Source organism: Puntigrus tetrazona, chromosome 10 (assembly GCF_018831695.1).
Source record: "Puntigrus tetrazona isolate hp1 chromosome 10, ASM1883169v1, whole genome shotgun sequence".
In the NCBI taxonomy this organism is placed as follows: Eukaryota; Metazoa; Chordata; class Actinopteri; order Cypriniformes; family Cyprinidae; genus Puntigrus; species Puntigrus tetrazona.
The window spans coordinates 6713119-6857297 of record NC_056708.1 but is presented as its reverse complement, the minus strand read 5'-3'; the positions used below and the strand labels follow the sequence as shown (position 1 = coordinate 6857297).

Sequence of the window (144179 nt, the reverse complement as noted above, 5' to 3'; positions counted from 1 at the left end):
CTATTGTCAGCCCCAGACTTTGTTCTTTGCAGGGATGAGCACCGCCTCGGGCAGTAATCACTCTGACAGCCCTCTAGTCTCGGAGAACCTTTGGATTTGTGATTTTCCCGCTCCGTGGTCTTTGGATACATCAGGATTTGTAATATTTCGGGTTCAGTCCTTTAGCGGCTCAGGCTTTCAAATTTCATGACAGACAACTTTGGACTGTGTAGTGTGATCTGTAAAAATGCGGTGGAAATGTGGTATTGGTTTGACAAGCGTAACCCGTTCTCTCGACACACTTTGCTCGGAGTGCACAGTTGATGGATATGTTTACTTCTGCGGTGAACAAATTAGCTTTAATTAAAGCAAATTGCACTCTCGCTTCTAAGCGAAGAAATATAGGTCGTATGCGCTGTAATTGGTTGAATGCTTAAAGAAAATATCCAAACCACAATTCGATCATTATTTTTCTTATTGCTGCTGGAAACTATCTAACAAGAAAAGCAGTCGTTTTTTTAAAGTTTTGGAGTATATAAATGTAAAACAGATTAAAAGTTGTGATATGCGGTTTATTAGCTGAGAAACATATCGAAGCGCCCCACAGTTTGTAATACAAACAAACACAGACTTTTTTTGTTTTTTTCGAGTCGAAATTGTTTTCTGTGGTAATCGGCGGGATGGCACAGCACAGATGCTGTCTGCAGAGCTTAGCTTGTATTTAACCCAGAACCAAGAGCGCAAAAATGGGGAGCATATGCACTGAAGGGGATGCCTGATGGCGATCTATTGCTAAAATGCTGCCATGCACTCATATAATAAAAAAAACTAACTGTCATGACCAGTAGCTTTTAACCAAATACTGTTATATATATATATATATATATATATATATATATATATATATATATATATATATATATATATATAGCAGCATTTTCAAATGCATAATATCACTGGCCCAAAAAAATACAATGTAGCATTTGATGCATCTTTATGTGACTTAAATAGAACAGTACTTTCACAGTACTGAAGAATGCTTACAAACAGAGATTACTACATAAGCAAAAGGCAGCAATTATGCTTATTCACACACACACACACACACACACACATGCAAAGGTTTTCTTGGTCCATTGGCCTGCTTTGCTGATCTAAATTCTCATTTGGGTCTGAGAGAAGCCCATCATTTGGTCATTGAGGCCAAAAAGCCGGCACTGGCTCAACAAGAAACAGACGAGAAAGAGCCAAGTCTAATTAAAAATTGGAGCGCAGATGTTTTGCCTCTTCACTTTCCTCTCAGACGCCTCTCCTCAGCATCTGAGGCTTTCATGCCAATGAGGCGCAGTTTCAGAAGTTCATTAAAGTGATATTACTAGATTTAAACTCTAGACGTGCACTACAGGGCAAGACGCTGGAATATCACCATGCGGAACGTAACAGTGTCAATGTCTGAACAGTGATCCATGCAAATACTTTTCCAACGCGAAGATCATCGCATAATACCGCAAAGTGACAGCTCATTTGCATAATGGAACAAGACGACAGTGATTTGTACAGTCGACTTGTTTAAAACTTTCTAAACTACAACTATTCGTGAAATTACTAATCCAAACACGGGGGAACAACGAGGCTAAAAGCCGGCCGGGATAAAAGGTCCCTTTTGCTTTTATTTCCTCCCAAAATACATAATAGCATCACAGCGCTTTCGGGAAAAACACCTGCTTGTCACCATCTACTGCAATTTTCCTGATGCATGACGTCAGTGACAAAAGGTTGATTTTGAAATTAGGACTTTTATTTTGAGAACAAACCTGTTTTTGTTTTTCAGCTGCATTCCAGCTGATTAAATCAATAGTTTTTCAGTAAGTGTAGGATAAGTGAAGGGATAATGTTTTAAATCCTCCTTGTTGTAGGAGCTACACAAAAAATAAAAACAGAATTCACAAATCCTCATAACCCCCATCTTATCTGTTTAGTTACCATGGAGATGTCAGTTCAAAAACGCACAACTTGTCAGATCTTAAGACGGGATGTTTCTGTGATGCGACCCCAGAGAACGAAGGTTTAGGGCGCCAGATATTTCACAGATGTTTGTTTTCTTTCTGTTTTTTAAAAAAATATAGATTCTCTGACATTTTTCCCCCCATTTTTAATGTAATGCCCAAATTACCCGCCTGCAATTAAAATTTTAAACAAAAACTTTCAAATTAGTACATTCTTAAATGTATTCTTAAACATTTGCATAAATGTCTCCATTATGCTGAATGGCAATCATTGCTGAATCAATCAATATTTATTTACTTACGCTTTGTCTGCCACCAGAATTCAACTAAAATCAAGATGACATTGAACAAAAGTGTAGCACAAAATTGCAACCATTTTTATTCAGGTGCTCAAATGTAATTAGACAAATAAATACAATCAAACATAAAATGTTTAGTTCTGATATTTAGTTTATGCCGGCAATAACTGCCTCCAGTCTGGAACTCATGGACATCACCAGAGACTGGGTTTCCTTCTTTGTGATGCTTTGCCAGGCCTTTCCTGCAGCTGACTTCAGTTCTTTCTGCCTTTAGTTTTGTCTTCAGCGAGTGAAATGCATGCTCAGTCGGGTTAAAACCAGAAGAATGACGTGGTCATTGCACAATATTCCACTTTTTACCTTCAAACACTCCTGGGATGTTTTTGCTGTGATTTGGGTCTTTGCCTACTTGTACCATGAAGTTCCGTCCAATCAACTTTGCTGCATTTGATTGGATAACGAGCTGCTCCAAGACTTCTCCATACGTTTTTCTTGCCTTCATTCTGTTACAGGTTGATCTTAATTTCAGCCGTCCAACCAAAGAATACTTTTGCAGAAGTGGATGCTTTTTTTTTTTAGATGTATTTTGGCAGAATCAAATCTGGTCTTGTTTGCCCCTTGTGGTGAACCCTCTGCATTTGCTGTTGTGAAGTCTTTTCTTGATTGTAGACTTTGACAGTGACTCGTCTACCTCCTGGAGAGCGTTCTTCACTTGGCTGGATGTTGTGAAAGGGATTTTCTTTACCATTAAGAGGATTCTCAGATCACTCTTCTGTTGTCCTCTGTGGATGTCAATGCCTTTTTACATTGCTGAGCTCACCAGTGCATTCCTTTTTTGTTGATTTGGCCCCTGCTATATCTCTCTGGTGGATTTGTTTTGTTTTTGCCTAACAATAGTTATTTCACTTGCATGGAGAGCTCCGTCGCCCGCTTAATGTTGGTTCACAGTAACAGCTTCCAAATGCAAAGACACGCTTAGAATCAACTTCAGACCTTTTACCTGCTTAAATAATGTAGAAATGTATTCATTCCAAATGTTACATTAAAATATACAATTTGCTTGCGTGTTATACTTTTATATGTATATAAAATCTTTTAAAATTTTGATTTGGACTACAACATGGAATATTCTTGTCTTTGACCCATATACACATAATGGCGTAAAGATATTCAAAATATAAACGTTTAGGGCACAGATATCTTGAATCTTGAAATACACACATTTAGTATAAATGTTGACAATATTTGCTTGCATATATTTATATTCATATAATTTATATAAACATAGCACATGCATTTGTGTGTATTTAAATGCACGTAATAAATTCGCACAGCACACGCACATATTATGCGCACAAAAAAACGTTTAATCTTTTGACAGCACTACAATACAGATAGATACATGGGGCTTATCATTCAACAATTTGCAGTACAACCGTATGTCCTGGCTTTTAAAGCTAAAAACTTGCTGTGCGCTGATTAAGAAACAAGACGGCCATAGCACCATAGCATCAGTATGATTGGGGTCCGATCAAAAACGCTGATTCATGTTCAGAGTGAGATCTCATCACTCCGCTGCCGTTTCGGATGCGAGCTCAGCAGTGTTGCTTTCACTCCGAGTAACCCATGCCATCTGCCACGCTCAGCGCTCCCCGCTGAGAGACCATTAATTACCAGATTCACTCTGTGGGACAGTGGGAACCGAAACACTCACTTAAAGCACTTAAGTGCATGCCAGAAAATCACAAGTTATTTAATCTATCACTTAATTAATTCATTTATTAATTACAGACTTTTAAAACGTACCAGATTTTACATCCTGGGAGCCGGGCTTACTAGAGTATCCGGGATAAAAACGCCGAATTGTTTTAAACGTGCTTCCCTGGTACAATTAGACAGATGTGTGCACACAAGTTGTAATGATGTTCTGCTGCATGGCACTTATGGGCTACATTCACCTGTTATGCAGTTATGATGCAACGCCAGCAAAGCCACAGCCCCATCTCTCTCTTTCTCTCTCTCAATCGCTCTCTCTGTTATTAGACTCCCAGTGCTTGATTATCCGGTGAAAAAAGCTACAGACTAATCCAGCTCAGATGCCCTTACTCTTTGGTTTAATATCTTAATTGGAGAGAGAGGGAGTGGGAGAGAATAAAACTACCCTACCACTTTCATTCTCTCTATTTTTCTTCCAGAGATGAGGCTGGAGTGCTGATGTCAGGACAGTGCTGTTTCCGTGGTAATGAGCTGTCAGCGATATGAAGCTGGGCACTCGATTTCTCACATCACCCATCCCCCTTTCCAAATCAGGGCCAGAGACCAGAGAGCCAGAGAAGCGCTTCCCTCCTCGCGTTTTCTGGGAAGAGCGCCCTGGGGACGACAGTGTCAGAGACGCAGAATAAAAGCCGGAGCAAAAACGGTCAGCCCGGTTGCAGACTGAGCCAGTGCTGTAATTAGGCCTTTAGATGTCGTCTCTTGAATTGGGAAGGGGGGAGTGAATGGGGGGTCTGAAACAGGGTCTGTCAACTTTTTTGGACCCAGGGACCCCCTCCCACCCTCTAGACTCTCGAGAGGACCCAGTCATATAAAAATACCCTGAAACACTGGATAACTTTTATTAATAGCTTTAAAGAATATTTTCACTGAAGTGTTGACGGTTTTGGATTCACCGTGCCACATGACAAATAAATACATAAAAAGATCTAAAGATATGATAGAATGGTCACAGACATTTGTTAATATGTAACAATAAATTACAGTCAGACAGACAGAATCATGTTTAAACAAGAATAGAATAGACTAGAATATAAATAGCTGCCTTTATAGCGATCATTATTAATAATATTATTAAAATACATATTGTTTTAAAAGTAATAGAATGAACTAGCCAGGTTTAAAAAGAATATTTTCATTTATCCTTTTCTTAAAAATATATATATTTTCTTATTTTAATTTTGTGTTATGAATTAGCTATGGAGTAGCTAAATCTCTAAAATATATATGTATGTTTATATACATATATGTTGTGGGAGAAGGAGCACTCGACGATGAAATTATCCAAACTTTTAATCTAAAACAAAGTAACAAATAAACATAAATGCAGGCAGGAAGACCAACAGAAACCACACGCATCAAAAGATGAAGACCGGGCAAACCTGACTTTTAAACACTAGGTAATTGACACAAATTAACAAGACACACCTGAACATGATGAGACAATTAACAAAGTGGGTCACACAGAGCACATGGAAGGTGAAAACAACAACAAACAAGTCTGAATACGTGATAATATATATATATATATATATATATATATATATATATATATATATATATATATATATATATATATAAATAGCATCTGTTTTGGTTTTTTTTAGAAGAAAAGAAAGTGCTAAAAAACACATTTGAGAGTCTAAAATTGTTACAACTTGTGTGATTATAGTGTAGATAAATAAATGTAACAATTATAAACAGTTGGGCATTATAGGCATTATGTTATGTATGCCAGACAGACAGAAATAACGGTCCCACTTTATATTAGGTGGCCTTAGCTACTATATGCATTTATCCATCTATCTACCTCCCTGTAGTACCCTCACACACCTCCAGGGTCCCACAGACCCCCGGATGACAACTGCACATCTAAAGGATTGATTTAATTCAGCAGGCGCTAATAAGACAAACAAACAGCCGAGCTCAGGGCTGTTCCAGGCCACGGTTGTAAGCCACACTGATGCCGCGATGCCTCATCACAAGAAGATGTGTCATAAAGAAGGTTTACGCAGAGCTTGTCGCAGCCTCGCTGGCAGTTAAACACGCACTATGCCTCGGAGAACACCACTGTACACCAGACTATTTTCCATTTACTGAGATGCTGTCCTCCAGCCGATAGTGTTGGAGACAGCGTGCGCAGAGATCACTACAGGCTGTCAGAGCTGCTGATCTCCGGAGTGGCTGATCTCTGGGGCAGGCGCTCAAAAAAAAAAAAAAAAAAAAAAGAGGAATTTCAGGCTGCTGGAGTTGGTTTAGCTGAACATTACTTTACAATTTGAAAATGACAACACAATCATTTTCGCCTATTCACTGAGGATTATCTCAATGCACAATGGAGGAAACGTAATTAGCTCATTATTCACATAGTAAGCCAAAACATGTCACAATGGCGCATTAGCAGTTGCTATTGTCAGGATAGCTGAGAGCACGGGCTCTCGTCGCTCTCTCTTTGGAATAGAAAAGATGAATACAGTAGAGGAAATTTGGCAATTTTGCTTATTTACATTCGCCGACATAGACTTGTCATCTGTGCTGAGTGTACGTTTGCTGCTGTTATTCACAGTTCTCCTTCCAGCACATACAAGGCATGTGTACCGTACCGTTCTGAATTTGCGGCTCTGTCCGTGGTGCTGAAACATCTACCAGCTAAAGTTCACGTACGACCAAATAATCCATTAGTAATGGCTCAATTAAAGTGAAAAAGGCTTCAAATAAACACCTCAGTCAGTCCGTTTGAGCTTTCAATTGGATTAAAAAGGCGTGCGCTTGAAAAAAAATCATCTTGCGAAAAGTTATTTTAACAGATGTAAAAAAGCGCTTTTTTAAAAGTCCATTTTATTATTTACTGTGAACTGAAAAGGACCCTGTAAACAAGTTTCTTAAAAAAGTAGCATTTTTAGCCTTTTATTAGACACTCCAGTATTTGCTCAAAAGTCCAATTGTTTTCCCAACTTTTCAAACTAAATCATCGGAACAATTCTATGTTGTTGTACGAATGCATTGCAGCTTGAAAATAACTATTAAAACTGATCACTGTTTTACATTAAATTACGCTGCTGCTGTTAATATTTGTTGGTAATTGTTATGTTTAAGATTTGCGTGTTGGGGTATATATGCCTTACATTGCGATGCTGGGTGTAATATATTTGACAATTTCACTATTAATATGTTTACCTCTAGATTTGTGTCCATATAATATACATGGCTTTGAAAATCATTGAGTGGGATGGGCGCTGCTGAGTAACTAAAACTTTTTTGCCACGATTTTTGTGCTACGTTTTAGTGCTATGCTACTCTCGCTGTCATTTATAGAAGTTGACAGCACACGTCCCCATTCATTTTAAATGTATGGGGGAAAAGCAGCATGAACATTGTCTAACATCTGCTTCTGTTTTCCATGGAAGGAAAAAAAGTCACATGGATTTTTAACGACATGAGGGTGAGAGAATGATGACAGCATTTGCCTGAGGATGTCCTCAAATGTACGGTACAGTGCTGATCTATCACTGCTCTTGGTCCTGAACTCCTCAGCCCACTCTATGAAAGCTGTTTGGTGTCTCCACTAAAATTAAGTTCCCTGAGGAACTTTAGTTATTTGAATACGAACAAAAAGGAGAGAGAAAGAGAGATAATTTTATGGAGGATTACAGTGTGTTGGTTTAATTAAAACATGGTAGTTTTAAAAATGTATTAACTCTAATTTTTTATTTCCTCTGCCTTCCCCCAACCTTTTTTTTGACACTGTGTTAATCCCACACAGCTCCAATTAAAGACAATATATATATATACTGATTTGTAGTTTGTGTGAATCCACGCTGTTTCTCTCTTATAAATGTTGTGTCATTTCAGTAATTAGCCTCTGGATAATATAAATGTTGGAGTTTGGGCTCGTGTTTGGACTGCCAGCCAAGAGCAGTGGAAGGAACTAATTACCAGCCACACGCCTGTGGAGTCAAAACCTCCACCCACCCACACACACACACACACACACACACACACACACTTAATTAAACTGATGCACACATACGTACATGTGCACATAAGGAAATTGCAAATCTTTCATGTTGTTCTATATACACAACCACTCCTCATCTCTCTTCAGCGCATTCAGAAATACCCATTTCCACGCAAATACATATGCACACAAAACAAACCTACACATTCATCAGAAGCCTTCAGTCTTTTATTCTAAAATTGTCATTTAGGCATTATTGAATGCGCTGAGGTTTGATGGATAAGAACGTGTAAAATCAATTTCGAGAGGGTGGAAATCAAGCGGGAATATAGCAAATTGGATTTACGAAAGAACAGCTAGACCCATCTCTCAAAAATTGTTGTAGCACGGTCTTTCTACTTCAAAATTTCACGTTTTAATGAATGTATCTTTATAAGTATTTATGAAAATTATTAGGCTACTCGCAATTAGTGAAACAAGTGAATACTGTTCCTACACCAGTTTTTTAGTGTACGTCACAGCATGCCAAAATCCAAATGCCAGCAAAGATGATGCACTCAATACCAGAATAAAAGTAAGCGATCCACAGCTGTGTTTTATTGTTTAGTGATAGCTGTTCACGAGTCCCTTGTTTGTCCTGAACAGTTGAACCGCCTGCTGTTTAAAAAAGTTCCACAAAATCTTTGGTTTTCCTTTTTTTTGTTGTTGTATTTTTCAGAAATGACTGTATGATTTTTCACACCGAGGGGCTTGTATGCAATTGTTACAGAAGGTTAAGATGTTAACTGATGCTCCAAAAGGAAAAAAAAAACGTGTATGAAGAGCCGGGGGGGTGAAAACTTTTGAAAAAAATGAAGACGTGTACATTTTTCTTATTTTGCCGAAATTTTTTTGTCAAATACTGCCCTTCAGAAGCTACAGAAGATAATTTCACGGAAGACAATATAAGTTAAATTCACCCTAATCTTCATATTCAAAAAAAGTTTTCACTCCCCTGGCTCTCAATGCATCATATTTCCTCTCTTTGTGGAGCATTAATGAGCGTTTGAACCTTCTATAATAGTTGCATACGAGTCCCTCAGTTGTCCTCAGTGTGAAAAGATGGCTCTCAAAATCATACAGTCGTTGTCACACATTTCGGGCTCTTCTAAGATTATGCCATTCTGCCACGTTAAGTGAACGTCAACAGACTTTCTCTGTTGAACGGTTTGCAGGGACTCTGTCATTCTGAGCAAAGCTAAATGTGCTGCAAACCTTCGTGATTTTCCTCTACGCTCCTTATGACATCATCCCGCCATCATCTATCCCTGGTCTCACGGTAAGCTCTCATGTCTGCGTGCTCTGATTCAATCCATATTCCATACACACCTTTTCTTTCGATGCCTCCACTAAATAATACAAACTCCCACTTCCTCATACTCACAGTACAAGTGACACAGGCAAAGCCTCAGGCGAGCCCGGCACAGAGGAAATGAGCTCGGTCCTTTGAAGGCGATGGCCCCTTAAAGCTCAGAACAAGAGAGGACTAGCTCAATAATTACCAGAGCACAAAGCAAAGGGTTTTCATGTTTAGAGCTATAGCACTGCATGTGGCGTTCAGACTATTTAATTAGACAGACAGATTTGTAGCATTGCAGCCCACCCCCCCCACCACCCAATGCGCCTGTTCTGCTCCAGCTCAAACGAGCGCACATACACATGCTTGTCTTAGTCGCTCTTATAAATTCACACACAGCTACCCGGCAGAAATGCTCTCGCTAACACAAACTCAGCATAGTCAGATACACACATACACCGGCCTATTACGGTCTAAGACACAAACACCTTTTAACAAGCATGCACTCACAGATCCACCCACCCACACGGGGCTGGCTGTCAGACACCTGCACACACACACACACACACACACACACACACACCACAGTAAGTTCAGTGTGCTAGCGCTCCATTAGAGATGTTGGATGCCAGAAGTGCAGGTCAACGATATGGCAGTTAAAACAAATTCACACAGTGGAAAAACAGCGTTTCTTAATAACCAGAGGTTTTTAAAAAGGTGCAATACGGCTTTTATTGACATTTAGACACTCTGGAACTCTTTTAAAAACCCTGTTTTTTCATCTCGCTAATGCAGATCTTTTCTTTGAACTAGCGATGGTCAACTCTGTAATTGAAAAATGTTCCCACGCCGTCATATTTACTAAGCCTCACAGAGGCACACAACCGGAGTAAACATATTCAGGCAAGAATTTCGATTAATTATTACGCAACAAGCGCATATGTCAACATCGACCACTGCGTTTAAGAATTCCTTATTACTGTTACGTGCATACACAGCGCCGTGGATGTGTTCTGTCTGGTCAGTCAAAGCGTTCAGAGGTCAGATGTTACACAAAAACAACAGTGCAGTAGCCACCTTATATTGCAATTTCCTGTGAATGCACAAGAGTTCTGATTAATAATGGTGGGGTGGTCACATTATTTGTTATCTGGTGAGTTTTCAGACAAAATCCATAGTAATTTATATGAATTGTCACGCTACCCTACAAACAATTCTCGGCTCTCAGAAGATTCTGGGAACGTTAGTTTTTGATTAGCCAAGAACGTTTTTTTTCAAACCAGAAACATTAACATTATTATAAGGTCCCTTAACGTTATTCTAACGTTCCCATAACATGATAATCACTCGGCACACATGATACAGAATAATAGCGTAGAAACTATCCATATGGACGTTTAATTAGTAAAAAGCATATCTTCTTTTTATCTATTGTTTAATAAATAATAATAAATAATCTGTGTACATGAACTAATATCACATGTAAGATTAATAAGATTGAATCTGTCCATTACAGAGTAACTTAACTAGATTTTACTTAGATTTTACAAGATTTTTCTTCAGCACCAAATAAAATGATTTCAACACAACGTATGGTTTATAAAATATGATATCTATTCGCAGTGCGTTCAAGTCTTAACACTGAAATGTAGTTTGTGCGGGACGGTATTCTTTTGACCAGAAAACAAAAAAGCTGGCTTTACATCATGTTCTCTTTAGTTAGGCATGTCAAACCCCTCCAAAATCATATTTACTCTCATAACTGTATTCATTTTAAGTAATAATTCAATAAACAGATCGATAAACGAGCGACTCAGTCAGCCAGTAAAACAAAATCTTTGTGATAGTGCATGTGCATGCAGATCGGAGGTGCACAGTAGCCTAAATTAACATTAAACAAACCCACAAAGTTAGGATTTCTGTTATCACCTGGCTTAATATAATAATTTACGTGTTTTGAATACTCTATTTTAATAAATGCTGCATTAAACGAATTTCAGGGGTCTGCGCAGGTCGTTACACATTACACGATCACGTAAAATTAGAACACTTTCGCATTAGAGAAACTAGGCATCCAATCAGAGTTCTGACTTTCCCTGACGGCCTCGAAGCCGATTCAACAAGTGGAACACGTGGTGTGTCCCGGCCTTTAAAGTGACTTCTTTGTGACCAGCGCTTGACATGTCGCTATACTATTGACAAAAGACAATGCACCCTTTTTGACCAAAGTAGTTTTAACTCCTGACCTGTATAAAAATCACTAGAAAACCACTTTGCCCTAATTTGCCCTTTATCTGCCCTGACAGTGAATATCGAGTAAATGAACTTTTAAAGACAATATCGAAGGTTCTAAACAAACCCACAGAGTAAATTGAACACTCTCTGTATCCCACCAACACACAGTGATGCTCGTCTCTACAATGACTCAGCATTTTATGAATTGGTTGATTTATGAGTGATTCAATAATTTACTCATTAAAGAGAGTAAATAGTTACATTTTCGAATGAATCGCTGTTTTGAACGAGTTGTTTGAGTGAACGATGAGTAATTCACTCATTGTTGCAGTTTTGTTATTTAGGCAAATCAGTTGACTAAATTCAACTCACTCATAGATATTGCTTTTATACCTGATTTGAACAATTTATTTACTCAGTCATAAACCTCCTCCAGCTTATGCACAGTCTCACGTCCAACTCGTCACGTATTTCCGCTTGGTCAGGACCCTTTGGTGTCACTTTTTGATGCACAGGGTACCCCTTTAGTTGCTTTAAATAAGAATCCCTTTACGTCAATATGCCGATGCGAGTTACTGGGAACTTTATCATCATGATAAAATGATATGTTGAGTAATGATATTGCCATTATTGCATGTTGGGGTGTGATTTTTCAATGTAAACAGTTTTATTGACAAAACCTCATTTACACATTTATGAGCACGTAACCCAACCACTTCCTCTAAACCTATAATGTGTCAAAAAACACAATATATAACAGGCAGATACAACTACCGTCATTATTATTCAGAAATGATAAATATTCCAAAAAGATGGATTTGTGAGAGAAATAGACGTGATCTCTGTCCGCAGTAAAATCCTCTGCAGTCTCTATGTGCACATTCAAAAAATGCCGCTAGATAAAGCCTTACATCATCCTTGTTTGTAAAATGCTACTGGCTCTTGTATGTCTCGTGATCGATTGCTTCATTCTATGGGACGGGAGTATCTTTTTAAATGAGATGTGAGCGCGTTAATGGAGCGGGATCATTTTCAGCCTTGAGCTTTACTCATTGCATGGCTTCAGAAATACTCGGATTGCTTTTAGGGCAGTTTTGTACTGATACATACTGCTTATGGTCAGTTTTTGTAATAAATACCCTTGACTGAACTTATATGCGTTTTATATTGTTCAGAAGTGGGTAGGTAGGGGTTGGGTTATAGATATAAAATATATGCATTGCATATATAGTTTAAAATTTGTTTATAAATGCATCCAGATCATTAAAATAAAACTAAGAATTGAAAACCTTCACACTGAAAAATGCCTTGAGCGTCAAAAAGCCACGCCAAATGTTCCTGACCACGCTTCAATATGTATAACGAGCTGACTGAATATTATTATTTACTATGCATTTGCAGTTTGCCAACATCTAACATTCACCACAAATGTTTAATTCGATTTGTAAAAATTTTGAATTAAAATCTGTAATTGGGTTTTAAATTAGAATACATTTAGAATTAGAATTTGGAATAGGACGTGGCATGTTTTACAGTGTCCTGGAGTGCCACACTGATTATATCGAAAAAGGACAATTTAGAGGTCCCTTCGCCCTCTAAACAGGGCCATTCATTTTGATGGACAGCTTCCATCTTTTATTTGAACTTGTATGGTCATGCCATACCAACAAGCCTCTTGTTTGTTCCGCCCCGCATTAGATTGGCATTGTTAACCGACATGCACACAATCATCTCAGCTCTCATCTTGCCAACCACCAGCTTGCAATGCAGAGATCATGAATATTGACAGGAGATACAGGACTGGGGTCCGGCTGCTCATTTCACCACGTCAGGCCACATTGCAAATCTAATTCATTTTCCTCCCTGGACCACCATCTCACAAAACTGCCAAGTGTGATGGATTGAGTCAGAAATTCATTTTTCCTCATGTTCCAGAAATCTTGCAACATTACAAATTGAGGAGTATCCTGCGGTGGTTTGTAGAGCACTGATTTGTTTCTGTCCAGCATTTGGGTCACATCATTTTGCGGTGTCATTGGTTTACACTTGCCTCCCTCGACCCCTAGCAACATTGTGAATGGACAATTCATAAAGGAAAAAAAAAATTTCCATCTTCAACTTTGGGAAGTTAGAGGTCAACGCAGGTGTTTGTTGCCACCAGTAGAGGGTCGACAAGAGCCAACAAGGTTTATGATACCTGGAGAAAACCATACAAAAATGTAAATACTGTATTATAATAAAAAAAATTCAGTTATATGTAAATTTACAGTAATTAAATGATACGCTGAACTAAGAAATGAAACATAAAAATATAGCAGATAAAAAAAAAAAAATCTACTATAATTGAATGAAATATTCAAATGTTAGGGGGGGAAAATCTGTATAATCCCAACCTCTTAATTATTTATTTGAAGTACACTTTGAAATTTTCAGTTAATATTTCTATAATTTAACAAAACACATTCAGTTCCCTGTGATTTTTGTCATAGAATATAGACATAATTCAGATAATTCAGACTTATTTTTGCATTTAATGAAATTAATTAATAAATAAAACAGAATTGTAAGTTGTAAATTCAGAATAAGAAAAAAAATGGTGAGATATAGCTTAGAATTTCTTGCTTGATTTTGTAACTTTTAACTTTTTTCTATGGTTTTCCATAGTTTGTCGGTTAATGATCACATAGCATGCGGTTAAACAGTTAAACAATTTCACATTTTAATTATTTAATTATTTTATCAGGAGTTCCTCCAATGGAATGCAAAAATGTTCTACATGACTTCCAAAATTCCTAATCAAACAAAGTAATTGCAAGTGTGAATATAGATATTCTTTAGACAGTGAAAGTAGATACTCTATAGCTATGCTAATTACAGAAAGTGCAAAAGGCTATAGATTCTGTTTACACTGTGTTAAAATAGCAGGATTTTCTATTGTTTATACTACTTATTGCAAATTACAGTATTTGCACCTCTGTATTGTAGTGCATGATAAAACAGCATGCAATAATAACCCATTGATTGTAAATTATAATGTTAAATCAAATTATTAAATGGATACTGCCAAGTGTGATGGGCCTAACATTCACCACAAATTTTTGGGACAATAAAGTCTCCTCTACACCTAGATCATTTTTTTAATATTATCTCCACATTAAATGCCTTTCTAATGTGATATGACATTTGAAAAGTTAGGAAACAATTGGCAAAAGGTGGATTCGAACTCTGGTTGATCCAGTCAAAAAGACTGCAGTATGCTTTTTTTTTTTATATCTCCGGCCGATGTTTCATGGATGTCTTTTGTACTCTTGCCAAGCCCAATCACACACTGGAGTGTAAATCGCCTCGGCCAACAAAGTATGCAAATAACACTCCGATATCAGATATCCGATAGCCGATATCCTTTTTTCAAGCTAACGAAAACAGCTTTTCTTAACCAGCTAATATTAAGAATACGATATGTGATATGATTTTAAAAAAGACGTGAATTAACATAATTCCATGATCCCGATTTTCCATTACTTCCACCATCACATGCACCAAAGACAATCCCTTTGGGCTCCAAATGAAACAAGATCTTGCCTGATAGCAACATCTCCCTACGGAGGTGCTAACGTGACCGCTCTGACAAGTCAGGCTTTGACCTCTTGGGTCGAATGGTCAAAAGAGTTGCAAGCAGGTGGTGAAGAACGACATGTAAGCGCTCTGCTTTGGAAGGGTGTGTCCTCCTGCAATGCCTCGTAAAGGTTTCGCACTAAGTTAGCTAATATCCCCATTCCCAGCTGCTGTTGTGCTTTTGCTGACCAAACACATCTGAGCCCGGAGAGAGCTCGAGGCAATCAGCAGGCGGGTCGACAGCCTTGATCGATTATTGGTCTTGCCGTTGGCCGGGTGATTATATATCATTTGTATGTATTGTGTTTACTTTCTTAAGTGTAGCCTTCGCTAATCAAAGGCGTTCTGCTGAGACAAAATGCAGATGCTGGTCAGGAGCCATTCGCTCTTGTTCCCATGAGTCACTGCTTCTCTGACTAGATCGGGCATGATGCCTGAACATTAGACTGATAAAACCCTGACAGCCCAGGCCCTGGTTTGAGTGTCAGAACTGCGGCAGAGGCAATTTCATTAACTTTCCTTCTATCAGTTATTAGCAATATCAAAAGAGTGTGAAGTGTGTTTGTGTGCCGAGAAGATGGTTATCGATTGCGAGAAGATATCTTCTGAACTCTGTGCGGCTGCTGACGCCAAGAGATTGCTTTAGATAGTTCGAGTGCATATGGAGGACAGTTATGTTGCAGATAACTTGATACGTTGTGAATTGTGTCATCGAAGATGAATGTATAGCATCATGATGTCTTAAAGCGTTTTCCATTGAACAGACAATAAATCTGCCATTTTTCTCACAGAGGCAATACATATGGCCAAGGAATTGTTATGTTTGCAGTCAATGACAGTTACGCACACTTAATCCGATTCATTGCCAATGAAAAAAATTTATTGATTTTATGTACTAGCATAGCCCCATTAGTAAAGCTTGAATGCATCTTCTTCGACACCAAACAATTTTTTTAATATATATATTTTTAAATAATAATTTAGGAATATTAATGAATGTTACTTTATTTATTTAGTTAGTTTTTTTTATGTATGTATTTATTTATTAACTTATTTCAGAAGTTCATTTTTAACATTTTTAACTGAAATAATAATAGAAATTACATTTGAATAATAATGAATTAATTTATCTAAACATTAAATCGTTCGTTATATTTTTGTCTTTTAGTAGTAGTGGTTTAGAGGACAGTTATCAGTATGAGCATGAATATACAGTACCGTGCTTTGAACCATATTACTGAATGGACAATAAATTTTTCTCAGAGAGCCAATACATACGGCCAGGAAACCATGACCATTGCAGTTACTGCCTGCTACGCGGTCTCTCGCGATTCATCGGCAATGAAAACCGATATCAATTCCAGTCAGCGAGGTTAATCCCTCAAATTGTTTTTCTTTTTTCATTAAACATAATGATACCTGCGCAAGGTAATGACCGCTATCCGGAAAGGTCTCCATATTGCTAGTGCTAATGTACTGTAAACTCTCTCTCTCCGGGCCCCGTCAGAGATTTATTCTGGCATGAGAGTGTGTGAGTGTGCCCTGTGTGCATGAGTACTCTTCATTAATGTGAGATAATGTAGTGTTGGGAGGGTCCAACGCTCCTCAGTCCGTCCGTGCGTGTTCTAAGTGGCCGAGTGTTGCCGTGTGGCTAAAGTGCGCTGCATTGCTAATGTATGCTAATCCAATAGACATGGAGCTTAAGTGTCATTTATCAACTCGTTTGACAAAGTCCCGCACATTTTCACACCGCTTTAGATGGCTTGTACAGAGTATTGTTCAAAAAGATAAAAATGGATGTGCTGCTAGCCCGTTTTAATACAACGCTGATTCATTTTAGGCGAGCTGAAAGTATTCATTACTCGTTCGCTCCCAACGGACCGTGCGAGGCGAGCGGTGTGTGATTAATGGTTGGTCTCGGTGCCCACACAAGAGCAAAAACCTGAAAACCAGATCCCGAGACAAAAATTAAAAACGCCTCGGCGCCTGAGAGAAATTAGAGGAGGCCAAATCTGAATGGGCACTTGAGTTTTCAGTCCTCAAGTCCTGCTCCACTGAAGTAGCACACCTGCTCACTGGGGCCTCGATGGTAGACAATGTTCTTGTTTGTGGTTATGAGGAAACGTGCCGTGGCATTAAACTGCTTTCTAATACACTGCCTTTCTTGATTTCCATTTGAGATGGACTGAAAAGCCCTTCTCTCACTCCTACTGAGTGGGCAAATGTGGCACACAATGCGGGGTCCATTCTTTCACGGAAATTAAATTGTGTGTTTGTAAATCTGAAGGATTTGCCCAAAGCATAATCGCTCAGAATGATAAACATGTGCTTTATGAGACGTTTTGAATTTGAGGTGAATCAATAGATGCTGTATAAGCCAGTGTTTTTTTTACAAACTAGCAGTAAGTCGATCCGTCATCCGTCTCTCTGTATGTCTTTCTGTCTACCTATTGTTGTCTATCATTCTATTCTATATCTTGACTTGAGAAGCACAAGTGTGTAACAAATTAAAACTTGTTTTTCATGCAAGAAAATGCTGAAACTTTCATCTGACAACACATGAAATTGAAAACACATGACAGCTCTACATGTCCTTAATGAAAAAAAATTTATTCACAGTTTCTTATAATTCATCTGACAGAAAATTATGATTGTATTTTTCTACAATTAAACAGTTTTAAATTGTTTTTAAAAGTCTGTTATAATACACATTTTAAAAGAAAGAAAAACATATGAAGGAGGGCAGCAGATACACACTTACACGTTGACAAGACTGAATGAAGAAACACTGAACAGAATACAACAATAAAGGGGAGATAATGATATTAAATTACGTAATTGAATGACACACACCTGAACATAACACAATCAACAGGAGACAGAAACTAGGTCACAAGAGCACATGGGAAATGAAAACAAACAAAAGTCCATAATTGTGACAGTCTTTGTGTGTGTGTGTGTGTGTGTGTGTTTACGTTACTGCTGTAAAATGACTAATTGTGGTTAATCGCATCCAAAACAAGTGTTTGTTTGTATAATACAGTATATATGTGTGTACTTAGTATATTTACTATGTATATATAAATACACACATATACATGTATATATTCAAGATATATATGTTATGTTTCTATAAAAAATTTATATAATATAAATTACATGGATATAAATACATAGATGTGTATAAAAATATATACAGTACACACACATATAGTATGTAAACAAAAAAATGAATGTATGTAACAAAAAATGCTTGGAATTACATATATACATATATATACTTGCTAACTATATATATATATATATATATATATATATATATTATAACACACATGAATTTGTTTTACAATTACTAAATTCTTTGCTATTTCTCATTTCTTTTATAAACAAATCTGACAGTCAATGTGTTTTCACAGTGAAAACACAAACCATACACACATGCGACTGCGCGTTCTATATCATATTGCCTTTGCAACCATAAACAGCTTGCAGGCAGGATAATGAACCCGGATGAATTATACCGATAATTGTATATAATAAATGTAAACCTTTATTGAACATTGGTGTCTTTTATCATAGTGCTATTGCCGGTGTTTTATAAATGCAATAAGCCTCTGGAGTCTGTGCATTGTAGTGAATTACAGCATGTGGGTTGGGGGGTGGGGGGGGGGTAAAATCACTGTAACAAAATCACTGTAACACACGGCCTCTCGTGGCTTATTGCTTTAATATAGTCGAATCTTGCCTGAATGTATGCTAATGTGCTTTTATTGTGTTACATTTGTTTATACAATGGATACAGCAATAAATATTTTAGGTCAAATTACCAAAAAAAAAAAAAAAAAAGCCTTAGAGAAAACCTTGAGAATTCCCCATGTGACAACTTGCCCCGGCCTCTCTTAGACAAGGTCTTGATTGTTTATGCACTGGTTTGCACTTTACATCGCAGGACTCGCTTTGCAAAATAATTACATGAATATGTGCAAGGTCATACTAATTACAAACATGCACCTAATGTGTAATTATGTGCTAGAGCTGCTTGTAATTACTATTGGCGCGTTGATATTATTACTATAATATGCTGAATTATATTAACGCGTACTACTGTATATGTAACAAGGACACTGTAATGTCCCTGAAATGCAATGTGCTGTTCACATTTATTATACGTCAGAATGGAAAAATGATCTCCCTCTGTGCTGTTTAGCAAATCTAAAGAGACGCCATCAAAAGGCCCTGTAATGTAAGACAGAGGGTGACGGATCTAAATGCAGCAGCGAGATGCTGATAGCAGCTTTGAGCCCTGCAAGTCGTTTGTCTTTTATTATCTAAGGGATTGTTTCAAAGGTTATTACCACTTTGTAACAATAATGAGAAGCTCTGTATGTGACTCGCACCAGACCATTTTTGGCCGGCGACTCGGCATTCGGTCCACGCTCTTATAAATAAATCTATGTGTAATATGGAAAAACAGCCAAATCCTCCCTTAATTAGCTGTAGCTTTGCTAGTGTTTCTCTGCTAGAGGGTGTCCTGTTGTTATCAAAGCATGGAATTATATCTTCACACATAACTAACACCTCTGTTTATTTTATTTTTTTATTTTTTTTTATTTTTTTTTAGCTTTTCACTGAGAGGCTAATTATCAAAGGATAAACTCCTCTTTCCCAGAATGCCTCAAACTGAGAATAAACAGTGGGCCAATTATTTTGTGATCTATAGACTTAATTATTTTCTACACCGAAGATGATAGAGTTTCATAAACAGAATTGATGAGATCGGATGTCAGGAATATGACTGCAACATTGTGTGTAAAGGTTCAATTAGAGACCGCAGAGCAGTAGTTTACTCTTACACTTCCTCCTAATGATTTTATTAGTCCAAGACAACAATCTGTCTGTCTCTTTGACTATCTATCTGTTTATTCATCTGTATATTTATCCATCCTTATGTCTGTCCAACCATCCATCCATCTTCTGTCCATCTGTCTGTCTATTTATCTGTCCATCATTTATGTATCTGTCTATTTCTGACTGTCCAGACATTCATCCATCTATCTATCTATCTATCTATCTATCTATCTATCTATTTATCTATCTATCTATCTATCTATCTATCTATCTATCTATCTATCTATCTATCTATCTATCTATCTATCTATCTATCTATCTATCTATCTATCTATCTATCTATCTATCTATCTATGCTATACTCATATGCTATATATATATCATCGGCATATAATTATCTATCATAAAAATGTTTGTATTATACAGTGATTTTATTAGACTCCTTAATTATCTTAATTGTTTAGGATACCGATCTATTTATATACAGTATAATACAGCCTATATCAATACGTTTCAATAATTTTGTTTATATAAGCAAAATACTTTACATAATTACGTTTCATTATATGTATTATAAATCATATGTGCTTTCTAATTTTTTTTTTTTATCAATCCATTCATCCGACTGCACTGTTTCCATTAGCAAATATGATTCAAAAAGTCTGTTGCAGTTTTTCTCAGTCGCTTTGGAGCATTTCTTTTTCATTTTCAAAGCTACTTGTTCAACCTCCACATCATCTAGTCCCTTGTGCAGATCATAAAAGCACTTTTTCATTCTTTTGAACAAATTGCGATTGCTTTGGTACATTCATGCAACTGATTATCTGCATTTGCTAATATCGCGTTACTCAAAATGGATTATATAGTCTTACCCCTCGAAACATTTAGTCATTAGTCCATCGTATATGTCAGTAAGTGCAAAATACAGCGGCTACATCTAATGAATCTCCTGTCTGGAAATCATATACACAGAGGACAAACACAATTAGTTACAATTTCTGACGATGGATGAACATTCAGAAAACAATCAGGGTCAACAGCCGAGAGGAAGAAAAGGATTGAGGATACTTGGTGGAAGGGTACAGAGGCAAAACAGAGGAAGAGGCAGAAGAAGCCATGGACAGAGGAACATATCAGATACTGTTGGGGACTATGGTGCCAATCATGGCCTTACAATGTTCTCTTTCAATCAATATTTCACATACAGTAATGTTTAAATTTGTACTTTGGAAATGGATATATGACATACATAATACGAGCAGCCTTCTGCATGTCAGTACAGTAACTTTCATCCAAACTGTTGCCGTAGTTTACATCAGGGGAGAAAGTGCACTTTTTTATATGACCAAACATTTTGACTATCTTGTTTGTGAACGATGACACAAGGACTTTTCATTCTGATAGCACTGATATGTCCATTGACATAAATGCTTACTTTTGAACGATGAACTAAAGATTTTTCAGTAGGTTACAGGCTTTTGCAGGAAGTCCATTATGTGGTGCTGTTTGTACAATTTGTTTCGAGAGACGCGCATTCGTTTTTTGCCAATATTAAGGATGGTTCGAGAAAAACTGTATAGTAGGTGGGAAATGGAGAAGGGTGTGAGTTCACCGGCAGGTCACTTCACAGGACATCAAGGCCACTTGCTGTGATGAAGAAACCCTGAAAAATTGAGAACATCCAGCATGGACAGGTGAAGGTGACTGATTTTGGCGCTTGCAAAAAAGAAAGAGCTGGTCAAATCCTTTTCCTGTGTGTGCATGTAGTCTATGCAGCAAACGCATTGTGCAATATGGATCACAGTATATTATCCTAGCAGATAAGTGTCATCTATACCCTCAGTTGGCCCTGCGGGAGACCATTTAGACCAGCAACATTGATGATTTGTCATAGTGCTAGATATGAGACTTCACTGACAATGCTGTCAGCAGCAATCAGTGAAAGGAGACTGGGGTTTTTAATGCGATTCACATGTCTGATTAAGACAGGAACTCCCAATTCAGCATCTAAACAGCTCAATCTCTAATTCTCCACACATAGCCCTTGTGTTTTCCCCAAGGTCTCTCCACTGTCTCTCTCAAAACCCAATCAAAAGTAAGTCATCAGTGCAGCTCATCAGCGCAGACAAGCAGCCGTGCAGAATGAAAGTGTCTCATCAGTGATATTCCTCTGATAGCCCTCTAGTCGGTAACAACTCACCCACTCAGCCTGTGTACCCCACAGTCCCAGGAGCCCACACAAACAGCCACACCAACATTCCTCCTAGATACAGTTACATTTTCAAATCTCTTTATTAATTCATGCCGCTGTTTATTCATATGGGGAGAAGCCTAGAACATTGATTTTTCACTTGGGGTTTGTTCTAAGAGGCCAGGCAGATATATTTATAGATTTTCTTTTGTCTGACCATGAGTTTGACTAGACCACCTTGTACTATAAAATAATAATAAAAACAATAAAACTAACAAATACAATGTTTTAAGCAGAAATCCCCCTTAATTAATTCTAAAATGATATATTTTATACTTTTGTATTTTTATTTTTGTAATAGATTTGTATTGTTAGAACTGTGATGCTGTATATATATATATATATATATATATATATATATATATATATATATATATATATTATTATTATATGTAAAATTATATATATAATCTTCTTGATTTAATTATTTAGTGTGAAATACACTAATTAAGACAGTGATTTATGGGTGAGAAGAATCATAGTTGAGCTGTCACATGCTTGGACAAGCTCCAAAAATACTCGGCATCAAAATGATAAAACGCTCGCCGCATTCAAAATCAACTCATTTTTGGGAGGAAGCACATGTTTCGCTATCAGCGGCAGAACAAACCCAATCACAGCATCAGTTTGGCTGGGTATTAAAGCAGGTTATGTTGCTTTATTGAGCATCCAAATCTCTGTGCCGCTGCAAGAGCAAAAAGAGTCGACGGATGCCAAGCGAAAGCATTTGGGAAAAGAAACAGAGAAGGCAAAACATCTGGCCCCTAGTTTTTAATTAGAGCCTGTTCACCTCTGGGATTATTTTTAGTTCAGGCAGTGAGGGATTTCTCCTCCTTGCGGACCACCTGACAACAACGTGAGAGCACCTGTGTTGTTGAAGTGAGCGAAACAGAGCAAATGTTCGCTTTTGTCTGAGCTTCACGCCGTAAAATAAAGAGACGTGCGAAGCGGCTGACACCAAAACCCACCGTTTCTCTTCGGCTACATTGCAAACGACTACCAAAAGAGTTCGTAACCCTGCCTCGCTCCAAGGGCAACTGGAGCAAACCACAGAGTATGGGATTCTGGGATGGGGGCGCATGACCAATGGGAGGACACTTAGCCCAGGGAGATGCAAAAATCGATTCGGTTTCACTTATCAGAGTCTAGTGAGAGATGAGTTTGCGGGGTATCCATAACAGATTCAGAGCAAGCCTCCCGCTGAGAAACTCACCTCAATTTCCACAGAGCCATGCTCCTGCTCTGCTTAGCCGGGATCGAGAACCGCATTTTTTTTTCTCTTTTGGAAAGGGGAACGGCAGAGAACCTCTTCTGGGGTTGGCGGGAGGTTTTATTGCTAGCGGCTACGGGTGATGACACTAGCCGGTGTGATTGAGAGTGAGTAATCACGAGTGTCAGGCCCGTTCTCAATAAAACCAGCGCGCACAAAGCGAGCTTCTCTTTGATTGACACTTTCTTATAATCCGCCATATGAATTCCGGGAAGCCTATTATGGCTTTTTTTTGTTGTTGCTGGGTGCTGTAAGCACTTAGTTTGTCCATATCAACGCGCCTTTCTACCTGCGTACGTTTTCCATTCATATACGGGGAGAAATCAATCTTCAAACGGTCTAAATACATTCATAAGACAGGAACGGCGCGGCTTCAGACAACATGATTCGTTTCGCTCGGAGAGAAAGCCGAGTCATCGCACTGGGAGATAGATGTTGGCTGCGGAGGCACTTTTGACCAGGCCGAATGCTGAGTGTTGGGACTAATCATTTCCTTCTCCACCCCATAGAGTGCTGTCACTCAGACCCACTCTAACGCAGACATAATCATAGCGAGGGGATGAGGAACTTTTCATGTTTAATTAATAATGCTAATGAAACTTAATTAGCACAGCTAATGAAAAATGCATTCAAATGAGAGATGAGCTTTATCCTTAAATAACAAGCCTCCTGCACTGGATTTGGTGTCCTATTACATGCTAATTAGACTGCACTGGGGACTGTTAATTTAACGAGCGCACATCATTTTCATCTTCTACATGGCGGAGGGGCGCAGGACCGGTGGGTGTGAACGAAAGAAAGAATGGAAGAGCGCAAACGAAGCATCCGAGCCAGTCGCCAAGTCCAGCCGTCTGTATTAAACATGTTTCTGATTAATATTCCTTCTCTGTGAACGTTTCGAACATAAGTTTGGCTGAATCCATCTCAAGCTCAAGTTTTCACATGCCACTTCACAAAATCTAGGTCTATCTAGGTCTCACTCCTGCAATCGTGTTTAAACAGGAGCTATATATAAGTCATCTGAGCGCAAACACAACCCCTTTCTATGTAAATGTGGTTTATTATGCATGATTATTCACGTAAGATCTATTTTCCTGTTGCAATTAACTATAAATGCTCATGTAAAGCAGGCAGTACTTTACATGAGCAAAATAAAAAATAAATAAATATGGGAAATATGGAGAATAGGCAGATGATGGGAAATATGGCCGAAAAAGTAGTGAAAATTATGAAAAAATGCATTTAAGAATGTCCTTCCACCCCTAAACCTAGTCCTCAGTGGGCTGTAAGTCGACTGAAGTAAAACGAATTAGCATAAATACATTTCCTGCTGGAAAAATGGTCTCACAGACTGATCGGTGTATTTATTGTTAATTGTCAAAATTTTTTGTTCACTGGAATAAAGTTAAACAGAATTAAATTAGAATTAATTAAAATATCAAATGAAAAAAGCTCAAATGTTGCCTTGGAAACTAACTGACTAAATTTTAAGTAATAAAATGACAAAAACTAAATACATTTAAGTAAAAAAAAAAAAGAACTTTATATTTGAAAGGTAAAGTTATTGTCAGACATAAAGCAATCTTGAGATAAAATGCTACTACAGGTGTTTTCCATTTTGGAGCCTCTAGGTGTAGTTAAAAGATTTTTAGAATGAATGAAATGTAAGTAAATAAATAAATAAAAATAAGCACCAAGGCCCATCCCTAAATTTAACCATCACTGGGCCAAGCAGACACATCACACTGTACCAATTAATATGATTTTGGCACCAATTCACCAAAACACAAACTGCTGTAGCAAAATTGGGTTGAGTTGATCAGGGTTGGTATAAAAATAATTTAGAAACCTGAAAATTAAGTTCATGCATAAAATCATGCGTGAACAGATTTTGCAACAGTGATACAACCCACACCACCTATTATATTCTGGTACGTCTGCGCTTTGTACATGACACTGATTTATACAGTTGTATAATTTAGACTTATTTTTAGTAAGTACTAAATGCTACAGTATATGGGATGATTATATCAACATTTGATTAATTTTTTTTTTTTAAATGGCAGATATTAAATCAAAAATTATTACAAAAAGCCAATCTACATCTACAATCTACAATCAAAAAGCAGTTTACATACAGTAAAACAAAGCCAAATTGGTAGTCTGTTGCACTCCAACCTACAAAAAACCGTGCCATGCAAATCGAATTCAGCAATCATTATTGGCCTCTATTTGCATTGTTACCTGATTTGCATGATTCCTTTAGTTAAGAGGTCTTCAACAGGGGGTCGACGATGGCACCGTAGGGGGTCCGCCAGTTATTGTTTGATCTCAAAATAAAAAGAAAAATTGCGCTGAATAAAAATACACATTATTTAACCCACATGAATAGGACACTACGGGCATGTGTTTTTAAGCCACGTTTAAAATTCTGCCCTTTTACGTCATACAAAACTCCTATAAATTCTCAAAGCCTCCGACTTCGCTAAATCAAACGCTAAAACGCGGCAGATGGAGTGCGCAAACAAACAACACCATCGGCGGGCCTGATTCTATCTTTGTTTTTGTGCATTGGCTCCAAACCGAACGGCGACACAACGGTTCGCAGTTTGTTCATCCACTGCAGAAGGTGGTAGACTGTCACACTGCGTCTGTCCTTCTCTCGGCTCCCCGAACAGAGCAGCGACATCCCAGCTCATCCGTGGAAAATGCCGTTACGCCCCGCGGGGAAGGGCTTGTGATCGGCTGCCTGTCTGCATGATCCCCCCTTGAGCCCTGATTCTATCTCCGCATTGAGCCATTAGCCAGATCTGCATGCTTAGATACACATGACTCCGAGGTTTCTGCTTCCCTTGGAATTAATGCAGCTTATCACTGCGCCATAAGTGTTGTCGGTGACATATAAAGCTTCCTGCACCTGAATGATAATTAGACGTTTTGTACGGTACACTACTCATGGTGTGTCAAAATGTGGGAAGTGGGTTTGTTGTGTGCGCTGTCACCTACTGTAACGTGTGTGTGTGTGTGTGTGTGTGTGTTCATGCATGTTTGGGTGTGTGTGTGAAGGAAGGAGAAGGTGAGAGAGCGAGCGAGCATGTCTTGCTTGCACTCTCTTACATGGACAGTGAGTCTGGCAGAGGCCAGCGGGGGTTTGTGTGTTGCCATGGTAATGTGAGGCAGGCTTGAAAGAGCAGTGCGGTTTGCCCAACAGGACATGTCTTAAATGGACCGAAGGAACACATGTGAACCTCGATTTCTCTCTCTGACGCTCTTGCTCTTTCTCTCTTCGGCATTCATCATCTTTATTCGCAGAAGGGTTCGGTTTGTGGCGCTCTGCTAGGTTATAATGTAATATATCAAAACCTCTCTGGCTAATGTGGCTGAAATAATATACAGCGCTACATTTCCTGTACTTCGTTCGATTCGATTCGTATTTTCACATGTCAAGTCATGACCGCAGTGATTGTCGAATTTCTGAAAAAAGCAAAAAAGAAGCTAATAACAAAAAAATGTGCGTCCTGTGCTAGTACGGTTTGAGATGTGACAGGAAAAATACACATAATTAGCGCTGTGTAATTTAGAAATAATTATTTTTAATAAAGTGTTTTGTGATGTTTACACTCTAAAAAATTCTAACCTGAAGTAACCTGAAATGGGCTTCATGTGGTAAATAGCTAAATTAAGTTAATGTGAGTACATTCTCTGCTTAAAAAAAATGCTTAAACCATCTTAAACTGGTTTTCTGGTCTAAACTGGTCCCCCAGCCTGAGCAAAATGCACTCTATTTCACTCGCTGTGAGAAACAGAGCAAAATTCAATGACCAGAGAACCGTTTTAAAAACAATATAAAAATACTATAATCATTTATATTATAAGCACAAGTCTGTGAGACCACCTAAAACCAGTAAAACGGCTTATATATATATATATATATATATATATATATATATATATATATATATATATATATATATATATATATATATATATTTTTTTTTTTTTTTTTTTTTTTTTTAGCAGGGTCTGCCTTATACAAAATATCAAATCATAGATCATAAATCATAGACCTGTCTTTGACAGCAGGTTTAATTCTACAAATCTTAAGGAGACATTTTTATTAGCACGTACTAATCACATGATTCTTCCTTTGCGCAAAGAATTAAATCAACAAACGCACCAACGCACTCACACGGTTGGGGTAATATCTGGAGGAGAGCTCTCTACCCTTTGGAAAATAAGCGAAAAAAGAAAGAGCAATTCTCACTCAAGCTTCTATTTATCACAGGTCAGTGTTTGACATTCTAAATTTGCTGAGACAAGAAGCCGCCGCAAACGTGGGCCGATACATTTACAAATCCTCGCTTGCTCAGAGATCTTTATTTAGAGAAATAAACAAGGAGCAACAATGCCGAAATACAGAAGAATGAATGTGACCTTTTCCAAACGGAATCAAGCCTGACATGCATTAAATTAATATCACAAATCAGTTTGAGTGATTTGCTTATTTTGTACACAATCATTTTAGTTGGCGGAATCTGCTCCGCCACGTATCCAGGCAACCGAGCCGTGCGTTTGTGACCCCTTTGGGAATAACAGCGAAAGGGAAGATGTACATTTAAATTAGGTTAAAACGACAGTTTGTTTCTGCTCTACATTTCTTTTTATCACCAGCCCATTAACTCCTGTCAGGTCTGTCATTCCTTCAATCTGCTTTCCTTTTTATTAAGCCTCTTTGCCTGTCACACTGTACTTAGCGCAAACAAAGCCACGGAAAGGAGGAATCCTCAAAAGTGGAGCATCGTCGTGATTGGGTTCGGGTTGGCGTGCAGCCCCGAGGCCCTGAGCGCGGACGCTGTGTGTGTTTTTTTTTTTGTTAATCGCACGTCCTTGAGACGCTTTCACACCCGAGCCTTGAGTGCAGCCACGGCGATGTGAACAGGTGAATGCACTCGCGCTGTGGAGCGTCCAGGTAAAGTGGCCCACTTTCCCGCTCAGAATGGTGATGTCATGACCCGGTACCGAAAAAAATACCTGGGGAAACGAGCGGCGGAGTGTGAATGAGCTCTGTCAGTCAGACGCACAATGCAACATGGGCACGAGTCGACGTTTAGCCGCCGCTGTCGACCTGTTGTGAAGCTCTGTCAAAAAGAGGTTTTTTAAATAAACAAAGGCTTGAACGCACTTCGCCAACAACTCGTTTGTTGGTAATCCACTACAGTTAAGCTGTGTGGGCCTGACAGGGACTCGGGTGAGAGCGTTCCTGACTAAGGCTGACTTGGACCTATTCACAACAAGAGAAAATTTTGCTGCAAAAAAGACTCGGAACATTTGCTTGCAAACCCTTTCTCTCTCTCTATCATACATAATAGACATGTAGATGTAAATGTATACATGTGCGTAAATTACGTCGCTTTAAAGAGACATAATGGTGGAAAAATATATATTTTTAAGTTTTACGTTCCCTTTCGGGTTTCATTTGTATAACCTTCGCGTTCTCTAGCAAAGATAGGCCTATTTGCGTTCCCTCGTAAACGTTTGCGATATTTGAGATCTCTCGCAAAACCAGCTGAGTTCGTACAAACACTTCCTGTTTACTTTACAGCTTGCAGTTGGGTCATATTATTCCATACGTTCAATACGCAGCGGTCCATTAAATTTTATTTTAAACTTGGACTGAAATATAAATGCAAAAGTAAAAAAAATCTGAATTTTTTCAAGGCACAATTTTGAGATATTCTAAAACGCTTGATGTGGATTTATGTACTAAATAGACATTAAGGCACTGGACAATGCCAAATTCAGTACATATTAATAAATCGTACTATTTACAGACAAACACAACAGCCAAAAATACGATCAAATGCAAAGTTTCTGAGGGAAAAGGTAAACATTTAAAAAAATACTCTTCCTCCCACCATGTCCCTTTAGATTTGAAAATAAATAACATAAAGAACGTTTTAGTTGAAGACTTTAAATTACTTTAACAGAAATAAATATAAAGCTTAATAGAAACTAATAAAATGTAACAAAACAATTAATGCTAATTCAAATTATTTTGTTAAAAAAAATAATACTTGTATTTAGCAAGGATGCTATCGTTATATTTATCAAACGTGACAGTAAAAACACTCTTTTGAAATAAAAAATAGGCAGCGCAAATGTTTTCAACATTGATAATGAACACTTTGAACACTTTAAAGTAATGATGCTGAAAATTCAGCTTCGCTTGACAGGAATAAATTGAAATATTTAAATAGAAAATAGTTAAATCATGACAACTCTCAGCATGGTGATGGATATGAAAATGTTAATATGTTTGGTCTTGGCGGATGTATTGCTGCTGCACAAATAGCATACAAAATAACCTGTAGCAGATCTATACAGGTGGAGCTGGGGAAGATGGAGGGTTTCAGAGAATCTCTGAAAGCATGCTGCAGAGATCTCAAGTAAATGCTAGCCAGCCATTTAAATGCAAGACAGTAAGCTCATTGGCTGCAACGTGAACCGGCTTGCGCCGGCTTTTTTCAAAAGATAATAATGACCACACACAAGCACCAAAATGCTGGAATACTGCCATCCTGTCTCATTGTCTAGTTATTATTTTATTCATAAAATTAAATATTTTGACGTTTCAAATCACAACCTTTGCCAAATCCTGATTTCCATTACAGCTAGCTGTTCTGCAAACTATTTTTGATGTGTTGACTCTGAATTATCCAAGCGGAAAACATCGGTGGTGTTGAGTCCTCATTACACCAAAAAAGTTTTAAAGGTCCATAGAAGTGCTCCCCAACTCAATTCGCTCACTTGAAAACATCACCAACTGCTCATAAATCAAAGCTCTTTCACGAGAAAAAAAAAGGTTATTGCAGACATGCAGAAATAACACTTCTAATGACATAACATTTCTTCAGTTTAAAGTTTGAAGTGTTTTTTGACAGCTCTGAAATGATTTATGAAATAAGATTCATGAAAACACTCTCTCTGTATTCTCTAGGCTCTTTCTCTCTAGGTTCCATATCCTCTTTCCTGGCAAATAATGAAACTACACTTCATTTTTCTATGCATCAAAAAAACAACAACATAATAATACAGTACGTACAAATAAATAAATAAACAATTGAGCTATTTGTTAAGATTTCCATGCAAAAATACAGAAACGTCATTAGTTCCTTATCAAGTACTAAATCACATTACTATTTTAGACTACAAGCACTTAGCAGAGCCTGATGCCAGCAACACCTGTCGAGGCTAAGCAAGTGTGGGCAAAGATAACCTGACAAATCTTTCTTGACTTTCTTGTCATCATTAAAATTCCCAGGGCACTTCTTGCAGGAAAGCTAAGGTGATAACCTGGCACCTTGGACAAATTTCCCACTGCGGCCTATTGCTTATAACCTCCTCCATCAAAGAGAAAATTCTCCCCTGCCCTTCGATGATAAGTGGTAAGTGCCCATGGCCAGCCTGAATACTTCTGCAAGCTTTACAGTGTAATTACATATGGAAGCGCCCAGCAAAAATAATGAACAACATGCACTTTTATATAATTGTGTTGTGGAACAGTCAGCGGTTGCTGTTGTTGTTGCTAATTATATTAATTTATTAGCAGCATGGGATCTGTAATGTAAAGCATCGGTATCTTTCGATTCTACAGCTCTTGCATTTCACGGAGTTTCACTAAGAAATCAGACTGACACACTAATTCCTCTCAGAACCTGATTACGCCAAACTGTAAGAGTGCCATTGATGAGTTTTCAAAACGGCGTTAAAATTGACAGCTTTTAGAGAAAAGTTTCATAATGCCACTTTAGACTTGAGGGATCCGCAAAAGGCCATTTTCACAAAATGAAAGTATTCAAACAAGACATCAAATGTTCTCTCCAGCGAGGAAATTACTACAAGGTTTTATAGTGTTTTATAAGCTCTAGCAATTTTCAACCTTGTTTTAGGTGTCCGCGCTTTATGAATCTCTACTTTTAGAGAGTTTTTAAGCTCCGGCAATTACGAAAACTCGAAGCAGAAGTATAAAATGAAAACTCCAAAAGTACAATGACGCTTTACAGCGGGTCCAGAACCCAGATCTGTTCGAACCTCCTTCCCTTTAAAACCGTTCAGTGGTCACAAATATGTTACTTGACGAGTGCAAAAGAGCATCCACATTTAAAAAAAGCTGTTATTTCCGTCACAATGCTATCAAATGATATTGCTCAACATCATTTCTAAAGAAGCTCGTTCGGCTGCGAGACCTTTTTTTGTGCGGAACAGGCTTATTGTTAAAATGCCATGTTTTATTTACATTTAAATGATGCGTTCTTACAAACTCTCTCAGAGAATTAAGTTCAAGGTTTTCTAGTTGTGGCGCACAATTACTTTTTGCTGTGAGTAATTATGACAGCTTTGTTTTGTTTTTTTTTTCCTGTGGTCCAAATATTCTTTCTATAAACAACAATCTCTGTTTAAATGTCAAAACTCTTCCATATTTGGTTCTCGGCGCTCCGAGCCTCTCTTGACCCCCGACCCCTGCCAAGTCTTAATGGCCTTTTCTCCAACCGTAAGCAGGCGGAATATTTACAGTATACCTATTCTTCATCTGTTTCTTCGTGAGAGCACGTCCAGAGTTCATTGTGAGGTCTGGCCACCTCTTATTCCGCTCCGTGAACATCCCCCTCATGCCGGAGGCCTGCAGGGTGTGTCTGAGGAGGCGGTGGGAAGGGAGGTCGGCACATCTGGCCGCGTGTTATGCATGGGTTGAAACTGCCGCTGGAAGGTGAGAATAAGGACATGGGCTTGTAAGTATGGAAATGTAAGTTCAACATTTGACATCCATTGTATGGCCGAAAAACCCACGCAGAAATGTCTTAGCTTTTTTTGAGTAGTACACTGAAGTCACTGAAATGAGATTTATACTTGAAAAAATTATCTTCTTATTTCAAGTTATTTCTTGAAATAGGAAATTTATTTGAGGAACAACGCTGCATACAATATTAAGATAATGTATTTTTTAATACAAGTGCGTTTTATCTTTCTGCACTGTAAACAAGTGTAAAAAACAACAAGTGAAAAATATCTGCAGTAAGACATAATAGACAAAAAACAAATCTTCATATCTTATGCAGCGTTGCTTCTCTACTAAATGTATCTTGTTCTAAGGATTTTTTTTTTTTTACTAGAAAACAAGTAAAAGAGCGAAGAGGAAGAACATAATTTGTAAATATGGCTAACCACATTCAGTCTTCCATTTTTAAGTGCCAGGGCCCAATGGCTGCATCCATACAGCATCATAAGTTTTGGATTCTTTAGATAGTTATGGACGTCACTATGTTTGTTCATACTAATAAATATGGAATCTTTACCAGGGTTCTCAGAAGCAGTTGTCGTAGTTGGGTAAACCTCTATAAAACGTACAAAAAATGAAGGTCCACTATAGACAAATGAATTCTCATGAATTTATAATTATAAAAATTCCTATGAATTTGGGTAGGTTTAGGGTTGATAGAATAAGCTGACATATACTTCTCATAATAATATAATATAATAATATGCTGTATGTTGTGGACCCATCAAAATAAATTAAGCAGGCAGTCTTACTCTAATGGGTGCTAGTTGATATGTAGTTGCAGAGTTACTTACTGTTAGTAGAAAGTCAAAAGTGAAACGTCGAAATAAAAAAGATTGATTACATTGGTCAGAAAAGAGAACAATATAAAAATTTGACATTGCTAGATTTACACTCATAAATAGTTTCTTAAATGTTTGTCCTAGACTCTCAAGTAAAGTAGTTAAAGAAGCTTTTTCAGTGATCAGTTCTTAAAGGAATAGTTCCCCCAAAAATGAAAATTACGCCATAAACTACTCCCCAAGCCATTCTAGGTATATATGATCCAAGTTGTCACATGTCCTCTGAAGCAGATTTTTGTAACAAATATATTACTAGTTTAAAAATGTTAACGTAAATAACTGGCTTCCAGTTATTTTCCGTGAGAGTCTGAGTTCTGGCTTCTTGGCTCACTTCTGACTCGACGTATGATGTAACACAGAAAAACCCATGGAGAGATAAAGATAAAAAAAAAAAAAAAGAAGAAATTCATTTATAGCTAGAATGGCTTGGGGGTGAGTAGTTTATGGTGTAATTTTTTGTATTTTTGGGTGAACTATTCCTTTAAAAAAATCCCCATCCCCATCCCTATCCCTAAACCTAACCCTACCCAAAATGTATTCCTAAAATCAGTGGGAAATGATAGCTGATTAACAAGAGTGTAGAAGCACCTAGCCTAAAAGAGATATTTCCTGAATATCTGATTGGTTGGTTGGAATGTTGTTCCAGGATCAACAAGGATGTTGATCCAGGAACATCTTGTACTTGGTGAAATCACACTTAGCTCCTAGGTCAACATCTCTGTTGACCCTGGAGCAACATTGTGATTAACCAATCAGATTTTGTAAAATTTAGGCTTACAATCAGTGTTTGGTGCTTGTACATCAGTGTCATTCATCTCATTAAATCTTATTTTAGGCATTACTCATGGGTAAGTTTAAGTTTAGGCATAGAGATACGGTCAAGACTGAATGTTTTGATTAAAATGTTGTTCCATGATCAACAAAATATGATGTCCTGGTTGACACGCCAAACTCAGCAAAATCAGGATGTGCGCATAGTTAGATCTGTAATTAATTTCTGTAATTACATTTATAATTACACTGTTGACCCATCCCTTGCACCTTAGCCCACGCTTAAACCATTCATTTTTGGGTGAACTAACTCTCGAAATGTTTCATCGCAGTCTACGAAGAGGGTTCATAGTATGAACAGGATGATTTGAGAGTAACACCAGATTGGAATCCCGAACACTGAGTATGTGAATGCAGTCAGTGTGTTGTAGCATATATGCGCTCTCTGCTAAGCCACAATTCCAGCATGTCTGAAGCAATTTTAAACCCGAATACAATGTGTGCTCAGGGTTCAGGCAAAATTTTGTGTTCAGGATACCCTTTCTCTTAAGGTGCTGCTCACGGCGAGGTGAAGGTAATGCCTTCGGAGGCAGATAATACCCTGACACTGCGCTCCCAACACTTTCCGTTACAACATCAAAGAGGTACAGATCATGTAAACACAGAGCACATTACATCAAAGCAGAAGACTTCATGTTTATACCCCCTGACTCCCTCTTCCTCTCTCTTTTCAAACACCTGCATTTACTCTGCAAATAGGGCCAGTCGTGGTTATTTTGTTTTTCCACTCTACCCGGCTTCGGAAAACCGTGCTCTGGCTGCTGGGGAAATGTTTCCTTTGTTCCCAGAAGAAGAAACTCCTGCGAGTGCATTTGTGAATATTATCCTACGGAACACGCAATGTATGCGCAGAAGCATTTAAAGCGCTTCGTGCACCTGGGAGCAGATGTACACGTGTTCCATATATTAATGTCCACGATGAACGTACGCAGCAAAGTTGGAGCGGTGGATTCATATATTATCAGGATGTTCCGCCGGTGGAATGGGATCATATCTTCAAAGCCGGACTAGATTGACATTCAGCAACGTCCGAGAGAGTGTGTGTGTGATAAGCTGGCAAATGAGACAGTGAGAAGCATGCGATTCAGAAGAAAACACGTATGCAAACCTGATATCCCGCAAAACTAGGTGCGAGCTGTTTTGCGAAAGACAACAGGGTAACATGTATCACCAGCTGAGGATTTGTACAAAGAGCCAATTGTTAGCAACTAATTACAGACGCTCACTGCGATCATAAATTAATAGCGTTCCAAGGGGCAGAATTAATCCTAACGGAAAAAAGCAGCTTAAAACGATACCGAACCCAGAGAAATGTGCAAATAGACACTGTTTGCGCTAATCCACTAAATCTGTGATATTGATTTAAAAGCATTTTTCTCTTCTTTTCCTTTTCTCTTCTTTATGACAAACCGTTTCATTAGACCACTGTATCGTTAAGAGGCTTAATATGCTGTTTCCTCGCTGGCTGTCTTCTCTGCGTTTGGTGCGTGGGTAAAAAAATGAGCGTGATAGACATTAAAGCAGAGCTCTATCACTGCCGGCCATGTCGGTTTGACGAGGGCCCCACCGCAGATCCACACAGATGTAATCCCACTAAACAACCCGATGGCAGATAGCCTAGAAGGTAGAAAACAAGCATCTGCTAGAGGAGTAAACAGCACGGCAGGGAAAGAGGTGAAACGTGGCTGGGAGCGTGTACACAGACATTAAACATATCTCTGAGAAAGAGAGAAGAGACACAGAGAGAGAGAGATCTCAAAAGCAAGATGACTAATTCAAACACAGACTGCTTTGATATGCAAGTTAAGACATGTTAGGACATGTCGCATTTCTCTCGTTGGTAATTGCTGTGGATGACAGTGTGTGATGCGCGGGACTGCAGCGCTGAGGTAAAATCGCTAGCGCTAGCTCAACTAGCGCCAATACCGATGTCACAGGTTCGATTTGGCACAGGTAAAATAAATCTGTTAAGATCCGTTCACACAGGAAGCGTTTTTACGAAATCGTACAGATGCAGGGAAAGTCACAAGGAAGCTGGCAAAACAGTAATGCGTGTCGAGAAGGTTGAAACATCTGTTACCTATAAAAAAAAAAAAAACAATGATTAAAAAAAAATGGAGATGGATTGCAAGAGTTATTTCTTAATGGATGGCGCATATGTTTCCCAAATGGGGATTCGCGAACTCCGTGAGGGAACTGTAGGGGGTTCATGACTGAAATTAATTAATTAAACGGCATAAATAGAAAATGTAAATAAAGAAAAGGCCTGCGTGATGAATTGAAATAAAATTGAATTGGGATTGTTGCTTGGTACAGTGAACAAACTGCTGATGTTTGGCTTTAGATTTAGAACGAAGAGCGGCACTGTGTTTATTTACACACCAGCAGCTCGTGATTCGATGGTTTCAGTGTCACTTATAAAGTGCGTTTAGAAAAGGATTGTGCTTCATCTGTGCTTAATCTGTGCATTTTTGGATTATGAAATGCCAAAAAATAATAATCGTTTATTAATCTAGTTGTAAGTACATTTATACATTTGCTATAGAGTTATTTATATTAAATACATTCCTAAATAAATGAATAACAGTTCATATTTGAATAGCAAACACTTGAAAAGCACTTGAATAGCAACCCAAACATAAAATTTTGTTGAAGTCTAATGTCATGTTTTTTCTCTCAAAAGCAGCATTCGCCAACGCTGGACATTGAGGACACAGTGTAACTGAGGTTATTCTGTTTGTGCTGAAGCTGTTCTCAAAGTTGCCCGATGCCTAAAGCACAAAGTCACGACATACAGAATTCATAAGTCGCTTCTTTCTAGTCTGATACTCTCCTGTCTGTCCTACAACCTCCAAACAGTTTCTGCCCTGTTAGCTCTTCCAGAGGGGAACTGAGGTGGGTCATGTCCTGAATCCGGCCTGAGGAGGGTCAGGCTTCTGCTTGACACCCCAACCATCAAAGCGTTACAGCTGAACCCCCCCCAACAAATCCCAGAGTTTTAATGCATATTTTACAAAGTGGAACATAAATAATATAAAAGTGATGGAATCTGAATTGAATTCTAGAGCTTAAAGTTTAGGCTGAAATGTCAGAATAGAAAAAAAGAAGCCTGTTTTCTCATTGCCCTCTGTCTCTGCTGACATGTTTTACCAACCTTTACAGGGCATCTATGCGCTGACTACCCAGCTTACATCTAGACTAGCTCTTCTTTAATTAACTCACAGGATGTTCTGTTTGACCCGCTGTGCTCCGGAGGGGATGACGGCTCACATTGCACCAGAGTCGTAATTGTCACCGAAAAAGACTCATTCTTTCTTCTCTCTAAATTAAGTCATCTCTCTTTTTCTCCAAATTAATCCACTCCATCTAAAACCTACCTGGCCCCTCCCCCTCGTAACAAAAACCCTTCCCTTTTACTCTATTCCTCATGCTCATTAAACTATAATGTGGTTTTAATCAGCTCATCACCTCTGGAATAGATCTGTGGAGATGATTTTCTCCTCCCAGTGGAAAACTGTGCTGCTCAAAGGGTCTTTCATGGCACAGGAGACTTTAAAGATACGATTCATATGAGTAGCAACATTGATGTTTCTCCTGCAATTCCTATGAGAAATACAAACATTTGCATCTTCTATTGGCTGGATAAACAGGCAGTCCATCCCATATTACACAACTAGCTGAGCTAATGTGCATATGAAATGCGTAAATTTTCTCAAGGAAAGAAAAATATGCTGCTTGTAATTGTATAAAAGCACTTATGATAATTTAAACTTAATAATTAATAAGACTATTTAAACTTGTAAAGCCTGGCATATAGAACAATAATGGTTTGAATAAATGTTTATATATATATAAAATACAATACAATAGAATAGAATACAATAGAATACAATAGAATACAAATTACAGAATAGTTTATGTAAGGATTTTTTTATCAAAGCTTGTTTATATATTGTAATATGTTGTAAATATAACGGTTATTCAGAATTTAACAAATAAAAAAAGCCTAATCGATCATATTTGATACATTCTAAGTTATTTTCTTGAAATATTACTATAGACATCAGTAAATAATTCACAGCAAAATAACATATGAACAATAACCTAAGGGCAGATCTGTAAAATTATACTAATAGGTCTTAAGCTATCAATCAGATGAGGTAAGGCATGCATTCAGTAGTATTATAACAATGTTTTGAACAATATTTCAGTATATTTAAAAAATTTGGATTTCTAAACTGTAAATTTGTTTAAATTATTGGCATTTATGGTGTTATGTTGTCATGGCAACAAAGCTAGGAAAATAAGCTATAAAAAATAACGTTAATACACACTTTAAAAGACAATCTAGCGGCTATTTTTCATGGATTGGCTTCATTCACTTCCATTGTCCAAGTCCTTTACTGTAACACATTTTAGTTTTTTTCTTTCAAGAAAACAAGGTACTAGTGGGAAATTATTTTTCTAGCTGCCAATCAATATTATGCCGGAAATGCCGCTATAAATGATATTCCCAGAATATTCCTTTAAGTGAAAGTCTCTTTCCTTTTCACCGAATCTCATTGTTGTCTACAAGAAGCAATTGAGTTAAGATCCCAATTGTGATTTTTCTTTCTTATGGTCTCCCCCCCTCTCTTCTTTGAGTTAAATAACCACTGTACTGCGCAGTGAGAAAATACAAGGCCGAACCTTTCTTCGCTGTTTTTGACCAAACTTATATCCGGCCCATAAACGAAGGCACCCGGAGGCAGGAAGCGTAAATAAAGTAAATTGCTATAGGATGCCATAACATGAGGCTGTTTGAAATAGAGGGTGAAGTGACAGTCATTTAAAAGCTCATCTGGCTGGGCTGGCATGGCGTTACTCAACAAGACAAATAGCTGGGGTAGTCAGCTTGCTGTAGTGGCTTCACCAGCAGCCAGAGGAAACCTACTTAATAGATATTACAAAGCAAAGCCAGAAAGTTCTGCACTACTCTGCTCACACAAGCTATTTCTTAAAGGCCGCCCATGTTTCTTTCCCTACAGTTCCTCTCCTCTTTTAGCCATCTCGGCATGCTGCGTTTTTCTCTAAAGCTTTCATCACCTCTCCTCCCCAGCTGCCTTCAGCATCGCCTACACACAGCTGCCTCGAGCATGACTTCCCGGGCAGATGCTTCCTCTGGACACTGGAATAGAGGGAGTATATAAGTTCAATGTGCATGATACTGACAAGGACAGCAATGTAAATTTAACCGCAGTCAAGGAGGTGGAAAATATAGAGACTTCATCTATTATGGGGAAAGGTGTTATTTCAGCTATGGGCAATTTGGCCCCGACTAAACTCGCTTGAAACAAACTTTTCACACACCCGCTAGTCCGATAGCAAAGTTCAACAGTGTATATATTCAGACACCGCAGGAGAATTCAGTCATGTTTTTTGAAAACCAAGAATATTTCCAGTACACGCCGATGCGAGATGGAAATGAATGGTGTTGAGTTGCGTGTTTGGTATTCGCTATTTTTCATCAAAGTGATATTACAGTGAGCAAAGCTTGATATTTTCAGCAATTTTAACCAAGCCACCCGTTAACAGAGCCATCGAGCTTTGTTTTTGTTTAGAAGGCTACTTCACAGTGCGCTCTTGAAGGGTTGCCATGTCCCCTTATTATAAGTGATGCTTATTAAGCATCTTGTTGTTCGGGCTCATGAAGCAATCCAGTTTATGAAGCTAATAAAGTAGGCAGGTGCAGGTTGCTTTATTTTGATATGTGGCATATTTCCAAGATAACATTTAGATTTTTTTTTGTGGAGGGGGAGTACATTATTGAACCATGAGTGTACAAAACAGAATTAAGCACCTATGAACACCTGCTTTTTCCATCCCCAAGGATTATTTCCCAATACAAAGCCAAATCATCTTCTCCCAGATGTTAAATGTTTTTTGGAATAAAAATGGGTGCCTCCTTTGCCTTCCTAAGGGTAAGTTCACAGCTAGCGTATTATATTTCTGAAATACACACAATATACACATACTATTTTTCTCCTTTTGGTATAATTTCACAATTGCGGCTTGATTGGAAATGAATAAAAAAATTAAATCTTCCTTGATTTCCCTTTGTTTTCTTCACACATTACATACCTCATATTTCATTTCAAGCAGCCTGTCCACTGACAGTTTTGTTTCCATAGTAACCAAGAACACTAACTTATGAAGAAAAAAAAAACTTTATTGGGGATAAACGTTTGGTTTTAGAAGAAAATAACTGAGAAAATCACTGGTCTCTCTTTCCCTGCTTTCTCTGTATATATGTGTGTGTGTGTGTGTGTGTGTGTGTGTGTAACATAACACTTTAGAATAGGTAACACTTGTTAACTTTTAACAATGACTTTTCCCTCGATAAATTCTTAATTTGCTGTTTATTAAGCTGTTAAGTTTAGCTATTTCTTAGGATTAGGAATGTAGAATAAGGTCGTGTAGAATAAGGCGTTAATATGTGCTTAATTAGCACTAATGAATTGCTAATGTTCTAGTGATATACATGCTAATAAGCATAACCGTAGCTGTCACCATAAAGTAATGTGTTACCATATATGTTTTGTCATCAAAACTATACACATGCAATAACATTTTTAGCAGAGCTCATTTAACCATTTTTTTGTTGTTTTGAAAGCATGAAATAAAAGTGCCCAATGTTTGATGGATTTGTGGATTGAAATCTGTGTATGTGCGTGAGGGAAGAAGAGCGGTGGTAAAGATGCAGGGGCTATTCGTGATAAGGGGGTTGACATCAGTTGATAACACCGTGTGTGAGCCAAAACACCAGACTCTTTGAGCTGTCAGTCAGGTTCACACACACACACACACACACACACACACCCCTCTCTCTCAAACCTATCTGAGATGTCGGATTGGATAGCTAATAGCCCCATCGATGTGGAAATAGCATCTCAAAGCAAATAAGATGCTGATGTCTCTCAAACAGGAAGAAAATCAATTACACACCGTTTTTAGTTTTGCTGCTCTGAGACGTAAAGGCCAAACACAATTATCAACAACACGAAAACAAATACAATACGAACTGACAGAATCACATGAGCAGCTATCTAATAGATGTCAACGGAGACTGACCAGCAGAAAGCAATTATATTACATAAATCAAATATCACAATGTAGAAGGAACTGCAGTCAAATTGCATTTTCTTACCTCAGATGGAAACGGCTTTCGCTGATAAGTAGTTTACATTCTAAAGTTATCGTTTTACCTGGAAAATAAGAGATAAGAAAAACGAAACAGCTCATGCAAATTAGAGTTAAAGGACCCCTGGTCGGTCTTATTAATGCAGATCTCTATATTTATTTATTACATCTCTATGGAGATGCGTAGCTTTAATTATCTTACATTGTATTTTTATTTTAAGCCTGATTAAATTGTACGTTTTGTCATACTTAAGCAAGATCGATAGGCCACTGGTGTGACATTGCTCTGCCTCTTAATGTAGGCCCTTCTTCTCTTGTTAAAGTCTATTGTGCTCACATCTCACTTTTTTTCAGGATATTGAGCGTCTTTTTCACCGAACAACTCCCTGTTTAACCTTGCTCTTGTTTCTTCGATTGCTGTTTTTATTTTGACTACTGTGTTTAATTATGCTAGGCACGACGTTGTCCTTATTTGACAGCGTTGGACTTGGTGATTTGGATCATGCAATAAATACCGATTCTTTTTACATTTTGCTTTATGTTTCTCCTAATGATGTTGCGCTACAACAGTGACAATTGTCTGGAAACATTTTAACAGCCATACAGAACACTTTCGCAACCGTGCAGCAATGCCTTGGTAACTACCAGCAAAACCTCGCCGTATGTAGTTGTCAAAAAACACCTGAAAGCATGACAACACAATAAAAAGACATTATCTGATTTGTCCTAACATGTTCTTGGTGCGCTTCCAACATTCAATCCTATTGTTTGGATGTATCAACTATAAAACAGTTTAGTTGCAATCAGCGGCACTTTCGATGCAAATGAGCTCTTCTGTTTTCAAGATCCCGTTGTGACCGAAACAAAGACAATGATGACAATAATGCATGTTGTTCCATCAATTTCTCTTCTGGTATTTTCTCTACAAGAATAGATGCATAATCATTCGGCTGCAGTACACCATTGTTACTGTGAAATTTCTAATCGTTCTCATTACAGATTGGAGCCCACTGATTTACAATGGACATAGGAGCCAGTTATAATTACTCTGTGATATATGGCGGTTATTATACCATATTGAACCCTATAATACGATAAAAGGCCTCTACGCCATCCACCTCTGTCACAATCTGTGGGGGCGTACGCCGCCTCGGAGCATTGAGGTGTGACAGACCTTTGATGAAGGACTTCATTTAGACCTGTTTGTGCAGTTGCTGGTCAGTCTGAGCTGAAAGAGACCTGCGGGGGATCGCGTTAAGAGACCTCTCATTAGAGAGAGTGAGGCATTATGAAGTCCATTCGATGGCCACATACGGTTTTAGTGTTTGCTTTTGGAATTTCCGTGTCTCGCTGGGATAGATCACAGGAAAGTGCCGGTTAGATCTCAACAACGTAGTCGAGGGGATTATGCCACCTGTTTGCGGTGCCAGGACTCATATTGGACAGTGCTTCGTCTAAGTGAGGACAAATACTGGCCTCAGGCGAAGCTGGCAAGTTTAAATAGCACACTTGCCATTGGAGAAGATGGAGACTTCCAAACTGTTACATAAAAATGTATTACGTATTTGAACATATTCAATCCAAGCCCCGAAGCTGATTCAATCTTCAGTTAATGTGGGAAAAGGAGAAGGAATTGTCTACAATTTTGAGCAGTTTGAGAAAGTACTATGTTCTCGCCAACACCGAAATAGCTTGTGCCAGGAAAGAAACAAAAAAGTTAGGATACTTGTTACACGTAATTAAGGATGCACATCGAGCAGTACCATAAAAAATTATCAACCAGAATTTCATCTAATTTTATTTTAACAGCATGTGATGATATTGGACACAGTAATGTGGCATGGTTAATAAGGTAGTTGTTCACTTTAGATACGAGGTTGGATTAAGGGATCTAAAATATGATTTTTTTCTCAGAATTGCATGATACAAACTTGGCTTTTTCTGAGAATTGTGAGATATACCGAAAACCCTATTTGATAAATTATATATATATAAACTGGCAATTTGGCCTTTTTTTCCTCAAAAATACATCTGGCAATTCTAACTTGTTTTTTTCTCAATTCTGAGGGGTGTATTTTCCCAGAAGTGCAACTCAGAACACAATTTCTTAGAATTATGCTATTAGAGCACAAAGTTCCGAGTTTATATCTTGCAATTCTGACTTGATTTCTCAGAATTACAGAATTTATTTCTCTTTTCCCAAAATAGAGTTTATATTTCATAAATAAGACTTGTGAGGATCGTGGGATTTCTTTTGTAGAGGAAACAGGATCCCACGATGTTCTTTTAATGTTCTAACAAATGGATTTTAATTATAATGAAGACATTTAAAAAGATTTTTAAAAGTTTGTTTTATTTTTGTCCCCACCAAAAGGATCTTTTGGGAACCCATACGCGGCAGCTCTGTGGACTTTCTGCAAAACCCCTTTTTTAAGACAGAAAAATGTATTAGAAATATGAGATGCCATTGTGTCTAGAATGAGGAAAATGCATGACATGCAGTCATTGATAAGACAAGAAGCCACTAGAGAAAGGAGAGACACAGATAACACCAATATTTATTTGCTAACAACGCTAACTAACAGTAGAAACATAATGCTACCAGCGCAGTTTCTTTTCCAAGCAGCATTGTCTGAAGCACTCTAATGAAAAATAATTATTTTAGCTTGTTCTCTAAGAGAGAATGTGCAATTTTACATTGTGCTGGCTAATGTTCCTTTGGATGAACGCCACGCACATTAATCCTTGTCTTTGCATTTAACAAAGCTAAAGGTTTATAATCATCATTACTATTTATTCATTTACATTTTTCAAGCATTGCTTCAGCGATTTGAGCTACTGTGAAAATTAGTCCTCCACCGAGGTAGCCAAGACATCAGCTCCGTTCCAAAACTTAGTGAGCTGCTTCTGTATAGGCAGCATTTTAAAGCATCATAGGCACACTCTCGACGAGAAGACTGTTCCAAAGTGTAATTTATTAAACTTAAACTTAATTATGCTGGCTCCTAAGACGCCATCGTTTGCCCAAATTGAAAGGCAACATCGTATGTATCCTTCACGGAGAAAGCACTCCCAGAATGCACTGAAATGAACACAGAAATGCAGTTGATTATAAGGACTTTTTACTTCTTTCGACGCTGAAAAGTATAAGTTTCAACACAAATGTCCTCTACGCTATGCATATTTATGCTAATTAAAGTCATTCTTCTCATGAAGTGTGAATTTAAATCAATTATGTTTTGAGTTGTGTGGTTCACTGTTGCTGCCTAAATTAGTCACTTATTAGTCACATTTGAGTTGCAATAAAGGGAGCTTCCTATGTAGTCGGTATGCAGCTCACATGCTTTTCAAATTTAGGCTTATGGTGTTCTTGCATTGCTGCCTGTGATTTTTCTCTACTGTATGTGGAATAAAACCGTTCAGCACTCTGACACAGCGAAGGCAACAAGCCCTCGCAGAGAAACAGCCAATGTCAGTGATTTTTCTAACATTATATGATCTCTATACTTTCAAGGCTTCAGATGATAGGGTATTTGATGGGATTGTAGGAATTGTTATCTGTAGAATGTGAAGCTTCCTTCCATAAAGTCAGTCGGCTTGAAAAGCAAACTCGCCGAGTTTTCAATCATTATACCTGCTCTGTTTTATTCAAAGCTTTCAGGTGAAGATCAGAGGTTCGGCAGTCATGACAACTCACTACGTGTTCTGTAGAAGTCTAATAAAACATTACAGAGTGTATGTATTCTGCAGAGTGTTTATTATTTATTATTGTAGCACAGCATCTGCAGTCAGTAAAGGGGCCTTCATGCTGACAGTGATTTGCGGAGACGTAGTCATTCATTTTCTATGAGAGTTTGTGATTTCTGGCAGCGTGAATGCCAGTGCCAGTGGTGGGCGTGTCCAACGATGTCACAAAGGTGATAAAAGTTTCACTCTATGCAAATTAACAGCAACTCGACTCAGAAGCTATACCAGTACGACTGAAAACCATGGAGTTGGCGCGATCCGTCAATAGAGAGTGATTTCATTGTTCTATATGATTTGTGTGTGCTCACATGGCGCGATATAATTATGCATGGAAACTATGTTAGAAATTGTCAGCATTGAGTTTGATTCATGCATTGATAATTGTTCATCTTGTTCGTGATATGATGAATTATGCACTACCGTAATTTATATACCGACACATTCGCCTCCAGAATGAATTTTGAGCAGGAGGAAAAACAGAATCTGTTTAAAATAGAATGAAATTAGAATGATTATTTTTACCAGCAAACATCTCATTTAGACAAACAGAGAGACAGAGGGATGGAGATGACAGTTTGAATAACTTGTGACTAACGTTATAGTAACCCGATGACCTCCAATAATAATATCTTTTTCAGCGTGAATGGTGTATTAAGTGGTGTTTTTTAGGTGCCGGTACAGCTGAAAGTGATGGGTCAACCAAAATATAGCTTTTACATAAGGTCAACAAACCATCTGAATACCAATGAGCTTTTACATTCAGAGATCCATGCGGCACTACTAGCTAAAAGTGTTTGGCCTTCTCTTAACATTACTCTCCTGTACCGTGTTCAAGGCTGGATCCGCCGCTTCGAAAGCTGCAATTTTATCAGGTTCCTTGGGCGGGAATGTCTTGTTCTTCATGCACCGGCTCTGTGCTGTCATAAAGCTGTTGACCCTGAAATGTGTAGAAAAGGTTCCTGCCTGGTTTTGTTCCTAAGCCCAGTTAATTGATCCCCGCGGTCTTGTCACGTGAATCAGCCTCGGGGCTGAAGCATTAATTCACATGAGTTTCTCAGAAACCGAGTCGTTTTAATGTGTAAATGTCAGTTTGTGGAAACAAAAAATGCCCACAAACATTATGCTTTTCTATTCATTACTAAAATCATCAGCGTGATAGCCAGAGATAGAAAAAGAGGGAAAAGCGGTGAGTTTCAGCTGCAAAAGAACAATGCGTATGTCATCCGCATGCATATTCTGTGAAGTGACTGTGAGGAAATGTCAAAACCATCTCATGCTCTAAAGAGGAGAATAATCAAACTGCTTTGCTTGTGAAATAGAGCACCAACCAAAGCAACTCCTCTGCACCCCCCTCTGAGTTTGCTATGCCATTATGCAGTTTTATCCCCTTTGAATATTTCTGAATATACTGATTGACAGTGGGGGGTGTCATTATCGCAAACTGTGTGAAGAATGAGTCACTGCTATTACACAATCAAAGAACAAAAGAGGGGTGATTTTAAAGTCTCTCACCTTTCATTAGAACAGGTTTCAGGCTATACCAAACCTGGATGTAGGCTTTCCTGTGTAAAGCAAGTTGCTTTTCTGGAGAATTTTACAGAATTCTGTATAATGCCTTTTACTACCGTTTGAGTTTCTAGCACCACTTCAACAAGGGGCAAATGAACGATTGATTAAAATGAATGATTGAATTAAAGGGGCGTAAAAAATTATAACAGCAGGTGTTTTTGTTACCTTTTGGGTGCTGTAATGCTTGTGAGTGATTGTTTGTAGGGCTGTATACATTGGCCCAAATTTTGTGATTATATTGTATATCAGTACAGCTATATAGTATTATTTCTACTGAATAATAAACTATTAAATAAATAAATATCATTGCCTACTCCTACTAACTTACCTGTGGATCACTGGGGTGTTTTTATCATTAGTTTGGCACCCATTCACTAGATCTATCGGTGATCAACTAATGCAATGTTAAATTTCTCCAAATCTGCTTTGATGAAGCTGTAAACTCATCTACATCTTGGATGGCCAGAGGGTAAGTAAACTTTCATTTGAGCGAAAGATTCCTTTAAGTAAAGTATAAAAATGACTCAAAAAGAAAAAAACAGTTTTAGTTGCAATGCTAATATTTATGGGTGTCTTTGTTTTTTCATTTTAATGTTAAACCAACTTTTGTTTTGATGGAAAACCACAGGGAGCCCTTAAAGCTTCTGTTTTGTGCTTCTTATAACAAGTATGGGAAGGTGGTTGGCAAACACACATTAAAGCAGCTCAAACTCAGAGCAGATGCAAAGATGAGCGCTTGTGTGGAATAGCATTTAATGCAAACCCGAGCTGCTCTGAGACTCTGCAGACACCTCAGATAATGAGCTGCTGGTGTGTAAGAACACAGTGCCATGCTTCGCTATATTAATTTAATTAAATCGCAGCCTATGTCTTGCTTTTATTCTGATTAATAGCGCGGCCCTACTTGTGAGACACAAAGCCGTAGTGAAAGCTGTACGTAGCTGACCTCTGACCTCCTCCCTGTTGCATGTAGGCGGGCACAGCGTGGGTGAAAGCCTCGCTTTGATTGGCTGGTGCCAGGCTCGTAAATGATTGACAGCGCTTAATGAGAGCCCAGGAGAGGTAACCCGACAGCTGTTTGTTTGCTGCTAATGAGAGACTGGTAGAGGAGAGAGAAAGGCTCACACACTGGAACTCTTTGAAAGAGGCTGCCTTCAGAGCGCCTGGCAGAAAAGAAGAAGTCCTACCTCTCCCTGAGGGCCGTGCTCGGGGGTCTGCTGCAGTGAGACGCTCTGGAGGCTCCTGGGTTCTGCCACCGCCGTTCGCCACAGATCGGATTTGATGTTTGCACAGAGACCAGGGAGATGTGGCTCGTCAAAGCTTTGCTGTGTCTGTGATAATTAGGTTTAACAAGTTTGTATTGATCTTTCATAAAAGATGACGACATAAAAAGATGATGAACCATTTTTAGGATTTAGGTCATGTGATTTTGGTAAAGATGCGCGGCGGATTGGCTCCGTTTTATTTGCACAGGATCCTACTTCAATTGTTCTTTCTCTCAGAGCTTTTCTAAACCCCCCACAGCATGGTGGAAATAATTAAACGTGTAGTTTCCAACCCAAAAAAATCGTAAACGTCTGTTGCACTCTTTCCGAAGGACAAACTGCCTGCTGTCTTTCTTTTATACAGACCTCCTCTCGGCTGGTGGGAGCTGCGTGATTTTAACAGACAGCATCAGGTGGCATGCTGTTACACCCAGTGTAGGAAACATCTACCGTGTTGAAAACATACAGGGCTAAAAATATTGAGTTGAATACTCGGTTTTGCAATGTAAACACTGAATTAAGCATAGCAGGTTGTACTTTCTGCTCCGCCGGTCTCACGACAATCAATAAAGGCCTTGGCAGACTGTTTTTTAGGGTACTTAAAGGGATAGTTATGGCAAAATTGGAAATTCTGTCATCGTTTGCTCACTCTCGTGTTGTTTTAAACCTCCAAAACACAAGAAGAGATGTTCAGCAGATTGTTTTCTCTACAATGAAAGTGGATGGGGACCAGGGGCTGTCAAGCTGCAACGAGGACACAAAGCATACTAAAAGTAGTTCAAACAGACTTGTGCACTAAATTCAGATATCCTAAGGTAGCTTTGTGTAAAATCTTGCTCGGCAGATTCAGTCATTTTTTCACTTTACACAATTTTTCAAAAGGCATGAGGGTGAGTAAATCTACTTTTCAGGTTGATGATATCATTGAATGGAGGATGAATGAGAGTTCACAAGTTCACATGTTAATATAAAGCTTGAATGAAGTAAACTTACTGACTTGCTGTCTGTAATTGAGGGATTTAGAATGAAACATGATTCAAGCTCTCAACTATCTCCTTGGACTAACTAAATACTGAATATACAGAATGGAAATTAGTAGAAATAGAGGTGGAGTTGGGGGCGATTGACAAGATTAGGTGAACATACTTTTCCCAAAATTAAATTTAGAACTCCAAGAACAACTAAATGTCAGCATACACTGGTATTTACATGACATTCTCTTGCTATCGTGGCTCATAAGATACGCCGATGCTAACGAAACACTTAGACACGAGGTATGTTTACATGCACCAAATTTCCATGGATTCACTGTAATGAATCTGATTCATCTGCTTTCAGATTCTGATAGTGCTGTTTATGAATCCTTAACATTACAGTCTGATTCACATACGTACTGTATATACACACTGTATTTATTAAGAAAAAACGCTGCATTCAGAACTATATAAGGTCACCGCAATGATGCAATTTTGCTCTAATGACAAATCTGAGCCAAAAGCTGACACACGTAAGAAGAGCTTTTTAATTCTCCACTGACCACATCACGAGACAGCCGTGTTCGTAAAACATAACGTGTATGCAACTGCAACTGTGCAAAACAAGCTGCTTTTTGTTGAACCAGATTTAAAAGATTCAAGCCTTTCCGTGCTTCACTTTTATATCCCTTCTAATTCAATTAAAATCGCATTCAGATTGAGACTGGGATCGATTTTGATGTTTACATGAAGGTTTTCCGGTCAGATTAAGCCATCGTTTAGATTGCTATCAGTTTATTTTGGTTGAGCGTAAACATATTTCATCATGATTTCCTTGATGTCATTGTGGCACGAGCCCATAACTGCACCTGATTTAAACAAGAAAATAATCATAGGCTATATAACAGATGCAGCAGTAGATCTTTCCTTTCTGTTGTTGCTGTTAAATGTCTCCATTCAAAGCTTAATCACACATTCTCATTTCATATAGCACGCATTTCTATACAGTATGTTCAAGGAGGATGTCTAGCCTTCTCTTCACGCCAACTGTTACACAATCTAGCATCCTTTCTTCAGCATGAGAACAACAACAGCCGCTCTTGTGTGTGTGTGTGTGTGTGTATGTGTGTGCGTGTGTGTGTGCGTGGGCGATGGGGGAGTGGATTTATGGGGTAGATTAGAGCAAACGTGAACACGCTTTGCCAGCCGTGTGTACATTCAAACGCCCGTGGGTGGCGCCAAAAGAGCAAAGAGCGCTCTGCTCTTAACTGTTGAACGCATCAAGCTGTATTTGTTCATTGGATGCGATTCCAAGTCGATCAATACTCATCGCATTTTACGACCCAATTGCTCGGTATTATGATCCATGCACGAGCAGGTAATGAGTACCGTGTGTTACCCTTGGGTCTGACGCTTAAAGACTTTGAAGACACCTTTATTAAAACTAACAGCTCATTAAATGAAATAAAAAAAACAGATTGCTAAAAGACATGGATGCGACTTACTATACGCGAAAACTGGTTTCAAAAACAGGTTCAAAACGATTTTTTTTGTAAGGCCACCGTGCGGTCGCTTTTGATTGCATTTAATTTATAGGCACGTTTAGTGCAATGCTATGCCTACCAGCCCCGGTTTTCTATAGCCAACCACTCATTAAATTGTAGAAACTGATTTTTGGCAATTTAAGTAGCTCGCTTTCAGGTGCATGAGTCAAACTCTCCGTTCAGTCCAAAGGCTCTTCCTTCTCATCCCGAAGACCACGGTTCTCGTTCCTAAATAGGCGGCTTTGAACGCGAGAAAGTTCAAAGATCAATGACTCGTGAACCGATTCGGCCGAGTTCTGGTTATGTGGAATGGAAAAGGTCTGACCCGATTTGTTCACGAATCTGACTCGCTAATGGGAAGCAATGAAACACAATAAAACGGATACGGGCCATATATATTAGGCTATTAACAATTATACTGTTTTCCTAACCTAATTGTGCCTTTTTCATCAAACAGCCTGTGGCGCGCGAGAGCCCCACCTCCTCTCGTTTTGCGCGTCCGCCTGCGCGCGCTTCTAGGGGGGAACAGCGCGCGGTGCTGAGAAATCTCTTCACTCACTCTCTCACATGCATAGAAATGCAGGATTAACCCTGTGCGGAGAAGATCCCTGTGCCAAAACTGCGTTGATAGTCTACTTCTGAGGAAAGCGAAGGGGGAAAACCCGACTCAATACGCTCTACCATGTACTGTTACATTTTGACATTATTTCCGGTAGATTACGCTATCATTCCGTAACGAATAACGAGTGCGATACATTTTTGTAAAAACCCGCACTCTCTCCTAAAACGAGTGTTTGAGGATTTATGGACTGAAACGGAGGGGGAGTTGCTGGCGTCAGAACTGTTCCTGTGTTGAGAAACAACAGAAAAGACATTTGAACAGCCATCATCAGCCGTAATTTCCAATTCATTAACACTTGAACGAGTGCCGACGTTATCAAACTGACGCGGAGTCCTGGGAATGGCGAGGAAAAATAACGCGGCCACTTATGGATTGGTTTCCAACGAAAGGATTTTATGTTTTCTTGACGTCTGGATTCTTTAAAGCAGGTGTTTAAGGGCTCCGTGTGACCACGAAGGAAACGTCAGCTGTAGTTGATCCTCGGAACAAGAAGCCTCGGTCTCGGCAGGAAAAAAAAAAAAAAAAAGTGATCGACGAAGGTAGGAAACGAACTTTATTGACGCCGCTAGAAAATGAATAAAGCTGAGGGGAACGGTCGATACGTCGAAGGGTCGTGTTGAAATATTCGATACGCGACTGTACGCCGTTGCAGAAACTATAGTGATTTTGAAAGATTGCGTATCGATGTCGGAGAATTGTGTGGCAGCCCTTATCATTTAGAGATCCTGCCCTCATTTAGATTTAGTCGGCGTGCGTTGTGCTGCAGAATCAATCGGGCTGTTTAGGTTTACGTACGCATAACCAAATGACACTTGTTTGTCGCCCCTAGTAGTATTCAGTGCGACGCGAATTCACGAATCGCATGTGTTAGTGCGGTAAAGGTTTTGCGGATCTTCCGGTGCGTATTTCAAGGTACCGAACATCTAGTCTGCGATGAAGATAGTTGACGAACGACCAGTTGAATGTGCCGTTTGCCGTGCGCGACTGCAAGTCATGTATAACATCGCTATCGTTATTAACTCGCCATCTAGCCGCACTGGGTTGGATTGTATTCCACAGGGCTGCGGATATAAAGGAAATCGCAGTGGAGCGCCCACCTGGGCTGGCTGGGTCAACAGCAGGATCAATGTTTGGTCAAATCCCTGTAAGACTGATTACAGGATTCCCCCATCCACCATCTCCACCCACAACCCCGTCTGAGCTCGAAGGAAAGGATGGTGCGCCTCAACAAAGTGGGGTTTATGAAAAATAAATCAATCTTTCATATCCAAAGTGAAATGTGAATAATAATAATAATAATTATTATTATTATTTATATATATATATATATGATAACACGTAACAAAAAGATAGAACTAATAATGCACAAAATAAAAAATGATTCAACTCCTAATGATCTCGTGCAAAGGATAAAAATAGTGCATGATCTTAAACAGCCATTACTGAATTCATTTGCCTGTAAAATGACCCAGCGTTTGTCCACGGGGAAAGGTATGGCTAATAATATGGGTAACTGATTTAATTGGACTGAGCTGAAATGCTAAACCTGTTGAACCTGAATGAATGCGATAACAGATGATTTACAGCACTGCAGAAAAATAAAAGGTCACAATACTTCAGGGAAAATAAAATGTCTGCACGAACTATCAGTCTCAAGAGCAGAGCGAAAATGACTTCGGAACTTGTTTAGGGTGGCTTTCATGCACGTTCATTTCTGAAATTGTTGCAGGCATCTTGTGCAGTGTAAGCAAGGCTTGAAATGTACAACTGAGGGTTCTGTCTGAAAGTGCTTGTGCTGTATTTTCAAAAGACCTCTGAATATTCTCAGCACTGTTTGAGATTGATACACTGGCTGAATGTGGCTGGTTCGTTTAGATTGTCTAGGCGTTTACCAGTGTTCACTAGGGAAGTAATACACAGTGAACATATGCTCTGTTCTTTGCCTCTCCACAGCATGTAACCAGCTGATGTCTTTGAAAAAAACCCTATAGTTAATGTTTTCACTACATATTTTTCGGCGCTTACACTCGAGTTCAGAGTATTATAATAACCTTTTGTTCACGAGGCACTCCGAATAGCTAAAAATCAACAGCACTTAAATAGTTTGTTGAGTGTTTGTAGACTCTTGTCAGGATGAGATGAAGTGCTTGTGCTCTTGTGGTATTTGAAGAGTCTCTTATGTAAAGCGTGTTTCAGTGTTTTACATTTTTGGATATTATTTTTACGTTTTGCTGGATCAATGTATAAATCTGTCAGCTTACTGTGGCCGTTGAGGGAGTGAAAAATTATAATTGCTTATACAACCTGTCAGAGTCTCCAAGAAAAAGCAATCAAATGACCCCCCAACACACACATCGACATTTCTTCAACAAAACGTGTTCACTTCGCTGTTAAAAGCCCCGACAAATGCAAATTGCAATAACTAAATCAATGGTAGAACTGAGGAAAAATAGTTTTTGGATTGATTTTTAAACTCTGAATCTGAGGATAGTTCAGCTAGACCTGTCTGTCAGAGGACAGATCGTAGACTAAGACACCCATTTTCGGTCATAACCCATTTTTGACAAAAATGTATAGTTATTGTGCTTTTGTCTTTGTAGGGCAGTGCAGCGTCAGTGAATTTCTATTCAGTTTGAATTGAGTAGTTATACAGTAAAACTGGCTTTAAAGTTCCTCGTTTGTAGGCATTTTTATTGCCTGCAATTTTTATTTATTTTTTTGGTCACAAATCATTACATGCACTAGTCAATGACTTAAAGCCCTTAAGGTCTATAAATTCGGAGAAGAACAAAAAAATAGCATTTTCTCCACTAGGACATAATGCATGGGCCAACATATCATCATCGTTATTAGTCTTTTCACATCTGTAGCAGTATAGCCAGTGTTCCAGTCTCACTGCATTACTAAGGTGTACCCTCACGGTGCCATAAGCGCAAGTTATTGCCTGGGCCTTCAGAGGCTGTGCTTTATGCCACAGTCCCTAATCATGTTTTTACCCTATACGCTATCAGCACAGCTAAATCGACAGGAGGCTGCCCTGCAAATGCAAAAAGAGGACACATCAATACCTGGGCAATTAGTGCATCAATACGCTGCACTCCAAATCTTAACAGATACGAAGGAATTGGATTTCTGATTGGATTTCTATGCATTCTTGTGTTTAGCTATTTTGTGTAACACTTATTTACTTTCCTTTGGATCATGGCCGCTTGCAAAGCCTGTATTGATTCTGGTTTGACTCATGCTCCATTCTAGATGTTACATGGATGTTTTGCATATAAACATAGGGGCTTCAAAGACCGCAGCATTAAGTGCCCAAGCTCAATAAACTGTCTGATGGCATTTAAAGGCACAACATCTTCTCATTCAGGAAATAATTAAACTCTAAAACTATTTGGCGCTTAAAAGGGAGAGAAACCTGGATCCAGGGGAATACAGATCAAAGCAGATGCTAAAATTGAGGATAGTGATTAATGAGGAGGCCTAGCAGGTTGAAAATCAAACATGAGAGCATTACATTGTGTAAATTAGCCTGAAACTTCTGAGCCTTGATAGGACAGATATTTCTCATCTGTCTTGAGTAAATCTGTGCTTTGAGATAAGGACTGGCCTTCAGGTGCTCTGTGACCTGGGAGTGCAGCGTCTTAATATACCAGTGTTTCACTGAGGGGAATCTTTCAGCCTACATTCTGTGATGCTGAATGGTTCCTTTGCTGTGTTAGCAGTCTTCTTCGGACCTTTTGTCTCATCAGCACTTTGCATTGAGAAACTGCCTATTTTACGTTATGGGCCAATCAAATGAGTGTAACCTTCATTAAAGGGAAGTCATCCAAAATAATAGTCCCATCACTGGCTGTGGATATGCACTGGATTAAGCATATGTTGAGGAAAGTGCATTATAAACTGCATATAAGATGGTTTAATTTATGTTGTAAATAGTACAAAGCTTGCTGAGCTGTTGTTTCGAGCCTAACAGTAACCCATACCTTCTTATTAAAAAGCCCATTAAGAAGTGTCTTATTGCGTGTTCTAAATCATTAATTTTCAAAAGCAGCTTAGCTTGGACAGGCACTCAAAAGGGTGATAATTAACATTTTCCTGTGTGGTATTAATAGGGATGATTTAACTCCCAGATTTAAGAAATGAAGCATTTTTGCAGCAGTCATGCTGGTAAATTATTGGCTGATGGTTCCAAACACCTTTTTGAACGACATTTGTACAGTACGTCTTCTTTGTCTTTCTTTACATACAAGTAATCGTCTGCTCAAAAATGAGGATGATAAATAATGTAAGATAATGAGAGAGGAGGCTTTTAGTGGTGTCGGGGGAAGAGGCATTTTCCGGAGAGCTTTTACAACTCTTAGCCTTGGATTTAGTGCTCACAATGTGTACACAAAACAGTGTGTGCTGTGTGCATTCTGTTTTACCATTGGCTAGTCTCTCACTGGTAAAGTAAATTAAAAGAAAAGAAAATATCTGTTTGTTTTTCTTTGTTTGTTCAAAAGAGCCCCGCATGACACACTTGTTTACAATTTAACATGTTTTTCACACTGTTTTGCAGATTGAGGTGTTACCTCTCCAAGGGCCCATGGATCTCCCAGTGGTGTTGTTTCTGCTGTGGGGACTGTTACTGGACTTGCTGACTGGTGCAGTGGGTGGCATTCTATACCGTGTGCATGAGGAACAACCTCCGAGCACACTGATTGGCAGTCTTGCGGCTGACCAGGGCCTACCAGACACTGGACACCTGTACAAACTGGAGGTGGGCGCTCCCTATCTGCGGGTGGATGGCAAAACTGGAGATATCTTTACCACTGAGATCCCCATAGACAGAGAGACACTGAAGGATTGTCGTAATAAAGGCAAACCTTGCTTTCTGGAGTTTGAGGTGTCCGTCACAGACCTCATTCAGAATCAGAGTCCACGGCTGATAGAAGGAAGGATCGAAGTGCAGGATATCAATGATAACACACCACAGTTCCCCTCACCTGTCCTTACCCTCTCAGTTCCAGAGAACACCCATGTGGGTGCACTCTTCTCAATTCCACTGGCCACTGACAAAGATACGGAGAGAAATGGAGTAGCTGACTACACCCTAACAGCAGGACCAGAGGCAGTAGCACTGTTTGGTCTGCAAGTTGCAGAGGACCGAGGTGAAAAATTACCTCAGCTCATTGTATTGGGAAGCCTTGATAGAGAACGGAAAGACTCCTACGATCTCACAATCAAAGCCGTGGATGGAGGCAATCCTTCTCGCTACAGCAGTGCCTTGCTGAGGGTCGTCATTGCTGATGCCAACGACAATGCACCTCAATTTGAAAAATCCTCCTACGAAGCAGAGGTCGCAGAGAACAGCCCAATTGGACACTCTGTGTTACAGGTAAAATGGCAAAGATGCTAAGTCAACCTTTAGATCCGAACAAGGCAAGATAAATTGCCTATTGCATCATGTTGAAGTGTGAAATTTTAATGAGCGCTGCTTTTCCAACCTCCCAGCTGTCTGTTCTTTACTTTGATGCCTTACATCAGTGGAGCAGGGCCTGACTTACCAAATTCATTTTCCTTAATTATTAGAATAATCCAGTTTGATCATCACGTTCGTGAAAAAAAACATTAAATTTGGTTAAATAAGTAAATCACTATAAACTATTAAAATTAAATCTAAAATTTTAGATTATTGAAATGATCTGAGTAGTCTGTGAAGTTTCAGAGGAACCCCACTCTCTATAGATAGCCTATGCCCCAGAAATCCTGTTATGCAATGCTTTGACTATGTTCCCAGTTTTGTGCTATAAATAAATTCACTCTGTTTAAATACCCAATATTTAATGCCCAGTGTCTAATTAATGTGTTTTGAAGTCTTGTCCTGCAGTATTTTTTGTACATTGTCCTAAATATTTGTAAAAACCTTTTTTATGTTATAGTACTTATGTTTAGTACTTTACGTTACTTTAACTGATTTTAGTATGAGTGAAGTTTCAATAACTATATTTTCTATTGCAGGTGAAGGCTAATGATTCAGACTTGGGTCCTAATGGTGAGATTGAATACACGTTGCATCAGGCCATTGATCCTGTGCCAAAACTTCTCCGGATAGACCGCTCATCAGGCATCATATATGTTAAAGGCCCACTGGATCGTGAGGAGATCAACAATTTGAAGTTTTATGTGGTTGCACGAGACAAAGGCCCTTCACCCAAAAGTTCGAAAACATATGTTTCTATTGATGTAACCGACCAGAATGACAATGCACCAGCAGTGGAGATTCGAGGTATTGGTCTTGTGACCCATAGTGATGGAGTAGCAAACATTTCAGAGGATATGCCTGTAGGCACTGCAGTGGCACTGGTACAGGTTTCAGACAAGGATGAGGGAGAGAATGCCGTGGTGACCTGTGTGGTTGCTGGTGATGTTCCTTTCCAGCTTCGGCCAGCCAGTGATTCATCAGTTGACAACAAGAGGAAGTATTTTCTGCAGACCACAACACCTCTGGACTATGAAAGGGTTAGGGAATACCGTGTGGAGATAGTGGCAGTGGATTCAGGCAATCCTGCTCTGTCCAGCACTAACTCGCTAAAAGTCCAAGTGACTGACACAAATGACAATTCCCCTATATTCTCACCGACTCTGTTTGAAGTAGAGTTTGCTGAGGAGAACCAGCCAGGAGAAAAAGTGGTAGATGTAATTGCCTCAGATGCAGACAGTGGCACTAATGCAGAGCTGGTCTACAGCATTATTGCGGACTCTTCAACAAGAGGACTTTTTGAGATTGACCCTAACTCAGGTGAAGTACGTGCTCGGAGCCCTCTTGATCGTGAGCACAAGGAGCGCTACGAGTTCCGTGTTACTGCAGCAGATAAAGGGGTTCCCAGTCACAGGGGTACTGCTACAGTTGTGATCAAGGTGCTTGATCGGAATGACAATGATCCAAAGTTTATGCTGAGTGGATACAGCTTCTCAGTCTTGGAGAACATGCCACCCCTTAGCCCTGTTGGCATGGTTACAGTACAGGACATGGACGAGGGCGAGAATGCTCAAGTGCTACTTTCTGTGGAACCCGATGTAGGCAAATTTGTAATCCAGAATGGGACTGGCACTATTCTGTCCAGTATCTCATTTGACAGAGAGAAGGAGAGCAGTTACACATTCCGCTTGAAAGCTGTAGATGGAGGGGATCCACCAAGATCCTCCTATGTTGGTGTGACCATCAATGTCCTCGATGAGAATGATAATGCACCTGTTGTTACCAAACCATCTAACTCATCCTTCATACGTCTCTCTCCCATGGCTGCTCCAGACAGTGTTGTGGAAGTGGTCGAAGCAGAGGACATTGATTCCGGTTCGAATGCTGAGCTAGTATATAGCATTGCTGGGGGAAATCCACATGACCTATTTTACATCTCTCCATCTAATGGCGAAATCACATTAACCAAGGAACTAACTCGCAAACACAGTGGTCTGCATCGACTGGTGATAAAAGTGAGCGATAGAGGCAAACCCTCCCGCCACGCCATTGCCTTGGTACACATTTACGTAAATGAAACGATTGCCAATGTAAGTCACGTGGAGGCGCTTGTGGGGCATAGCTTGTACACCCCACTGGACATGGACATTGCAGGAGACCCAGATTATGGTTTGGCTGCCCAAAGAAGCAACATTGTATATGGCAGTTTAGCTGGAGTGGCGGGAGTGGTCACTGTGATTGTTGTTGTGGTTTTCATCAGGCATCGCCTTCAAAGAGAAGCTAAAAGTGGTTATCAGGCTGGCAAGAAAGAGACCAAAGATTTGTATGCCCCCAAGCAAGGTCCAAAAAGTGGCAAAGGGAGAAAGGGTAAAAAAGGTAAGCCACCAAAGTCACCTAAACCTCTTGGAGAGGATGAGGAAGTCAGCCTTCAAAAGAGTCTGAAATTTAACCTTGATGGGGTCAATGACAGCCCCAGGATCCATTTGCCTCTGACATATCCGCCTGGAAGCCCTGACCTAGGCAGGCACTATCGTTCGAATTCCCCATTGCCCTCCATCCAGCTCCAGGCCCAGTCCCCATCTGCCTCCCAAAAGCATCAGGCTGTCCAGGAGCTCCCTGCTGCCAACACCTTTGTGGGAACAGGCGGCGATGACAACTCCACCGGCTCAGACCAGTACTCGGATTACAGCTACAAGACCAATCAACCAAAATACAGCACAAAAACGGTAAAAATCTTTATTTCTGATTTTGTATGTGTAATGCTGTGACGGAAAAAACTGGTTTTGCTTGCAAAAGCTGATATGGGTCATTTCAATTTCATTCAGAGTGGCACTTGTGCTAAAGTAGTGGGTGTTGATATATGGATATTTTGCTATATGCTAAATATTATTATCCTAATTTGGTTCAATGTGGGTAAATTCACAATATATGAAATGAAAAGAACATCTTGCCAAAAAGAATCTGTCTGTTTGAAAGATGTCAAAAATGACTCTTGTATTGCATCATGTACCCGCTTATATATTCTCTGGCCACCAGTTCACTGTCTGAAGATACACTTCAATTTACTTTGTGATCAGACAATTGCAAAGGTCCAGTCATGAAATGATTTCATTGTATATTTGTAGTGTGGGTACAGTGCAAAATGGGCATATTTGCTAGAGCTCATGTTTTCTGAGATTTCTCATGAAATCCGATCTACTCAGTGAGAGGGGCCAGTGTGACCTGCCGCTATTGAATAAGTCCAAAGTCATTTTCTTTGGCTCAGATGCCTTTTCAGTCTAACTCATTTAGATGCCAATTCAACATGTTAATTTCAGATGGATTCCAAGGGCAAACAAAAGTAAAGCAATGAGTTCTACAATTTGTGTGTGTGGATCAGGGGGAAATATAAGAAATTTCAAATCAAGTGTAATCTCTAGTGAGAGTGGTAGTGAAGTTTACTGGGCAGAAGCTTGAGACAGAAAGCAAGGGCACATGGGTCCTGACTCCGTCAGTACCAGTCTGGTGTTTGATAAAGCCAGCAGATGCTAGATGACAGTCAGGGTGAGTGCAGGCCTTGCAGACTCACTGACTGGGGAGAATAGTTACCCACGGCAGCTCCCACACCGTGATGGACAGCATATGGCATGGAAGTGACAATAGACTCCAGCTATGGAGAGTGTGCTGCATTGGTGTGTATTGTTTTGGTTTGTGTGTACTTCCAGGCGTCTGTATGTACTCATGTAATGCATTTGTGTGAATGTGGGCTGGTTTCAGCAATTTGACCTAACCGATCAGATTCTTCAGATTCTTACTGTGTGACATACATTACATAAATGGATATTTGTATCTGTAAGAGTTGACTGATAGGCGTAGAAACATGGGACAGATGTTGACTCGTGTGACATCTCTTGGCAGATGTGAACTCGTGAGGGAACCCCCTCCATCCCATCCCAAACCCACATCAGGCTTAACAGATTGACCAAAATAAAAATTTAAATCTCAGCCAAACTGAGTGACAGATGTGGAGAGTGGAGCGTGACAGAGCGAATGGTAATACGCTCACCGATGACTCAGTGCGCGTGGCAATGTGCTCAGGTGCGTGTGACATCCTTGGCTCAAGCTCTCCCAGTTTAAGCTCTGATGAGTGTAAACACAGTGGCCTTGTTTGCCGTTTATTGCCAGTGAGGATTGAGCGTGATGACTGGCTTCACTGCTTTCCTTCCTGGTCCGTAAAAAACTCATTAAGAGGAGTTTGTTTGTTCGGAAAGACTTCTCCTGAGGTGTGAAAAAAACCCTCAATGCTCAATTCACAGTGGCATGGCCTGACTCCGTGAGCAGAGATTTGTTTGAATGTGTTGCTGTGTGTTGTGTTTGTGCGTGTGTCTTTCACAGTTCATGGATCTTCCCAAAACTCTCTCTCTATAACCTCCAAATGTGTTAGACTGTGTGACAGTTACCGAGGGGACTGCATAGGCTCATCAAGTACAGTGTTGATAATTAGCTTGGTCATGGCAAAGATCTAACACCTTTTTTGTGATTTGTTCCTCTCTCTCCGGAACAGCCTTGAGTGAGAGACATAGCGCACAGACAGGGATCAAGGGAGAGACCTTCCCAGTTATTTTTAAATGGGCGTGATGAGAGCTTGTGAAGCTGTAAATCTGTGCTTAAATTAAACCCATACAATTAAAATGCCTTATTAGACTGAGATAACACTCCGTTTTCCCCCCTCTTCACCATGATTGAAGATTGAGGATTGAGAGGGAGGGATTCAGGTTGGATTTTGGGGTGGGTTAATTAGTGAAACACATCTCTTAACCTTGCAAGTGCCAGTGTGCTGGAGGAACACTCATAAAGCACTCAACACACACACTTGGGGCTGGGCAGGTTATGGTATATATTAAGAGATAGAGTAGAAATTAAGAGAGGTAGAAATGTCTCTTTTGCATCTATACTTATTAGTATGCGTGACAATTTTGCTTTAACCAATGAGGAAGTTTTATAAGTATGAAGCACAGTTTAGTTGTCTTACAAGTTACCTAGCCTATGTGATTCACAACTTTCCAGTTTAATTTATTTATACTGTGCATTTTTTAATAACACTCTTTAAGTCAAAGAAAAAAACGCTCGTCTGTGACACAGTGACACACATTCTGACTGAGATAACTTATTCCTTATTCCAGAGGTTAGTTTTATTCCGTTTCAATTCTGAAATATGTTGGATGCTTTTAATTCCGTTAAATGTATAATTAAAATTCTGTCAACAATTACCAATTTCCAAACCTGTAAGACCTTTGTTCATTTTAGTAACACAAATGAAGATATTCTTGATAAAATCCAACAGCTTTCTGACCCTGCATAGACAGCAAACGCAACAACCACATTCAAGGCGCAGAAAGGTAGCGAGGACATCATAAAAATAGTTCCTGTGACATCAGTGATTAAACCTTAACTTTATGAATCTACAAGAGCACTTTTTGTGCACAAAGAAAACAAAAATAATGACTATTTTCTTCTGTGTCAGTCTTAAAGTTGCGTTTACAAAAGATCGTTGTGGTGGCTGATGGTCATCCAGACACAGTAACTATCGTTTTCTAGTGTTACTTATGAAATTTTACTTAATATAAACATTAACAACATATTCTTTTTGTTGTTGTAATTGCAAGTGTTTACAGGTGAAATTTGGGATTTCTGTAATGCTAATGCTATTAAACACAGTGGCAAAACAACAGTGATTACCCCAACACATTTAAAAAACTGGTTAGCCCACTTTGCATTTCTAAAGTCTCTTTTTGAATGGGATTTGTACCCCAGGAGGGACATTGGAATGCTAAAGGGTTAGGCAAGCAGGTATTTCTGTCCCAAACCAACAGAAATGGTTCTGCCATTAATTTAATATATCCAGACTCGGGTTGGATCCCTCAAATGAACAGATTTCAATTCCTTGAAAGGCAGCTAATGGTGCAGAAATATCACACTTTACCTTTAATTCAGTAAACCATTTAGTTAATTTTCCAGGACAAATAACTATTGTCACAAACTGCGGATGAAGTGGAATGAAATTTCTCTTAACCTGATATACGATTTATAAGATTCAGTTCACCCTCACTCAAGCCTGCTTTGACCATCCAGGGCACGACAAAACTAAGTAAAAGCACTGATGTGCAGGCTAGCAAAGCATTGTAGCTGAAAAATAGCTCCAAGCCAAGCCCTTCCCTGCTATCTCCTTTCCATCTTTTTATCTTCATATCTACCACACACGCCTCATATTCTCTGGCAAGCAAAGCTTTAAGATAAGAGGATCTACCATCAAAATGTTGCCTTTCTACAGAGCGTTCTTCCTTTTCCTCTTCATCTTTTTCCTTTTTCACTTTACTAAATTATGCACCCTATATAACAAATCCAGTATGGCCATAAATCAGCCCTGGCACCAAGAGAAGCTAAAAGAGTAAATATTCAGTACCTTTAGAGCTCCCTACTCTTTGTATGGTTCATCTCCTACTCTCATATTCTCTATGTGAAGCAGCCTTGCCTTTATGGAGGCTGCCTCAAGGCCCTTCCCAGAATCCCACATTTTGAGCATCTGCTCAACCCAACTCTGGCTAATATCCATAGCAGAATGCAGCCGTAAACCTCAAACCTGGCGCCCACCCTCTCAGATCTCCCCTCAGTGAATACAGCCCATAATACTCTCAGACTGCTCCTCATTAGAGCACAATACTGCCGGCACTCAGCTCCCTCTCGGTGGACCAATCTACTGTCAGGTGCGAAGGCCTCACAGGCTCATGCTCAGCGTGAAGACAACTGCTGCACTTACAGAGATTCAAGAGTTCGAGGCACCCTCTCTGCCTCCAGCCTGCGGGAGCGAGCAACTAAGCAATTATCAAGAAATACTTTGCAATTATATTCTACAGAGATCGCTCACGCTGAGGGAAATTAGCACAATAAGAAGAAATTCCATCGCACCTACAGCCAGTATTATTGTGTCAACACGGCCAATGTCATGAAGACAGCAGGGTGGGACAGATATGCATTCTTGTTTGCTCTTGGAGTTTCACAGGAGGGTCTCGCTGGGACTAACAAGTCTCTGCAGGCACTTATGGACTGACTGGTCTTGGCTGACACTTCAGAATCGATTGACCTGGACAAGTGCTCAGGGATTTAGTGCACCGGGCAGACATATTCCAAATGAGTAATCTTGTCCAGTAGCGATAAGACGGTATAGCTACGAAGGACGGTTAACAGTTCTTTCTTAGCCATTTTATAGTCAAACCACATTTTGGCCACCAACCAATTTTAGTATGTTCAAGCCGGTTCTTCTGCCAAAATGATTCACTAGATATCACCAACTCTGTTGGATCTGTACTTCAAATAAATGAGACCGACATGACATTTTCAGTCTGGGCTAATCGATTCTCATGATCTTGACAAGCACGCTGGGATGGGCACTGCAGAACTGACACAGTAGAATTGGATCATCTCTCTCTGTCTCTTCCTCCACTTCCCTTCATCACAAAAGGACACAAACTCTTTAAGAAACTTAGGGTTTTGAGTAGTGGAAAGGCATTGCTTAAATCTTCATGCCTCTGGTCCAGTACCTGTACGTGTTGTTGACGATTTCGATCTAACATCCCAATGATTACCTGTTAAGAGGGATTACAGCCCCTACCCAGGAGGTGCTTCACTGGCAGGAGACGGTTTCTCCGTCAACGAAGGAGATGGCTGATGCTGTTGAGCTGTTCGACAGCGAAGCGCAGCACACCATCGTAGCACACAGATGTGCGACTAATGATAGTGTCGACGAAGACAAGGATGACAATAATGATAATGATTATGGTAATATGCAAGTGTTCACAGTCAGATTCATTTCCTCCCAAATATATTTCTGCACACAAGCACAAGGAGCTTGATTTATGCGAATGTTGTCTTGGAAGCATTTTTCTACATGGGTGTTTACGAAGCACTGTCATTTTTTTTTTATTGCGCTAGAGGCAGAGCATCTCTGATTTCATCATATTACATTCTTGCTTATGATATGAGAAGAGAAAGCTACGATAAGGATGAATGTAGATAGGTTGGGCTGACACAATTATGAGTAATTGTCATACAAATAATAGCAATCATTAGTTCACTTTCCATTAACAGCGCGGCTTTTTGAAACTCAGCCAACCTAGATATTATGTTATAGTGATATATTGATGTACAGTATAAAGACATTTCATGGAATTTCCACATTGGCTTAAACTGTGGATGGCAATATGAGATTGGAATGTAAAGTGCTTGATAATTACAGTCAGATCAGATCAATCAGGTGGTTTTATAATAACTGTGACAGGCCTATAGAGAGTTAAATTCTCCATTTCCCTAGTTATTTGCCTGAGCAGATGAAAGGCAGTGGCAGTTGTATTCTTTGCCCCTGTCTCATTGCACCACTGACTGAAACGAGTTCTTTGAGTCACCGATGGTCAGAGTTGCACTTAATAAAAAATGAGAAGCTCCTTTAGGGAAAGCTATGTAGAGGCTCAGCTCCCTTATGGCATTGCCTTTAGCTCAAATATTTTATCACTACTCATTCCAGCCTCCTTTACCTTCCGCCAGGCAGATTAGTGCTTTTATCAATAAGCAGCTTAGCACCAATGCTTCTCTCAATAATGTGCTATGCCATTTCTCTCCTGCTGCTGTAACTCCTAGATGCTTCTTTTTCTTTCAGCCTTCCTCTATCCCATCTGAGTGGTTTTACTTGTTTTCCTTTAAAGTGGTAGATGTACACTGTAAAAAAGGTGAAAAAATGTTTTTTTTTTTCCCCCTGAGGTTTTCACAACTGTTTTAAGTTATTCGTTTGAACAATACTTTAAATAATTTAAATTTGTGCATAAAATGGTAAAATGTCTAATTTAGCCAATAATACAATATAGCACTTTATAAACTAGAATTTGTATATAAATTACAATTTTAAACTATGAGCAGTCCATACATACAGTCCATAAACTGTATTTATCCATGCATATGTAGGTCATAACTTATTATATGCATTTTTGTAATGCTAAATCAGTTATATCTCTAGTTAAAGTAAAAAAATATATAAAAGATATAACATTTTTTCTTTTTACAGAAGAAAAAATTATGAAAAGAGATGCAAAATGTGTGAACTATTGTTCAAAACACTTGCAACAGTATCAGCATTTTAGGATATATCCACATGTATCTACTAATTTATTGAGCTATTAACAGTTTCACTGTAACTGCTGTGAATGCAGAGTGGAAAATATATTTCGGGTCAGGAAGTAAAAAAAATACAGAAATGCTGGATAAATTGTCTTATTTACTTTTAAAGCGTTCGTATTAAGAAAGTATCCCTAAATTATATATCTGTGTATGTCACACAAAACACTTCTAAAATTGCAGTGATTAGCTTGTGGTCGTACAATGACATATAGAGTGGATTTAGGCTTATATTGGTTAGTCAAATCCTGAATTATTCCTGACCTACATAAAAAAAAGAAATTCCTGGCAACATTGTCTCTGAGAAGAGAGCTATCTATGCATCATTTAAATGCAGAGCGATTTATTTGCATCATTGACAACTTGTTCAATTATGGGTTTAAGATTGATTACTATTGTACAATACGAAACCATTTGCAACTTTTTTTAGGTTAGTCGGGACAAGATGGAATATTGTGTTTCAAAGTAGAAGTTGGCATTCTTTAGTATCTGTGTGACTCAAAGAAGCCCTGTATGGTAGATAAAATATAATTAGTTTTTTTAGTTTTTATTTCTTTTTTTTCTTCACCCTTCCTTCATCTTGCTTTATCTTTCAATATGCAAATATAAGTTGTTATTTTGCTCATTCAAAGGCCAACAAGGCCAATCAGATTTCTGAGGTGCCAGTAATGAAAAGGCTCATTCTCCTAGTGCGATGAAAAATCAACTTTGCATGATGTAATTGCCTTGTCATGGGCTTTGCATGATAACTGTGAAGCACAACATTTCTCTGTTCAATGTGTTGCCATGGAGAAATGGGCAACAGCTCTGCACTTGCTGAGGCTTATTTGAAAATATTGATGATATTAAAATTGAAGGCGCTTTAAATAAAAAGGCAAACAATCTCCCGAAGACTGAAGATGCCCTGAGTCTCATATATTTTCATTTCCTTAATATCATTTGCAGATTTGACAGACTGAGAAGAACTTGTTTTGAAATCTCACTCACAATTTTTCATTTCAGCAAGCATTGAGGAAACCACCCGGATTTCTGGGAACATGTTTCAGAAGTTGGCTTCCAAACTGTGCTTCATAACTAGTTTGACCAGCTAAACTAATAGGTAGAGTAACACAAAATCAGCACAAAATCTGAAGAATAATGTCAATCCACGCCAGCCCAAAAATGGAATCCATTTTGCTTGTCTCTTCTGTGGGTCAGTGGGAAAATTTCAGCTGAAGAGAGTGAAACAAGGACAAAGACCTCTCAGACATCTCACCCCATTAAAGAAGTAGACATCTGAACGCAATCCATTAAGCTCCATTAGAGAGGTATACATTCACACACGCACTAACACCTTCTCAGCCTTGCAGTGGTGTGTTGTTACACTTACAATCAAGTTTCATTATTCAGACACACCATTCATACATAATGCAAGTTACAAACTACCAAGAGAAAACACGGTTTCATATTCGACCATGATATGTGTCGCCGCAGAAAAGACGCCTGGGGGCAGACTTGGTAGAGCTTTGCTTTCATAAACCTACTGTTAATATCACTTACTGCGAGCATACCCTGATCACTATCACAATTTGCATTCAAAATCAACAGGACATGGTTTTTTGTTTTTTTTCGTACAGGAAGGGTGTCAGGAAACGAAAGAACAGTCCTGCAGTCATGATGTGCTTGCTCTAATTCTCAGTTTTTTGAGCTGTCAGTGACTCAATCATGCATCACACCCTGGCACAAACAAACAAGAAGATACAACTAAATCAATTCTTCAAATCCAGTGTTCATCGTCAGAGGCTTGTCAGTCAAGCCCCTCGACAGCCCCAAGACGGTCTCTCTCCTACTGAGATGTCAACGAGCAGGATCAACTCCTGACCCCGTCAAAATACAAGGCCTAATAAGATCTTTGAGTCTTTATCTCCACCCCTGAAGAGAATTGCTACATAGTGCAGTTTTGGAGAAACTAGCAAACCAATTATGTTCAAATTGTTCAGCCCACATCTTCAGCGGCAAGCGTGTTTAAGGCCTAGTTTAATATCCGAGGCTTCAAAACTATTCGTAGTCATGATGGAAAACATTAATTTTCTTGTGTCCTGGATTGGAGAATAATCCACTTACCGGGAAAAAAGTGAGAAACCACCAAAAAAAAAGTGCCGAAAAGATATGCTGTTGCATAATTCTTTCTCCTGCTTTTGCTGGCTGACATGAGCAGTGATCATTATTTCTCTCACTGTCTTCACCCCACTGGGAAGGTAGGATATTAGAATATTTCATGAATATTGAGCTCTCCCTGGCTTTTTGGCAGTGGCAGAAATGATGTTCTCCGCTGTTTCATGTTGGCAGTAAAAGGAACAAGGCTTAATTGCGTAAGTCTATAAAATGGGGAGAGCTTCTGACAATGTAAATTGTTCTGATGCGCCTCCTTGTATTAGTCTCAAAAGCAACAGCGCTATCCGGAATGTTGTCAAGGATGACGGGGACAAGAAAGAAAATGTGATAAATGCGTTCAGACTAAAAGCAGCTCTTCAAGTGCCCCACGGAATCAGTCTTCAGTTCAGCCGGCTGCGAGATAAACTTTTTGAACTCAACGATGTGGTGTAACATGCTCAAATCCACCTGGGACTGAGGAATGGTACATTTGCAATTTTATATTGGTCTGTGTATGCGGTGTTGATTTCTATTTAAATGGATGATATTTCTTACAACATTGATTCCGGAAGCTTTTCCCCGGCCCCCTGTAGAAATGGTCACTGGTGTTGAATAACATGGCTACACTTGATCCAGATCCAATATTTTCCACCATGTTGGAATCCCTTGTCTGACTAATAACTACGCACTGGTGTGAAAGAGAGCAAGAGAGAAAACGAGAGAAGAGACACGCAGGGAAAGCGTCCACTGCAGTCTAATCCTTTATTTCCCGTGGTAAGAGATTCTTCGGGTGAGTGCACTAAAGCACGTTCAGAGATGATTATTTGCATGGCGGTCTCATGCTCTTATCTGGATAGAAGGCATGTTTAAACACAAAGGCCACTGAGAAGAGAGGAAGAGATAGCACTGGACAATGCACCAGTGATAATTATCTGTCCAAAACCACTTGTCAGGATGATGAAATCCAATTAAAGCTCTTTAAAAAAGCCGGAAAATAGGATAAAACCACAGAGTCGATGCTCGGATGGTGGTTGCGTTCATTAGCTCTTTCATCCCTAACCCTGACAGACGGACATGTTTTGTGTAGGTTTTTCTCAAGCCTCGAACCTCGACGATGCAACACCAGACTCCCAACAATCGCCGCACTGTCAGTACAGATTAGACAAACATCCAATCTCTTTAACTCATGTTATTCTGTTTCCATAATATGAGAAGATAATTGATGATAATAACACATCATTATCAGCGTTATTTCTATGACTGTAATCAGAATGCAGAGCAGATGCCCTTATCTGCAGTCGGTGACATGGTTCTCAGTTGTCCATTATGCGCTTGGATACACAGAAGAATTCAGGTTAATTATCTAGCTGCTGGAAAACACTCTATTCGTTCCCAGTTGGAGTTTGAACCTGCAGCCAGCGGGTCACCTGCTTGACCGTGCACCGTGAAAAAGAGGAAGAAAGGATTGTGTTATATTCAGAAATTGCTCTACATTATTATAGTTTGGACAGTGACATCATTAAAGCTCCATTGGATGTGAATTTGAAAGACACACAGAGAGAGAGATAGTTTACTGCAGTAGCTGTGCTCTGCCATTCATTACACACTGATGCTCTCTGAGTGGACACACAATACCAATAAACGAGTTTATCCAATTCTGCCGGCAGTGCATTCTGGACTGCTACCTCAGCTGTGGCCTTCCTCACATCCTACAGTCATATCGGTCCCAGCAGGGTAGAGAAAGATAGTGAGAAAACATAGAAGGGAGAAAGGGAGGGAGAGAGAGAGAGAAAGAGGGGAAATATATATATTATTTTGGTTGTTGTTACCACCCCTGATTCATTAAAAAATGCCTAAGCTTGTATATTGCAAATGTTTTAAAATCCACTAGTTGGTGGATTGCCTAGACCAAAGAGAGCTGTTACACCTGGTGAGAGCCATCCAATAGCATTCCTATTTATCTTAGTGGCACCTGGCACAGGACCCCCTGGAAAGACACAGTTTGAAATCTACCATCTAGGATTGTGGGCTCAGTCCCAGACCCTTCACTAGTGACTGTCTTAAGCTGTGATGTGAAAAGCAGACAAAAAGAATATTGTTAAGGTTTTAAAAGCCTGGAAAAAAATAAGTGTCAACTGTATATATTTTTTTATGTTGGTGTAGTTAGGGAATCTGCCAGCAGAGGGCTAACAGGGTCACTACAACCAGCCAAATCTTGACCTTTTTTGTCTGAATGGCTAGTTCTCTAATCAGACCTTTGCAAGATGATTAGACACATTTCTTAGGAACATTTACACTACATTTCAAATTTCATTTAACTATCATTGATATTTAGTGTTACAAAATATTTCAATGTAACACTGATAATAAGAATAACAGAACACAAAATCTTTTTTGTTAAATCAGCACATTATAATGATTTTTGAAGGATCATGTGACACTAAATCCTAAAGTAAAGATAAATTCAGCTTTGCCATTACTAGAATAACTTACAGTTTAAACTACAGTACAATATAAAAAGTAATTTTAAACAGTCACATTATCACTGCATTTTTGGTCAAATAACACAAAGCACAAACATTTTTTGGATTCCCTAAGAATCGAAAACTTTGACTTTATTAGGGTCTTTACTGCTTCACTGTTTGAGCCACAGGGATATATATAAAAATCTAGACAAAGTAGTCAACCTCTCCATCACCTCTCCATTCCTAGTCTTGTACTTTAGCTACAGCTTGGCAGGGTCAACTGTCCAGCTCAATATGTGTGAGAACGTTCAAGTGGTTTGTCCTTCGTCTAAAACAAAGATCTCTTCTGTTTTGTCGAGTATAAATAAAGTATTCGGCCTGGATAAAGACAATCAAAAGGATCCTTGAGAAGCTCTGTAGAACAGGATTGAGGATATCCTATAAAGCTCCTCCTCAGGCTAAGAGAGTGTAAGTATATCAGTGTGTATGTGTGTGTGTGTGTGTGCATTCCAGTGGGGGGACTTTGAAGGGGGTTTTTTGGGAAAGGATTCATGCTTGCTGTTATGAGGAAGAAGCTAACCAATCGGACAGTGACAAATGAACCATACCCTTTTCTGCTCCAAGTGCGCTCCCCCCTTGTCCCCTCTTCTCCCTTTATTCCTCTTTTCCCTCTGTTTCCTGCTTATATTGTCTTTGTCTGTGTTTCTGAAATGTCTTTGTGTTCAGCGTGTCTCTGAAGAAATAGCCCAGGGCAAGGTCTCAATGTGTGGTATGAGTAGCACCAGACACTTAATTCAGAAATTGGTCTGAATCAGGGCGGTGTGCCATTCTTGAATCAAATAGTACAGTGCATACTTGAAATACCACCTACACATATATGTAGAATATTATAAAACTTGTATAAATATATCTGTATGAATGTATTTACTTTATTCGGCATGTTTGTGATAGGAAAAATACTTTTACATGAATTATAAATATATATATATATATATATATATATATATATATATATATATATATATATATATATATATATATATATCAAATATATATAAATGCTCAAATACTGTAAACGTTTCCAGTATACAGGAAACCCTCAGTTTAGTACATCTTCCAACTGATAAATGGAAAGGGAGCCATATTGTATTTCATATTCTATTACCAGCAGTGACTTAATGTGTATTTAAAATAATATAGTCCAGTCCATATGGGATTTTAGGTTCAGCGTAATACAGTGGGTGTGGAAGCTCTTTTCTATCTATAATTACAATCCTTATAATAGACATATCTGCTTTTGTTGAATTGAAATGCCAGAGAAGGCAACTATTAATTGCTTGGCTACATCTGCATTTGTTTTTTTTTTCTCTCTCTCTTGCACTTTCCATTTTCCCTCCCTACTTTGCCTTTTTTTTGGATGCCAAGCACTGCAGGCTGATAAGAAGAGAAGAGCAGGGCCACCCTGATGCTCACTGAGCCTGTCTATCTCCCCCTCTCCGTGCTCACTGTGGTAATGCTAATGCGATGGGCCAGTCCGCTAAAGCCTCTACACTTCATAACCAGGAACACACGACAATGCGTCACACAGCTCAACCGCTTCGCTTAGCAGCACACCAGTATCTATCTGCTCCAAATAACATAGGCTACTACAACAAAACCGCCTCACCAAGAGTGTGGTTGCTAAAGATAGCCTCTGGTATTGACAAGAATTGGAAGGGGGGGGTAATATTGGCTGTTTTCAACAGGACGATAGATAGAAGATAATTAACAATACCATAATGCAGTATAGCATGAAATGAGAGAGTTTTGGAGATTGGATTCGGTCCCTTTGAGAGGGGTTTCAGTGAGCTTTTAAAATTATCTAGTGTTCACTGTGGCGTGCAATTATGTGTTAGATTGTTTGTAAGACTATCATGGTTCCTCAGCATTTATTACAGCATTTAAAGACCTTGGAGAGGCAGATGTTTTCATTACTTTGCTAATACATGAACACTTCGAATAAAATTGGTCTGAATTGCTATACTTATGTAATCACATTCCAAAAGCAGATGACTGTCTTTTGGTTACTTCCAATGCCAATCACAAGAGAAAAGCACAAGTCTATAATCAAACTCTCACCCTTACCTTATTGTTCAGCTGCCACCCTATTACAAAACACCACTGTATATCACAAACTCTTCTATTTTGTGGCTCAGCAGCACGCAAAACATTTACGTCTAGTGGAAGCTTGTTTATTTTTATTTTTTTCCAAAGTCTGCTTCCAAAGGCTTACCAGGAGATGAGGAACTACTCCCACCTTAACTGGGTGGCAAACTTCCCAAGGCGTAATTGTTAGGTATGGGAAACGATGTCATATTCACACTCCAATTTCCATCTAAAAATATCAGACTAGAGAAAGCGGCATGGAGGCACGAGTCTCCAGAGCACCGAACCTGAAAATAGACAGTCTATTTCCATTTGTTTTATTTGTCAGTTTTGCATACTTTCGTTATCCTTGTTTGCAATCACTGAGTCTTTCAGCAGTCATTTAGCTTTCTTCACACTGAATACCTGTTTAGAAATTCAGTATTTCCCCCCCTCGTTTCCCTTTTGGATTAATGTCAGAGTAAACAAAAGACCAGAAATGTGAAGTCCGAGCAGCAGCTCTGTGGGTTTTTGTGCTCGAAACAAAAAGATTTGTGGAAACTGCAGGGTCTCGCCCAGGGATGGATTGTTTCTGATTAGCAGTCCATATGAAGTGTCAACCGGGATTTGACAAGTATTATATGAAGCAGGCAATCCCCGCTGGAGATTTCTCCTGAGCTGAAACATATTGTCTGCTATTGTTCACCAAAGAGAGAGATATGCCCTCATAGACGACCCATGTCATTGTGTGATAAAGCTAATTATTAGCTTCAACTCGTTGGTAGCATTGGCCGTGTTTTCTAAAAAACCTGTCTGTGCTAGTTTTTTTGTGGCTTGTGGGAAGAGAAAAAAGTAGCATATTAGTGATATATTGACAGAACACTGCTCTGTCCCACTTTTCTGCATTCAAGCTTTTTTTTGTTCAAGACGGCATCGTTATGAAGGCACAAATCGGCTCCAGTGTACGGGAATCCTGTGCCCCTCATTTCAGCATGGCATACAAGGCTCAGGGGGCAACATCTGTATCACCCCTCGGCTTTATTTCTCCACCACAATCACAGCACAGCTGGGTTTCCACAAGGGTGTGTGCTGAGATCGTCCTGTTTTCCGGCATCGCCCTGGCTACCCAGCTGGGGTCGAAATGAAGTATGAACCGCTTTTGTCCCATATTCGCTTGTTGCAATTGCAGCACAGCTGGGATTCAAACCAGCCTGCCCTGGCTGTGTTCTACATACCCCATCTCCATGGAAGCACAGCTGGGGAGGGATACAGCCCCCTATATACCACCTCTGCCAGAGCATCACAGCTTGAGCCTCCACAAGTCTTAGGGCAATCCGCCTGAATTGACTGTGACTGAGAACCTCAAACACAGCATATGAAATGAGCTTCCCTTTTTAATCTTTAAAGCGTTTCTCGTGGAGGAAAAATCTTTATTTGCAACTGTTGTTTTTCTTACCGTCACCGAAATACTTTTTCAAAGTGATGCTGGTATGTTTTGATACTCGTAGGCAAGGTTGGAATTAGGACTGGGTAGTGCAGACTGCTTCATAATACAATACACATTGCAATAAGTTTGTTGCAATGCAATACATTGCAATGCATCCCGAAATTATAATTGGATTGCAGTTGAACTCAGTTTCAATCTTTCTGCTGCCAGCCTCAGAGTTTGTGCTTATTTGAACTACCTGCTACTTCAATATTTAACTGTAAAATGGGGGAAAATCTCCCTTTAAAAACTAAACGTTCATTTACTTTTAATTTGTAACATATTTAGACATTTAATTTAAGCATACCATGCAATATCATGTTGTACCAGTAAATGTGCTATTAAGGTAAATAAGTAGAAACATTTGCAAATTTAGTCATAGCACAAAATGGAAATGTATATAAAGAGGATATCTTTGCAACGGAATATATATAAAAGAAACAAGATTTTTTTCTTGACTTATTGACCTATAGCTACCATTTGTTCTCTGTCTGCTGTAAGCAATCGTTGGACCAATGAACTCTCCTTAACCCACCAAATTCAATCTCCCAATACAGTTTCAGTGGATGGTTATTTGATGAACCAAAAAATGCTCAGTAATGCACTGCGTGTCTATGAAGATCATGCCACAGTCTGTTTTTGAAATACCTATGGATTTGAAACGTTTATATTTCTGTTTTCTCAAAGAAAAAAAGAAAACCAAAACAGGTGAATTCTGGGAAAATGTTTGGGAAGTGTTCGGTCTGAATTGAACTCTAGCTGTTTTTTGTGAGTTTTCTAATTATGAGTTTCTGTTTCTCTCTCATTCAGTTCTTTAAATTTTTCATTTTTTTTTAATCTGTGTCTTCCTCAGCACAGTGCACATTTGTGTTAGATTAAAGGTGGCTTCTAGTTGATAGAGCGAATGTATTTCATCAAAGTGCATATTTGGAAGTGATTCTGATCTCATTTGATATGGCCTGTGTTAGCTGTATAGGCATGCTGTGTGATGAAGTCTGTCTGAATTGAATGTAATTTAATGCGAGCTCTTTGTGCATTTATCCATAATAGGGCAGTATGCACTTACAAGCACTGCTGCAGGCTTATTTGGTTGCAGGCAGGCAGACCATCCCTTGCCCCCCGCTGCCCATGGTCACTGACTCAGAAACAATTACTTATGGGGAACTTTGATGATTTGAAAGTAATTCAGTTTATTCTCCTTGATTTCACTGGTAATAATGCCTGCCTCATAGTCAAGCTTAAAAATGCATTTAAGAAAAGTGGAGGAATTTCTCTGAATGCTACGGTGATGGTTTCAAAACAATGCGAAATCAAAATGACCTTATTTACTTTCCAAACAAATGTTGCTGCGTGACTCATCTAGTAGTGCTATTCTAAAGAAAAATGTTTGTTTTCATAATCATTTGCTTTCGAAAAAAATGTAATAACTCTGTTCATGTAACTATGGCTGGGCAGGTGGGAAAAATTACATGAACCAATAATATCATTGCCTTGGGATCACAGTCCAATCAAATTCTGATGGATAAAAACTAATTCTGCCCTGCATTATTTCCCTTTCTATTGTGCTTCACTCAGAAATATGTCACATTATGAATGGTAAATGTGGTGCAAATGCCATTTCATGTGTTTAAAGTCAACAAAATTGCTTTCTTAATTAACATTTCTGCTTATACTATGTATAATTCATCGCTATTGTCCCTTCATCAAACTCTACTGAACAGTTTTATCACTAAATGGTGATTTAGACATTGTTTAAGTAAATTTGAATTAAGATTTGGTGCAATTCTGGTATGTATTGCCCATTTCTCACACTCTAAAAAAAAAAAAAGAGTCTTGCCCTACTTTACACTTTTAAAAATAAAGGTTCTTAATTGGCATCTATGTTAAACCTTTATCATCCACGGAAACTTTCCACTGCATAAAAGCTTCTTTATAGCAGAAAAAGATGTTTTATATTATTAACATGTTGTTCAAATGCTCTGAAAGTTTCTTTGGGGAAGAAAAATGATTCTTCTGTGGCATCAGTACGAAAAATTCTCTCTTGGAACCTTTGCTTAGCACGAAAATGCTACTCTACAGAAGTTAAATGCATCTTGAATGCTGCTTTATGCTGTTTTTTAAAGGAATACTGGGGTCCGGACGCACGTGGCGGTTTTGGAGATCAGAGATTAACTACAGGGTGCCTTAGAAGCAGTAATAGATGGAGATGGAGTGAGACAGTCCAAGAAAGAAACAAGCAAACTAAAAAGAGAGGTTAGAGTAGCCTTGAATTGAGATCGTAGAGAGGGAGTACTCATGCAAGAGATGGGGTCACATCCCAAACGCCAAATGGGGGTCAACTAGCGTAGGGGGGTGGAGGGTAGAATAAAGGGGGGATAAGTCATGCCGAGTGAAGATACGAGGGAGCCTCATGGGCCGGAGACAGCCGAGGTTGCTAGGAGACAGCGGGATGAGAAGAGATGTGCCGAGCGCATACAGAGAGATAGTGTGCCAGTTTGAAGACGGCAAGCTTTGTGCCAGTGATTGCAGAAAGCTGCCGTTGTGAAGGCATCACACCAAATGAGCACGAGATACAACAAAGCGAGATACTAAACCGGGATCTGTCGGCACGGGCATCTGGATAAACCTTCCCTCCGACTGCAAGCGCGCTGGTCTCGACACAGCACGGTGTCAAAAGGGGAAAATCATTACACGCAGCAGCCCAGCCCTGTGTATGCATAATTTAGATGGAAGATGTATCAGTAATTGGCAGGGTTTAAACATCGTGAGCTGAGGTAATTGAACAGTCTCCCTACTAATGGAAGCATGTCAGACATGAGCTTCCACCCAGTCGACAGTGAGTGACAGGCACGCTGCATAGCCAAGAGAGAGAAGGAGAGAGGCATACAGACTTGGAGGAAGGAAGTGAGTCAGAGAGAGTGAAAGACAAGTCACTCTTCTCTTTGAGAGGATGTTGAGATGAAGATGTCATGATGAGGAAAGAGAGTGTTTGGCTAGCTCGCAGCCACAAGGCTGCCCGGACAGATTCTGCCTCCTTAACGCGAGCTTTGGTCTGGGTTGTCATTTTGCTAAGCAGGCCGATGGAGAAATAAGAAACACCTCAGAGTCCCTTCGGCCTCCCCGGCGGCAGCCATGTTAGAGAAACGTCCCATTTACCGTACGACAAAGAAGTCCATCTGTGTAGTAAGCACCAGAGAGACTTGGATTACGAAAAGAACGGCTGTCACAAGCAGGAATTGTCAGTGACAGGGAGAGGAGTGAGCAATTTAAAACTACTATTACACTGTAAAACACTCTGAAGCATAAAGCTGTATCTGTTGCTATATATATATATATATATATATATATATATATATATATATATATATATATATATGGGTCATTCCTGGGATTCAGTAACATTTCAGCTTTTAATATTCATTCTCTAAATACCCCACATTAATAGGCACATATCAGACCTCCAAAAAAATCATATTTTGTCCGTTTTACCTGCTGCCCAGATTTAGACACCTTTTTCCCTCAAACCTGATAAAGGACAAAATGGGATTGATTTAAAAAAGGATTTTACACAAAAGTTGTTATAAAAGAAACATACCTACAGCTTATGTGTCCGTTATAACAATTTAATGATAACAAATTTTTTCATTTTCACATTCATAGGACTGAAGTAACAAATTGTGTCTATAGTCTCTTTTAAGTAAATTGTATTTTGTATTTTGAAGTTTAACTAAAAATCATAACTTTATTTTTAGTCCTTAACATGTCAGATGATAATCAGCAAGAAATGACTTAATAAAAAATTTTCCTCCCTATGTTTTGTCAAATGTATTAATATGACGTTGAAGACTGTAACACATTTGAAGAGATGCATTGCCTTAAATTAAAATTTTTGGTTTTCTCATATTGTTCCCCCATTCTTGGTCAAGATCTGCTTGGCCAGCTTTCTGTACGTGGGGGTGCAATTTTTGATGCTTGTCGAAGTTTAAGCGGACATATTTAATTAAAAATATATATTTATAACAACATATGAGTTATTATTTCCGTAAGTATATGTTTACTGAAACCATAACTGTTCAATTAACATTTTTATTTTAATTAGAATAAATCAAGTTTATGACCCTGTAAAAAAGAGAAATATTTTTTTGTCATGGGGTTGTGTTTATTCGCTTAAAATGGCCACATCTCCTCATGCAGTGTAAGAGAGTAGACCATATATGGCAGTTGAAACCAGTACATTGTATAAAATTATGGATTAAATTAAAATATGTATATAACCCACCTAAACATATTAATAAAATGTATGGTAATATTAGTAACCATTTTCTTCACCACAATTAAAGATACTTGAATGAGTAAAATGTTTTTACTAAAATAGGGAAAAAATGCTTACAATATCGTCACAAACTATAAACCTTAGAACTTATGATAGGCTTAACCATAAACATCCTAATATCTTTTTGCTGAATGATGATTCTGATCTTAATTTGAACGTTTACCAATATAGAAATTTCACACCACACCAACTGCAGCCAAGAAGGTAAAGAAGGTGTTTATACAATTTTTTTTTAAATTACCTTCTTGGCTGCAGTTTGTGTGATGTGAAATATTCTATGCTGACAAACTTCCTGGCTAACAAACATTGCATTGTTAGAGTGTTTGACAGCAAGGATTAACAGATAGAACAATTGAGGCATGGCCAGGATGTATTTAGAAACCTTCTTATATAATAGCTATAAAAATAGTGAAAAATAAATAGTTGGTATTTTAAGTGTGCATAAATGTGGCCTGTCACACACCCATTTCACTTGTTGTTTTTTCTTTAATGGTAGCCCTGGTTTGTATATAGTTATTGTAAGAAAAAAATAATAAAAAGTAATCCATAGAAACTATACACATTTATTAAATAACGTTCTAAATGCAAACTCGATGAAGTGCCTCTGGGACATGACAGAATGCTTGGTTTGAGATAGATTATTTTAGTATAGTGAACGTTTTGGTGAACCACCGCTTTAAAAACTCTGGGGGACTTAAAAAATTATAGAATCCCTGGCATGACCCATATATAAAGCTGAAAAGCAGCCATTGCTCCAATCTTCAGTGTCACATGAACTATTCAGAAATCATTTAATGGTACAGTATAATGATAGAATGACAGAATCATTTAAATATATAATGAGCTCTTTGTTCTCTTAATATAGATAGAAAGATATTTCTCTGTGCATGTTCTCTTTAGGATTTATGAGAAGTGATCTTTACCTGGAACTATAGGCTATTAAATGCAATTAGAAAAATAATAAGATTGACTCATGGCCTCGACAAAGCTTATTCCAACAATTAATAACCTTGAGGCTGACTTGTTTTGAAAGGTTTATACAAATTTTTTAAAAACCACTTTCTCTATGGAGAATGCGTTTTGTACTTCCAGAAACCGAATGTTTCACTCTGTTGCCTTTGTGATAGAGTTTGTTTACTGTAGAGAGTCCATGCACATTTACTGGACTGGCCTGATATAACAATACAATTTGTATTTGATACTCCTGTTGTTAGCTTTCATCGCTGTCTTGAAATATATGTAATGTTGGCAAATTTGGTAGATTTTGGTTTCCCTCATTCAAGAAGATATGGGTTGACCTTGTATTCCGATTACTTAATTCGCAAAGCGGCTTTCACACCAACCAAAGAAACTCTGCCCCGAAAGCCTAACAGCATCATCAGGTGAGTGAAATCTCACACCCCGAATTGGCCATGTGTAGTAAAAAGTAGTGGAGTGCATGCAACGAGCTGGGAAGTGGTTTCCGGAGTGGCTCGCGGTGTACACTTGTGCTCCACTCCTCTTTTCTGCTCTCCTCTCATCTCTCCCTTCCATTCATGAATCCGAGCCATGAGAGCACCAGCAGCCCTCATAAATAAAGCAAGAGGGGAGGAAGGAAACCTCTCTCTCTCTCTCTTTCACTCCCTCTTTCGAAGTCACACAGCATCGCTCGATCCCCATTACGTAACCGTTGAAAACAAGCCCAGCAAAAAACCCTTCGCAGAGGCCTAAGAGAACCTACCGAATGATGAGACCCCACTTTATTTTTTTCACACACGATCAGAAAGCAAAGAGTGCAAATGCATCACGATCGATCAGATCTTCTTAAAGCCTTCTCCCTCATCAGCCAACTGAAGACCAAGCATGGATATTGATCTTTGATGTTTGGCATAACTATAAATGCGCACAGAGAAGAGGGAGTTTTATCTCTATTGGATTTCTCCTCCCCTCTCTCCTGGGACCCTTCACGCACTCACATCAAAATGCCACTAAAATGCCAGCAGGGAAATGGAAGCATTATTCACCAGACCGCCATTCATAGCGGAAAGATGCTGGCAGTTGCAGCCCTTCTTCACATCCTCTTCATTATCTACCTCACCTGAAAATGCCACCGCCTTTCATGTGACTTATCCCCGCATCAGACGCCCATGCAAATTACAAAAAAAATAGAAACCAGAGTCAGATTTGCAAGTGGAAAAAGCATTTCTTTTTTATCGGTTTCGAAACCTTTCTTTTCCAGGACTGTCATTTAAACAATGCAGAAAGAGCAGGCTCAATATAGATAGACAGAATGCGAGGGAGAGTGGAAGAGGGGGAACGGCACGCTCTATATTTGATGAAGTGGATCAAAGCACTGCCACGCTAGCTGCCACCACTGGCGTCTCTGCCTTTTTATTTAAATTCAATACATTATTTATTTTTAGCTTGACAAGTTAATGCGGGGTTCTTTGATAGGAACTCTGGTAAAGCGCAAGGGGCTGTGTCTTTTCATATGTTTGCCTTATATGTTTATGGAGAGCAGCGAGAAAAGAAAGCCTGTCAGACAGACACTGATGAAAGCAGCTCTGAAAATGTCACCGAGCCGCCGGAGGTGAGATGGGTCCGCAGACATGTGACATCTTTAACTGGAATGACACAGATCACCGAAAACAAAGTGGAAATTAAATCAAGCCTCTCATTTTCTCGTGGGTGGCAATGAAGAGAGACAGGCGGGCGAACGCGCTGCCTCGTCAGACGCGCACACGCTCTTCGAGACACCTTTACTCAGCCGAGTAGATGGCAAATAGGTCCAGAGAGATTCACAGGGATATCTCGCCATCCCCATAAAGATACCGCAGCGGCAGGGCAAATGACGGAGGAGATTTATGGAGAAATCAGGCCGCTTCAGTTCTGCTAAATTGGTCTGCGTTGTTCTGCAGAGCCCCTCAAAAAAATCGCTGTTATTAAGAAAGAGTTTGGCGCACATGCCAGGCAGGCCTCATTAATCTGATGTTAGGAGCTGCGTTATTGAACGCGGTCTTGGGGGAAGGACTTCAACGGGTTATATCCGAGAAGATGTTGTGTCTGCACTGTTGGAGGGTTAAAGATAATGGCCCGCACTCATTTCTTTTTCAGATGCTCCAGAGACACCAGAGTGCAGTCATGTGATGTGATGCGATTGTGCGCTCCCTGCTTTCCAGAAACGACCGGCACATTTATGCATTTACACTCCCAAGCAATCCCACCCACGTCCAAGGCCGGAGGAACTCTCTCCGGATGGCTCTCAAACACGAGAAATCCATCTACTAAGTGTCATCGCAATGAGTTTCCTACCGCAGCTGGTTTAGCCTAATGAAACGTGTCCACTGAGGACGGCGGGGAAAACAGAATAGAGAAAAAATAGAGACGTTGTCGACATTCTCTATCCTTAAAGCCAAACACTCTTTTTCCATGGATTACCTGCTCACTCAGAGAATGATCAGGTAATTGAAGATAACACCACTTCAGCTTCCAAATAGTACCGTGTCAGTGCTAATACCAAGTTGGCATAACAAGTGGGTCTCAGATTGTCAGGGCGCATTTAGGACTTCATAGAGCACCGGTATTCCTTTCTAATGCCTACTGAGAGCTGCGACTGAGGCGGAACACAGCAAACGTCTCCTTTATTCCTGCATTTGAAGGGGAATATAGCAAATCGAGGCTGAAAAATAAGAAAGAGAGGCCAGACTTGGGCGGAGCGTGGGAGCGGGTCCACAATGGGGCTTGTTTATTTTTGGCTACCTAGATTTAACAACCCTGCTGCGTTTACAAAGGCTTGTTTGAAAACTAATAATGAATATCAATAGCGTAATTACCGAGCTGATGAAATAAAAGAGGACGGACACCACGCGCTGTTTTCCATGAAAAGGGGAAATGGACGAGAGCTCTGTCCATCAGTGTTAATTACATGGAGTTTTATTCAGCTCGTGAACTAATTAATGTCTTTTTTGAGGGGAAATCTAATGGACCACCTGGTCATTTCATTAGACGCCAAAGGCCTTTATGGGTTTAAGAGCCAATAAAGCTTGTTCGGGAGCATTCTAATCCAAACCTTCATTACAAACGAATAAAAGATACACTCATGAATATGGATGTGTTAGCCATATATGCAAAGCATGATAATGAGGCCTTTTGTGAACACTGACGCATTTCTGTCTATCCCTTTTGGACAGTGATAATGAGCGATCGTAATGAAGCCTTATAGATTTATATTAGCTTTCAAAAGTTGCAGCGAAGGATCTAGATATTTGTCATTTCATTTTTATTTTTTTTCTCATTGGCTCTTCCTACAGCGGTTTACACTGGCAGGTAAGACAGCACATCACTTTCAACTTGATATTACACAAGCCTAGTAACACAGATACAATCTACACACTGTCAGCACATTGCGTATATATGTGTGTGTTTGTGTGTTTGAGAGGCAGAGAGATCACGGTCTGTCAGAAACATGTCTGTCTAAGGCCTTCCAATACCGTGAGCTAATGCTGTTTGATGTATTAACTATGAGGATGGGGGCAGTGGGGGTGCGTTAGCATGTGTGAGTGTATGTGTGGGAGAGAAACAGAGAAAATGAAGTGTGTTTTGCCTTTGTGTGCCGCTGAATGAGAGGGGAGGAGTGTTGAAGTCGTTTGATGTTTTAATAATGTTTCAGGCTGATTGAGTGTCTCTTTGTTAGATGGTTTCAAGTTTCAATCAATCTCTCATTTCAACCAATGAGTAAACACTTTCACAGAAATATGAACAGAAGTCACTCAAACGTGACGGCTTTGATGCGATTATGTGTGTGCGCGCACAGAGCTGAATGGAATATTGTCGCTAAAAAGAACTGCAGCACCGAAATTATTATTATCGTTTCGCAAATTTCGCCACCTGAGGCAGATGACAACGTGCTGCTATTCAGTGTAGTTCGGCAGAGCAGGAAGTGTAACGTGAAGCGTATGTTAATGCGTTTACCCATGAGATTCATTAAATGTGCTTTTTACGCACTTAGCTGATTTGACATTATCGCTGTTACATTTGTCTATGAATCAAATCGTGATGGGATGTTTAGAACGCTCATGTGAAATAGATTTTTGTGCAACAAATAATGAGGAGATCGTAAGATAGCATTAAAAAAAAAAAAAAACATTTGGCAAGACTTGTTGTATTGCATAATTAGTGCATTGTTTTTGCCTCTCCTGTCCATTTTGATGCAGTAGAAATATTCTATTATGTTTGCCTAGACATTTAATTTCCTTACTTTGTAATCAAGTAATGTGAGATTTATCATGAATTATTTACATTCGACTTAATCTATTCACATTCTCATTTCATCATTTGCCCAAGGCTGTTTATTTGTTGCATAAAGTATTGATTTAGTATCAGTATTGAGGAAACAGTATCACAACGAAGCCAAAAAGTTTGTATTGATCTAACTCTGGTGTATGCAAATGTTTATGTGCATAAACTGAGCATGAACACGCTGGAATGCTGCCAGCATAAAGACTGATTTATCTCCAAGTTGGCATAGATGTATCTTTAATCAAAGCCTGTTTTGTTGCTATGCACTTTAAAAGTATGTGTGTGCCTTCATCACAAGTCAGACTGAATTTCAATAATTGAAAAGCTTTGAGTTATAATGGTAAGTCATAATGTTCCCAGAACAGCCTATTGCTTGGGTTGTTGTTTGGGGTTCAAAAGAGCAATGGCCACTGCAGAAAGTTAATGCATTTTAGTGCATTAACTGACAATGTGAATGTTTGATCTTTCTTTAAGAACAAGCACTGTGAATGGAAAAAAAGAAGAAGAAAAAAATGGTGTTAACAGTGTCTCCAGAAATCTAGCACTGAATAATTCTTTTCACAAGTATGTTTAACCTGTGTTTCAATAGATGCTTGTCAGCTTTAGAATCTGTAAATTATTTGCAGATGCTGGGTTCACGCTGTTGTGGAAAACCCGGAAATACCAGGGAGTTTCGCAAATGATAAATAGAGACGCATAGGATGTATAATATAGTGTACAAAATAATCTGTTACATTATATTTTTATATTAAATTGATCTCTTTTTTGTTAGATCAAACTAACTGTATTGTGGTTTACTGCTACCCATGTTGCTTAGCTATTTGATACCCAATTGAATCTCGGTTGTATTTTTTAAATAAGATGCATCAAGATGCACTGTGACAAGTTTGACAATAGTGACACAAGGATTAATTTTGGCACTGATGTTAAAATTGGCACTTGTCTGCCAAATAAATTAAAATGTTTCACATCTAATTGTTTTAGAAAAGTTCTATTCATTTGTCAGAAATATACCTAAATGTATGTAAACGGTAAAAATCACAATAAGTTTGCAAGATTTGCAAACAGTGCTATGAATTTGCAGTTTATTTCGTGTCTGTTTCGGATTTTTGTGGCTTGATAGAGCTCTGCATTCGCTTTAGTTGCATGAAAAAACAACAGCTTGGACATTGGAACATGAGCTTGAGAACATTATGAAAAAAAGGACATTTTTTTAATTGCTGATCTGTATTAGCTGGAAGTGGTTTTAACACATACCGTTGCCCAGGTTTTCAGAGTGGAAAATGTGGCATAGCCTGCATATGTCCGCAGGGATCGAGACCATGTGTCAGGTCCTTTTTATGCTTTTTTTTTTTTTTTTTTTTTCTTTGTCTTTCCAAGCCAATTGTGAATGTCTATGCCAGTTACAGTTAGACTGTGAGAGTCTGGATGTTTTAGAAGAGTTGAAAGCGCTCTGTGTATTTGACACGATCACTGCACTGATAAGGTCCCTGGAGCTTTATAGCCACGGAAGTGCCGTGTTACATATAGACTCAGGCCAGACTCCGCTCCCAGTCTGCCTCTCGGTTTGTGGTCAGAAATGTACTGAAATGAGTTGCTTTAACATGGGACTAATGGGTATCTCTGTCTCTATGTCTCACTATCTGTTTCTCCTAATGTCCTGCAGTAGTGTAATGGAGGTCAATGTCTGCTGCAGAACATCACCTCTGGCTCCCGATTAGTCCACTGACCTACAAAACCCCCTATAAAGCCCAGCAAAGCCAGTGTCTCAAATCCCAGCATTCTGATTGGCTGAAAACTTCTCCAATAAAACTAATGCAGATTTAAATTTGCAGCTTGGAGAAACCTCCTTTCCCTCTCATCTGTTATTCTAATCCCCAACTAGCTGACTCACTTCTTGATTTCCATGAGAAACGACAGGCTATCTTTGAAACAAATCCAGAGAGAGAGAGAGAGAGAGAGAGAGAGAGAGAGAGAGTTGCACTGCAAAAGAAAACACTGGTTCTGGGAAGACTGGTACATTTCTATCCCTGTTATCCAGGGGTTTGGGAGCAGGTGACAGGACCCTCAAGCTTATTCATATTAATCAGCAAGCCAAGTGTTGGAATATTTAACTTACATGTAGACCAACACCTGCCTACTTTTCTCACACCTTGTAAGCTGATTACGGAAGAAAATTTGTGGAATTTATTTAATTCGCATTACATTAGGTGCTAAATGATAGCAGAAATGGTAGCGTTTTCATATTAGACAAAATATTTAATTAGCAAATATACAAGGGACTGGGGATATAAAAGCAAAGAAACTTCGCAACAGGTTTTTAGGCATAAGTGTGTGACAACCAGACATGTTGTTTTGGGCCCCGATGGCAATTTATTAATAATTATGGATGCAGTGATATTGAAATTCTGTTCAGGTAATGATAAGATGATGGCTGATAACCAACAAATGGCCAATATTAAAATTCTATAAATAAGAATGCCCAATATTTGATATCATCTCTAATACTGGCTCATAGACGATGTTGATATGGTACAGATATATTGCGCATCCCCATTTTTACAAAGATGAATTCATTAAAAATGCTCCTTCTGCCAGTTAATGTAGTTTGTTAGCCTAGCCGTTCAAAGCAACTTTAGTAGCACTTTATTTGTACTTACTAGAGTAATAACAACGAATTCTGCATAATTGCATGCTACTAAACTCAAATCAAATCATTGTTCATTCTAAACATATAGTACATGTTTTTGATTAATGTTTTTTAGTACTTGTTAATTACATTTAAGGTTGCGTTTAACAAAGGACAATGTAAAATTAAATTTAACCACAGCTTTGTATGAAACACAACTATGTGGTAACAGATGTGCATATATTATATGATGAAATCTGATTGGATGAGCTACATTCAAATTCAGTGAGGCATAACAAAATCAGTTTTATAGGGTATATATATATATATATATATATATATATATATATATATATATATATATATATATATATATATATATATATAAAAGTATTTGAAATTCAGACAAAAATGCAAGGTACATGTACATATCTGCTTTAGTAGGAAAAAGAATTACAATCTCTTGAACTATTACGAATGACCTAATCAAATTAAAAACAATGAATAGATTCATTTAATTGGTTGATATTTTGGTCTTTATATCTTCTGGCATTGTGTCAGTAATGATAATTAGACTATATTTTACTGAGCATGTTATTGTGCTGGTATTTTGACAAGTTTAAGACTTTTTGATATTTGATATTCTAAATATTTTGTGAGGTGGTTCATTTACAGCAGTAACAAAAAGAGATATACTTTAAAAACACAACCTAAAATCACTAGTAGGTGGTGGCAAATCACTGAGTTGATTTAGTAACAAACCACTTTAGTGTTGCTCAGAGATATAACATTTTTTTATTAATAAAGCTGTCAACCCCTATTATTATTCAAATTATTCAACCCCTATTCAACATTGTTGTTTATAGTCACCTATTTTTATGATAGGTAACAAACTGTCGTAAAACAGTTTTAAAAAAAAACTGTTAACTTGAGTTGGTACACATACATACAATTAGCTCATGCATGTTCGGAAGTTGAGCAAATATGACAAGTCAACGAGTCAAACACTTGTGAGGAAATAGTTGTATTACTTTAGACAGTCTAAAGCAAAATTAATATTCTGAAACAGAGCTTGTAGCCTTATTCCTAATCTTAAAAAATGTTGTTCCATAAAATCTTTCAGGATGTTGAAAAAAAGCACAATATCATAAAATGTTTGATCATGGCAACTGAGGAAAAACCTGCAATGCACTGCCAAAGACTTGAAAGATGACCCAATGAAAGGAGGAAAACATTTCAATGCAGAGCATAAGATTAACACAAGACAAGTATGGTCTTCATGTTGGAGCATCTTGCTGAATGCCACTCTTGACCAAGAAGAACATAAAAGGCTGATTTGAACATGCAGGTTCTGCAAGAGTGGAGTGTTTGGAGTGATCCAACTAGCACTTTTTAGACCCATGAATCAGCTATACCTCTGGTCCAAAAAAGGCAAAGCTAATTGACAGAAGAACATCATCTCCATGGTCAAACATTGAGGAGAACAAGTCCTGTTATAGACTTGTTTTACTGTTGCAGAAAGTGGAAATTGTGAATGTATGAAGGACATTGTGGATTATTTAAATATCCGGTCATTTTGGCAAGAATTATGATGCCTTTGGTGTAAAGACTGAAGATAACGATCCAAGTATTGATCCAAATATGCATATGTTTGGCTCAGGGATTGGTCGTAAAAAACTTTTCTTGTGTGACCTTTTAAGTCTCCAGATTTAATTCTCAATTAAAATATTTTGTTAAATTTAAAGAAGGCAGTGGCAGTGTGAATGCCAAAGATTATCAGTGGCAGAACCTTCCAAGCAGTGTTTATTGGTGATTTTAAGCAATAAAAGACTCAATTTTGACTTTTGGAAGTCAACTAATTTTGAACGTTTAGAGCCAATTAAATTTTTTTATTATTTATCAACTTCATGGGTTCTACAACTTCATCACAGTAACGTCATTACTTCATCATCATTCTTAGAACTACTCAAATGTGTATTACTTTCTCTATCAATATATTAATGCCTTTGTTGGATTGCTTTCGTGAAATTCTGCAGCAAAACATCATGCAGGTCAAGGGGCTTGAATAATTTTGATTGCAACTGTACATAAACATTACCAACAGTCTCACGAACCCATTGCATGTATTTTCCAAGATGTCTAATTCGTATGAATTGGTACAACCTCACTCGTACAATTTTGTTCGATTTGTCTAAACCCCAGTGACAGGTAGGTTAAAGGGCGGGGGTTAGCTGTAGGTCATTCATACAAATTCATAGGAACTGGCAACTCGTGAAATACGTATGATTTAGCAAAGTGAGGTCTTATCCAAATTATCCACCTCGTAAAACATGTATTTGAGATTGGGCTGATTGCATATTTGAATTCCTTTTTCTGTCCCGTGGTCGCACATAAATGCCTGCGCTTGTATGTTAACGTCTGTCACAAACTGACTCCATTCATTCCAAGGTACGGTGTAGGACTTTGGTTCACTTGTTTTAGTGCGAATTCAGATAATGCACGAGAGAGAGAGAGAGCAAGAGTGAGAAGGGGGAGTGAGCGAATGCCTTGACTTTCAAGCCATTATCACACCACACTAAGCACAGACAAACACTTTGCCTCGCACGCACACGCATGAATGCGTAATCACAAACTCCTCAACTCTACATGCGTCCTCACTTAATTGGAAATGTCGGATCAATGCTTTCTGATTACCAGGCTTCACAAGATAGTTTGTTTCTGGCTTACGGCAGTGGTTTTTATCCGGCTCTGGTTTTTTTTTTTTATTTTAAAGACTAACCTCTCTCACTTTCTCCTACTCTCTCTGCTTCCCTTAGCTCGCTTGCAAGGCCCAGCTGTAGCCAGAGCTATACTCACCCATCTGTAATCAGCTTTTAATTCATTAAGAGGACAGAGCTTTGAATTCATCAGCTCTACGCCGTGTTGTTTCACCCACTGGCTAAAGTGGGCGGAGGATGAGATGTGAGCAGAATCATCTACTCCATCATTTGCTTGGGGTCTTTAAAAGCCTTTGAATTCCTTTGATATTTGCAAACAGAACTCTAGACAAGACGTCCTTCTGATTTCAGAAGCGGTGGGAGAAAGAACATGAGCGAGCCGGCCTCGCTGCAGATAAAAAAAAATATATAAATAAAAAAAAAATTCTAAGAGTCATTTTTACGTCTGGTTGAACACACTTAGGCAGCTGCCAAACCACGAGTTTGCTGAAATGGATCGATAAAAAAAATTTGTCCTAGTTCCATGGCCATGGCAGAGTGCTCTGAGCAGGAGATGAAGGAGCTCTTTGACTTCTAATTAAACATTATTTTTTAATATATTCTCTCTTATTTTATATGTTGAGGAAATTCAGAGTGTGCTTAGTCATCACTCTTTTAAATAAGAAGGTAGGGAAGTATACAGATCAAAAAAGAGACTGTCTAGCTACAATAGTGGTGTTACTATCTGCTATAAAAAATACAGGGAAATAAATAAAAAAAATGTATTTGATGTATTATTTCATAAATGTTTTAGCCAAAAATAGTTTTTGTTATTCTCTTGCAGAGTAACTTTTAAATAATGTGTAATCCTACACAAAAATAACAATAAAATAAATAAAACTAAAATCAATTTTTAAAAAATTATAATACAATGAAAATATGGGTTTTGTAGAAAAACTGGAATAGTACCTTTCTTGTAAAAGTACTTTGATAATCTTGCAGATTATAGGTTAATATGGAAATATTATGGGAAATTATAGGAAAATATGGAGCTCATATTCAAGGACACCTTTTACAAAAGACTTTATAATAGTACAAGAGACTATTTACATAAAATGCATATAAATATCAGTTGTCACTCTATCTTCCAATAATATGCCTTAGTTGTTTGTATGCAATTTAGGTGCATCCCTAACAAATACAGCATGCACATTATTTCCATACCCATAATTTGCACTTCACATTTATTATTTATTGTTGTTTTGTGTTCTTTACCACTGTTTGTGTCCTTGCACTGTTTGCACTAGTTTGCACACTGGGTTTTGCACTTTACTCCCTTACTCACTAGTCTGCATACCTTGCACTTTATGTGACTAAGACGCTATTGTCTTAGCTCATTATGTGACTTTTTGTCTTGTCTTGTGTTGTGATGTGAGTCTATGTAGCACCAGGTCTACATTTCACTATGTACTGCACAGCTATATGTAGTTGAAATGACAATAAAAAGCCATTTGACTTGACAATTCTCAAAACTCGATCCATTCAAATGGACTGAAAGATTAATAAATTATAGTAACGCCACATTTTATTGTCAGTAACAGTAACGGCGTTGTAACGAGGGAAACAGTAATTAATTTGATTACTCATTACTGAAAAAACAACGCAGTTAGCAACACTGTTTATTTATAACGCATTAATTCCCATCACTGGTCTTAGTAAGATGATATTAAAATGCTTAATTGTATTATTTTATTGTGTTCAAAATAATGGAATGCAGTTAATTGACCATTGATTCATAATTGAGTCACTTTTAAAATATTACATAAAATACATAGGTTACTTTAGAAAACTGTAAGATTTGACTGCAAAAAAACATTTTAACTGTCAATCAGATGATAGAAGGCATGTATAGAAGATTGTGTACAACAGGTTTAAAATGTGTTGATTATTTAGCATCCCGGTATAGTAGGCTTTATGGCGTTAATGATGCATGCTAAACTGTCTTTGTTTACATAAACATAGCAACATCATAAGAGAAACTGCTCTCTTTTTATTGGTTCTCATGTGTATCGTCAATGCGGCAGATTGAAACGTACAGGATTTGAGAACTAGGGCAGTTTCCCACACCACCTTTACAGTACTTCCACAAAACCACTGTGATACAGTAACTGTCTTTAGTAGTATAATTTTTAACTGTGAACTATCTTCCAAGCTATTCCATCATAGTCTATTAATAGTGATGCAAAAAAACAATTCCGAAGGGAGCTCCTAAAGTCTAGCGCACGCTTGAGAGCTTTGTCATCTCTCCCCACAATCCCATTATATATCAGGTCCTTAAAGCAATTTGAGGCTGAGCTCCATGCATGCCTTCCAGCCAGGAGCTTTAGGGACTGAGATATTAACTCTGAAATGGAGGTTTAAGAAGGAAAAAGGTGTCCACTTGGGAGTGGATACTGAGGATTAATTTCTCAAGTGCTTTTCTCTCTCTTTTTGCGCCTCTCTCCTTTCCCTTCCACCTCCACGTTTCGGCTTAATATTCCGACTGGCTCTCCCGGTGTCACTCAATATTTTCAAAACAAGGACTTTCAGAACATAGCACAAATGAAATGCAATTTAGGACACCCAGTCCAAGTGTTTGCCCAACTCTGAATGCAAACACTTGCAGTGGGGCCAGCCAAGTGCATCCCTCAGGATAAAGGACTTATTGCGGAAAAACGGATGCTTGAGCCATCCAGATTAAATGGTAATATTCAGAAAACTTGACACTAGCGCACCACTGACACAGCTCCACCTTCTAATGTTGTAAAAAAGGCTTGTGTTATTATTTTATGTTATGCTGTGACGGATCCGCACTCTTCTCTCTCGCAGGAAGTCCGATTTTTCACATTGGAAAATCGCAGGTATATACCTCTCATATGTTATGAAATGGGTTTTTCTCCCCAGCCTTAAAAGAATCGGCAGATGTCTCCGGTGCCCTCTGATATGAAAAATTCAATTTAAAAGGATGAGAGAGAGAATGGCGCCCGGGCCTATTTTCATTCTCTCACACGAAGAGATATGAGAATGATGTTCTATTGTGAGGGGGGAAATGATGCCAATCGAACTGCAGAGAAATTCCTTCATAATTCAATTCAATTTCCTCCAAATCCCAATGGCGGCCTACAGTTCCAAAAAGGTGGGGTGGGGGGAGAGATGGAGAGATTGTGAGGGAGGCAGAGAGGGAGTGACAGATGCCAGGTGAGAAAAGGGAGGAGAGGAAGGTAAAATATACAGGGTGTGAAGAAACTGGGAGGAGAGATAGGTTAAAATCTAGATGGTGTGAAGAAAGTAAAGGTGAGATGGAAAGGTGTTATAAAAAGTGTAGATTAGAGTGTTTGTTTCGCATCTTGTCCTGCTGATGGACAGGAGGACAAAGATTTTGAAAGGTTATGGGTTCACGGCAAGGTCAACAATGACAGCCACTGCAATCTAACATGAAAATGCCAAAGCTGGCTCGCGGATTTGGCTACTGTACGCTTTCCCAGTCAGGACAGAGATTCTTCTAGTTTAGACGGCTGTGTCATCCTGATGGCACAGACAACAAATGGTGTTATTTGTGTTGCTCGCAACATAATCGTTTACTGAATACAGCCTAGATCAGGGCTTTTCAACTTTTACAGATCTCTCTCGAAGACTCTCAGTCAACCCAGAAACCCACAAAATAATAAAAAACATTAATTTGCCTTAGAACAACTGAAGTGAAGAACAAAGCTATTAGGAATTAAAATGTTTACAAGTATACAAGATCCTAGTTAATTGTCATTCAGGTAGTTAATATTCAGTTATGTGGGGATTGTTTAAAAGCTTTTTAGCTGTCAGTTTTCCTTTTGACCTGTATGTCCTGTGAAAGAAAAAAAATTCTTTGGAAACATTTTAATATATTAATGTACTGCAGTGTTTTTTTTTCTTGTTATATTTTCATCATCAGTTTTTTTTTTTTTTTTTTTTAATTAGTTTAATTATTATGTCGTCATTAATGTCAGTGTAATTAAAAAAAACTTTAACAAACATTTCTATCTGCAATTTCGTTGACAAGATTAACACTATGAGAATTCACTGAGAAAGCATTATGCCTGCTTTTAGTGCTGCTTAATTGCCTGCGCTGTCTTTTCTTAGTAGCCAATTCACTAAAGAATTATGTAAATTATATAACGGTGTGATTCTCTTTCAAATGTGAAAGCGTGTTCGTCTACACCATGCATTAGAATGTATGCCCAATTATAGTGCTCTTCTCAATAATTTGATCATCATTTGATTAAAAACTGCTGCCATGATCAGCAGAAAATGTGCACAAGCATCTCTTTGTCATAAAATTGTGATTCCTACCAGCTTTTTTGTGCATGTTAATAGAGCAGTGTTCACTGCAGCAGGCAAATACCACTGAGTTTTGTGAATAAGGCTTAATTTGCATAGAAATGACAATAAGTTAATTCAGGTGCTATTTCAGCACATTTACCTGAACGTTATTCAGAATATCTACTTTTGTGTTCTGCAGATGACGGAGTTTTCATTGAATTATAAACTTCCTTTAACTTTATCTGAGTGGTTAAGGCTCTAAATTTTATATTGAAATAAAAAAATTGCTGCGAACAAAAGTAGTATGCTTACTGTTTAGTGAATTAATTCCCTTCACAAATCCCCAGTGGTCCCAGATTTAAAACTTTGTCCCTAGACCAATAAAGCAAAGTATGGCTGTTTTTTTTTTTTTCAAGGTATTAAAACCAAGTTTTTGTACAGATTTTTCATTGACAGGTCTGGAAAGGTCTGTTGTGCTGTCTGCTGTGATATACTATGTGTTAAAAATTGAAAGTTGTTTTCTCAGCTGCTGTCCTGTGGTTAATTTAGAGATCTTTCCTGCCCTTGTGCACCCACACTGAGTAGGAGATGTAGTGTGAACCTCTGTGCTCTCGCTTGGTTAAAGTCGGTGGGTGAACTCTTGCCGGCGTGCGTTAGTTAAAGGGGATCTGAGCGAGCGTTCAGGCTGCAGGGCTGCAGGCGTGTGCGAGGATCAATGAGCCGCTGCTTCAGAAGGCATGTAGAGCAGAGGAAAAATGAGCTGCGCAAACAAACATGACAATGAAGGAGTGCACCTCGGAAGAGATGCAGCCAGCATAAAATCACAGAGAGCTGAGAAAAAAAAGTCTGAGGGGGGGGTGCATAGGCACATACGGATCTGTTCTTATTTTCCATCCGGCTCTCACCTCCTAAGCTTTTTCCTCTTCCATCTTCCAGAGTTGTGTTTTTCCTTTTTTTGTAGGAGCAATAGCTTGGAGGCAAGAAGTGTGACACTAGGGTCTTCAAAGAGTCCAGACTTATCAAAGAGACACAGGGAAGGAGAAATGGGGAGTTGAGGAGGGGGCACTCTGGGAACGTGTTGAAGAATGAAACAGAATGGAGGGGGTGGTCACAAGAAAACAAGAAAAAGAGTGAAGACATGAAACAAAAAGAAGAAGAGGACCTGGTGATTGAAATAAGAGAGGGCAGGAGAAAGCTATTGTCAGACCTTTTTAGCATTCACTAGTGGCTAATTGCACCAGCGAAGCTCCGTAGAAACAAACCCCTCTGTGTCTGAGAGACATGAGAGCTTCTCCCTCAATAGATCTCCCTCTCTGCCTGGAAAGCTGCACTCCTGAAGCAGAATGTTTAAAACTGGTACAGGGTTTGAGGCTGCAGCAGCGCTGACACAGTAAAAGCCTGCATTGGCCCTACACAGAGTACAGGGGATCGAGCTGCCACTTCTAATGACAAATCTCATAGTTCACGCCATTTGGTATGACAGCATGCAGGAGTAATGGGCTGAATGAATCACTGGTAGGAAAAGCTCAGCCTCGCCGCCCTGCCTGCAGCTTAAACCACCCCGTGTATCGTCTATCCATTTGTGGAGTATTTCACCTCAAACCACACCCCATATGTGATGAATAGACAGATATCAGGCAGCACTCCATTATACGCTTGCAGGCACAACACCCCAGCCCAGCAAACGCCATTTTCTCCCACTGTCTCAGGGGTTTTATTTTTGTCAAGCGAAATCCTCTTGAATATTCAGTATAGCATGTTTGTATTATTCCATTTTCTCCATGTGCACTATTCTAGTTTTACTTCAATTCCTTTAGGGCCATGTTGTCTTTCCCTTTACTTTGTCCAGTCATATTTGTGGTGCATAATCAAACCTTTCATTGGCTTCAAGCCTAGTTTACCAGCCAGACCCAGTAACCCTAATACTGTTCTCCATTTCTGTCATGGAGATAGCAGATTAGCACCCACCCCCTCCAGTCCAAGTCTCTCTACAATCTAAGTCTCAGTCTCCAGTCCAAGATCCCTCTCCAATCCAATGCTCCCTGCCTAGTCTCTCCAAAGTAAGACTTTCTGCCTGGTCCAAATCTCTGTCCTATCCGAGACCCTTTCCAGTCCAGGACTCCCTGCCTAATTCTAGGCTGTCTCTCCAAAGCAAGGCTCTCAGCCTGGTCCAATTCTCTCTCCAATCCAAGACTCTCTGACCTGTCCAAGATTCTCTGCCCAGTACAAGACTCTCTCCAATCCAAGACTGTGTCCACTCTACAATCTTAAGATTCTTTCTCCAACTCTTCTTCCAATGCAAGACTCTATTACGAGACCCTCTGCCTCCAAAGTGCCCAACTCCAGTTACCCAATTCACAGTCATGAAAATCCATGCAGGTCGATTCTAATCAGGGATTGCTTTATTCCAGGCATCAGTGCAGAGCTCAAGCCAGCCAGTAGAGACTGGTCCTCTTACATCCAGAGCCAAAGCTCTGTTCCTTTATCTTGGTCCTGCCTCACTGCTACCCCCCCTACACAACTCCCCATCCCCCGTTATAGCTCTGCAGTGCTCCCCCTGGAGGGAGAGAGAGAGACTGGACCATTTGCTGAGACTCTATCCCATCTGCAGAACTGCAGAGCTGCAGCTTCCAGCACTAAGGGGGGATAAAAGTGCTGACTCTCGAGCAATGCCTGTAGGAGCAGTTTAAGCAAGAATCCATATTTAAATAACTAAATGCCTCTCTAAGGTTTAAATAGCAACGTGTCTGAAGTACAATTGTAGTCACTGAGAATGGCATTATTCCAGGATGGTACCTGGTATAGCAACAATATTAGCAATTAAAATATCATAACAGTAATAACGCGCTTTCCCTAATAAAACCGCACTTGAGGATTTTTCTTTTCAAAGTCCCTTACTGTAGATCAAACGCTACAATTTGCATACTACATGTGGCCTTGTAATCACTACATCCCTTTACAGTGATCAAGCAGTGCCATTTGCATTTTCTACAATGCATGATAAGCACATTTTACAATAGATAAAACAATGACTAAAGCGCGCACCACCCGAAGAATGGTGTGCATGCGGTCCTTTGCACATCAAAGACTACAAATTAATAAGAAAATTAAAAAAGGAAATATATTTAAAAGTTACAGCCCCAAGACAAAACACCCCATGGTTCTTCCCTGTATCTCTTTCTCTGTTCCACACACATACACACTCATTGTACGAAAGCTCTGACAACAGAGGGACTCATGCTGCGAGTCCATGTCTGAGTTTGCTAAGGAAGTCGATGTAATTACTGTGCAGTGAGAATGTTCGTCTACGCACTTCAGTGCCTCACTAACCGTAAATACCAGGGCACAAGGGAGCACACGAAGAACAGGCCTACAACTCATGAATGTGACAGAGTAAAGAGTGAGCACAAAGTACAAATGTTCAGTGGAAGTGTGTGTACAGCGTATTAGCAATGAGGGCATGTGTGCAAGTAAATAGATTTAGGGTAAGTAGAATGACCAAGATCTCATATCACTGTAAAAGTAATTTAATATCATGGTAACAGTATATATCACAATATAGTTAATGCTGCTGGAAATCGAACCTCTAAATGTATATATCCAGTATATATAGTACATATAACGACATTAATACATGGTTATTTAATAGTATAAAACAGTATGCGTATTGATTTCCATCAAGCATTTATGCATGCGTTGATGCGATCACACCTCAGTTTAATTCTATAGCACTGCAAGTTGCGGGGCAGCCATTAACAATCTGCAGTCACACTGTACACCTCATTATAATTAACAAAGCTGTCTGTAATTGGAGTGCACGTCTTTGACACCGTTTGGAGAGTATGCTGTCATTTTCTTCTTCCAAAACTCTAGCATGTATGCAAATGAGCAATATGTTGCATGACTAGCTACGCAAATGTACAGATTAGCAATATTTGTGCATGCACACTGCATTTCTGAACAACTTGGACATTGAATTTCAGGAGAAGTCAAGAACATAATTGATGAATGAGCTTATAAATAAACATGCTGAATTAGAGGGGAAAAGAAAGCCTTACGACTTTGGGATGGTGAAGTACGTTGCTTTAATGGCCTTTCTATATGTTTTAAATGGCCATGTTAATGGGCTTTTTATATGAACTGAAATTGCTCTCTTAATGGCCCTAATTCCTGCTCTAAAATGGTTCTGTTTGCCAGTCTGTGTGTGTTTGTACGTGTGCGCAGCCTGGCACTATCGATCCCTCCCTGCAGTCAGCGAGCTGTGAGCTCACACAGAATTGGGAATGGAGGCTTTTTTGCAGGATTCTGTGATTTCCACTGTTTTATGAGCTCTGCGCCTCTGTATTTCAGCATGAGTGTTTGCCCTCATTGGCCTTGTGAAAAACAATGTGGTCACCTAAGTAGTGATATCAAAGGAGAGTTATATTGCTTTCTCCCCCTTTGCCGAGAGATACTCTAATAAGTGATTCCCTCTTTACCATTTCCCCTCAATTTGAACAAAACGTTTCCTCATTAGCCGCCCCTCTGGAAATTACATATTGAAAATACCCGTCTGTTGAAGTGTGATATTACAAATTTAGTGGTCAATTAGCCTAGTTTTGGGGCCTAAAGTTATAATTAGATTGTTGTGTGACTGAAGGCCCCTCTTTCCTCTCGATCGCAGCTCCCGCATCGCAGAGTGACGTTCTCCACAGCCAATCCCGTGCAAGATCAACAGGACTCCTCTCAGCAGAGTTACTACGACAGCGGTCTGGAGGAGTCAGAGACCCCCAGCAGCAAGAGCTCTTCGGGACCGCGTATCGGCCCCCTCGCCCTGCCCGAGGACCACTACGAACGGACCACCCCTGATGGCAGCATCGGAGAGATGGAACACCCAGAAACCGGTAGGCAATTTTGGACTTCTGTTACATCTCATTTGGCAGGGTAACACTGGATCCAGTGAAAAGTTGTCCAAATTTCATCAACACTGCTTTGTTTTGGCCCAAGCTAGATCTATGAGTTTGGGGTCAGAAGCAGACTCAGCAGGGTCTGTGTCTTGCCCATCAGCAAGCCCTCAATCACAACAGCAAATCATTCTTAATGACCCTCTCACACAAGTGTGCTAATTAAAAACTCCGACTAATGGAGCTTTTGGTCTCTGAATAAATCTACAGTTTGACGTCTGCCCAGACAACAGTGTGCTGATCGTAAACAGCTTCTTTGCTCAAGCCAAACTGCTCTCACAGCAGCTGCTGAGGTCATAAAACAATGAGACAGAAAACGAATCCAAAAAAGAAAATGCAAGGACTAAGCGGGATAGTCTAACGTCAATTTCGTTTAGCCATTACTAAATTCTGCCGGAGACGTACTAGACATTCTTCCTGTAATTCATTTATATTGTGGCTCTCATAACCAGAAACATCCTCCCAGCAGCTGCCACTTTAAACGTTGCCCTTCCAAATGTGTCTCTGTTCAATTTAAGCTCTATTACCACAGCAACCGTTACATAATATCACTTTTTCACACGCATCTTTTTCAGATTTTTGCTCTGTTAGTGCTGTTGTGATTAATTACCATGCTGATTTCCCTATAGATGTCTCAGTGAACTCGTGTTAACATTTTAGCTGTGAAATATACCTTAGTCGTCTCACATCAGTGTTTTAACGTGCTCTGTGAAACACAACGTCCTGTTGATTTCACGCTAGGAACCTGCGCCGCATGTGGGGTGTGTCTGCCAGCCCCACACACATGCATCGGATTCCAGGGGAACCGTTTAGGAAGTGAAATGTCAGCACTGCATGTGACTGGCTCTGTGCTCGACAGACAAAATCCTACAGTAAATGAACACATAACCTTCTGTTTGTACATTGCCTTGGGTGTCTCACCTTAGTCTGATGTGCAATGCATGATTTTGCAGGATGGTCTTTGGCCAATATTTTCAGGAAGCCATGAATAGAGGGACGTAATAATAATATTATTTTGATTCTTATTTTCGTTGTGGACTACAATAAAACTTAAAATATCTGCACATTCTTATAGGACTCTCAAGCTTCTGTATGATGAACAGTTTTTTTTCCTGACAAACAATATTCACACTGTTGTATTTTAAAGAACCCATATAATATAACTATACAATAATAACATAAAAATATATGTATTATTCTTTATATTTTACTGTATATAGCACTATTTGTTGTACTTTTTATTATATTAAAATATATATAATATATTAACATATATAATTAATTAATAATCACAATAAAACTTTGATCTACTTTAAAATTGCAAAACAAAATAGTACTCATTAATAAAAATATTAGTAATAGTGACATTTATTTATTATTGTTACTAAATTTAAATAACAAAAAGTAATTTTACTGTAAAATATTACCATGACAGTACTACTTACTGAAAAATAATAATAATAATTTGCTTTAAAATCTATATTTTCTATATTTTCTGCAGAATGCCAAATGCAGACCATAAAACTTCTTTTATGTTAACATAAAATTTTCATAAACAATTCGCATTACAAACTTGGGAAGATGGTTAGCACTTCTTGCATTTTAAGAAGCGACCCAAACTCACAGCACTTTCAAAGATGGAGTCCTGTGGAGAAGCATTTACTGCTAACCAAGCTGCTCGGAGACACTGAAAAGACTGCACACTTGTAACGACAAGATCTATTTGCGTGTAAATAAAGTTCTGTGCTGTAAGCACTCATCAAAAAAAAAAGTTTCCTCCCTTGATCACAGAAAAACGCCTTAAATTTGGGCGCTTTTAACTTTTGTAGTGTTCTTTCTCTGTTTTTTTTGTCCTGCTGATGTCTACAAATATCCTTTCGGTACTCTCTATGGAAAAAAAACAATGACACAAGGGTGTATAAAAATGACAATGTTTTGGTGAACTACTCCTTTAAAAAAATAGCGTGGCACAATCTGGCTTTTTTTTGGGGGGTGTCGTGAGAGTGAGAAGACTGTGGATTGTTGGCATCTTTGATTTGATCCAGTTTGATCTGAAAGTGAGTGAGTCTGACAGCCCTGCCAGCACCGCCGGGTGGGCACGTACACTGATCAGGCGGGGAGGGGAACTGTTAACCAGAGGTAGACCTAATTAAAATATGATTCTCACCTCAGGGAGATTATAAAGAAATCCCTCATTGAGAAATGGAGGAGAAAATGATTTTAAAAAGGCTCCCCAACCCCCTCGAGCCATCTATCGTATGGTGCTGCTTCCTGCCCCCTATTTATTTTTGCTGTGAGATTTGAGTGACAGGGTGACAAGCAGGGGCCGGTGGAGGGTTTTGTTCGCTGCAGTTGCGATGATTGACGGGTGTGGGGGGGGCGACGCTCCGTTTAAGCTGGATGAAAAGCAATATGTGAACTTCACACACACACATTCCTGTGCGTCTGTGGCCCACAGCAGAAATGACACCGTGGATCCCGAATCAGTTTGGCCTTTGGTTATGAAAAGTCTCCTTTTTTTCTGTTGCCGACGTTGGCCCCTTCGTGCGCGAAACGATTGTGTTTTATGATTTGCTCTGACCTTTGTTACCGGCCCTCTTGATTCCCAGCTCTCATTGACAGTGCTGGAACACGACACATTGTTCTCTTGCCTATTTTAGATATACAGTGAACACCTGCAGCCTGTGACTGATTCGGTGACCGACTGCAACTCTAAACCAATCATTTCTGCAGCCCGGGACAACGTGTCGAATATCGTCCATCTCTCAGGCTGAGCAAATGGCAGATGTAATATTTCACATGCCCTTCACGGGATATTTGACACAACGACCATTGTTAGCTGCTATCAATACAGAGCGCAATATACATGATACCTCTAATCCATCCATAAGACCGCAAACTGACGTACTAGAGCTCCGCTAATGTTTCAGCCTGTCACTACTCCGCTCGTTTGTCAATCGACTCGTGATTGATTGGTGTCATCTTGACAGAGTTGCGCAGCACAGAGCAGAGTCTAGTGATTTATATTATGCATATACAGTGCATTGCGTTCACCGCAACAGCCACAAGCTGTCGATCACACAGTTTGGCATTAGTCGACAAATAGGTCCCGGTTTGCTTCCAAGAGTGGAGCGGCTAGTATGTATGAAGGAGTGCATGAAGAAGTAATATACACTGAACAAAATTACAAAAGCAATACTTTTGCATTCGCCCCCATTTTTCAAGAGCTGAAATTTCTATGTACGCAAAAGGCCTATCTCTCTGAAATATTGTTCACAAATCTGTCTAAGCCTGTGTTAGTGAGCTCTTTTTTTCATTGACGAGATAATCCACCCACCTCACAGGTGTGGCATATCATGATGCTGATTAGGCAACATGATTATTGCATAGGTGTGCCTCGGGCTGGCCACAATAAAAGGCCATTCTAAAATGGGCAAGCACTAATCACAACAATCATGTTGTCTAATCAGCATCTTAACGTGCCACACTTGTGAGGTGGATGGATTATCTCTGCAAAGGAGAAGCGCTCACTAACACAGATTAAGACAGATTAGTGAACAATATTTGAGAGAAATAGGCCTTTTGTGCACATGGAAAAAGTCTTGAAAGCTCATGAAAAATGGGGGCAAAAACAAAAGTGTTGCATTTATCATTTTGTTCGGTGTAATAACATTATGTTTAAAATGTTGTTATTAATTATTACTGTTAGTAATTATGTTATTTCAGTATCATGGACATTTTTATTAAATTTTAACTAATTTATTTTAGAACTTGAACTTTAAATGAAAACTGTTGCTACTACCTTTAAAAAATTAAAGGGCATTAATATGTGTTTAATTAGCGCTAATAAATGGCTAATATACTAGTAATATGCATGCTTATAAGCAACCAATAGGTGTAACCGTAAAATAGAAAAAATAAAAAATCGGAAAAAATAAAAAAGTGTTACTGTTAGAGGTATTTCAAATTTTTAACTATAAACTGTATGTTTTCACTTTTCTAGCAATGCCCAGTTTTTGTCTCCACAACTTTTTGAAAGTTTCTTTAGCGTGGGGTTTGCTCGGTTAGTGTGTGTTGTAATGGACCGGCTAGACGATGCTGGAATTTGTTATTTTTACCTCTGTATGTTTGTTGCAGTTGTTATCAGCTGTGGAAGGCAACAGTGAAATTTTCTCTCCAGCTCGCACCTCTCAGACTTGAACTCTAATCTATTGCTTTTCAGCAACTTGCTATCCGTTCTAGTGAATTCAAAAAACAAATTGCAAACAAATGTCACACCAGTCCAAATATGCATCCACCAATGTGCAGTGGGTTTATTAATTATAGAAACCAGGATTAGAACCTTGCATTAAAGTAAAAATGTTATATTAACAATGATAATATTTCAATAAAGACCATCAAGACGCAATTATTGTTCAATTGCTGACCTGCAGAATCATAGAAATGCTTAGTAGATCATATTAAACATGTGCAAGATTGTTTTTGCATAACCTAATTAATATTTATGAGAGATGTCTGTGCCGTTTAGTGCCATCACAGACAGCATATCTGTGAAATCTAACAGTGATGCCCATTCTAATTAAGGCTTATTTTGTAAAAAAATGCACACTTTGACATCTCTCATTTTGCTGTTCGCAGCAGTGTTGTATCGCTCCATCAGTAAATATCAAATTTGAGCTCAGGCAGTTGTCAGACATATTCTTATTCTTAAGAAGTCAACAAAACCCTGACGTCTCCTCTGCGCGAACACCAGTCAGTTGCAGAGGTTTACACTGGATGCTGGAAAAGGAAGTCTTTGAAGTGTGTTTCCATGGCACCCGTGCGATTCCCCTTTGATCCTGGATCAGATTGAAGTGTATGATGTAATTTGGTGGTATATGGTGGGGGAGAGAAGGGGCGGTGGTCTTAAATTCTGGGATTCTGTGATTTAGTGGAAGGAAAATGTTTTCTGTTTTGTGCTCTCTTACTCACCCCCTCTCTTCCCTCCCTTTTTCGTCTGTCTACCTGTCTCTCTGAGTCTTTGTATCCCTTTCTGTCTCTCTGTCTCTCTCTATTGCTCTGTCTTCCCCTTGTCTCGTTTTTGTCTCTCTTCCCTTCCAATCTGTCTTTCTCTCTTGCTCTCATGCTCAAGGCTTTTCTCCTTAGAGAAAAGGCTCAGACGGGCTTCCTGAGATCTGTGATACACAATTTGATTTTCATGTAACATGATCTGTTGCTATTGATTTCTACAGTTCTCATTTTGGCCTTAACATTAGCTCTGGTTTTTGGTTTGCTCTTGGTTTTTGTTCTGTACTGTTTCCCTGATCTTCCTGTGTATGTTTAAGTACTGTGGGGCGAATGCAAGAAGCACCTTTGTGCACAGTGTTAAAAGAGCAAAAACCTGCATTAACCACTTGCAATCCAGCTTAACAATATGCTGAATGCATTTAAATAGCTCTGTGTTGTATTTAAATGAAGTAATTGACTGTTTTCAATGCAAACACACCTCCTTTCGGTGTAAATGAGGCTCATTATAGATTAGATTGCACATCATCTTAAGGTACCGTTGTTACAGCGTAATTATACATTTAAGAACAAGAACATGTACTTACTGTACTGAACTGTAAAATGATTTTTCAAAGTTGTAAATTAAAGTTTATTGAAGTATGTTTTACAAGTAAGTGAAGCTCTACTTTAAAAATGTATAATGTTTAATTCAGTGCTTGATATTTCTTTGTAATCATTGTAATTTAACTAAGCAATTTCTGAGTGATTTAGTTACGTGTGTATAGAGGATCATTGTTTAGTTTAGGATTAGTTAATTTAATGTTATAACTAGTATATAGCGGTATATAAGTACATAGCGGTGTTCGCGTCAAACTGACATTTTCATAATTCCTAAAACTACTAGCAGAAGTATTCGCTTCTTGGTGTATTTTCACTGCAGGAACTAATTTGTTTTAATTCTAGGAACTCTGTTTGGGGGAAACAAATGAGCTCCTCTTTCAGATTAGGACAGTTGTATAAGAACTACCTTTGACATAGGTGTGCGCTGATTGGCCAAATGCATACAAACCCGACCACCCAGCATTTATAAAAAGCCTAAATATGCATGTATTTACTCCATGCACATGCAAAACAGTTGTCGCAGGAGATTTAGTCAGATTTTCATGGTCTTTCGATTAATATAAATTGTGCATTTACATTTCATCTCCATTATCATAAAACACTCAACGAATTAGCTCTGTGACACTGTAAAATAGTTTGTTACCATATAGTACGCCTTATTTATAAAACTACATGCCTGTTGCAATTAACATCACTCTGGATTTGTTTTTGTTTTTTTATTAAGTTTCACAAAGAAACGGCAGCTAACGGTGAAGTGTGACATTTTAAAGTAGAAAGCAAAACACATCTTCAAAAAAAAATCATTGTATTTATTTACTTTGTTATATTTTTCTTTCGACGACATAAGGCTGCGTGGTTTCCAGTAAAACGTGCCAGATCACAGTAGCCTACTGAATCCTCCACAACCAAGCAATCGAACCGCAAAATAGGGAAATGCAGTGTAGAATTTGTTCAGCCATTTTATATTTGCATAATTCCTCTAGTCAGTGAATTGGATGCTAAAAAACGCTTCCATTTTTTCCCTTTCTTTTTTCCCCCCAGTGTTTTGGTTCAAAGCTTGGCTAAAGACTTCCCATAAACTAACTTTGTAGAAAATCGTTGATTTTGTTAAATGAACATTTGCCCAAGCAGCCATACATATTTATGCAGTGATGAGTAATTTGCATCGCTATATCACCATATGTAGGCAGATAAATGATACAGTTACTGTATAATAATTAGATTGATGTTAATTAGAAATCATTTTAGTTAATAAACAGGAAAAAGTCGTCGTTTCCCATGGACTGAATGATTGTCAATCTTTTTAGCTGTATTGAACGCAATCTTTCAATAAATCTGTCATCATCGTGGACATTATTAGAATTGATGAGCGTCATTAGTTTAAGTGCTGGCTAATGCTTATTAGTATCATATTAGCATTATGATGAAAAATGAACATGAAATCAAAAGTGTACAGTATACGACGGGCCACTTATTTCTCTTGCAGATCTCATCAGTAATTGTTTTGAGTGGTTAGTGTGTTCATATGTGGCCCCATCTGCTTGAGTTACAGTAAACGCATTACAAATGAACCTGCCTGTATATAGAAACATCGCAACAGTGGCGACAGCACAATTTCTGTGTAATACAACAGCTTGTGCTTCACTCAAGATGCTGTTTTGTATTAAAATTACGGCAAGACAGAGGCCACCCAAAATAGAGATTTCTGTACTAATGCGTTACAGGCGCACCCAGTTTTGATTATGATTTTTCAAGACAGGCAGCGCTAGCGGTGAGAACGTCTGCCATAACAGGTTCCGAGTTTTAATCTTCTCTCTTAATTGGACTCGTTTGATTGGACGAGCCAGGTGTACAGAACTCATTTATGTAGGCAATCTGAGTGACAGCCAGCGAACAATGACATGCTCGCAAATGCTGATTTTCTCTTTATTGCGGCTTCCTTCACTCGAGAGAGAAGGAAAAAGAGGAGGGATTGATGCTGATGAATCATTCCTTCCTGATAAGTGGTTGTTTGACTCTGATTAGGGCTGCTAATTTTGATTTATGAAGGAACTATCAAGCATGTTTTTTTGTATCGAACATCGCAGTTTTCTAACGACAATGCAGTCTTGCGTGTGTCTGGAATAATTTGACTCTCAGAAACGCTTTTAAAGGCTCATTAGACACGATTGTCGAAACGCTTGGTCTCTAAGGCACCGATATTGGGCCCTACTCGTGTTAGATTGCTTTTGTACTCTTTAAGACAGGCACTCACTCGTCCCACAGGGACAGGCAAGTGCACAGGTTTCCTCTCTGAGAGCTCGCTGGGAGTTTTACACAGGTCAGCGCTGACGTTTGACCACATCTCGGCGCCCGCAGCGTGTCCTGCGTGTGGTGATCAGCTTGGGCTGTTTGATCCCCAGATGGGGGTATTTGCATGTGGCCTGGCTGAGCCTCCTTTTGAAGCCCCAACATGAGCCACAGCACATATGGCCAGAGTGGAAAAAGAGACAGAGATAAAATGGAATAAAATGGCATTTGCATAATGATGAGGAACTTTAGCAATGCCGTGTGATTTTTTTCCCTTTCTTTCTTTCTTCTCCGTTCCTGTGATGTTTCGGGTGCCGTATGAAGTCCTAATAATGTAGCATGTCTTTTGAACTCTGCTGACAGCTTCTCTCTTAGTTTCAAGCTCTGGGTTTTAATGAAATCACTTTTCATTTTGTCCCGAGCTCGTTCAGTCACACGTCACATTCAGATCTCATTCTGCTTTTGTGGTGGTCTTGTTTGTGAGTGATTTGTATTCGCGTCTAATCGTTTGCCAGTTCTTGGGTGTACTTTTCAGTATCTGACAGCGCGTACGTGGATGGTGATGGAAAAGAACTTCATAAATGGTATATATTAGGCCTGGCACAATGCACGTATTAATACTGAACTGTCACGATACGGGCATTTTGGTTCGGCGCGTGCAGCCTTACAACGAATACAAGCATTTCCCTCCCAGTCCAGAAGGAGGCACTGATGTTTGGTTGAGTGTATTTTATTTTGAATAAGTACCAACTGTGCTGTCAAGCTAGCAATGCTGGAACTAAAGTAAATGTGTGTGTGTGCTGCCAATTGAGCAAAAACAAAAAATTTATTGAAATTTTTGACATTTTGAAATTTTTACCCAAAATGCTACATGTGCCGTGTTATTCTGTCGTATTTTATCCTTTTTTCCCAAACCACGACAAACTCCAATCGCCCTTCTCTGCAAAATGTGATAGATCCAACCAATCACGGTGCACCGTTCCAAGCATTGTAAACAGTACCAGTAATGGTGCACTTTGAATACACCCACATGCTGGTTTTCTTCATCTACATTGTACTCTGTGATCGACAAACATAAATTGCATGACATGCAGATCTTTTCAGAAAAGTTGGTTCTGTGATTACGTTTAAATCTCAATCGCGTGCTTTCAGATGCTGCAGCATTTAATACACAGAGCCTTAGATCGCTGGCAAGTTACGCAATATCATGTTCATAATTGCGGATTTTTTATTAATGCCGTTAATGTTTTTGTTATGTACAGCGTATGGCACTAGTCAACTAAATTAATGTAACGTGAAAGATGAATGCACTTTTGGAAGTTGAATGTAAGGGATAATGGAATTGGATTTTCTGTGATATAATGTGATGTTGTTCATGTTCTTGTTCATGATGACATTTTAATTAACTACTTTATATCATTAACAAAATGACCCGTTAAATTCATTTTGGGAGCAAAATGTATTTTTAGTCCAGGGACGGTTTATTAGATTCGTACTGACCAAGTTCAGAGGTTGTCATAAGTGGTCACAACTTACTTTGCTCAAATTCATCTAAACTGATTTATAGCGTTTTGGAACCAAACTCTTCAAGTGTATATTTAACATTTTAAAGAGTCACTTGAGAACACACTGAGAAAACTTTGGTGTGGAATTTACTTTGAATTCAGTCAGAAATTTCTAGTAAATTTTGGCAAATAGTTACAGGGAAACAGTATCACAGTAGTATTTTTTTTTTTGTAAAATGTACTACAATATTTGTTTTATGTACAACTTTTTAACATTTTTGTAGCATGTCTTTTAAACTATTCTAAACTATAATACCGTTGTTCTGTATATGCAATGCATACATGATGGAGAAAAATGTTATAACTGGTATATATTCATATGTGGTGTCAACAAGTGCACTTTTAACTTTTTTGAGAGTCAGGTGTTGAGAACAAACCTGAGAAAACTCATGCGCTGGATTTACTTGGAAAAAAAAAATCACTTACAAAAATGACAGGTAAATTTCACAAATAATTACAACAGTGAAGTATAAAGAAATAGCATTCTTCTATAAAGTGTAATTCAAAAAATCAATTTTTTGCAGCACCTCCTTTGAGCTTCTCTTTTAGTTTCAAGCTCTGGGTGTTAATGAAACTATTTTCTTTGTGTCCCGAGCTTCTTCAATCACACGTTGCGTTCAGATCTCGTCCCGCTTTGGCAGTCTGTATTATTTTTGTGAGTGATTCGTGTTTGCCTGTGATTGTTCACTAGAACCAAAGATGACGCGTCTTTGTTTGTTCTGTATGTGACAATGTGTGTGTTGAAAGAGAGGAAGTGAGAGGGACAGACTGAAGAACAGAGTGTTAGTCTGAGGGGGCTTGTTTGTCTTGTGGGTGCCAGCTTGGGCTGCTGCCCGGGTGCCAGCGTGGCGTGACGACGCGGGGCACGGCTCTGTTCAGACAGATGGCGTTGGGCCTTGTCAGAGTCCCTGCCTGTTAGTAGAATTGATTGCAGAGGCCCGAGCCAGCCTCTCTGCTCTCTGCTCTCTGCTCAACCTTCCCCACAAGAGAGAGGCGCATGTGATGCTCTGGATTTTTCGGACAGTATTTTTTTTTTTCCCTGGTGGTTGTTTCAGGTGGAGGAGGGGAGTGAAACAATGTGTCCTGGTTCTGTTTACCCTCAAGAGGTGATCTGTCAGTGGCTCTCTGGCCTTAATGCCAGTGGGTTCCAGCACAGCTATTGTGCTCATTGTTCTATCGTTCATTTTTTTTTTACTGCCTTTATTGTTCTGTACTGCACCGTTTACAGTTACAGTGCAGTGGAAAGGAAAAAATAACCAACTAGGCTCCGACGTATCTGTGTTGCAGAGTTTGAGTGAATGCAAACAGAGTGCAAAGAGATCGAGAGAGTGGGTCACAGCCCGGTTTAAAAGAGTGTTCCGGTTCAGAAAATAATTTCGACTGTCCCATATTTCTTTTTAAGGCACATATAATGAAAGCGAACAAGGCTGTGAACAAGATGAATGAACGAATAAAAAAAAAATGAGATTATAGTTCTAGCCAGATATGGTTATGTTTAAGATTATGTAAAGCATTTTTTTTATAGTGTCCTTTCACTAAAGGCCAGTTCTCACCAAGAATGATAACTACAGTAACGTTTTGAAGTGTTTGCTTTATTTAAACAGTTTTTCAAAGTTTATCCAAAAAGCTCATTGCATTTAAAAAAAAATTCTAACTGCATCTTCCAGCTCAAGCATACGGAACCTGCTGCTTAGTTCATTTTGTCACACATTTAAAAGTATTTTGTGACCAATGGTGTACGCACACCAAAAGCGAAGCGAATATTTGCATCGTGTTACTCACTCTAGATTGTGTGGGATGTTTTTGCATCATTCGTACAAATAAAAACATTGCACCACGAGGAGCGTCTTCCCGCACATCATCAAAAACCACAACATTTGTTTCTGCCATTTATTCCGTCATCAACAATGATGGAAATAACTATTATTGCTGTTCTGTACCTGCCAGAAACAACACCAACATCTCTGGATTCACAGCACCATCCAGAGGTGCACATAAGTTGGTGAATTTTACTGACTTCTCCACCTGGTTGGAGGTGTTAAATCTGACATGCAAGTAACCCTTTCTTTGATTTGGCTTGTGCGTCAATGTGTCATTCGAATTTCAAGCTTAATTTGAACAATTTCAACTTGCACGGAACACGCAATTGAGGCCAGTACCATCTTTGCATTGACTTTGTATGTCATTTACTCAGGAGAGATTGCATTGATTTTTGGTGAACACACCGTAAGAAGTACCGCAAATTACCGCAAAGTCATTTATTTAATAATTACTGGTCTAAAATAAATGTAATCCGCAGTCTGTTTTGCATTTTTTTTTCTTCCTCATCTCCCAAGTGCCCATTTTCAGCCCTCCCTTCACACGCTACGCCAATGTTTACCCAGGATTGTCTGTAATGACCGTGAGGCGATCTGGCCCAAGTGGTGGAGATAACATCTGTCATTAGGACAAAGTGGATCACTCAAAGTACAGCAGTGGGTTCAGGGCTTGATAGGGTCTCGGCAATGTGAGCTGATCATAGATAAAAATTAGATGATTATCTCTTTCGCTAAACGTCAACATCAGCCTTCGGTGTGTGGCTCAATGAAACTGATTATACCCTCATCATGTCACATTACAATAAAGCACAAATAAGCCCTTTCAAACCTCTCGACTGCTCCTTGCTCATTTTCCAGCAAATAACGCCCAATTTTTCTTTAAGTTACATCATGTGGACTGAAAAGTCTGGCTGGTTGCTGTATATTGAACTATAGCATGCCTTTGCTGCAGATTTCTCATCTTCGTGCCACATATAATTCATCTCTGATCTAAGTTTCATCTCGATCTGCTCATGTGGTCCAGCCTGAAGTCATTTAATCCAGCGTGAAAGTCAATAATATATCATCCCGTTATTATTTATTTAATGGCCACGAGATATTAGTTAATTCATAAACACCAGTAAAGCTAAAATGTTGGCGCTTCAATAGATTTTTTTCAGCTCGTTTCAATAGATTCAGTATTCTTTTTGTGGGCTTTCGATTTGAGCATGCTTTCTGTGAGCATGTGTGCCTGTATGCTAATCAGAAGCAAACCTTTTATACTGCCATGTGGATTGCTCGTACAGTAAACACCTTTGATTGTCTGACAGATGGAGAACATTACAATACACATAGCGCAACATAACCCAATAAATAACACGCAAAGTCGGGGAAGTAGACATTGTAGACTTAAGTTAGAAGAGTAGAGGGGGAACTGTTACACATTATAGAGACATGGGGAATAATTCTAAAAAGTGCATAAAAATACTCCACGGTGTTTGTATGCGTGGTTGCTGCGGACTGACGTTGCAGAACAGTGGCTGATGGGATGTGATGAGGCGAAGCCGGACAGAGGATTAGCTCAAAACAAAGAGGAAAGAACAAAACATCTGAGCTCAGGCTGGCGCTTCACAGTCTGTAAGGGGGTTCCTGAGAAAATTAGACATTACGGGCCAATGGACCCCTTTCGCGCTGTTGAACTGTGACTGTGATGACACATTTTTACAGTTATTATCATCGTACATTAAAGTTTTATATTCTCATTAGACTTTTAATTTTAAGTTTTGATTCGAGATCAAAACGATTTGTGCCACATTGCACCCATTTCTCGCATTGCTCTTTCGCTTCTTCTTAAAGGGTTACTCCTCTCCAAAATGAAAATTTTGCCATTAATCACTTACCCCCATGTCGTTCCAAACCCATAAAAGCTTTGTTCATCTTTGGAACACAATTTTAAATATTTTAGATGAAAACCGGAAGGCTTGTGACTGTCCCATTGATGAAAATACTGTTTGTGTAGAAATAAAAACAAAAAGAATGACTTTTTTCAACAATGCGGCACAGTAACATCATTGTACCTCTATTTTATTTCTGTACAAAAAGTACAAAAACATTACAGTTGAACAACTGATGGTAGATGGAGTATTCTGACAATGTCTTTCTGGACTTTAACAGCGTAATTTACTTGGCACTAATGAGACAGTTACAAGCCTCACAGTTTTCATCCAAAATATTGCATTGCATTCTGAAGTCGTACAAAGCTTTTACGGGTTTGGAACGACATGAGGGCGATTAATGACAAAATGTTAATTTTGGGGTGGAGTAACCCTTTAAAAGCCCAAACTTAAGGTGCAAATCAGTAAAATGTTTGATTTATTACAGTTTATTAGTGTTAATAAAAGCACAAAGGAGATCTTGCGATCTTCCTCAGGCAGCTTTATGTGCATGTTCTTTGAGACATTTTAGCTTAAAATAACATTTATTTTACATTTAATTTTGTTCGGTTTCTGAAGTAGGCATTAACTGAATACTTCAGACTTGCAATAAAAAACCCCATGAAGCACTAATTGCCTCACTTTTTCATGTTTTTTTTTCTGTCGTATTTGCTTTTTTGTTTTTAATGTATTAATGTTTACTTATATTCAAACATGCATCCATACATGCATAGGTATATACAACGCCTTTATAGAAATTATTTGGTTACCAGGAGGTGGGACAGAAACGTTTCAGTTTTCTGACCAACGTAAAGTCGTAGAAATGCTATTGTAAGTTTCATTTCTCTTTTGCTCTTGACGCAAATAGGAAGGAAATATATTTACAATAGTTTCTATACATCATTATAGAAAATTACCAAAATTCGATGACGTTTGATAACCCTGGAAATGTAAAAAGGTTCAGATGATCAAGGAGGGGTTATGCGCAACCAAAATCTATGCACCACCTCTGCACTGCAGCGACTTGCCCAGAAAAGCTCTCTTAGAGCAGGTAGAGCAAAGGGCACTTTTGAGAGACTGCTGGCTTGCGGCCAAATCCGCTTCCACCCCAGTTGGGCTGCTCATACAGGCAAAGAAATGCCCTGGGGCTCATACCTCCATCACACACACACACGCATACACGGAGAGCCAGCGAAGCGCTCTCTAACTACTGAACTGGCCTGCCATGATGGATGGCACTAGAGGGAGCGGAGCTGTGTGGCTCTGACATGTACTTCCTTATTTTCAGCAGCGCTGAGAGGAGCAAGTCCACTGCGGCCACTCTCCATCTTCACCAGCAAGCCAAAGGCAACAAGGCCCGTGTAGTCAAACATACGCTGTAAATCCGCAGACAGAACACAGTCACGTTCCCTCGCACGAATTGATGCGGCCATACACACCACTGCCCATTCGCTCCATGGTCTAATGCTTTGTGATTATACAGTCACACACCAGAAAGCCAGATTTTAATTGTTACCCCATAATCCAACAGCAAACTGATAGTGCCAAAGTGTGTTGCATCCAAGCCAGATACGACCATACATGTGCCAGCAATCACCATAATAAAACCCAGGACATGCTACAGCCAAGCAGCACCACTCTGGCGCCAAGAGGAAAATGATCCCTAGCCCAAAAATTGCTGCCCATCAGGAGGACCTGGCAGAAGCGAGTGGCTAATCAGTTCATCAAAATGGCCGCACCACCTCCCATCCTCCCTCCCTTTGCTCTCTTGAAGGTAGAGGTCTGCATTCAAAGCAACTGAGTGCAGCACGGGAAAAGTTCTGTGCATACAGGAAACGGCAGAAAGAAATCACTTTTGGGACTCCAACAAAATATAAATATCTAAAAATAAAGTAAAAGTTAATAATTTGTTTTAAGGTAGAAGATGTTTACGAGTGCAGGGTTGGATATTCTCCAAAGGGACTGAATAATCAATCCAGCGCAGACCTCTGCTTGGAGGATCTTGAGGTCTTGTTGAAGAAGCTTCTCATCAGTTCTGTTCGTTCTCAAATGGAAAGCCATGGCACAGCACGCCAACTGTGCTGGAGGAGGAAAATGGAGACCAAAGACAACTGCAGCAACCCAAATGCTCCAAGCTGCAATCAACACTCTCACAAGTACAAAAATAGAGTAGTACTGTGTTCAATAATGAATCAAATCTTCCTTGAAATCTTTTTTGCACTTTCTGGAGTGAAAAATTTAGAGGCTGAGATTAGCTTAACAAAAGCCCCATGCTGAGTCGGTACAGATCGAAGGATGGGTAGACATGATCAGTTGGTGGAAATGCTACTTCTTGTGCCCTCAAAGGCCCCTCTCACTCTCAAGAAATGACCTGCTTTCGGAAATTTCCTTTTCACAGAAACAATGCGGGATAATAGACTTCCATAATGCTTCAACACCTGAAAATCTCCCATCATTACTTCTTAAATATGTATCCTTCTTGGGATGTCTTTGCCATTATGTGAAGGATTCCGAGATCTGTCTTATTTTGTGTTATTTTCTCGGCTGATTTCTCTCATTTTCTTTGTCTTTCCTGGTTGCTCTAGAGAGGAACATGATGTACTCAGCAGTGCCAGCTTGTTAGAGGAGCTTCTGTGTCTGATAATAACCTCAGCATGTCAGGCAAAACCAAGCTGTGTCATTTTCCCTCCGCAAGAAGACGGCTGCCACAAATTATTACTGAAATATAGACATCATTGTTTTTTTCGTGGTTAACCACAGGGCACCTGATTTTTGATAATAGATTCTTATAATTGCATGAGCATTTTGCACATTTGATTAAAACCATGGACAATTGTGGAGTCAGACAGATTCTTTTAGTCTGGTGTGCTTTTCCGTGAACTGGACTGTAATTTCCAGCTGATTAGAGCACAGCGGCGCACTCAGAAGCAGCAGGTAGAAGGAAAGAGATGGAGGGAGGGTAACGAAGGAAGAGAAAAAGTGGCAGATTGGAGAGAAAGTAAAAGAGGATGGGAGGGGGTGGGAGAATAAAAGCAGAAAAGCAAGGTAGAGAGAGTCGTTCGGAAAAAGCGCTAGAAAAAAAAAAGGATCAGAGAGACAGAGAGAGGGCAAAAGGCTGAGGGTACGTTAGAAAGTGTGCACGCCGGATCAAACAGGAGGTGTTCTGTGAAATCTCAGGAAGAGCAACATGCCCATTTCCCCTCCCCACTACCCCTCGGCTGGAGATCAGACAGAAAGGAAACCTGCCACAGATCCACGAGACCATCATCCCACTGGTTCCCTGATGCAAGAACACTGCAAACCCACCCTTACATGTGTCTTAAAATGAAGGACGGGCAAGTTTTGCATGCTAAGGTGGTCACGGCGAAGCGCCTGTAGCGTGCAGTTTACCTTTTTTGTGCTCTTTCATCTTTCCTTTTTCTGACTTCCCTTTGGTCTCTACCAGGTTGTGTGCTGTGATTAAGGCTGTAAACCTAGATGGTTTCAAGCTTTTGTTGTACAGAGAAAACACTAAAGTGTAGTCCATACCCCATACACAGTAAATGGCAAAACACACACGCCTTTAGGATGCGAAATGACATTTATAAAAGCAGTAAGCTACTCAAAAGCTTTGAAGGCCAGCTATAATCAAGCCACAGCCTTCTACAGCCAATTAGTACGTATGCTGGACGAAGCCGAGCTACAGTCGCGCTATCTGAGTGGACTTCGCAAAAACAGAATTTAGTTAGACTGTTTGAAACTAAGAAAATATTTACGAAGAAATGGAAAGTTAAACGTTATTTTTTGAGGCAGAAAGAATTAAATGCTGTTTTTTTTCTTGTAGAACATGCTTCAGTAATCTTTATTTTATTAACTGTGTCACAGCGTGCTTGACATTCAAAAAAATTAATTCAACTGAATAAAACTGGTGAAGTGCATGTAAACACTTACTGTATCAAGGATAAAGTATATGGTAAGCTACTGAAATATGACAACAAGAGACAACAATAGTGAAAAAAATGGCTTAGTAAACTGTTTGGAGAATTTATAATTACTTTAAATGTGGCACACCTAAGCAGAATTACAGTAACTGTTTTGTAAACCATTTTTTTTTTATATGACATTTTCCAAATGAAACCATAAGGGACTGGACTTTTATATATTTGAGTAGGATTAGATCATGAAATATTAGGAGTGTAACACTAATGGTTATTTTTCCCTGCCTACATGCACCCTTTGGTTCCATCAGCCATTTCAGACAAAATGATGTTGTTTTTTAAATACTGTGTACTGCGTACATCCATGCATAATTAGATACAAGTAAAAAAAAAAGATACAGTTTTGTTTTTACTAACATCTAAAAGCGCAGTACATGCTTTCTTTCAGTTCACATAAACCAACTTCAAAATCGTTGCAAATACATCTGCATTCGAGGCTATTATTCTACATTTTACATAAAATAAATGAGATCCAGTAATGGATAATAAATGTAAGAAACTGTTTTCACACCTGCCTACATAGAGCCACGAGAATATCACGAACACACGCTTTTCTACACTCCCAACACCTCACACGTTCAAAATCTTTCTTGCACAAACAAGTGTTCACACTATTACTTCGCAAATACATAGAGAGTAGCGTCATCTAACACGCATGCTCCTTTTCCTACGCACGCACTACCCCTCACACACACACACACACACACACAGGTTGCGCCTCTAACGCACACACTCAATTATATTCTGAGTTCACCACACACTTTTTTTCTCCCACACATTCTAGCCCTCACACACACACACACACACACGCAAACAGGACTGTAGGACTCTAATGTGTTTGTTCCAGAGGGGCGAGTTGATCTATTCCGCTTGGTGAGATATAAAGCCTCTTTCCTCCTCCAGTAAACGCCCTCTTTTACACTATTCCAGACCTCTTTGATGTATTGACCATGCCGGCTCCTGCTTATTGGGAGTTTTTTGAAGCACGCGTACGTTTGTGCGGTAGTGGGGTCAGTGTGGTGTTTTCGTGTGGAGAGAACTGTCAGTTATGTTGTGCCGGTGGAGCCTCACAGAGCTCTTTTTAATGAGTGCATTAAAGCTGCATGGATGTTCAAGGCCAGTGGAGGTATGTCCCCTGGGCCCCAGCGTCTGCCTCAGGGCTGCCATCTGTAGATCTCTTGCACATTTAAGGGTCTCCACTACTTTTCTCCTCATTTTCTCTGTCTCTGCAAGATGAAGTAGTTTAGAGTTGTGGTGAGAAGCGAAAGTGGAGAGAAAGGTAACATGGCAGGCAGAGAGTGCAGATCAGAGGTTCTTAACGTTTTGTGGTCTGGAACACAGGATAAAAATATTTTACGGCTAGTGATGGAAATCATAAATCATTTAGTGATTCCAATTGCTCTTAAGCATTCTGGTTCCATAGATGATATATATTTCAAGAAAAAGAATTTGATCGACACTGAGCTCATTTCAATGATATAAAGACTTTCGAATGATATTAAATTTTTTTTAGAGGTGATAATTGCAATTAATTATTTGACCTGCGTCAACATTATGTTCTTTTAGTTTCATTATCTCTTTTAGTTTATGGACTTTTATTTTGTCACCATGGACATTCATTAATCAGCATGCCTGTTCACCCAGGATTTCATTATCACTGCGTATTTAAGTTCCTCTGTCTTCACTCCTCTTTTATCCGGTATTATTGTTTTGCTGGTTGCAGTTGGCTTACTATGACAATGACAATGGCAATTTATTTATATAGCACAATTAATTACAACTTCCGTCGATATCCCATCAGCCATACACTTAAAACATAAGTACTAATTGGATTGCCTTGTGTGTGTTTTTTTTAACAAACTGTATTGTTTTATATTTTTCTATAAACATCTCCATCATCTTTGGAAGTAGACATTACATCTTGAAGGTGCATTGTGAAAAATAGCGTTTTTGGTTTTATTCTACTAAATCTTATTCTTTGCTAAGCATTGGTTTTCACTATGCACAATGGGTAACAACGTGTAATATTGATTCTAAAATGTCTAATATTTTATGGGGGGTTTTAATGCTTGAAATTTCTGTAGAAAATGAGAATGAATCAATTATGAAAAACACATAAAATAGCAGAAAGAATACGCTCGTGTCCAGATTTCAAACCACAAGCTCTCCTGTATTTTGTGAGCAGTCCCAAGTCTTTTCTTTCTGATGATCTCTCGGGTTGGTTGAAGCAAACCAGTGGCACACTAATACATTTTTAATGGATGACTTTTGAAATCAAGGTGAAGACATTATTCAAGGATTATTATGACTTGACAGGAGTTGTACTTCAGCCATACGATAGTCTGTTATTATTAACTGATCACAACAGCATCGTATTAATAACACCATTAATAACACAGCCATATGCGCTTGCCTCAGTTTGGTCTTTTGGTTCTCAACACTACTTGAAATTCTTTACAGCGTCACAGAATTAAATCATTTTGTTATTCTCAGGTTTTTTTTTGTAATAAACTATAAAAATTCAGTTAAAAAATGTATGAGGAATAAAAAATGCCACAGCCCCATCCCCATATCCAGCAACCCAAGGTGGGTTTGTGACTGAGAGGTTGAAAACCTCTGTGTGAATGCCCAAGGGTGAGGAACGTGGTCCACAGTGTGGAACACATCCTCAGAAAGACTGGCATGTGGCTGGCAGATTACAGGGAGTGTGTGTTAATGTAGCTCTCCGTGTGGCTCTGTCGGAATGAGGTCACTGGGTCTCGGCCCTATTTAATTAATTAGGGAACAGTGGAATGGAAAATGGATAGCAATCAGAGGCTCACTAATTTCAGACCTGCCAATCAATAAGCCTTAGTGCTGAATTTTCCTTCAGGGGCCTTGGTGGGTCTCATTTAGTATTGAATGTAGGATACTGAATGTGAGCGTGCCTGTATGTGTATATGTACATAAATATTCAAGACATGTATATCGAGGGATTGCAGCCCAAGGGACATAAATGCAGTGCAAAGTGAATTGCACTTTCACCCTTTTGCCACCCAACTTCCAGTACGTATGGGGGCATGCGGACATTCGAATGCACCTAGCAACCGTCAGTCTGCATATCTACACTATGAAGAAACCATTTCAATTCAAATGACTTGAAGGAATCAAACCAGAAGATTCTGACCCAGAGTAGCCACTGAAGAAATCCCAGTATGCAGTGCATAACAACAGCACTGTGCATAGCAACAACTGCCTCTCACATAGCAACCACACCACAGTGCATAGCAACCACTGGCAGCTCTTTGTGTATTCCCTGTTAGTTGCTTGCATTTGACGCTAGGTGAACTGCAGTGTCTCTGTGACTCACCCGGTAGAAATGAACTCGAGTGTATCAAAACAAGTTTTGATTTGCTGTTCTTTAGTATCATTTACTCATTATTAAAGATTGCTTTTTTTGTGTGCCTTCCTCTCACAGATATTCGCTCACTGCCTGATGTTGCCATGACGGGAAACTGCAGTCAGGAGTGCAGCGAGCTGGGTCACTCAGATGCCTGTTGGATGCCCGGTCAGCCTTCGCCCGTTCGCAAGACCCGCAACCCCCCTAAACTATCCACGTTTGTGCCTTATCAGGAGAGGGGGAGCCTGGGACGCCTGGCCAATGGGAGCGTTAGGCTGGGAGGAGAGGAGAACAGGCCGCGCCTCCCACCTTCCCGTAGTGCCTACTCCAGTAGTGACCACGCCCCCAGTGACCACGCCCCATTGGAGGAGGTGCCTCTGAGCGTGACGTCAGAGTTCCCGCCTACCAGCCCCCCCTCCAATCACGCCTCGAAAAGAGAAATATACCTGTGAGATAACCACACCCTTCATGTTTGATTGACGCACATCAGAAATTGCAGAGACACGGTTGCGAAAAGAGAACATCGTATTTGCGACAGGATATCAATTGAATAGAAAAACACGCTATTGTCATAATGTCAGAGTAGATTGATTTTATTTATTTATTTATTCATGCATTCATACATCTATTTATTATCACTTTTAACATGTTTTTCCGTTTCTTTTAACTGTTCGTACTGTTTTTGTTTACCGCATACCATCAAAAACAACCAACGCATACTTTTACGTGACTAACCAACTTTTAGCTTCGCAAGCCTACAGAATGTTCATGAGTTCTTTTACTAGATTACCAAGTGCTGAAGTGGGCAGGAGACACTGCTGTAAAAGGGTCTTGAGCCACATCCAGCACTCTTAACTTGATCCTGTCCTCAGAGGAGAGCAGTCTTTATACATGTAAAACGCTGTAAATACATTTGTATGGTGTATATATGAATATTACTATCAGGCTCGAGTTGAAAAATAGTGTGAAAAGTTACATCTAAATCAGCCTGAACACCTGAAGTGTGTGTCGGTACCACTGCTTTCGAGGGTCTGAACGTTTGTAATGGCCGCATGGGAACGTGAATAGACGAGCTGGAGTGGAGGGAAAATGTCCCGATGGTGCTCCGTGACCCTCGTTGCGCCCGTCTAGGACCCGGATCCTCTGCAGCACGGTGTATAGCTGTGTGTTCGGTAAGGGCGGGCGGTGGGTTTAACAGCGATTAACTCACTATGACAGACCTTAACATATGCCGGTGTATGCGTTCATGCGTCAGGGGACCTACTGTCACGAAAAGTAACACATGTGGCTTCTGGCACATTAACACGCTATTCAACAGATGAGAATGTGCGTGCATACTTTTGTGTCATGTGGCAGAACTTGTGTTTTTTGGCACTGTGAATCTCTCCTGAACTCCCACGATGTAGTGCAAACGCTGCCTGGCACTCGCAAAGACGCCTACGGCTCACACAGCACAGCCTCAGTGAGGAGGAGACCACCTGCCTCCCCTCAAATTATCAGTAGAGTTTTGTTAACTCGACTGCGCGTTAAGTCCACAAACACACCTAGTCTCCATCGAATGGGTCCATTTTCACCACGCATATATTCACGGTCCTGTTTTCTTTGTTTTTTACGGTTTGAGATGAAATCTTTATGTCCTATTTAGACTTTGTTTGAAGAACAAATGTATTAATGCCTTAAAACAGTTGTATATAACAATCACAATGGACAAATTAGACTGATAATCCTGTCTTGTCTTTCGCATGTCAATTGTGCATGTTTTTTTTCCACAATCGAAAAATGACAAAATGTTACAAACGATCACGTCACCATTAGCCTATTTTCAGCCACACTTTGTTTTTTCATAAATGTTCTGTCCCCTCCATCAACTGGGTAATATAGTTTTTTTCTTTGACACTGTGCTGACTATCTAACCTGCTCTAAAGCTGTGTCTCCCTCCAAGTTTCAGAGAATCTCTGGGGGACCATTTTGACAATGACTATCTAGTGTGCTCAAGAACCATATATCTGATGGACATTATCATTACTATTGCATCACGGTGCATCGCCTCAATATCTCTACTTTTTCTGCACCTACTGCAGCGCGGTACCTGCCTAGATCCCGGCGCTTGGGCGAGCGTGCTTTGTCTGCAGGGGGGTTGACGATGGGCATTTCCTTAATTAGGGTGAGTAATGAGTGTGGTGCAGTTGGCATATGCGAACACTCCAAGCCCCAAAGGAAGCACAGATCACAGAAAAAGATCCTGGTCCAAACGCTTCAATTGTTTAGCGAGTCGCATTTTTCACTGCACTTACCTCATCGCGACTGCCTTCAGCACCTCTCGCCGAATAATTAAGGCTGAAACGTATGGAAATTACTGGACGTAGCCATGATTAAATAAGGCGAATGATTATCCCGCCCTAAGGAAAGAAAGCACATTATGCTGTTTTCAAAGCCATTTAGTGACTCTGATAGGAAAAAAATAAAAATCCGGCGAGAGTCATGATCCAGCGTAATTAGCCCAGCTCGCTTTTCCTCCTTCGTGCTGCAGCCGCGCTCTTCCCGGGCGAACGTGTGAGATCGCTGACCTGGACTTAACACGGCTAAAAGATAGAGATGACCACAAAACTCTACCACCACTTAAAGGCTTTCATCTATTCAAACTCTGAGTGAAGCAGGTTCTGACCTTCCTCCACTCTGATGCCGGCCTGAGTCAGATAGTCTGAATTGCAGGTTTTGACTCCTCTGGCTTCATCTCGGCTGTTTTATTCCTAGTAATTCTAAGGCTAGACTCCTAGAGTCCTTCGGCCCAAAAATGCCGGAGGACGGATGGAGGAGTGTCCACTTCTCGTGGTTGTTTTTTAAACTGGTGTTTAGATGTGTGCTCTTTCGCTGTTAGATGTCTGGATGTGATGAGACGACCGTAACGAACGAGGGAGTCTTTTCTTCGTCCTTAGAGCGAGACTTTTCTTCATAGACTAACGAAAACTGGTGTTTGTGGTAAGCATCTCTTAAAAAGTGTTCTGTACATAGCTCTCCACATTCCTTTGCGTGGTGTCAAGCAGGCGACGAGTTGAGCATGAATTCCAAAGATAATTGGTAGAAACCGTTTACTGTTCTTGCTGAAATGTTAGTGCCGGTTCAGAAACCTTTTCTTGAGAACAAAAGCGACGTTCACTGCACAAAACTCATCTTCACCGTTCACCCCAAACTGAAGACAGCTGCCTTGAAAGTATGTCTTTTGCAGGAGAGTTCAAAACTTGTTATCCTTAATTGTTGGTTATATTTATATAGGACTAAAAATGCTTGTGATGATCTGTTTTTGTACAGTTTTATGTACATGCAAGTGAAGCTTTTTAAATCTTACAACAAAAGCCGATGGCATATAAAAATCGTAAAGTGTTTATTGAGATGTGCACATCTTGCCTTGGATGGATTGATCTTTTTTGCCGAGTCAGTGTGAATGTGGCCGTCGTATGCCTGCACCGTAGTCATTCACTGGCTCCTGTCACCGAGGGCTTTATCAGATTTTATGTTTATTGTGAACAGTGGATTGTCCGATCCGACTTGTTTGTTTGATTCCCATGTGTTTTGTTTTGTTCCGTTTCCGCATGTTGAAAACAAACCCCTTGTAATAAGTCCTTGCAAAGTTTGTAATAAAATGAGTGAAGAAAAAAAAAACAAAGAAATACATTTGCTTGGTGAGTCATTGTTTAAGAATGAATCTAGGGACTGTGATCTCTCCATAAAGCTTTTTCATTAATAAAGCAAATTGATCTGACAAAGATATAAGACTCAATTTCTCTCTCTCTCTCTCTCTCGCTCGCTCTCTCAAATTTTTTCCTCATTCTGGGTCTCTTTGCCTGTGTAAACAGAGAAAGAGGGAAAGGTTACGGTTTTGCCAGACTGACAGGAACTTAATAGAACAGAATAGCGAATGTGAGATCTAGTAATGTGAAGCTCTCACTTCACAAAAGCTGTCCATCAATATTAATGATCAAAAAACACAAGACCCCGAATTTTCTCAGCCTCGGAAACCTAATTCTCTTCTCTACAAGGAGTTAAACCGTTACACCCAAGACCTCCCAATACTCGACAGCACAATAAAGACGAAGCCATAAAGATGATAACGCCGAGATGAAAGACAATAAATCAATCCGGCTTTCATTTGGTGCGCTGTCTTTATAGATATGCCGCGACGTAATTCGCGCACCTCTGAAATGATAGCTTTCACAGATAAAAATAAATGGATGTGAGCCAGCGAACAAACGCTGCGAAAAGCGAGAGCCATAAACAAGTTAAAAAGAATATCAAAGGTACAAGATGGAAAGTGAGGTAAATACTTGGAGCAAGTATGTGAGTAAACAGGCGAGTGTGAAAAATGCACATTACGCTGTCAAGCGCGCGAACAGGATCGTTCAGAAGGCCAAACTGCCCTCTAATGGTCGTCGGGAGAACTACAGCACCCCGCGAAAAAAGGCAAAAGATTAGCGTTTAATGCCCCATACTCAACAGTCGGGATTAATGAATCAGACAGCCTTCCTTTCTGCTGGTGTTCTTCAGTTTCTTGTTGACATCACCTACAGCGTACGTGTTCCCGAGGATGGCGGATGAAACGAGTGAAGCCGCATGAATAATAATTGAGATCAGGATGATAGTGCTTTCTGGACCACATAGAAGCGCACTTCGCAGACAGGGATGCTCGTAGCGGCTGCGATGGGAGGACCCACTGAGTTTTTTTCATTAATCTCCTTCTAATGGATAGGCTTTCGCTTCGCCTCGCGCACTGCGGGCTGAGCTTTAAAAAGAGCCGTTTCGCTGGTGTTTTGTTTGCGTGCGGCTGGGGCATTTGTTTCTTGTTGCGAAGGGAGCCTCGGCAGAGAGGGTCTTTCTTCAAGATGAAACTACCCCCTCGGCTACTGCCTACTGTTGATGTGCTGTTGCCATAGAAACCTGGCCCCTCTCTCTTTCTCTTCCTCCCTCACCCACGCTCCTTCTCGCTCGCTTCGTTAAGCGCGGTGCTGCCGGCAATTAGAAGCAAAGCCAGCGGCGGGGACGGCTGCCTCTCAAATGTACTCTCCAATTAAACACTGTCAAATAATGGCGTATCTCAAAACCGCCGCCTCCCGCCGTCCCCTCCTATCACACGACACATTTGTGCCTCTAAAGGAAGGACAGTTGCAGTCGCACCTAAGCAAACAGAAGAGGAGATCGATGCGCGCGCAAATTCCAACCTTTTTCCGGCAGCATCCGTAATGATGCTAAAGGCGGCGTGCTTTTCCTGTAGTCACTAGGCGTTAAAAACTTGATTATTCTTTCATTCAGCAGAAAATGCATGTAGCTGCAAGCCCTAAAAAGGTTTTCTCCACAGTATTGATTGCACATTTTTCAGGAAAGTGAGGTGTTTTACAGATCGCGGGCACTTAAGACTCATAGAAAATTGCTGGACTAAAGCCCTCTCATATTCAGCTATTTGTACCGCTGTCCTACATATCGACTCTCATACACTATAGACGTAATTGGTGCATTAAAATCAATGGCGCAATTTAAACAGCATCATCATTAAAAAGGTTTATGGGCAAAGTCAATAAGCACAGAGGAGACGGTTCGGAACCCCAGGCGCATGCGACGTCGCACATGAAAAACTCATTTTGCGTCATACTGTACGTGCAATCGCGCCGATTTTTTATTCATGCCAGCCAGGTACTGCGTGCACTCCTCTGCTGCCCAATAGTGTCAATAAAACGTCTCTTTGTCTCATTTAACACCCGATTACGTCCCACCTGAACTCAATCTTCCAATCATCTATGATCCCGAAACAGCCTAGAGCCATCCATCAGCCCTGACAAACACAGCGGCCATACGCCACACATCACGGCAGTGCCTCCTCACCCATTCATTGGCCCCCCTTCCACAGTCGCTTAGGCCTCGGGAGGCTTCTCCTGTATGTTCAAGTGGAAAATCACTTTTTGAATAACTACTTGTCCCTTTCGCATTCATTCACTGCCTCGTCTGTGGCATTCTGCTTGATAAAAATGGCCGATAGCTCATGACTGGCAGACAGAGAGAGAGTTACGGCGTGCTATAAGAGTCACATTCGTGGAGCAGTCACACAGGAAGTACTATTAAAAGTCATATTTTATTGACCCGCACCGCGCGTGTTTGTCGGGTTGTTAAAACAGGATTATTGAAATCGCAAAGACATGGCAGAGAGCTCCGAATCAACAGTGCCTTCAAGAGAGAGGCAGCTCAACACTTCCCTGCCCACCTGCTGAGCACCATCACACACCTAGAGACTCGCTTGAATTCATCTTCTAATCCTAGAAACATGACACTTTAACATTAATCTAATTTACTGCAAGTCTCTGCCCAAATGGAATTAAAACAGCTTTTTCAAACCACTGGTGTACATGCATTCGACAATGTCTGAGTCACCTGCTGTATGTATTTATATGTGAATATTTATATTCTGCACCTTAAAGGAATTTTTCACCCAAAAAATGAAGATTTTGTCATCATTTACTCACCCACTTGTAGTTCCAAACCTGTATGTGTATATTTTTAAGAAACAAACACAACCAAAGACCTCCAAAGTAGAGAAAGAAAGAGGTCAATGGGGACCAACATCATTGGTTTTAACACTATTGAGTATTTAAATTTTTAAGCACAAAAAAAAATTATATATATATATATATATATATACATATATATATATATATATATATATATATATATATATATATATATATATATATATATATATATATTTATTTTTTTTTTATTTTTATTTTTATTTTTTTTCTTCACAAAGCTTCTTGTTGCTTCATAAGATTCAGGTTAATCAACTGATGTCACATGGACTATTTTAACAATGTTATCTAACAACTTTTTTCGACGTTGAGATTTAATAAAAAAAAAAATCTTAATTTGTGTTAATATCTTAATAAGGTCTTAGCGGTTTGGAATGATATGAGGATGAGTAAATAATGACAGAATTAAAATTTTGTGTCGAATTAAACTTTTAAAGGGCGTATAACAGGTTTTTAAATGAAAAAAAATAATCTTATATCTATAGTGTTTTGTATATGAACAAAAATGTAAGATGTTAAAAATATAATAACTGTTGTTCTGTTTGAAATGTTTATGTATTTTTGAAACAACACGAGGGTGCCTAAATTATGTCTGAATTAAAATTTTAACCTTTAAACTCATTTTCATTTGCGCATCCTTTCAAAAGGAGCCGGTCTGTGTTGAAGTGATGATGAGACTGGGTACTGGTAATGTATTTGTCACTGTGGTTATCTTCAGGCATTGTGTGATGATTCAAATCTACTGGCACCAGCAGGGGCAGCGGGTCAATTATGGAAGCTGTGATGTCTGGGTCTGTGAACTACTATAATCTGTGTCAAATTCTTTGCTTGTCTTGATCCTCCGATAATAATGGAAATCCACACAAGCCCGGATATCCAGCAATCTTTTGGAAATGAGGTATTTCACCTAAAGGGTCAAGGTTTGGCTGTTTAGCATGGCTCATTAACCCCTGCTGGTAGATGTTGTATTTACACCACGAGGCTGCATTTTTCTCCATTAAGCACTCTGAAAAATATCATGGCACTTGCAATCACCTCACAATGCAGCCAATATTAATTATTCCTCTACAGCTGATCAGCATGATTTAGACCTTAATGTACGTAGTAGTAGTACGATGCTTGTTTTGTTCCCATAGGTCTGGCTAGCGCTGAAAAAACATAGCATATTGTATGAAAAGCACACTGTGTTATGGCAATTTTATTTTAATTATCCTGCCATTTAGACAGGTTAGCAAATGCGATAGCTGTTTGCTTTTAATGCTAAATACATCACACATGTTGTGACACATCGCATTAAGCAAAGCCAAAAAAAAAGGTTGTTCTTCGCTTACAGGTGTTAATTAATGTTAATGGATTAAAATGTACACCTTGGCTTTTCTTTCCCAACTGATTTTTATAATTTTATCTTTTTTATTTATATTTCTTCATCTTACATCATTACCTCACTGTGCCATAGTTATTTCTGTGGAGCGGTCCTTTGCAGTTTGCAATCTGAAGGATAAAGAAACTAAATGAAATCTCGGTGGATGCATCCTTTTGTTTAAGAAATCATTTAGACAGTAATTTGGGCTTGACAATACCTTTCGGTTCCACAAATACGCTGCGTATTTCTCCATCTGTGACTCCTCGGTTACGTCTACTCTTGTGGGCAGCCTCTCTTTCCAGTCCTCTGGGGAAAGAGGTCCAGTCAGGCCAAAAAGTTTTTTTTTTCAATATTTAACAGGAGCTTAAAAGGGAAGTTAGAGAAAATAAAAACTTCTTAAATCGAGAGAAGATTCGATATCTCAACGAGAAGATTCTCCCGCGAGAAACTCACTTAGCAACCCTAGACAAAGTGGATAGAAGCAGATGCTCAAGAGGTAGAGTGTAAAGGCAAGAAAATGGAGAGCAAGGAAAGATGGATCTTTTGTTGTAAACACAGGGGGTGCAATTAAACATCATGTGTACAGCTGCTCCGAACGATTTTATTGAAGGCCTTACGGAGTTACTACAAAACACGCCGCCGCTAATGGTGGAGAGAAGCGGTTTATTTTGGAGGGAGATCAGTCGAGAGCCTAATCAGAGCAGCTTTTACATATTTATCTTGCGCGAATAGGGCCGGATTATTTCGACGTCGTTTTGTGCGGCAACATTGTTTGCATTTATTCTGGAGGTTTGTCGGATATTGTTATGCACCTGAATGAACCCTCCAGGCACGGTGAGCTATAGTGCTTCCTCTGCCTCTGAGGGTGCAGAGGCGGCTCTCCTGCACTTGCTTGATGGCTTTGTAAAGACAGTCAGGGTACAGTCGGAAAACACGGCGTTTTGTTGAGAAATGTTGTAGCTGCTGGGGAGAGCAGAACTGGCAGTTCCCAGAGAAGAAGAGACAGGCTACATGATGGAGTAGGGAAGGGGGCTCTCATTTAGAAGATGAATACTGACAGGCGGTCTCCCGGCGGACCTGCTCCTTCTGTCCAACGTGAAATCTAAAGGAGAAGCACTCCTGATTAAGCACACACCTGGGCGGTTGAGTGGCATCAGCTGATCTCAGCCGTGGGAGACTCTGATCAACCCCTCGCGCTCATTTTCTGCTCTTTCAATCCTTCTGTATCAAAGCATAATTGCCATGCTGTGGGACTAAGTCTGCGGTTTATATCTTGAACCTGTTTCACCTGTTTACAGACGGCTGAGGTTGGATGCACGTGATTAGGGAGAAAAGCGAGTGAGTTTCTGTGAATAATGCAGAACAGTTTTGATCTGCACCACCGGTGTAGCCTTGAAATATTTTGTTTGTGAAGCACGCAGTTTTTTTTTTTTTTCCTGATACGCCACAGCTCGTGTTAGGCTTGTGCGCCTTGGCCTACAGTGAAAGAGAAGTAAAATACATTACGTCTTTAATGACAGCCAGAGCCATTAATGACAGGCACTTCCCCCGTGTCGCTTGCCATCTACCTCGAGAAAAAAAAAAAGCGCCTACCTCTCGCTAAAGCTCTGATCTTGTAGTCTCATTAAAGCTCACATTTTTTCCTTAGCCCTCTCCCTTCTGAATAAAACTTTCTCCCTTTCGGAATCGATTCCCTTCTAATTAAAACCACCCTTTCTTTGTGTCCGTCATCTAATTAAAAGGCTCCCATTCACTTTTCTATATGTCGATCCACTTAGCAGCACATAAAAAAAAAAAAATCACACCTTTTTCTCTGTTCGCAGATCGCTCTAGAAAGTTTCGGCTTCTACAACCCGAAGCTCTCCTCTGAAGACAATTCTTTCGTCGTTCCTCCTCTCATGTCCACGGTAAATTGGACTGAGAGTTGTTGGTAATTGAAGATCATTGTCTCCCTCCTCAGGCATCGAGGTTTCGCCGTAGCCCTAACAATACACCTCTCTCCCTCGGCATCCAGCCAATTTCAGCCCATCCACTTTGTTGCTTCCCAGGCTGGATCTTCTAAAGCCATGTGGAATTGGAGGTTCCATCTTGAACCCAGAGTGCAGAGTCACTTTTTTCAGCTAGTTTTCATCCACTGTCCTTGGCGCCGGACCCGTATCTCCCAGGAGAAGTATCTCTCCCAGTTCACTAACTTACAGTCCTGACTTACTGTGTTTTCAGACAAGAACTACACACACCAGGCCTGGCTGTCCAATTACGATAGTGCAGATTGTGCCTCAAAACAACAACACATTGAATTCAAGATAATGGCGAGTCTCAAAGCCATTATTCAGCGCATGATGTGTTTTTGAAGAAACGGTTGAGGGACTTTGAATAGTCTCAGTAAAAAAAATAAAGCATATGTTTTGGGTGCCACATGCTGTCACATTTCTTCTCTTCCACTCTACATAAATTTGTTCTTTTGTTGCCAGGAGACAGAAAGCCTTTTGTTCTGGGGAGGAAAATGGGGGAAAAGTGAGACTTGATAACCTCTCGGCTGAACTCTCAAAGATTTCGTGATGGAATGGAGAATATTCTCCGGAGGATGTGTTGACTTCATAAAGAGTTTTAACGTGTGAAAATGAGGACTTTTTTCTGAGCAACACTAATCATGTAATGTAAAAGTGCTTTATTGTAGGAGAGAAGCAGGAAGTCAAATGCATTTTAAATTTATTTCTTACACCAAAACTGACATGTTTCACTTTTATAATGAGTACTCCCTTCACACTTGACTAAACTTGTATTTCCTTTTTGTTCTTGTGAGATGGAGGACGCCAGTGGAGCTCTACTCTCTCTCTTTCTCATCACGGCGAATGTGTCTGAAGTAGAGCTGACGAGTGCGGTCAGGTTTCTCAAACATAGTCAGAAAATTCAAATGAATAAAGCAGATACTTCCAAAAGTCAATTATTCCGGATCTGTTGTTTGTGTTGATATAGTGCTGTAAGAAAAAAAGCAGAGGTTGTGACAGAGAACGAGACAACGCACGAGTAGCAATGGACCTTATTCAGGTGAGATCATATTTCATTTCCACATATGAAAACCATACTGTGAGGGATAGATGTACAATGGGTTGTACTGTTGCGTCAATCAAAATAGGACTTCCTATGAAAAAAGAACCAAGATGAATGCTGAATTGTGCACCGGTCCATTGTCTAAACCAAATGGGTATCATTTAGTTGTATGCAATAAGAGACCGTGCGCAAGATCTGCTTTCAGCAATGGAAAATTGTGAATATTTCTATTGCTCTGTATCGGTGTGGCCACAAATGATTTCACCTAGCCTCTTGAAAGCATTTACTTCAAAACCAAAAGCCACGGCTCTGTGCAGTTAAAAAGGTTACAGACTATACTTCATGGCAGCTTGCAAAGAGTAGGTTGTCTGGGCAATTTAAAGTAGATGGTTTTCACTTACATTGTTCTCTAGACATTAAAAGTTGAGACAGTGGGAAAATGAACATACCTAATTATATTTCAGGTGTCTCAGGGCTTAGCCATAAGGATGACCTGCTGCTTAGTGATTTATTATAATAACTGAATAATTTCCAGCTATTATGGCAGACTTTATTTGTAAAGACCACTTAATGTGCGATAAAAAGAAAATTCTTAATTAAAACATAATGTTTGTGAGATGTAGATCTGAACTACTGGCCCAAATGAGCAAGTATAAAAAAGCTTGATTAAGAAGTTGGCACAATGTGTGAAAAATACATGTTGTAAGAATGGGATATGTAACACAGTACCTGGAGACAGTAGAATGGGATTAAATATGGCGTCTGCCCTGAATAGGGCCGTATTACTGAAGGGTTTCAGTTATGTAAGCCAGAAGTCTCTCACACCTTTTTTCCCTCAAAAGGTGCTGTAATCTCTCTTCATGGTGAGGTAACTTTAATGGCCTGTTGTGGTTTAGGCTGTTTTGTGGCGGTTACGGAGCGTTTGCTCTCGAGCTCTTTCCAGAAGCGCGGGAAGCGGGTGACAAATCATTGCGTTCCTTGCGTCAGCCGTGCGATAGGACCACTCATGCAAAGCAATGTTTCCGGCTGCTTCAAATGAGATTCATATCATGAACGAACACTCTCTTACCTTACAGCGCAGAGAGAAAATGGTCCAGTGCTAACCCTCTCCCAGCGGCTTTATAAAGAGGTGATCTTGAGGGAAAAAAACCCACTTAAGCTTCAGGTTTGGGGATGAGATGAATTCATCATTTTATAGGCCTGCATAAATGAAAGGCTTTCTGTGAGATAACCTGCTTCATCTATTTTCACCCATAAAATTCAAACCAAAAAATGAATTACGGACGGAGTCTATTACTCTCCATACTGCATATACAGAGCAATCATGCAATGACCGTCGTTTTAATTTGTGTCCATAATTCTTTTACGAAATGTAATTTTGAAAAGGAAAATAAGTTCTATAGATATAATGAAGCATTCTTATCTACGTTTAACCTGTTGCTGAAAAAGCATACATATCCAGATCATGCGCCATTTTGGATTTAACGCCTTGTTTTTGAATGCAGTTTCACTATACAGTCAGGTCCGCCCTCCGTCATAGCAGAGGTTTCTGCAGTTCCCTCACTTTCAAAAATATAAACTTCTTAATTCCTCAGGAAGTGAGTCAACCTGAGAAACCAATCTGAGAAACATCGTTCACAATATTTAAATAACCACATGTCTCCATGTCTGTCAGCCGTGGGCTCGTAACCAGCAATCCGCGAATGAATCCATTGATAGAATCTCTAGTGATTCGGTCAAATGGGTTCATGTTTCGGTCTGAATGATCAGTACGCGCTGGATTTTTTGGAGAGGTTTCACACTTTGTGTTCGTCGAAATACCTGTATGTGAATACAAGATTTTTCAGCTTTTGGAATAGCAAGAAAGCTATTTTACACTCTTAAAAAGCGCTGGAGTAAGAAGCCCCGATTGCATATTTATACTACAGTTCATGAATAGCATTTTCCAACAAGTCAAATGCCAAAACACATCACGAAAACCTTCGTTGCTAAAAGATAGTTTTCCGATTTTTACTTTTAATATAAATGTTATATTAAAGTAGTCTATCAAAGTAATTTTGAGAATCGCGTCTCAAGTGATTAAGTGAAATATTGGGAGTAATGATGCTGGAATTAAAATTTTTCATCCAAGGAATATATATTTTCAAAAAGAAAACGGTCATTTCAAATTGTAATATATGACAATATTGCTGTTTTTAAATTGATGTAGCCTTGGCGAGCATAAGAGATTTCATTAAAACATTCAAAAGCCATCATTTCTTTTTGACAACTTTTACAAGTATATAGTATTCGATTATATTTCAATAGCTAAGCCGTGTACATTTTTAAAGAGAAATATCAGAGTTCGTAAGGAAATTTTTGTATCTTGGCAAATCTGAACCGTTTTTTATATTGTTGAGGGTTCTGTCTCTCTCTCTTTCTCTCTCTCTCTCTCTCTCTGAAAACACATCAGAGACATGTCAGCAAAAGTCTCCATTTGCTCTTTATTTAATCTGCAACTGTCTGGGAGAAACCATTGAGATGGAAGAGTTCTTTTCCTTCCTGTACAGCTGGTTCTCACAGGCCTCACACGGAGCCGCCGTAAACTGTTCTCTAATTTCTTCCCCCTCCTCTGCCTCCACTCATTTGTACATGATTATTCGCTAAGGGCTAGGTTCATCCCACCTCCTCCCTGTGGTTTACACCAGAGATAATTGGAGGAAAACTCTGCACAGATCAGCCTATGTGGATCTAATTGTCCATTCACCCTGGACTGTGCTCCTCGCCTCAAAGAAAACCTGCACACGAAACAATGATTCCAAGTAATACGACGATTGTTTGTGCAAGTGGAAATGAATACCTTTGCTTCTCAAATTAAATATTTAGTTTGACCTATTCTCTTCTTTCTCGTGGCTAATTTTTATTTCTTTCCGCAAGCTACGAACACGAAAGCGATAGGCCAACTGTCTACGTTCTGCGCGCCCTGCCCTGTCTGTTCTCATAGGGGAAGTCGCAAAGGAAAGGAAGGAAAATACAGAGTGAAGCTGCAGGTTTGAAAACGAGAAATGAGGTCGTAAAACAAGTCACCGTCATCCTTGCCGCATTATCTGACAGCACCGGCAAAAAAAAAGCTTAATTTCACGTCGAGCATGTTTGTGCTTTTGCGGGGCGCTGCTGTGATTCGCTGAGGGCATGAGACGAGAGCAGAGAGCTGGGAATAAACCAAGCAGGATGTCATCTGTCACAGAATGCAGGCAAGGTGACAGACAGCCACCCGTGGCACTTTATTATCAGTGGGTGTAGTTATGAAAATTATAGCTGTGCTTCAAACAAACGGGGCATAATTCATGTCAAACTGCTCCCTATGTTAAAAAATCATAATTTATAGATGGTGAATTGTATACTGATTGTAGAGGAAGATGCTCTGTTTTGACAATCAACAAATGATACGGTAGAGAGACCGTTTTGTTTTTGCTTTTAAGGTAGTTGTGAAATCCGAAGCCTCATGTTGGACACCAGTCTTTATTACATTGTGAATCCATGTAGCGCTTTTAATGTTGATTTTTTTGTCGATTAAAGGTGCTATGTGTATTTTGACTGTAATAAAGCACATACCATAATATGTTTGGAGATATAGGAAACAAGTCTTGTTTCTTTGAAGAACAACGCTACCTCCAGTCATTCTACTTTAATATATGTGTTCTGTGTCAGAATTACACAGAATTACAGCTTACCCAATAGTATTTTGAAAGCCTGTGTTGCCAGTTGGTGGAAAACCCTGCATATCCTCGCCATTGAAGCCAGCAAACAAACTGCATCAAAAATTGGAGATTCAGCTTCAAGCACCCATCTAAAAATCTCCATGTCCAGAGTCATAAGGAGAAACGGATAAACCCCTCAACGTACGTGGTTCATCGTTGTCAGTTTCTGTCAGTGCTTGTTTCTGTTGCATGTCCCCAATCTGGCAACCCACAGAAGTGTGGCGTCTGAGGAGAAGGAGGCGGAACAAACTACTCTTTCCAATATTTTGGGAACCTTTTTGGCTGCTAACTGTCAATATCAGACACTGCAGCTGTAAAGGGAATATTCCAGGTTCAGTTGAGGTAAACCTCAATTTTAAGATAAATGAAATTCTAAAAAAAAAAATTCATCTTGTCTTATGTAATCAAAGTTACAGTGGAACTTTGAAAGTAAATAAGGCCCATTTTGGGAAGTTTTGAAAACTGAAATACAAATGTTATAAAAGCACTTACAATACGTTTGCTGTTAGCTTTCTAACTAATTATTTTGATAGCCTTTGCAGGGTTTTGGTCTTTGTGGTATTTCGTTGTCGTGGCAACAGTTTTGTGAAACTAGAAAAGGTTACCAAGTGATTTTTTTTTTACAGTAAAATCATGTTAACACATACTGTTTATGTAGGACCCCTTTCACTTACATTGTAAGTGCTACGCCGTGTAAAATATTCTTGCTTTTTTTCCCAAAATAAAACAGATACAAATGGTGTCAATTGAGCTTCATTTAGAGAGAAAAAAAGAGGAAAAGACACCAGACCGAGCAATTTTCTCTCAAAGTGCACAGGCCGGTTGGCTTACGATGGATCAGGCTGTATCCTTGTAATGCTATCATTTGGATATACTCTAGTTGGAGACCATCTTGAATCTGGTATGCAGTTGGAGCTAAACGCGGCGCTTAAATTTGCTCGCTGTGTGGTGGTTCGATCAACATTTATATCTAACGGGTTCATTTTATGCCGCCGGTGATTGCGCGACAGTTCCCGACGCTGTGTAATGTGACTGTATGGGGTGTTGGCAGGCCGTTCTAATGTGATTGTGTATGCGGTGTGGAGCCGTCTAATGCGGGACTGCTTGCATTCGCCGGGCCGCAGCTAGTAAAGAGATGTTGCAGTGGGGAAGTCCTGCAGCACCATAATGTATTTACTCTGTAATTTGTGTCTCAGTGAGAGGCCATATATCCTGTTTAAGAGTGACACCTCCCCTCCCTGCGGCCCACTGTATCCCTGCCTCTCTGACGGAGACCTCAGCTCGCTGTGCTGATGGATGAGCACGTCAAAGCCACTTCTGCCGCAACACACACACACACACACACACACACTCACTCGTGCTCCTGTATGCAGCAATGCATTCGGACACACAAACCTGAGTGTGCACAAATACTTGTGTGCAGTAACTCAAATCAGATCGCTACAGGTTGACTATAATATATTTTTAATATGTTTCATTATTATGATAATGAATACATTGTCATTGTTTTATCACTTATAACTATAGATTTATTTTCACTTTACGTTTTTGTGGTAAATATTATGTAAAGATTTGTAATAAACTGTCCTGATATCATGATGAGGAAAAAGCCTCATTCAAAAAAAATTACAATTGTTAGATTAATAGTTTTTATTAGTAGCAGAATTAGTAGTATTAGAGCACACAAAAAAATAAAAATCACCAGGAAGCTCTTTTTATACATTAATAATAATGTAATATGACATATATATATATATATATATATATATATATATATATATATATATATATATATATATATATATATATATATATATATATATATATATATATATAGTGTATGTATATAAAAAAATAAAGGTCAGATTGTCAAAATATATGTATAATGAAAACAATAATAATTTAATATAAATTTACTTTAATATTTAATAAAAAAATTACAATTTTTTTTTAATAATAGACTACTTATTAATATTTACTGCTACTAATAATACTACTACTAAAGAAATTACAACTAAATCACAAATATTACTGATCACATTACATAATATATGTATATGTATTCTGTGTGTGTGAGTACAATTTGTTTTTATTTTGTCTTCTTTATTTCTTTTTACAAACAATTTGAAACCATCATTAATATTAATAAGTACATTTATAAAAACTTCTGGTTCTGGCACTAGTGTCCTTTTTGCTCTCTCACTGACCCATATGGGCCTATATGCATATGTACACAAATAAATACATTCACAAAAACTACTCATTGCAACTACTTAAGTGTCTCTGCATGTAAATGTTGTGTATTGTACTCATGGCGGTGTGTCAAACACATGTTGCATGTATTGAAGAGCCCAGCAGGCCCTCTGTCACCATGGTAACAGATGTGCATGACTGAAAGGATTCTTCTCAACGCTTATAGGACACATTTAGATAACAAGAGTTTGAAGCTTATTTTCCCACTTCTGTATAGTTCAGTGTTTCCGGGCATTTTGAATATAGACATGCGGGACATAACCGCTCCATTCCCTCCATCAGGGAACATAACCAAGACACTCGGTTAAAATCAGGTGTTAGATAAGAGAGAAAAATCCAACATGTGTAGTGTTGGTGGTCCACCAGGAGCAGGTTTGAAAAACACTGCTCCAGTTTACAGAGCCTCTCTATGATAATTTCATAGATTGTTGGCAATGTTTTTTGGATAGTTCTCTTGATTATATAAATATTTTGGATGAAGCAGAAAGATTAATATAAAAGTAACATTTAATTGGTTTGCCAGCGTTTGTGTGCTTCATGTTATCATAGCAGGAATAAAGCAATAGCCCGTATTTAGACTTTTATGAATTTTATTACATAAGTTAACAAAATGTCAAACCAAAGTAGATTCTGCAAACAAATTATGTCATTTTCCAGAACGTTTCTGGGCCAATTACTTTAACCAGCTGGTCCAAAGATCACATTAACTGACATACTGTAAAAATGGGATTTTAACTAAAAAAACTGTGAAAATGCAACTGTAAAAACCTGTTAAATGGTTAACGGTAAATTCCTGTACAATTTACAGGGATGAAAAACATAAAATGACGTTCCCAGTATTCCCTGCATTTCAAATCTTGTTTGAATTTGATGTTTTTTCTTTAAAATCTTCTTAGTTTCTCTTTTCAGTTATGTTTATTTGGGTTGTGTGTCACATCCAACGTTGTTAAATTAATGTTTATTGTCTATTTGAGTTTAATGAGTTAAACTTTTGTGTAAATGACACAGTGCACCTTCTATATGTGTTACTAGTTAAAAGCCACTTGTGATTGGCTTTGGTTCATCGTGTGACTTTTTTTTTTCACCACCTGCTTTTGGTAGTTATCAGTGTAATTCAAAGGTACAAAACAGATTACAGTACTTTAATAGGTTAAAGTACATTTGTCAGTTGATGAAATTACAGTATATAACTGTAAATTTAAGTTAAAATCATTAAACCTAAACACATTGTTACCGTATTCTTTAAGGTAGAATTTCGGCAACCATATCTGCCAGTTTTTAATCGGACTTTTTATCTTCCATTTTATCTTCCAAGGCAACAGATCTCACGGTGTGATTTTAGTTCTCACAATTGCATAACTGCATTACTTTTTTTTCTTGCAGTCTTGATTTTTTCTTGTAATCATAACTTCATCTCACAGCATAAAGAAAATGATGAGGTGAATGTGATTTATTTTTGCTAGCTTCCTTTGCATTCGCATTCATATCCAACAGTTTTTGTAACTTCTTTTAAATAGAAAAAGTACATTATTTTACTTTTGTATTGTGACTTCCAAGAGAAACAGAATATTGAATGAGGAAAATAGAGAGTGTGGCTTGTTTTTTTCTACTGCAAATTGATTGAATGTAGTAAACTAGGCTTCGAATGTGTGCACTCAGAAAACCAGAAGTTTAAATATATGGTTAAAAAAGCATGATTTCAGCAATGATAGACATGGTAATCAAAGCCAAACAGAACAGCTTAAAGCAAAGCCCTATTCTGAAAAAGAGGGTGGGGAACAGCAGCTCACTTGCATTTAAAGAGACATGCACAACAAACATTATGTTCCTGCGCCACTCAAAATTATATAATAAATAATGAGCTGAAACCTGAGACGTATATTACACATTGTAAAAAGGGGCAAAATAGGTCTCCTTTAAAGCCTTGCATAGTGTAAGTCAGTTGTGTGTATAGCCTCCAAAGTCTCTGTGTGCACTCCGACATCTAGATGGTGTCCTGGGGGATCTTTTTCCAGACCTGGTTTAGGGTATCATTGAGCCTCTGGATAGTCTGGGTTGTTACTTGGTGGCTTTAGATGCTTCCATACATAATGTCCCAGAGGTTCTCAATTGGACTCAGGTTTGGGGGACATGAAGGCAAGTCAGTGACATCAATCCCTTCGTTATCCAGAAACTGCCAACACACTCTGACCACATGAGACCGGGCTTTGTCATGCGCTAGGAGGAACCCAGTGTAAGGTCTGACAGTGGCTTTGAGGATTTCATCCTGGTACCTAACTGCAGCAAGCATACCTGGCACCTGGAGGTCTGTGCAAGCTTATAAAGATATTCTTTACTTTCCCACCCTCAAACATGGATAATGTAACATCTGATAAAAACGTACATTTTTTTAACTGTATATTTTCATTAATAGCAGTCTTTCTTGTAAAGTGTTCTTTGTCTTACCTTTCTTTAAAATGAATGCATCTTGGTTTAATATTTCGTTATATAATGCAATGACATTCATGTATTTTTTAAGTGCGGCTTAAGCATCCAGATACTTTTTAGGGCCACTGTAGTTCTAAATAATGCATGTGCCTAAAGCAAGTTTGCTTTGCTGAGGATCCTCAGCCATCGCACTTCTTGCGATTGAAGAAAACTACCGAGCTCTTCCAATGTATCTGCGAAAACAAAGAGCTGCCATCGTTCACCAATTTAAAAAGTGCAAGACTGTGCGGGTGCAAATGTCACTCTCAGATAACATCTTATCATCGCGCTAACATTCAGCACGCCTGTTCCTGTACATGATTCGTTCTTGTGGGTCATGAGTTTCTGATAATTGAAGTGCCAAAAAGACGGAGGTGACAGCTCCCACCGGAGGAGAGGAGACTCTCCGGGGCCCTCAAAGAACCTCATTTGTGGACCCTTTTATTATAAGACTGTTCTTCTTGAGGTACAAATATGAGCTCCATGACAAAGCTATTTCCTGATTCTTTCCTGTACCGGATAACAGGAAGCGTGAAGTGGATCTGTGCAGATCTTGAGACCGCAATGACTCATCTTTTGGTGCACGACACCTCCTTATGCAGTCACACCCTGCTCCCTGGGCAGAAAGCAAGAAGTTATTCTGTTAATGTGCGGTAGGATAAGCACACAAGGTGTCTCTTTTTGGAAAGGAAATCGATGAATCCTGCTTACACAAATCTCCAGTGGAAAGTGGGACAGCTGAGATGACTCAAGATTGATCACGAGATGGACGCCGAGAGGTCCATCACCTATAGATGAGCTATGTTTCTGTGTTTGTTTACATGCTTACTTTTTTGTACCACTGAGAGAAAGCAGATATACGGCCTGCAGATTCGCAGATACGGCCGTGATCAAGTTTGGGTCAGCGCTGATAACATATTTAAAAAACTTTATTTATGACCACAGTGACAGAGCTGTAATGGGTCAATGCTGATAAGACCTAAATGGACATGAAGATGTACATTATAAATGTCTAAGCCGAGCGCTAAAAGGCCCTCTTTAAAACTCCAAACTCTCCCAACCTTATTTAATTAAAATGGCCAGCCGATAAAAATGCTTACACACTATTTCAGTCACTTAGAGCTCATGAAATATTTCCCAGTGTGCACTGAGGCACAGACGGAACGAGAGTGATGGCAAACTTACGGGCAGCCAGTGCTCGCACATCAGACAGTTTGTCACAGGACACGTCTCTGCACACAAAAATGCTCTTGACTGGAAGATGGGACCACAAATTCACTATTCTTCTAGTAAAGGGAAAAAAGTAAAGGCCTGTCCGTGCCAGAGAACATGAAGTAGTACATTTCTTTCAGAATGTTTTTTTTTTCCTTGCCACAGTTGCCCTTGGTTTGCTCAAATGGGAATTCGTAAGGTCCTATTTTCAGCAAAGGTTGTTTGAAACAAAATGTATTGTGAAATGTGTGTACAAATAAGCTTGACTTTACTGGACTTCTCTTCGGTGACTGACTGGTTTGAAACAAAATGTATTGTGAAAAGTGTGTACAAATAAGCTTGACTTCAGTGGACTTCTCTTCGGTGACTGACTTTAGTAACTGCCAATCCTGGATTTATTTCTGAAACAAATGAGTTTTTTTTTACTAGAGAGCCTACAGCAATTGTTAAGCCAAATATGAAACTTTATAATTTTTTTTTTTTTTTGGTCACAAACCTTCATGACTGTTTCTTCAGTGGAAAACAAAAAGTCAATTTAAAAAATTGCCCTGGCCACTACATTGACTATAATGAAAAGGAATAAAGAAAGTAAATACATTTTGTGTGAGGAACAGGCTTGACAAAATCTTGACTAGCTCTTTTTTAAGCAAAGTAATGATGTCCAGTTTTGATTTATTATTATTTTTCCCCATCAGTTCATCCGATTCCCAAAAAACAAATTAGTCTAAATGGTTTGTTCGTAAATCGGATTGATTTGGTTTTCGAATTCATTTTACTCAAATGACTCAATGATTTGTTCACGTTAATCTGTTAATCTAATCACAGCAATTAACAGCTCACTGAAGGGTAGGATTATCAGTGACTAACAACTTAAAAACTGTTCTGTTTGTCACACAGAACTGTACGACTTGAAATATAATGCATGAGTCATTTGGTTTGCTTTATTTATTCTTTTATGCTTTTGGGTCTTTTTTCAGTTTGAAAGGTCCAGTCACTATTCAATGTAATTGGATGGGGAAAAAAAGTGACCGTGTCATTTTGTATTGGATGGAAGACAGTAAGTATAGGTTTGGAGCAACATGAGGATAAATAAATAATCACAGAATTTTCATATTTGGCTGAACAACTGCTTGTCTTGTAATGTCTCCAATTGGTATATCAATCAACCATCTTTTCATCGATCCATCCAACTAACCAGTTCATCGATCAATCCATCAGAAAGGCTATTGTCTCATTGTCAGTGCTTCACAGAGAGAGAAAATCAATAGTCACTGAATCGGTATCTGGAATCATCCATTGAGAGCAATTAACTGAACATATTGTTGTATATGTTCAATGCATACATCGACTAGTTGATGTTCAAGACAGTGTCGTTGACGGTTTATGTATATTTTAGTAGTTCTGGAGCTAGCTTTAGCATCAATGTTCTTTTACATACTTTCAGAAGCGTTACCGATGTGTGTTAAATGCTGTACTGCCACCTATTGACATGGTTCAGCAAATATTGTCTCTTGAGTTTTCCCATAAATTACACAATACCTTTCTTAAAGAAGCAACTTGGGAATCACTAATCTGATTTTTAAGTCAATGAATCTTTCCATATTTAGTTTACTATTCTTTTTCGTCTTCTTCTCATGTCAACAGACCATGTCTGCTTCTTCAACCATATACAGTGCAGTCGGTATCTATTATCCCATTGTTTCAACCAATAAAGTACGTGAGTGAGGTGAAGTCAAAATAATACATTTTCTCTCTGCGCACAGAATAGAGAACATTGGAATATTACTCAACATATTGCAGCTCAAGTGCAGCAAATAAAAGACATTTTCTTTTGCTTGCATATCAGTCAACTGCTGATCTGCCGTATCACAAAAATAAACATCAACCCCTGCTCGTGCAAAAACAGCAATCCACCTTTTTCTCTAGATGAGGATGTTGGATGCTAAGGAGGCTGTTACGATGTGTTATGTGGGACCTATTAATATATGCAGTGCAAACAAGCATTTCAAAATGGTCTCCTGGTGACTTTATGCTAAACTTATGTTTGACAGGGTCAAATTAATGAGCTGTTTGTGTCAAATAGCATTCATCATTTTGGGATAGCTGCCTAATGAATGCAAGCTGCACTAATACTGTGGAGATACTGACAACGCATGATGAGCATGTACATAATAAATCTTTATGCGATTTAGAAACAAGCAGGATAAAGCTTCATCATTTGCACTTGGCTTCAGCTTGTGTTTTCTGACGCCTTACGAACAGTTTGCCTTGAAAAAAAGACATTACACTCACCAACATTCAAGAGAGGCTATATCCTAAATATTGCTGAGGTTTAAATTTGGGTCATCGGAGCCACTTTTGAAAGCAATTGTCTGCATTCATATTTAATGATTTTTATGAATATTCATTAATTATGGATGCTTTTCTGAATGTGTCCCCAGGATGACATAAGAGAGGGGTGTGATAGAAAGATGGGGCTTAATGGATTTCCTGCATATGGTAAGAATCAAAAAAATACATGTATAATGATTCGAGCTGATCGTGATTTGTATTATTTGCGATGTTTAAAAGAAAAGTCGGACCTCTGTCGGTTGCAATTGCCAAATGAATTATGACGGACATTAAAAATACAATGCATTTCATTTGATGGCACTCCAAGCTACCATTCTTAAAGTATTAATGTGCATTATGGGTAATTTGCATGAAATGTTAATGGGGTGAAACAATAAAGTTTTTTTTTTATTTATTAGTGCCCCGAAAGGTGAACTAACTGCCCCCCAAGGGCAAATGGCACTCTGTTAACTAAGTTCTGTGAAATTAACCTGAATCCGTCATGGCTGTGTTCATAAAAACAGAGAACCTGGACCCATAAAATTGCAATTTCATGCATCGCTCCTGTTAATCTCATTCATTCTCCTTCATCTTTTCTCCTTGAACTAAAATCACGACTGAGCTCCTCTATGCCATGGTTCCTGTTACACACCTCATTTGATTTCTCTTTCTTTTTATCTTTCTGTCTCCTGCTGCCTGTCTCTTCCTGGCAGGTAGGAGTTGTGTGTTGTCTGACATCCCGGGCGCTGTGATGGCTTTGGTCAGCAGTTTTAAAGAGTAATGACTGCAGTGGTCGCCAGGCTCTTGCTGTGGGGTGTCACCGGCAGTACCATTTAATGTATCCTGTTTGCTCTATTACAGTCTGCCAATCCAATGAGCTCCTGCAGCCCTGGACCTTTACGGATGATGCGGAGATGGACCCGAGAGTCGCATTTAGCCTCGCGGAAACGCTCATGGCAATGGCTCTAAAACTAATGCGGTGAAGGAACGGCTTGACTGAGGACTCGATGCAGAATCCTCCTTATTTCTGCTCCTCTGCTGAAATCAATTCAGTCACCGAACTGAAGGGTCGTTGTTGTTTTTAATGGAATATTGCAGCGTTTAATATAATTGATTTATCCATCATTATCTTTTAAAATTCGCATGCCCTTATAATGCTTCATCAAAAACATATTTTCTGTCGGGACAATAATCAGGAGAATGTCATCAGCATTTTTTTTTTCCTCAAAAAAAAAAAGAAGAGAGAATCATTGCTTCTCTCTCTCTCTCTCTCTCTCTCTCACAGCAGTTAACAAAAGACAATGATCCATTCAATTCCAAAGGCAAGAAATCTAGTCCCACTCAAAATTATGATGTCGTTTCACTCAGATACAGCACCCATCACAACATGGAGGAAAAAAACGATTGCGACTTCCCTTTCAAGCTGACTTACCTAATACAAATCAGCTGGATGTAAGCCGGTATGTTTAATGTTGATGAATAAAAATGGTGTGGGTTATAAACTCGGGCAGGAGTTTATCATCCTTGATTTGCTTCTTTGATGAAATATGCAGTGAAAACATTAAGGCCACTTTGCCAATAATGCAAAATAAGCCTTGCAAACTTGTAAAGCGTTCAAGCTGGAAAGCGAGGGGGAGCTTATTAGATCTTCTGCGGAAGTAATGGATGTCATTTGCGGATGCATACGCTTCCAGTAGGATCGTATGAAAGACAGGACAAATCTGATTACGGAGCGAAATGCCTGTTGTGTGGAAAAGATTGTTTACATTCGAAATCAATTGAACTGAGAAGGGACTCCGGCTTACTGATCCCTCAGTACACAACTAGTATAAAGCCTCAGTCTGTTTTCTGGAACATTCTGTTTGGTGGCTTTTTAATTAACTGGGGGTGAAGATTACGGCTGATTCTCTGACGAGTGAATCACGCCGAATTCAAACGCGGCACTAAGCTGCAGAAACAATGAGCTGCATTTATAGCATCTTCCCACTCTGAAGAAGAATAGGATTGACCAGAGACAGGAGCGCATACTAATCTATCCAGCTGGCATTTCCTGTCAATATTTACGGCGTAGCAGCCATCAGCTTGGCATCCCCATTTGTACGCACTGGAGGGAGGAACAATCTATGATTTCTATTTCTATGGCAGACATTTATCATTTAATTACCAGCAACAGGTTGGAGGTAGAAGAGATGAGCGCGGTGAAACTTGCTCCCGGCGAGGCTGCGGTTACAGAACTGCTGCAAAGCTCAAGAGCTCCCCCACATGCTGCCTGCAGAGCCGGAATAATACTCCCTTCGGTCATCCGCAGTTATTGCTCAAGCAATCGTGCCGTATTGAGCTGCTTCCAAAACAGTAAAGCATAGACGTGTGGCAAGAAATAATGCAGGCACAAATTATCCCCCAGAGTGCCGTGAGAAAGCGGGGCGGCTGGTCTGCGATGACGTCCAGAGGGACAGACTGCACAGAAAGGCGGTCGCAGAGTGAGCCTGCTGTTTTCCCACGAGACGCGCAGTACTTCAGGAGCAGAGGAGATCCAACGGTTGGTTATTGAATAACAGCAACACTCCGCCACAAACACATAT

General features: G+C 39.3%; 1 protein-coding gene across 1 annotated transcript; it reads left to right on the top strand.

Moving 5' to 3' along the window:
* The first annotated feature begins 50886 nt into the window (after positions 1–50886).
* pcdh1a (protocadherin 1a) lies at positions 50887–122378 on the top strand. The gene is made up of 5 exons (XM_043250708.1): positions 50887–51518; positions 55541–56359; positions 56983–59169; positions 97786–98005; positions 118691–122378. The coding sequence occupies exons 2-5, from the start codon at positions 55568–55570 to the stop codon at positions 119062–119064; spliced, it is 3573 nt and encodes a 1190-aa protein (XP_043106643.1). The 5' UTR covers positions 50887–51518; positions 55541–55567; the 3' UTR covers positions 119065–122378.
* The last annotated feature ends 21801 nt before the right edge of the window (positions 122379–144179 follow it).

Bases quoted from the DNA above. Each gene is read 5' to 3' on its own strand.
- pcdh1a (XM_043250708.1), top strand. From the start codon at position 55,568: ATGGATCTCCCAGTGGTGTTGTTTCTGCTGTGGGGACTGTTACTGGAC. The intron at 56,360-56,982 runs GTAAAATGGCAA...TTTCTATTGCAG, and splicing joins TTGGACACTCTGTGTTACAG to GTGAAGGCTAATGATTCAGA. The intron at 59,170-97,785 runs GTAAAAATCTTT...TCTCGATCGCAG, and splicing joins CAAAATACAGCACAAAAACG to CTCCCGCATCGCAGAGTGAC.